Here is a 106,968-nt window from a genome sequence, read left to right as displayed (position 1 = left end):
ATATATATATATATATATATATATATATATATATATATATATATATTTATATATATATTCATATATTCTAGATTTTTGTCCCATTTACTATTTTATGTAATTTGCCTTTTAAATGGTCTCTGTGGAAAGATCCTTTTGTAGCTCTTTCCACACCGATTTTGATTGAAATATTTTCAACAACTTTGCTACCTTGCAGGTTACCACAACCCTATAGATAATTTCTATATATTTGAAAGTATAGGTCCTAGTACAGATGCCTGAGGAACCCACTTTTTTTCTAGTGAGATCTGACCATTACATCCTACTTTTTCTTTTCTGTACTTTAACCAGTCACTGATCCATAATATATTTATATTATGTCTACTAAGTCTCCGTTATGGTATCCTTTTTGACAAATGTGAGCCACTACTAATGCCAGAATTGTAAATTATTCTGGGAACCATTTTGATTTGAAAATGCAATTCTTTGAATTGCAAATGTTGCATCCCTATTTAGGGCACATTTAAAGAAACCTTAATGGGTTGTGGATGTAGGTCCATAGAAGCCAGAAAGTCACACCTCCACTGTAACATTACAAGAAAAAAAAAATCTCTCCTTACTAATAATTTGGCTTTGATCGGTCTGAAATGTTGATCTTGTGAATTTTCTTCTTCGTGGAATGGTGCAAATTTCGGAGCATACCCTTGCATTGTCAAATAACATACTTACGTATGTTTGGACGTTTATGACCTCATTGCTTTTTGGAACAGCTCCACTATTGGAGCAGGGTTCAAAACAAAGGTCTGTTAGTCTTAAAAGAATTTTGCTTGCTGCTAGAAATTCTATTGGGTAGACCTTGGTTTTGACCACTTGGAAATGCTTGCAAATGAGATGGTCCAATCCAGGTTCTATTAAAGCAGCAGTCCAAGCTGCCATTTTTCCCTTTTAATATGTGCAGCAATACAATCCACACAATAAGTTATTAGCCAAGTTGCCGATCAATCGGCAAAGATTCGGCTCGGGGGTTCACTAAATGGCTGTCAGTGCAGGAGAAGAGGACAAAAGATGCAAAATTCTGTGGGGAAGATCATGATCAGGCAGTCACTAGATACAATTGGTGCACTGTTAGAGAGAGAGCAGAGCTCAAAAAGGTGTGTGCCAGAGCCTGTTTCAGAAGAGGAAGGGGATATGACTTTGTAAATGGTTGCTATAGAAACAAAAAATGCTTGTTACATTATAATACATTAAAAATGTCATTGAGTTGTTTGAAAAAATACTTGTATTTTTATAGTACAGAACTAGGGGTGTACCGAGTACCCGGAATTACCCGGTACCCGGCAACTGAGAAGTGGGCCATTACCCGGCGTCGGGTAATGTTAGGGTAGCTGAAAACAATCTTATTACTTACCTTTCTTATCTTTCAGCCAGCGACGGACGACATCTAGGAACAGCAGCAGCGGTCCTGTGGCAGCATCAGAAGTGTCTTCGGCCGGCGTGGGACAGCAGGAATCCATTCCACAGCACCGCAGGAGCGGAGACGCACTGTTTGGGCGGGTGTCCAGTAGGAACGCTCCGTCTCCTGCTCCGGTCACGTGGTTCCCCGGCGGCTCACACGGCTTACCTGCTGCGGAATGGATTCCTGCTGTCCCACGCCGGCTGAAGACACTTCCGATGCTGCCACCGCCACAAGACCGCTGCTGCTGTTCCTAGATGTTGCCGCCACCCCCTAGGTAAGTGCCAAACCGGGTACCCGTTTTTTTTTTTTTTAATTGCTACCCAGTACAACACTACAGAATTGATTTGTTAACTAAAACACAATGGTAGTGACCTCTGGAGACATGTGGGATCCTGGATCCAGCAGATCCTGGGCTCAGATATTCCCCTAAACCCGTGGTTGTTGCTGTTGAACAAACCACTTAGAGACCACCCCCCCCCCCCAAAAAAAAATTGAATACTCTTCTGACGGATGGTGTCACAGCTACCATATGTCTTAAACATACATTCTTCAATACATGAGTCATACCATGTTATATTCATATGTAAAACCAGAACATGTCATACCGAGTGCTTATTTGAATGTAATTACCCAGAATCCTTGGCTCCAGTGGAAGCACTGTATGCTGTGTAGTTATATAAAGCAGGTTTGTGAATGTCATCATAAGCTGTGTTTTATCATTACAAAACATGTCTTTTGAAGTCATATTTTATGGCTGCCATAAGACCTTTAATGAATACAGTGGCAGCTGTAAGATATGTTATAGTCTATATTTCAGTAAATCTGCCATTATTTTTAAGACTCTGTTATACCAATTTTTACCAATTGTAATTTTTTTTTAAAATGCAATACTTCTACAGCCTCATTATCCCTATAGTATTACTCAGAACAGTTTTGTTCACATTGTTACAGTGCTATTTGTGAATGCTCTGCTGAACATAGCAAAAATAAAGTACCTGTTGCAATTGGGTGCTAATGGCACAAGGAGATTGTTATATAGAATGAGAATAATTGATGAAACACAAGCAATAGCAGCCACCACACCACCTATAATATGTAACTGCTGCACCAACTGTAATTTTAGCTCACTAGAAGATTTATTCCCCTTGTGGTTTTTTTTTTTTTTTTGTACTGTGCAATAGAAAAGTGAATATTTGATCTATTTATTATAATCAATGCAAAGAATTAAAAATAAGATGAACCTTAATCCGCCTGCTAATGAAAAATAACAAGTGACTAAAATCTTTTAGATGCAATTTATTACCACCAACACATTACCATAACATGCTTTCATGTCAGATTTATATACATGATTGTTTTAAAATAATGTTAGCAGTTTACCCAAGCTTATGCTGATGTAATTGATGCAGAAAACTACACTGATTCTATATATTAGGTCACTTTCTTGCTCTATAAAACCATTTCCCATATCTCTTGCAGAAGCAAGTAGGGCAAAATCAATGCAAAGTACTTAACACTGATAATGAGGCATGTATGAAATGCTTGTTAACAAAAAATGGTAGTTTCAAGTATCCGTTTAGATAAGAAATACAAATACTGTCATTAACTAAGCTGAGGTTCAATATCACCAAAACACTGATGTCTAAATATACTTGCTGGTGATACAAATATGGAGAGTTTACCTGCCACAGAGGATACATTAAAGAAGTAACTTTCCCAAAGTGAGGACACTTGGTTTGTCATCCTGACGTTAAAGGTGCTAGTTCAAATTCCTCCACTGCCCCTCAGTTGTCTGGTGTAGGACCAAGATACAAAGCAGTCAGACATTACCAAGTGAAACTAAACATTGGAAAAACATGTGATATACAGCTCAACCCTGTTATAGCGCGATCCGATACAACGCGGATCCGCTTATAACGCGGTTTGAGTGTGGCTCCCAATAAAATAAGCAGCAGATCTCCTACCATGCGGTTTTCTATCTTTCCTGTATTTCATGTGACAGGCGGCAGGGAGCTTGTTGCCTGCGCCCTTTCACCCCCCCCCCCCCCCCTCCTCCTCCTCGGCTCTGGCATCAAATGACGTCACATCGCCATGGCATTGCGACGTCATTTGACGCCGGTTACCATGGTGACGCAGTGAATTTGTAAAATAAGCCCAGAACACACAAGTCAACACACTACAACAGCATAATACAATAATAAAATATAAAACAACATTGCCAGAAAGTGAGACATAAAAAAAAAAGCTCTGACGCTCTCTGTTCAGGGGGATCTCGGTCAGTCTGATCTTACCAAACACTGTGCTGTCAGAAAGCTAGGAAAAGCCTCAGGTTTTTAACCCCTCCAGTTCCGTTGTTAATCCCCCCCAGCCTCAGGATTTTAACCCCAGGAAAAGGCATAGGGAAGACCCCTGTCAGATAGAAATGGCGGAAACTTCAAACAAATGGAAGAAGTTTACTTTAGAAGAAAAAATTGTTGCACTTGATAGAATCAAATCTGGAGTCCAGCAAACCAAAGTGGCTAGAGCAGCAAGGAGATTTCACGTAGAAATAAAACGGAGCACAGCCGTAAAGGTTAGGGGCTAGACACCAGCAAACATGGGGTTAAAACACTTCAATCCATGGTAGACATCGTGGTGAACTAACAGGTCAGCACTGACATGTTTCGGGCGGCAGCCCTTTGTCAAACACTCTTTGACAAAGGGCTGCCACCCGAAATGCGTCAGAGTGCTGACCTGTTAGTTCACCCTGATGTCTACCATGGATTAAAGTGTTTTAACCCCATATTTGATGGTGTCTAGCCCCGAACCTTTACTGCTGTGCTCCGTTTTATTTGTACGTGAAATCTCCTTGCTGCTTTGCACATCAAACGTGACGCATGCCAATGGATTAACTGCCTCAGAACTGTGAGTACTCCTCTTTCCTTCAATGGATTTTGGGATTATGACTGATATGAATGCCATTCTCCAGGGTGACGATAATCATAGTGGTGTCTATACAGAGGATTGGTTTGATTCCATTACCAATATCATACTCATTCATTGGACTTCACACACCATATGTCCCCACATAGGAGGTTATAAGGCACACAGGACTTAATGAGTCTCACGAGGCTGGATTAAGGTTTTTCCCTATGCTAACATTTAGCACTCAAGATATTATCACATTATGTTGTCTTATTATTGCTGCGCACCGACTCTTGGAATTTCTTCCTACCATTGCCAAAGTGGCTAGAGACCTAGAAGTGAACGAGGCTACAGTTCGTGGATGGAAAAAGGAGAAACTTCGTGATGCAGCTAATCCATAGAAACAGATGATGGACTGAAACGGAATAGTTTGCGTCAACCTCAAGACAGGCAGTTGGATAAAGCTGTTTTTCAGTGGTTTGTCCAAGAAAGATCCGAAGGCATGCCTCTGTCTGGACCCCATCTGCAAACGCAAGCCAACATTTTTCACAACCAACTTCACGGAAATGAGTCAACCTCATTCACGGCAAGTAGTGGATGGCTAAATCGCTTTAAAAGGCAACATGGAATTACAAAAAACGCTATATCAGGAGAGATACATTCAGCTGACGATGAAGCTGCATGCTTGTACCCAGCCCAGCTTCAGAAGATAATTGAAGATGATGGTTATACCGCAGAATAGGTTTATAACTGCGATGAGACCGGACTGTGTTACAAAATGTTACAGAATACCACTCTGGCTTGTAAGAATGACGATCAGAGAAAACAAGGCTTTAAACAAATGAAAGACAGTGACCGTACTTTTTTGTGTTAACCAAACAGGAAATCACAAACTGAAGCTACTTTGTATTGGCAAGTTTAAATCACCAGGGTGCTTCCAACATGTGACTATGGCCTCCATGCCTTTTTCTTACGACTTTAATAAAAATGCATGGATGACTTCCAGCATTTTCGAAAACTTGTTTTAACAGCAGTTCGTACCCGAGGTACGTAAACACTTATGGCAACAAAGGTCCGATACCAAAGCTCTGTTGTTGCTACATTAACTGCCCATCCATCTGCCAATAGCCTAATAAGCAGAGATGGCAAAATACGAGTCAGCTACTTGCCCAGAAACACCACATCAAAAATACAGGAGCTTGATCAAGGCATTATAGCAACGTTAAAGATCAACTTCCGAAAGACGTTGATACAGCGAATAATCACGGGTGAGGATTCTGTTACTGCATTTTTAAAGACGCTAAACCAAAAAGAAGTGTTTTACATTGGTGGTGAAGCAATCACAAAAATGTGCATTTCTAAATGTTGGAGAAATGTAACTGGTGCAAGTCTGGTACCGGCTAACTTTCAAGTAACCAGTGACCGTGATGGAGAATGACTTTGAGGGCTTTACAGAGGAAGAAGTTGCCACGGCCAATCTATTCTTTGAAAGCTACATTAATGAAGGCCTCACAAAAAGTAACATGGCCAATGCAGAAAGAGTACTGGAACCGTTCGTTGATAGGGAAAGTGGGGCCACGATAGAATCTTGGGTAGATGGGGACAACAGCTGTCCTACCTATGAGCATACAACTAACTCAGAAATAATCCAAAACGTTAGTAGCGAAAATCAAGATTTGGGTGCAACCGAAGACGATGAGGACGAGGAACCAGAGCCGTCACCTAAGATCTCAGGGGCGCTTGCAGGTTTGCAAACTGGACTTACATTTCTTGAAACAGAAAACATTGATAACGTTTCAGTTTTACAGTTAAAACGCTTGATTGAAATCGTTAAAAAGAAGCAATGAGATGCAATGGAACAGTCAACCCTCGATTTTTTTAAAAAAATTTTTAAATGAAGCACTTTAACGTTTACTCAAGTTTGTTTGTTAATGTACGGTATGCTTTCCATAGTAGTTGAATGAACACGGAGTGCATTACACCGTTTTCCCTTTTCTTCCGAATTATAGTTAATGTTAAAACACGAATGTAACTGGAATGTAACATGTAGAAAAGCAGTTGAGTACAGTACTGTATCTTCAGTATGTGTTTGTGTGGAGCAGAATTTTGTTTACCGTACAGTATTTATGAATACTGTACAACACGATTATTGGTGTCTTAAATACTTTATTGTACAATGCATCAATAAAAGTTTAAAACAATACAATTGTACATTGTTTCTATATTTTTAGTCTATAGCGGTGGTTTTCAACACACACACACACACACACACACACACACACACACACACACACACACACACACACACACACACACACACACACACACACACACACACACACACACACACACACACAGTCTCTTTAAGGGAGCTGTCTGTGATTTCCCTCTCTCCCTGTCTGCCGGAAGCTGAAGGCAGAAGCAGGGAGAGGAGAGAGCTGACAGATGATGCAGATGCCAGGTAAATCCTGGGTGGGGCTGCGGAACCCGAGCTGTTCAATGTTCGCGGCCCAAATTTTTTCTGCCCCGTGATCCGCATATAACGTGATTGCATTCTGTGGACCCCAAGCACCGTGCTATAGCGGGGGTTCAGCTGTACATGGATTCAATAGGCATTTTTGTGGCAATGTGATCAGGAGACCTACCAGGCGCATGATACAAACTATAAACTCATTGTCCCCCCCTCCCCAAAAAATATATCACTACTTGCAGAGTATACACAAGTTAATCAACCACACAACATGATGACACCAGACATTAAGTTTTTGTGTAAGATTAAACAAATCACGCAATGTATTGCAAAATAAAACATTTAATGTTCTAAGAAAAATGTGATACATCAATGTAAATCTAAAACAAGCAAATGCAGGGGGCAAAATCTCATGAAAGAACAATTTGGATGTTTTTCCAATATTAAGTGGGTTTCCCAAAACTCTTCTCTTTGGTTCTTCCGGTCCTGCATCCAAAGAACCATGTTTTACATCATACATTTCTATCAGTCTCCAGAAAATCTTTATAGCAACACCCCTTAATATCTAATGCAGAAGAAACATACATGCCACGATTTAACAAAAACTGTGGCAAATGCTAGGTTTTTTAAAAGAATACTTGTAAATTCAAAGCTTGGATCATGTTAATGCTCAGTACAATAGATAGATGGCATTAAAATAACCATTTCCTCCAGATATTTCCATTTGCAAAGATAAGTTCCGAAACAATTTTCAATTAGAACATTTTGCTAAATAAAAGTGCTTTTTAAGATGAGGTTTTATCACAAGGATGCACAAGACTACGTCTTACAGTACAACTGCTGCGAATACAATTTGTACAATTATCCACTGTATCTGGCTTTGATGAAGGAGATGATGTGAGGTACCAAGAACAGCAATATTCTGTTACACACAATACTGAATTAAGTAGCATAAAAATGAGTTTTGCAGTTTCCCCTAGCAGGGAAAGTGTTGCGCAGTTACAACGTTTGCAGCGTATTGCAGGGATGTATCATTATGTTGCAGAGATTGCGGAGTGCCAAATGCTACTTTAAGTGGTTAACGTATATATATATATTTTTGTTTCTACTAGGTTTGCAGCAGAGGGTCTCTGGAGTTGAACTGCGTTGATTTCAGCTTCGGGGACGCCCTGCTTCCTGAGATACTAACATTGGAAGGGGCCAGCTGGGCACAGAAAATGTCTGTCAAAGGTCCGCGGGCCAGTAAGAAGCCACAATGTCATCTTTGGCATTTTCCTATTGGCCCACATGACCTGGGATCTTTAAACATGACTGAGATACCCGCATCACCTTCCGATGTAAGTATCTCAGGGAGCAAGATTCCTCCTAAGAAATATATAAAGCAAAGTTGCTGGCCAGACAGTCCAAAGCAGGAATAATAGGAAAGTCAACTGTGAGGAGCAGTTGCTTGTGTTACTGACTGGCCGTTGCTAAGACACTCTTTGCATTGTAAGAGCTCTGAAGATAGCAGTAGAACTGGTACTGTGGGATGTGGTGCTACAGAAACACTAAAATAAGGTCATATCATTTGCCAACTTTTTTTGGTAGGAGGGGATCACTACCTTCTGGGATATGATCCAAATTGGCCTGTTTTGGGCTGAAAATCACCATTTATTAACTGCTGCGGACATATACATAGTATAGGTAGGTTAAAAGAAAACACGATTTCAGTGAAATCCTCACTTCCTTTTTTGTACTGAAAGAAAATGGCCAGTGCCATAGAGATTAGTGTGAAAATAAATTGAAAAAAACCCCATAATAAATAGCAATCTTGAGAACAATTCATGACAAACCGCGCTTTATTCTATAACGTTCTGTGCTCTGTGTATAAACTTACCAAATATCACTAAAGAATAGGACTGGTCAACACTGCCCTAAGCTCCCATTTCTATACAATTTACTGTATGTGCACCCCTTAAGTCATACAAAATAACAGGAAGTAATACATGAACAGTACTTCTATAATGGGTGATGGCTATTTACGCTAAAAATATAGTTTAAACATTTGGATGCCTCAAATAAAGTTCAACAACTTTTCTTGAAACAATATGTACTAAGATTTTAGTTTACAACATTTGTGTCTATTTAAGTGTGAAAAAGTCATACAAACTTAAATAAAAATAAAATTAAAAAAGTGCACCCTAAATATGAGTATTTCAAGCATGACGTATAATTTGTTGGAAATCATTATTGACGCATCCATCACATTGAATACCTTTAGGCCTCACTTATAGTGACAGCGACGCGACCGATGACGTCGCCATTTGCGAAAGTTGTAATTACGTTAAAGGCGACGTTGCAGCCAGCCACGTCATAAAAGGGGAGGGCAGAGGCACGGAGAAGCTCCCGATTGGCCGCAAGGGGAGACCGTCGCCGGAAAAAAAAAATCAAATATCAGTGACTACCAGATTTCTGGTAGCACTGTCGCTCCGTCGCAGACGCGTGCACTATAAGCTTTTGTTTTGCCGTGACGCAATGGCGCCGTTGCCATAAGCGCAGCCTTACACACAGCAACTACATTATGAAGCCAACACTTTTAGGAGTCCAAGGGTTTACGCCAGGTTACAAACTTGGAGGGCGATTTTGACGCACTTTATTTTGTGGTGCATAGACATTTTCTTTTTTGGTACATACCATTAACACCAGTAGTGCCGAGCGCAGTCTATTTCTGTACATCGAAACAATTTTTTATTGGACAACTGGACAAATTTGAGCTTAGTACAAAAGTACAGACACAAGTGTAATATAAATAGAATCCGTTAGGCGCTTTTGACCCATAAAATGCAGTTTGCAACACTTAGTACATAGGCCACACATTCTCTTAGCCAAAAGAGGCATAATCTATAATTCATGTAAACCAACTTCTGCATCCTCCGTAGAAAGAATATAAACGAAGCAAAAAATACAGGAATGATCAGGCCTAGATGCGAATGTCTAATGTAGTGGTTTTGAACCTTTTTCTCTCTCTCGGCTTACCTAATTACAGTGCTGCTCAGGCACCCACACACACAACACGACAGTCGGTGACAAAAGGGGGCAACGACAGTCACATGAGACACAACAGGACAGAACAAATACACACACACACGCAACAGGACACAACAAATACACACACACGCGACAGGACAGAACAAATACACACACACCTTTCTCCTGCCCATGCTGCATTCTCCTCCTCCCCCCAAGCTCATGACACCACCTCCTAATTAACTGCATTACCCAGCATCTGCCAATCAGGATGGAGGAACCTATCCAGCCACCTAGCAACTGCCCTGCATTCTCCCTGCTCTGGGAGATCGGGGAAATCCCGCTGCACCCTTTGACTGTCTCACAGAACCCTAGAGTGCTGCGGCACCCTGGTTGGGATACATTGGTCTAATGCCTGTGCAACCACAGATTCTAAACTGTTGTCACAGCTAGGGTCGAGTCAAGTATGTAGTGCTGGGCTATAGATTTGTGCAATTTCTATGTACATATTGTGTGTCTCAAGTTATGTTTGTGTAGCCCCCTGTAAACAGCTCAGGCTATACCTATCTTCCTTCTACTGCGGTAAGTCCTGTTAAGATCAGGCGCCAGTAATCATTATGGGTTTTCCCCCTTCATAGCCCTAACCTGGGTGGTAGACGCAGGCCTGGACTCTGCTGCAGGCGTGAGCAAGAGGGGAGGTTCTGCTGACACCACGAGGGGAGGGGCTAGCTCTATATTTAGCAGCCGACTCCGGTGAGTGGGTGTTGTTCTTTGTCTTTGCTGTGTGCCTTGTTCCTCTCTTATTGATGGTGCTTCAAGAGAGAGAGTAGCTTAAGAGTTCGAGTGAGCAATGATACCAAGGGTCTAGAGTTGCTGAGTATTAAGCCGTGAGCCCCGAATCCCGCGGAACGGTCCGAGGAGTCTCAGGAGGCTACGGGCTCCCCGGCGCAGCGTGCCGGTTGAGAGCAAGAGGAACCAAACCGATTAGCGTCTATAAGTGGAGCTGATAGAATTATATACTGGTGGACCAATGCCCTCACCCCGCTGCCAGGGGTGATGGGGAGAGAATTCCAGACCCACCTCGAGGCTAACCTCGGGGGTGGGCCACCGGGTATTGCAGCCCTAGCTCAGACCATCCTGTCGGCCGAGTAACTTGGAGGGAAGGAGAGGAGGAGGTCGTGGGAGTGGAGCGGGTTGTACCCCACACTGGCGATGGTATTGAGGCTGCTGGAAACCTTAGTGTTGGGATATCGTTGCTCTGTTAAATAAAGAGACTGTTCTGTACCTGTAAAGACTGTGTGTGATTCGGAGAGTATAACCCTGGGACCTAAGGGGTTCTTCTATACCGGTCCTGTCCCATTACCCTGGGAGTATAGAAGATGGAGGCGCTGCACCACTAAGATATCATGGAGGCTATCACCCCAGAAGCCCGGTCCTGGCTCCCCCACAACATCGTGGGAAGCTCAGGCCCTCCTGTTCCACACAGGTACGCACCACACCGCATGTAACCAGCCCCCATGCACCCCTCACACTCCCGTAGAGACTGGGGGGGGGGGGGGGAACAGGGTTACATTTGGTTAGTACTTAACTCGTACACATACTGTAGTATATTCAGCGCATTAAAACACACACGTTTATTAAACAAACTAACATCAAGTATACAAGTTACAGGGGAGGGTTGAGAAAATCCTATAACAATCCTCTCAATAGGAAAACCAGAAACTGCCTTAATATGTCCCCAGTGACCTGGAGCGAGTTGTCACTGCTGTCTTGTTATTATAGATGCTCCAAAATTGGATACAATTTCAGAGCATTTCATAAACCGCAAGAAGCAGGATGATGATGATGAATCGCACAGCCACGAAAATCCAATTCCCAAAGGGACCGGAAGGTATGAGACAAAAGTACACACTCCAATGATACAATAGGTCTGGTTTAATGCAGGTGGGTACAGCAACAGGACAACACGAACGCACCTACGCGTTTCGTGCACAAGGCACTTTATCAAGGTGACAACACAACACATTGCTGCCCAATTTATACTCACCTGAGTTGTATCCCGCGCTCCCGGGTGTGACGTCATCAGCCCGCGTCTCAAACGAGTCGCGGTGACGTGGCGTACACATCCATTGGCCCGGCAAGTCAGGTGGTATGCTTATTCTAACTTGCTATCTATTTTTTCTAAAACAAACTTTATTGGCAAAAAAACAAAATGAACGGCGAAATAAAAACATTTACAAGATTAAAAACAGGATAAATAATGCTGAAGCAGCGAACTGGCATGAGTATAGTCAATATAAACGAGTTAATTAGGTTAATACAAGAATGGGATTTATGATCGTGATGTTATATTACTAACAACCCCTCTTGTGATCATTAATGTAATATATATAGACATATAGTCATGCAAACAATGATGGTTACTTTATAGTTCATGAAGAGAACATGTACTGTACATAGTTCAGAAGGGTATGTTAAAAATAGCAACTATATAATTATAATTCATAATGAATCCTATCAATTTAGTGCAATAATTATTCTTATAGTAACATAACCAATGAACTTTTATAGAATGACCCCACATATAATATTAACTAATGTAATGTAATTCTGGAAAACAATTAAGAAATACAGGTATACATGATGCAAAATATTATACGAGTATAACTGATGGAAAAGAGCATGAACAATTTACCTACCTGGATGGGCTGCACGCCCTGGATGTCTGGAGGTCCTGCTAAGCACCAAGGTAAAGGGCCGCTGTGCTCTAACATATATATATATATATATATATATATATATATATATATATATATACCTGTGCTTTTGCTATTCAAATATTGGTTCTTTGGTTGGGTTTATATAGTGTTTAAGCTGTGGAGGTCAAGTGGACCCCACTAGACACTTAGCCCTTGCCATATATATGCCTTATTATTCATGGACTCCCCATTGTCATCCTGATCATTAATACATGCCGTGGAGGAATTCTCTCTAATTTTGGAAGCATCACATCTGTTCTACTTTGTTTCATTTCATAAACCGGTCTTCCCCAGGTTTCCATGATAGGTCACATTAAGGGTGCAGTGAGTAAATATGTACTTTCGTTCAGTCATGTACTTTAATCTACTTTTCACACTAAACTCAAACATTTGTTTTCCTTTGATTAGAATCAGAAGCTGCTCTGCAAAGCAGACCAGGAAGTAAAAATATGACTAAAATAAGGAGCACAAAAACTACTTTTCGTGTGTGTTTTTTTTTTTTTTGCAATCCCACAGTCATCCAGTTCAATTTTTTAGGGGCAACTTTTCTGTTTGTCAAACAAGTGTTTTCTTTACCATTATCGCATCCTCCTGTCCACATCAGAGAACAAATAAAGTTAAGAGAAGCTGGCTGTACAAACACTTGCTAAAAACCAGGACCTAATAGAATAGGGAGTAGCAAAAGGAAATCAACCCCTCCCCAAGTCAAGCTTAAAAAATAAATTACATATACATATAGATGTAAATTTTTTTGGAAAAAAGCAACCAATCACCGAATGAGACCCATTAAACATGTCAATGGAATTAGTTAATAACTTTATTTCAAATAGCGCCTTTCCCCAATGGGACTCAAAGTGCTTTACAATTATTACAGTATAGTACACGGTATGCAACACACAGGATTTTACACACAGTTCCTGCTCAGATGAGCTTACAATCTATGATTTTGGTACCTGAGGCACAGGTACATAAAGTGACTTTCCTAAGGTCACAAGGAACCGACACTGGGAATTGAACCAGGTTCCCGATTCAAACGCTGTCATGGTTTAAGGAGTCACTCAGCCTCTCCTAATTCATATTGGTTCTAGGAGGGATCACCCCTTTAACTGTGATATCCCCCAATAGTGTTCTTAAGAAATACATAAGTAAAGACAATATTAAAGAGTCAGCTTTAAATAGATAATTAATCTGGGTCTTATTAGAAAAGTTTCCCCCTTCTTAAAAGCTTTAGAACATGTTTTAAATAAACGGAACAAGATATTCTTACATTCTTCTTACAAGTCAGGAGGTAGTCATCATTGTTTTGTAACAATTGAAAGATCAGAAATGTTAAAGTATACCAAGATCCTTCGAGTAATCCATGCGAATTCTGCATCTTCTATAACCGTAACAATATAACCTCTTCTCCATCTCTGCACTGCAGCACCAAGGAAGGGGACAAGCTTGTTCCGCCGAATATTCAGCGCAAAAGGAAATAATGCAGAATCTTTAAAAATACCCTTTTAGAGTATAAGAAACAAGGTTGTGTACAAAAAGTGGTAATTGAGAACACGTGTTTAAAAAGAGAAATGCAGTTGAATTCCTCATTAAATATTTAGGGAACATCAGAATCTGATCAGATAGCTGGTCAGGGGACAACTGTAGTATGACCAGGCCATGCGTCTGAGGCAATCCGTTTCTGCCGTGCATGAAACAGATTAGCATTGTGAAAGAAGAGGCCATTAAGCACAACTATAATACTCTACTTATCACAACCCTCATTTATAGCATCCTACGTGTTTACTTTTTCTTCATTGTCATGGATAATATTGTCATTACCAGAACTTGATCTGCTATTCTTTTGTTATTTAACCCTTTGTGCCTGAAACACTGGGCAACATGCATACACAGAAACAGACTCGGCTTGAACAACATCTCCACAAAAGAAAGAATGAAGATTCCTTATGATTCCCCAAGACCAGTTCACGTCAATAATACAGAGTTAAACAATCCAAGAATTATCTCATGAGTAAGATTGTTGTAGCAAGTCCGATTAAAACAGGGAAACATGATCCTCTGTCTAGAAACCACAACACTGCCTTCAGTAATTCCAGTTACACTGTACATGAGGGGTTTACAGAACAGAAAATTTACATGAAACATTTTCACCCGACTCAGTATGTAAAGGCACTGTATATTTTTTCTTCTTTCGTTAAGCTTTGTATTATAGCCCTAAAGAGTTTAACAAAAACACAGGGTTTCAAAAATAAATGGACTAAGAGCAAAAAGTAACATTCCTTCTACCTATCCAATAGCGCAAAAAAGTGGTCAAAATGTATAATACAGGGATATATTTTGTGCAAATCACTCCTAGAACGGAACTTTTCTCCAATATGTAGTTTCTTATTTTAAAACTTCTTTTACATAAATATTTCTCACTTACACAAAAAATGAGATGTCAAATTTTAAATCCATCTGTAAAAAGTGCAAATTCTTATATATAAAACAATGATAACGTATGGGGCTAAAACAGCAACGTGAATGGGTCTACAATATTTAGGTCACTTAGACATATTCATACATTAACAAAACAAAAAAAACTCCACAATATTACACTGTCAACTTATTATAAAATCATACCACACTGGACACAATATGAAAAAGCACAAAATAGAATTGCAATAAAAAGTAACAGATTATAAACAAAATATTAGAAGAAAAAAGGAGGTGAAAGAATGAATGTGTTTCAGAAACCTGGTGGCATCAGGGAAACATTAAAACATAGGTCATGCACCATATAAAATGTAGTATTATACACACACACACACACACACACACACACACACACACACACACACACACACACACACACACACACACACACACACACACACACACACACACACACACACACACACACTTACATATTTACATATGTTACAACATCTGTACAATAAAGAACCGGATTTCTAAACATCCTGTTACGTGGTTAAAAACAATTGTGATAATTCTTTCTGTCCCGTTTCTGAAACCAAAACGCATGATTTCCGCAAAGTCGTCAACATTAGATAAACAAAGTAAACTGTTCCAGCTGATATTTTCTCCGTTTTGCTCCAGAGATGCTTGCAATGCACGTATTGTTATAAACCTATCATCCCATTATCAAATCAAGGAATTAAAAAACAGAGAAAAATACAATTTAGTTGTAAAATTCAATTAGCTGTCAACATATAGAACAGCTGGTGTGACATCAGAGTGGGAAATATGTGCATACAGCAGCTGTGATGGAACTCCAGCTATAGACTACAGTGTGTATTTGCTCTCTCTCTTATTCCAAGTTCAGTCTTTAATGGCTACCAACAGGTCAGGATTTCAAAGTTTCTCTCATCACATAATTAACCATTTAACTTGGTTCCAATTATCACTAAAGTAACTTAGTAGGTATTGTCCTAAAATCCTGGCCCCTTGGTCCATCAGATCGGAATTTGGACCACCCTAGTCTAGAGCACTGTGACGTTTGATTTTGCTCATATATCTTCCATTTTTGGTAAAGCATGGCCTTGCTTTAATGACAATATAATTAGTGTTTCAATCAAATCTGAAGATGCAATATACAATACTATTTTTACAAATGCAAAATGTTTGGGAAGCCTTATTGTACTGGCTAAAAGTGCTTCTTTCCTTTAGTTTCCATGCTGCCAAGCTCTGGGGATATCAGCGTTTGATTTCCTGTATTCAACATGAAAACTATTTGGGGGGGATAGGGAGCTTGCAGGCACCTCCTGCACCATAATAGTCAAAAACAAAACATGTTTAAACTCTGTCCAATTAAAGCGAGTGATCTGCAATAATAAACATCTCAACTGAGTTTGTTGTTCAACAGAGCAATAAAACACTGGCGAAAGTTCCCGGTTCCACAATATCTGAATTACAGGAGCTCTGCTGTCTCGTACCAAACATTCCTCTTGCTGCAGGAGTAGTGATTATACACTCTCAATACTGCCATTAAGTAAATCCTCTTGGATCTTTTGTCTCCTCTTATTACAACAATGATGTATGGAGTAGTCCTTCAGAAGTAAATACTACTGTTGCTGCACTTTGGAAGGATCAGTCATATTGTCGGTCCTGTGTCGAGATAGTCGTTGCTGGTGTGATGGAGCAAAAGTGTTCTGTTGCACAGGGAAAGCAGACAGAATAAGCTGTGCTGACTGATTTCCATGAACCAACCTAGATGCCTAAATACATAAAATAAGTTAGGACCAATAGCATTGCACTATATCATATATGATGCACAACACTTCTAAAGACTAAAATAAAATCGGGGGGAAAAAAAATCACATTTGCCTTTCTGTATAATAATGTAAATTGGATTTATTGGACCAATACAAAAAGATCAATTAATAACATGTATAACACGATTTCCAAAGAAACTATTGGCCTTCAAAGTGCATTTAAAACACATAGAAGGAACTTTGTATCCAATAGAATGGCACACCACAAAACAATTAAGACTATACATACACACACTTATATAAGGTAGATACACACACACACACTATATATATACATACATATACACATATATACATACATACATACAGTATACACATATATAATAAATATATATATATATATATATATATATATATATATATATATATATTTATCAACTGTAAATATTACTGTATATTCATTTGCATGTCTTAGACAGGTCTGCAACCCTGTCTTTCACCATTATCACCCAGCACACAGCACTTCCACTGCACCAAGGGATTCTGGGAAATTACATGCAAATGAGCACACAGTGCCACCTTTTATCTCAAGCTCACATTACATGAAAAACCCTTAGCCAATGCATGCTGCTTTAGACACAGCTTTTAAGCAAGGGCTTGGGAGATGCAAAGCCAGTAAACCCTGCATCTCCCAAGCCCTTGCTTAAAAGCTGCGTCTAAAGCAGCATGCATTGGCTAAGGCTTGTTCATGTAATGTGAGCTTGAGATAAAAGGTGGCACTGTGTGCTCATTTGCATGTCATTTCCCAGAATCCCTTGCTGCAGTGGAAGTGCTGTGTGCTGGGTGATAATGGTGAAAGACAGGGTTGCAGACCTGTCTAAGACACGCAAATGAATATACAGTAATATTTACAGTTGCTATATGCTTTACTGTGGAGGGTTTTTGTCACTTCTTTTTTACCCACCATAACTATATATATATATATATATATATATATATATATATATATATATATATATATATACACACATACATATATATATACACACATACACACACTTTTATATATGTATATGTGCATATGTGTGTGTGTATATAAATACGTATGCGGTGTGTATATATCTACGTGTGTGTGTATATATCTACGTGTGTGTGTATATATCTACGTGTGTGTGTATATATCTACGTGTGTGTGTATATATCTACGTGTGTGTGTATATCTACGTGTGTGTGTATATCTACGTGTGTGTGTATATCTACGTGTGTGTATATCTACGTGTGTGTGTGTATATACGTGTGTGTGTGGTATATACGTGTGTGTATATACGTGTGTGTGTATATACGTGTGTGTGTATATACGTGTGTGTATATATACGTGTGTGTATATATACGTGTGTGTATATATACGTGTGTGTCTGTGTGTCTGTGTATGTATGTGTATGGGGCCCAGGACTTGTGTCTCCACTCCACATGTACTGGTGTAATTATATATAACATTATTGTGAGTTCTTGTTTAATATTGTCTGCAATAGGTTTAGTTTTCTGCGATTTTCCCATCAGTGGAAAGTATGACAAAAGGCCCTCTCCAAGGGGGACACTGCAATTCAGCAAGCTGGGTTTTTACTTCTGGGTTCTTTACTTTTTACTGGGTTACACTTCTCCCAAGTTCAGGGCACCTGCTAATTAAAAGGTATGACCAGCACTGCATTACCTGCAAGAACTGCTGTGTCAGCTGTGCGTGTGTCGGCTGCTGGACAGCGGGTATCTGCTGCTGCTGGTCTTGCTGACTCTGTTGCTGCTGTGTTATTGATAACGTCTGGGGCTGCTGCTGCGTGGCAAAAGTAGGGTAAGCAGTAACCACCTGACCCATAAACATAGTGCTTGGGACCATAACAGCTCCACAAGCAACAGGGGTTGTCATCAGTTTTGTCACTAGCTGCTGACCTTGAGAAAATCTGTTAGGAGCAGAAACAGTAAGTAGTTTAGTGAATTGGCAACTGAACACTACCGCAGAACAAAGCTATTTCTGTGATTTGCCCTATCGTGCTTACAAAAATAATAAAATGGTAAGTAGAAAGGCAGATGAGAATTTCTTAGCACATAGAAGTGTATCGTTTTAGAACCTCAGATTGTAAGCTCCCTGGTAATTGCTACGCTTTGTTGTGTGGTCTTATCATAGCTATATTTATTATGATAAATAAATAGAGCACTACACGATTTAAACGTAACATGAAAGCAGTGAGTACAAAAACTCACAGTGGATGGTTCCTGGGGTACTACCAAATGATTGGTGCCACGGATTATGTAAAGTATTGCATTTGTGTGTAATTCCTGTGATAATACATGGGTGACGCAAAATTAGAGGTTTTTAATCGAAAGAATTAAGGACTATTGATAAGGGGATAAGTCCCATCAAAAAGACATTGTACCCCTGAGGAAGCGAATAGTTTCGTAAAACGCGTAGGGTTGAGATTTGCACATTTGGGTCGGAAGGTATACAGCCCACGGAGAGTGGTTGGCACCCGTTCCGAGGAACGACAATAATCGGTGACGTTATGACATCGAGGGGGTGGACCACGCATACCGTGAGGAAGTGAACGTGCACGAGGAGCACAAAAAGTGCCAACACCGGCATAAGAGACTCGAGCCCGGGCTATTACGAGAGAGGACTGTGCCTATCCTACCCAAAGCGCAAAAGGTATGTGGATCTGTGAGTGAGGTTCCAATAGTGATAATTTGTATTGTTCTTTTTAATTAAATTGTAGCAGTATTATGCTATGTTATTCTTTTTATTCCCTTACATTTCGGACGTGATGTCCGTTTAATCCACTGAGTTCAAGCCATTCGTTATCCAGTACCCGAGTTATCCAGTACCTAAGGAACATCCCCTAAATCCCAAAATAAGAATGTGAGCGACTAGAGCAGGTTCCTTTTTTTTAGTCCAACTCAACAACACTGGGAGGCTTAAAGGGCAGTATTCATATTCGGAGAATTTGTATTAATAGTTCACTAATTTATTCTATAATTTATTGTGACATTATTATAAAGTGTAATTTCACTGAAAGAATTGGATTGATTTTCACAAATATTAAGATTGGTGATGGCATTCTCTTTGAGGATTTATATTTATTAATACTGAGGTATTTTACACCATATTTTTAATTAGCTTGCCAAGAAGGAATATTGTTGTTTACATCTGTACAAAAAAGGTGCTGTTAGAAGTGCCCCAGAACAACATGTGGGAATCCGCAGAACCAAAAACAGTAATTGGGAAGGATTAACTCTGCGGGGGGTCCATGTTTCTGAACGGGACCCTTGCAGCATTAATCCTGCCAAGCCAGACAGTCTGGCAGAGTCTGGAGGAGCCGTGCAGAGGGACACGGCACACAGAAGCTGTATCCATGAGTGCCATGTCCCAGAGCAGCTCAGAAGGTAAGAAACAGTCTTTGTGTCTGTCCAGCCTCTTGAAAAAGTAGAGGACCGAATATTTACGTCATGGGGGGGGGGGGGGGGGGGGGAGAGATACTGTTAGACCATATTTGGTCATCAAGGAGGGTTGGACAGGACATGTAACACTTGTCCAACCCCCTCAATGGCCCAATATGGTCCTATAGTATTCCCTTCGTGATGTAGATATCCATATTCGGGCATCTACATCAAAGGACTAGACAGACCAGAGACTGCTTCTTACCTTCAGAGCTGCTCGGGGAGACACAGAGAGAGACCGTTTATCTATGGGACATGTCTGCACAGCTCATTCAGACTCTTTGGCTTCTGGCCGATGGGCCTGATGGCGTAACGGTGTGTGGTTCACTTTCAGAACCGACCACTTACTGTTTTCAGGGCTGAAATCAGCGCGGTTGCCACGCACGATTGCAGCAACAAAACCGGTGAGTCTAACTACATCTGTATCTGCCATCACAGTTTCCATGGGTAACAAATTCCACATTTTAACTGCCTTCCACATTCGATCTCTAATGCAAAGTTATGGTGCTATCCATACCAAAGGGGGCAAACAATACATTACAATGCAAAGTGTCAGAATCCCAGTGGCACTGAAGGAGTTGAACCATAAACAATGGTCCCAGTTGGGTATGTCTTGCAGTGAAAACACCAGAGATAAATATAACATACGGTTGTATCTGTGGTGGAGTGATTCTAGAACATGTGATGTGTTACCATATGTTAACATAATCCTCTCAGAATTGTTCAGACCTCGAGAAACAAATATTTCACATTATTTGTGACGGTGAAGGGGTACCCATGCCATAAAATAAAGGTGATATACCCGGCTGGGTGCCCCATAGTCATAAAAAGTAACTTTGAAGTGTCAGTTCTGCAGCCCAATGCTGGCTGCAGTCCTGAAAATGTATTATAACATGTCTGAAATGTGCCCGTGAAGCATAGGGGCCGTCTAACATGGTTTTAGGGGTTAATTGATTAAGTGTTCTTGTGGTTAGCGGTGAGCAGCGGCATTTGCAACACTGTCTCACTGGCTAACCACAAGACAAGGAGGGGAAAAGCCATAACCACAGAGTCAAGTGGACAATTGACTTGTGGTTAGATAAGTGATTCCGAATTGTAACAATGTCGGCTGTCGTTAGCTCAGCCAATTAAGGTCAATTGGATAAGTGCGTCTGCGTTTATCAATCTGGAACGGGATTGCTACATTGAGTTCCCGACCGCAGACCGCAGATGGGGAGAAAGCTTAAAACCACACACCACGTCAAAACTCTCACACAATTCATTGTATAACTTTAGTTAGGAAGGTCGTAGCTCTCTGATTTTTGGTATGCAGTGGGTTAGAGAGTACTCATTAAGACGGATATGATTTTATTATGTTTAACTTGTGTATAAAAGCATAAATGGGAATAACCCTGGTTTTGACATATTAAAAGTTATAGAGTTGAGGAATTTACATGTCAGCCAGACAGGACCCCGAATACATTAAGGATGCACCAGCTTAATTTATGATCAGCTATTCCAGAGTGATTCATGCATACTTGAAGGTCCGAAGTTCTGAGACACCCTGTGGAGATGGCTCTAGGATATTTGCAGGGGTCCGGAGCTTCAATAGATGCCGACCCGGTCCAAGTGTGAAGTGCCGGAAAGTGAATTAAAACAGTTTGCCTAGCAAATGGTGAGGTATCCTGAAGGGGGGTAGACATTCTGTCGCCGGGCAGAGAAGTTTGGCCAGGTATGCTAAGCTGGTCAAGTGGGAAGTTAGCGCATGACCCTTAGCCTGCCGTGATGCCCTTTGCCCGGCTGCAGGAACTATTGTCAACCTTGCTTTAGGTGGGAGTTTGCTTCCCACGCCAAAGATTTGTTGCACGTTGCCCAGATAGGCTTGGGGGGTATTATAAGCCTGTGCAGGCCGTCGGGTGAGTGTTCTTCTTATTGAAAGGATAGCGTGCGGTACAAAAGACATTTTTCATCATATAACCAAGGATTTGTACCCCGCTCAGGATTTTGTAAGATCTAAGGATTTGCTAACAAATTCTGCAAGGGCAGAACGAAATTATTTCATGCTTGGTCTCCTGTGACATTAATATAAAATGGCACTAGACGGTTTACTTTAAGCCTCATGCAATTAGTGGGGCCTCTGCAGCAAAGATCAAAATAAAAAAGGTATTTTTTTATCATTGAAAGGCATCAAGTATAATGACAAATCTAAATTAAAAATTACAATTTTTATTATTATTTACCGAATCTGTCTGTCCTGGGAAAAAGTTGTCATGGCAGCTCCCTGGTTATTTTGTGGCATGCTTGATGTCATTTGTACCATATTTCCAGCAGATGGCTGAGAAATCACCATAGTGTTGTACAATGGAGCAGCGAAAGTCCCTGGTGTCTGGCTGGAAAGAGAAGTCTGCTGACTGTGTCCTCCATGCATGTTCTGCTGACCTTGCTGAAAAGAACCCCCATTAATATAGATATTGCTTGCATATAAATGGTGTTATCTTATTGCAGGTGGTCTTAATAATATGCGGGAACCTTACATGTAGATATTTTTTAAATAAAAGCCTTTACATATTTAAATACATTCATTCCCAACTCCATACAATTCTCCAACTTCGACAGAAATCCTCTTAACTTCCTTCCCACCCCCCCCCCTCATATTGTGCTGTCTCTTTCCTTACTTAAGGCAATGGTGTGATTGTACCTTTAAATGGCTACTTTTTTAGGGGCCTGTTGGGTGTATGCTACAAAATGTGTATATATTTGTGGGACAAATATTAAGAAAGACTTATTTGCGGCTGCCTTATAGCATTGCTCTGTAAAATCTATTTGTGGTTACATTATGAGGAAAGAGATAGATAGATAGAAAGACCAAGGGAGAGAGGCTTCCACTAGCTATAAGTTTAACCATGGTGGCCGAGAATAAACAAGTTGTGATCACTCACTTTATTACTGTCCTAATTTGCAGGGGGGGGGAGGGTTTACGTCATCAAAACATGCAGATTTCCCTGTCTCTCTCTGTTGTCCAATGGTAATTTTAAGCAGCAGAAATATTTACACTTGTACTGTACATAAAGCACTGCAAACACACATTACCTGGTTTGTATGTTGCAAAGGCTTCTGCTGCTGTATTATGTGCTGACTTCCCAGGTGCCCAGTGTTCATAGCTCCTTGAATTTGGTTAGCTTGAACAGCTTGGCTTTGCATGTTTAGTTGCGTTAGATGCTGCATGTTTGATGTGTTTCCAGAAGAGACCTGCACTGGTCCAAAGTTTATTCCTGGTGTCGACTGCTGTAAGAACATCTTGAAGAAAGAAATACATTAATTGAAGCGATGAAATCACTGGAAATCATTGCTGTTGTGGGATGAATGTGTTTTTTTTTTTTTAATTAAGAGGCAGGAGTGTTGTTATAAAATCATCATCTGTCTACAGAATAAGACAATAATAAGATTGCAATCTCTTCGGGGCAGTAAAATACATCAGAAAAATAGTAAACAAATAAGATGATTATACTCGTAAAGCGTTTGTAAGATGTTGAGCGGTCTTGTGCAGCTTAGATAACTATGGCCCTGGAAGTGCTGTGTTTTGATTAATTCCTTGTCTACTTGCAGGGATTAAGTAATCACAACACACACCCATGCAGGTGGCTAAAGGCTATAAAATTCTTCAGGCATGGCGGAGACTTCAGCAATATTTTCAGAGCCCTATTACAATAATAATGATTTGATAGTTTGCGCACACACAAAAAAAAAATAACCATAAGATTATAAACTAATTTTGTGTTGATTGTTACAACTATATATGTGTAAGAAAAACTAATGTATTGGTGAAACTTCTTCTATGACTGTTCCTTAATGTGCATATAAAACATCAGCTCTTGTATTATGATATGTTTAGCCAGTGAACCGTATTACTACCTGCAAAGCCATATATTTGCCATCAGAAGGCACCATCATTTAGTTCAGGGTGGTCAATTCCAGTTCTCAAGGACCAACAGGTCACGTATTAGTGTTATCCCTGCTTCAGAACAGGTGGCGCAATCAGTGGCTCAGTAAAAGCGACAGTCACTGATTGAGCCATCTTTGCTGAAGCAGGGATATCCCTTATACCTGTCCTATTGGTGGCCCTAAGGACTGGAGTTGGCCACCCCTGATCTAGTTACTTGTAATATTTAAGAGTCAACATTAAAATACTGCAATATAGTATGTTTATTAATTGGGGACATTTACAGATATCATCGAGACTGATTGGCAAATAAAATGAGAAAATATGAGATGGTAAATTATTAGATTTCCAGCAACATAGATTGAGAATTGTTAGTATTACGACAGAGCTGCACAGGTATGAACAGTACATCAATTCTCTGAAAGATCACCTGAAATGAATCATACTGTTATAAAATGACACACTCTAAGAACTCACTGCTTTCTCAACATTTTACAATTAATGGCAGATATGCTGCAAATCGATGTTCACACAACCAGCAACATGAATAAGAAATATTTTAGAGCAATACTACAAAGCAGAAATACAGAGGTGAAACGGGGGCGGGGGGTGGGTTGGTGTGTGTGTGTGTGTTTTGGGTAAGAGAGAGAGATGGATCTCAAACAGGTATATAAAATATCCATTGCTTAACAAAAATGTTGTTCATCTCTCTACAACTTTTGAACAGGTATGAATTACCAAGAGTACCCCCAAAAATGAGCACAACCGCCACACCTCACATTGCTTGAACCAAATGTCCTTTAAAATTATGCAGTTCACACCCAAACTCCACCCCCTCCCCCCAAAAGACAACCCACTTGATCGTGAACTGTCTCTTAAAGCAGATTAACAACTTTATTATTTTATTATTTTCCCTAACAGGCTCAATGCCTGCAGTAAAGAGTCCACATAGCAATCTCTCATTGCCTTCACTTGCTCCACCAAACCAACAGGAAAAAAGTTGGTATATGTTACCTCTTATTCTGAGCTTCTCTACTTCAAGTTCAATGATATCACAAAGTTGGAGGTGCTTAGCCAATTACCAATATTAATTTCGGGTTTAGGGATGAAACACACAAATGAAAAATCACTGTATAATATGTGTGAGGAAGGGGGGGGGGTTATAAAGAAACAGAGGAAACAGCAGCTTTAAAGCATGTCTAGTGAGCATGTCTAGTGGTGGTTACTGATGCAGATTACTAATAGCTTCGGTTATAAACGGTTTTGTAAACAGAGAATGCCTTTTTTTTTTTAGGTACTTGATGATCTGATAAAAACTCAAATATCTTAGCCTAGTAATTTAGAGACTGGTGACATAAGTCTCGTCTTTACAAATGACCGTGAAAGAAAGCACATCTCACTGGAAAGCCTTGTCCATGAACCATCTGCAGCTGTTCCTGTATCTTGCGCAGTTCTTCTTGCTGCCGGTGAATATTGGCCTCGATCATTCGTGTTCTCTGCTCCAGCTGGTCCTTCAGGTTCTTCATGGCCCCAAACTGTGCTGTGAACTGAAGGATGGGCTGAAAACAATTAAGAAAACAACAGGGGGAGTGCAAACTTTTTTAACTTCAGTTCACCAAATTAGAGGTTTTCTAGTTCAAATACTGTAAAGACTGGCAAGAGGGGGAAGACAGAAAAAAATACAATAGCATGGTATCTATTAAAATATAGCGATAGTAGAATTTTATCAATGTCTGCAATATCTACTTCAAATATATATATGTGTGTGTGTGTGTGTGTGTGTGTGTATTACATAAACATACACACAGAAAGTAATTGCACAAGTAAAAAGATTACAATATGCAGCTTCAGCCTTTAGAAAGGCTAAAGCAGAAGTTAGGCTCAGGGGCTGCGACTTTAAGAGCAAGGCTATTTTTCGTGGGGGAACTCCAGGGATCAGAGTTCCAACAGGAACAAGAAACTCCATATAGAAATGTTTAGGAATTGGGCTGGGATACTAACTGAGGGAACGCAAGTCTTTTCTGCCACATTCCTTAATCTAAAGCTAAATGAATACTTGTAGTATATATACTTGATATAAATATTTTTTGTTGCGGGGGATTCTGACATCTTGCTCCCAGGAACAGTGAAGATCTGGCAGGAGTGACCGACAATATCGTCAGCGATACTAAAAATTGTTCATCCAAAACCATAAAAGAAATATTTCTAAAGTGAAAAAAACATCCCCATGACAAGAGATAACAATATATGTTATTGTTTTGTAAAGAAAAAAAACCCACAGCATTTCTGATACTATAAATGTAACATCACACGTTTTCTATGATCAATTCCTCACCTGAGTCATCCCTGGCTGCAGCTGTGGAGCTGCTGTTGGTTGCTTCATCACTGGCTGAGATAACGACTGGGTAACCGGCTGGGAGCTCATAGACTGAAAGAACAAAGCACCGATGTTATTTCTCACCTAATCTGACACGGATGTTAACCGTACTCCAGGTGTGAAATGGGAATGAAGGTTTAGTTAAATATGTAACATGTGTGAAAAAAAATGTAACAATCACACAGTATAAGTGCATTTTATATGACTATACCTGGCTGCTGATTGAGGACCTCCTCCTCTCAAGGCCCGATAAAGCTTGCTGGGGGGGAGGGCTTGTGTCTGTTGGTATCTTAGTTGGTGTAGCTACAAATATAAATACAGAATATAAGGATCATGCTGTTACTAGGAAATATCAATAAAGGGCTGGTACTGTATAAGGTAGACATTTAAGCTCCACATCCCACATTAATTATCTTAAGGGATGCTGCAGGGTCTAACCTTGAACTATCAGGTGGCCTACTCTTGCAGCAAAGGGATTAAGATGTGTTTAAAGGGTCCGCCATTCCTAAACTGAATGGTAGTGACATGTTTAGCCCAATGAGTGCCAGAACTGCAGTCCATTGTGACTTTGAATGGTCAGTGAAGTAAATATGTGATTGACTATCAGACATGTACAATTTATTTATTTATTAAGCCATTTACGGTTTTAGTAGTGATTCAATGTTTTTACAATCTATACGCTGCGCGCGCAACCTGCAGTCTGCGCATGCGCGCCCGCCCTGCGCATGCGCGATTTCAGATTCAACATGGCGGCCCCTTTCTCGGTGCCGCTGTATCAGCGGATCCCCGGAAAGCGGAGCGCCGAGAAGCGGTGCCCTGCTGTACAGTCAAATTGTTAGTCCAGACTTTGTCCTCTTTGGCTAATGGTGGCAGCATAATTTGCAAGAATATAGAAACTAGTGAGTACAGATTAGCACTGTGTACTTCCAAACCATAACAAATACAAATGAACGATAAACTGAAAAAATATCATTCTTTATTTCCTGTATCAAAAAAACAAATCCCTCAATATATCAAATCTAGTTCATACAACTGGTACCAGTCTCCAATACAAAGAAATATATAAAATAAACAAACAAGTCTCTCCTGAAAAAAAGAATAAAAGCACCAAATGAATGAACTGCATACATTATTGTCCACCTGAAGAAACAATATATTGCACAAACAACTCTCTGTGAAATGTAAATTACAAAAAGCATGATCTTGTGGTTGCTGTATCCTTATTGAGGTGCAGTATATAGCTCCATATATAACGCTGATGTAGATGACATGTAGAGTATGGTTTCTCAATTACATAGGTTCTTGTTCAGCAACCGTATGCAGTCATCACACAACATGTAATATTTAATACAAGGGCAGTTAGTCCCTTGATAGGTGTAATTTAGCCCATATTTGCCATGGGCACTATATATTAAATAGTACAGTCACTATAAAGTGGATTTAATGAAAACAGGCTGTTACTTTTAAAGTGCATGGTGCTTCAAGTTGCAGTCACATTCTCTATCTACAAGTGTAGACAGTAACAGAGCATTATATCGAATCTAGCAACCTGTGTGGAACAGTATCTCTCGTGAGACCATATTAGGAGTATCTTTGCTGCCATCAGTACATGTGCAGTGTTCCTCTCTCTCAGAGAGAGGCATCTGCAGTGCTGGAAATTAGATTTTTGAACTGGGGATATGGCTAAATGCATAGATATTATTAACCTCCCTTCCTCCACAAAAAAATAAATAAATTGTCCGCCTTCTTTCTCTATTGCCCTAGTGCAGGGATGGGGTGTGCAAATTTCTGTTGCTGCGCCCCCCTGAAACCACTCTCTCTGTGCTTGTGCCCCCCTTACCTGCCTGTCGACGTCACTGGGGTCATGTGACGTGGCACGGTGCAATAGCAATGGGCATGACCCCGTGGAGTCATTTGACAACGCGTTGCCATGTCAACGCGTCATCTGAAGCCAGCTGAACCTTGGTAAGTCCAGTTGCAGAGGCCTCACGCGATTCCCTCTGTAACCGCCCACGCCACCCAGATTGCGCACCCCTGCCCTAGTGCACCTATCCCACACCTTTACACCATAGGAGTGCTGGTATTACCTTGCTTGCTGGTCTACATCTCGCGGGTACCTCAGGTGAGCACAGAGGTCCTCTCTTTTCAACAGCCATATTTCAGCGATTCGGAATCGGACAAATTCCATGATGGTGGATTTCACCAAATTTGGCCAGACTGGATCTAATGGGGAATTCTGGAGGTATACAGACTGATTTTTTTTTTTAGTGCCCAATCCTCTTTTGGATTCCGAGGTGCGTATCGGATTTTGGCAAAATCTGTGCCGGAAATGCGCTTAAGATTCTGACTTTCTCCCATCTCTAGTCCCATGTTGCAAATACAAACTGTCAGCATTTTCCATTCTCCTATAACAAATGCACATTTCAATTTCACATCCAGTACCTGGGAAGTCTCTCCTCCTGCATCTCACTATGCCCTCCCTATTGCTTTTTCTGTTTACTGTTTCCTCACTCCTTTGTGAATGTCTCTGTTCTCTCCAACTTCCCCACTCCCCACTGCACCATTATTTATACACCTTTCTTCCATCAACTTCTTTACCCCTCAATAAAAAACACCCACACAAATCCTCTATTCACATCCTCTATCTACTCCTTCCTGCTGCTGGGAATCTCCTCTAATCCTGAACCCAGACATACACATCTGATTTCTCCCATGCCTCCCTGCTATCTCTTCCCCTGTAAATTGTGTTAACCTTCTGATTTAATACTGACTAACCTTAAAACTCACCCCACAAGTTAAGCATCCCAACAGCCTGCACTCATGGCTACTGTCCCAGTCACTCCTACCATCCATTGTGGCCAAGCACTGCCATCTACAGCACTTATTCCCTCACCTGCTGTCTCTGTAAATTCCCCACAAAACCTCATAGATTGTTAGCTCTTCGGGGCAGGGATTTCCTTTCCTATTGTCTGATTTTGCAGCACTTATTGTATTATTATAATTCCCTGTACTGTATTCTTTGTGAAGCGCTGAGTACACTTTTGGCGCTATATAAATAAAGACATACAATACAATACATAGAAAAGGCTTCTTCTAGTTCATGAGAACATTATTGCTTGTTATGGTTTGGAGGTATGTGTACTCACTTCATTATATATTTTTTATGCAGAGTAGCACCTCCATATGTGAGTGTTCAATATCCTCACAATATTGAAAATTCTGGCTTAGAGAAAAACTCAAACATTTGTATAGGCATCATTATTTAAAGGAAGATAGAATGGCCTAAAAAGGTCAAGTTGTGCGCCTTGCACTACACCAATGGAGATATGGGGAACCAATAAATTGTGAATGTGTGGTGACGGAACAAAAACTGCAATAAGAGTGCGGAGGTGGTGCTGGCAGGGATGGGGTTAATGATAAGCAAAGAAAAGAAAGAAAGCTCCCTAATAGCCGCACAAGAGAACACCTATACCTATGTTAAAAATTACTATTTATTAATAAATGATTAAAATATATTTATTGCAGCAAAAAGCTAACATGAACCAAACTTTGGTTCACGTTAGCTTTTTGCTGCAATAAATATATTTTAATCATTTATTAATAAATAGTAATTTTTAACATAGGTATAGGTGTTCTCTTGTGCGGCTATTAGGGAGCTTTCTTTCTTTTCTTTGCTTGGCATCATTATTTAGTTTAAACCAAACAAAAAAATAAAGGGAAAGAACAATAATTACCAGATTTGATTAGAATTACCAGACCAGAATAAATAGAATACACGAATATTTATGCAGGAAGCAAATAACATGTTTCAACTTTAAGAGTAATTGAACATTTGTAAGCAAAGGAATTAGGCTACGCTTATAGTGCCAGCGACGTCAGACTACGGTTGCTGGAAAAATCAAATTGGGATGACCTCCAGAGCCGTCGCGCCGCGCTTACTATAAGGGCACGCGACGGCGGTAATGCATTTGTTTTGCCGCAATGTCACGTTGCTGTCACTATAAGCACAACCTTACCCTGATAAGTTGTTTTAAAGAAGCTTCCCCACTAGTGCAGTATGTGGGACTACCCTTTTAGTAGCTTTGTAAATTTAGACCTGAACATCTAACTGGAAAACACAACAAATATGAGATGATATAATTGATCCGTTGCTTTCATTACAAGATCACTTACAAGAGGCAAACAATTACACAGCAATTACAAACTTGCCATGATTTCACTCAGAACAAGCAAGGCATTTTATACAAAAGGTAACAAAAAAAAAAAAAGAATAATAATTTAAACCAGAGCCATAAAACCATACAGAGTCTTAAAACCCTACAGCAGGGCTCTCCAACTGGAGACCTGCAGGCTGCATGGGGCCTTAAAGTGGCCTTTAGACTCTCTGCTCCATGCTAATGTCATACTAGTTCTTTGAAGTTGCAGTTCAAGCAACAACAAAAAAATCTGTTCTGCACTATGAGAAAATACTTGCAGTAATAAAAAATAATAATAATTTGAAAGACATTTTTTATATATTATAATGTTACAACCATTTTTTTTCCAATAGCAACTATTTACAAAGTCACATCCCCTTCCTCTTCTGAAGCAGGCTCTGGCACACCCTTTTTGAGCCCTACACTCTCTCTAGCAGTGAACCAATTGTATCTAGTAACTGCCTGGTCACATGATCTTCCTCACAGAACTTTGCATCTTGGGTCCTCTTCTGCTCCACTGACAGCCATTTAGTGAACCCCTGAGCCGAATCTTCGCCGATCGATACCAGGAAACCGGATTGATCGGCAACTTAGCTAATCACTAGTCAGTGTGTAGATTGAATCAATGCACATGAATAGGGAGAATGGGGGGGGGGGGGGTAAATACAGTAGCTTTGAACTGTTGCTTTAAGCAACAAAGTGCAATTTTTCACACTGAAACTCATTTGGAAGTTAAGGTAAAGATATATGGTACATATGTTATAAATGTTTGCAACATATTGAAATAGAATAATGTTTTAGTCTTTAAATAGATAGAAAATTACAATGCAATAAGCTTGTGGCCCTTTTAATCCTCCAAAGAGGCCAGGTGAGAAAATATTTAGACCTAGTTGAAGACCTCTGCCTAGAGTTCCAAAGAAACAACATTCATGAAATTCTTCCTACCTGCAAAAATAAGGACACAAAATGCACATCACAAAAAGCAGTTTTACTCTTTGATGAATGTACCGGTTACTTTATAGTAGTTACTAACTTTCACTGTTATGGTGTGCTCAATTTATTTCCGAGGACTCACATGAAGGTTCAGATACGGCTGTGTGGGAAGATGATTTGATGGAGCTTTTGGGGGATATGGACGGCGATCTGCTGTCCTCGAACCTGTCCAATGCTTCTTTTAGGCTGACTGTATTGATGTGATTGCCTGAGACAGGAACCCGATTCTGACAAAAAGCGAGGGGGAGAAAAAAAAAAAAAAAAAAAACTTGGAAAACCAGGCATGACGATCCCAAGGAAATGGTAGAAATGCAGGCATGTGATAGCCACTAAATTATAAAGACGTAATGCAGAGTTTATCAGTTATAATGCAGTTTAACAGCGCACTAGAAGAATTAATTCATAAAGTCTAGCACTGTCTAACGTGAGGTATGGTGAGGAATACAATTCATTTCCGTTTACAGTATATAATAAACCTTTACTAAATAACATTTTACTGCCTTTACTAAGTAAATATTTACTTCTGTTTCTTAGTGCTATAAGTTGTTAGTCGATTTGAATAGTGCTGTTAAATGGATTACTTTTAGCTGTGCCCTGTACAGTTCCGATGCATAGCTACCAAACGAATGCATAGTTGTCTATTTCAGAAATTCACTGCAGCCAAAGTGAATGAAATGTAATGATAGAAGGAAAAACAGCAATGTCCCTTTCTGTAATATAACCCATCAACTGGATTTATTATCTAAAGCGGGAGTGGCCAACTTCAGTACTCAAGGGCCACAAACAGGGCACGTTTTAAGGATATCCCTGCTTCAGCACAGGTGTCTCAATCAGTGGGTTAGTCAATGAGTCACCTGTACTGAATCAGGGATATCCTTAAAACCTGACCTGTTGGTGGCCCTTGAGAACTGGAGGACAGGAGTTGGCCATCACTGCTCTAAAGGGACATTGTGTCATTTATATACAGTACATAGCTAAGCCTTTTCAAATGTGACAATGTTTGCTGTGTTCTATTTTCTACAATGAGTGACAAAGTAGGTAGGGGCTCACTTTATCTGTCGTCTCGGGTTCAGAATCTTCAATACCCAACTCTAGTCTTCTCTCCGCTCCAACCTCTGCATAACTGCAAAACCAAAGACAACATGGTACTGTATATTTTATTTTAAGATAAGGTTGTTTTTTTGGGTGGGGGTGCAATTCAATTTCAGCACATTGAGCATAAAGACATAGGTATACATTGTAAAGACATTTTGCCTGATCAAAATCAAAACTGCAGCTGAAATTAAGATTTATTTACAGAAGTAATTTGTCAGTTGAACAAACGTGTTGACGCGTTTCACATTACAGTATGTACAGTTTGAAAGGACTGTTCAAGTAAGACTGAAAGACATCAAAAGTGCTAGGTGACATAGAAAAAAAGAAAAAAAGAAAAAAACAAAGCCAAAGTGCCACTCTGTGTGTGCATGGAGTGACATTCCTGTATCCATTCTGAACAGCAGCATTTGATACAGGTCCAGACAAGTGGCTGGAGGAGGGTGTGTGTGTTTGTGCACAAATTCATTAGCTTTGAGGAAGTATCCCAATAAATGTCACATATCTACAATGTCCTACTCCCACACTGCAGCTTACAGTCTGTGTATAATGCACCTAGCAGTCAGGTCACTTTGGTATGTTAAGTCTTTCTAAAAAGTATTTGCTAAAACATGGATAAAAAAAAAAATACATTGCAAAAACAAAACAAAAGAATAAGCTCATCGAACACATATGGGTCAATTCAAGAAACATACTGTGCACCCAACATGTTAACTTTGCCAGACTGGCAGAAAAGCAATGCCGATTAATCAGGCCCTCTATGGTTCCATAATTACATGCAACACCTAAATGCCACTGAATGTTTATATGCACAGTCCAGCTTTGGGTTGCTATGTCCTACAAAGATGGTATCACAAGACTTATACTGTAATATAACATAGAAAAATCAATACTGGTGTAGCAGCATCAAGTTTCAGCAGTGACTGGTAACTATATTTGCTCTGTACCAAGAATCTTTAATTTGTCAATTATACAGGACTGGAGCAACAAAATACACAATGAAGGTAAATCCCTCCATTCAAACACATCTCAGGAACACTGTACATAAGAACTTTCAGTACTGGGTCAGACCAAATGATCCACCAAGTCCAGTGTATCTGGTCTCAAACAATGGCAAGCACTAAAAGTTTTGGGGTGGGCGCAGCGCATCACTCGCACTTACCGTGCACCACAAAACTGAAACAACCTACCCGAGACTCACATCTCTCTCACATCAGTTTAAGTTCTTTCAAAACTAAGGCCGAGTCCATAGACGGACAGGCCGCGCTGAGCTGTGCGGACGCTCCGCGCTGAGCCCCTGCATCCTCAATGAGGATGCCTTGAGAGGGGGCTCACGCGAGCGTCCGCAGGCGTGCTGACGAGATGGAGTTTTCAGCCGAGCGCCAAGCTGTTCTTCAGCGCGCTGTCGGCTGAAAACATCCAATCAGCGCGAAGCTGCGTCAACGTCACGGCGCCGTGACGTCGGCGCCGTGACGTTGACGTCAGTGCGTTGCAGGCGATTGGCCCAGCGACGTCACTGCCCCGCCTCCCACCACCTCCCCCCGCATCCCTATCGCTCCCGCTGGCTCGCCTGTATGTGCATGGAATCGCACAGCTTCAGCAGGCGAGCCTCAGCATCAGCGCTGTTCAGCACGGCTCCCCCTCTCTGTGGCCCGGGCCTAAAGCTGTCTCACATTTGTATCTGGTCTGTAACTGTTACATACACCTATAATATATATTTTCTTTTACTGTGCATGCAATGTCTTGTATATAATGTATACCCTATTCACTTATGTAACTGTATTTGTAACATGTATTATTTGTCTTAACTCTGTGCCCAGGACATACTTGAAAACGAGAGGTAACTCTCAATGTATTACTTCCTGGTAAAATATTTTGTAAATAAGTAATAACTTGCGCTTTTAGCCATTTATATACAACCTCTCCATGCATAGATCCAATTCTCTTTTCAAGCAACTAATGCCATTTCCTATTTGAACCTAAAGTGGTCACGAATTCCAAAGGTTGCATAGAGTGAAAAAGACCTTATTTCTTCTTCTGCTTTGTTCTACATACACTAGACCAGCGGTGTGCAAAGTGGGCGCGCGAGATTACCCGCCTGGGGTGCAGGGTTTACGGAGGCACCGCGCGCTTCCCGAAGGCACTTAAATTAAGTGCCTGGGGAGCTGCAGGGCCTCTGTAAACCTACTTACCTTGATTCAGTCGGCATCTGGAGACGCAACGCCGCGGGTCAAGTGACGTCACGTTGCTATGGCAACGTGACGTCATGACATCCAGGCGCCGGGAATCAAGGTAAGGAGGAGGAGGGAGGGGTGCGTGCGGAGAGGAGGACATCCGGCAAAGGGGCGCAAGGAAAAAGTTTGCGCCCCCCTGCACTTGACGATTGAATTTTTTTATTGTGATATCAAATCAGCCTTGGATGCCATTCATTATACATGGAGACTGTGATGGCAGATACAACAGATATTTCCAAAAAAAAGTTGGACATCTTTTTAGAAAGGAAAGGTATACAGGGATATACCAAATAAGTAAACATGGGAAGGATGTTGATCCAGGGAGTAATCTGATTGCCAATATTTGGAGTCCGGAAGGAATTTGTTTTCCCTTTATGAAATATCATTAGATGATATTTCACTGGGGTTTTTTGTTTGCTTTCCTCTGTAAATACAAATGTAGGATAAAGTATCTGTCGTCTAAATTTAGGTTGAACTTGATGGATGGATGCATGTCTTTTTTCAACCTCGTCTACTATGTAACTATATATTGTTTATTTTCATAGACTGGTGATTATCCTTACTCCGTTAATATTTTAGAATTTTATCCACCATAACGTATAATTCTATAATAATGTATTTAATGAGTTAAACTTGTTGACTTAATATGGTGAGAAACAGAGAATGGAGCTAATCAACCAAGCCCCAACCAGAGTGGACATTGTATTGGCGTGCAAATACACATTATGTTAAAGTGATTGTTACGTGGGGCAGAACTGTGAATCAATTACAAATGTAAAAAAAGAATGGTGAAGAGTTAACGATACTCCTCAAAGACATTCACTTTGTTGCACACCACTAGTATAAAACGTAACATTTATCCTGCATAAAACATATCTTTGAGTATCTTTAACTTCACCTTATAATGGTGACACATTTAGTACAGCTAAGGATCTGTCCCTTTTAACCCCCACTTTACATTTACTGGGCCTATTGAATAAGGAAAGGGCATGGCCATCACTTGAAGACTTAAGCTTGATAATCTTTTCAATGTCCCTACAACCTTTTATTTTGATTAATCCATTATAAACATTCTTATAATTGGCCTGCTACTGCTTTCTTTGTGTGGGATGTGAATGTGAAGCTTACACTTTTATTTGCTAAAGGTGTCAGGAAACAGACAAAAAAAAGCAAGTTACCTTACTACAGTGTGAGTACAAACGATGAACTCTGGCCTGGAATTCCACTGATGGTATGTGATGTAGTAGCGAGTCTGCAGCCAAATCCACTGTTGTCCTTTAGTCAGGAACCTATAATAACATGACTTGCCTTTCCCATACTGCATTACTAAAAAAACAATAAAAAAAAACAAGGCAGTGAAGGCACATTCTCTTTAATACCAAACACATTCAGTATCTGTCCTTTTATCAGACACAAAAAGACACAAATACACACCACTTCCATATGTAACAGACATGCATACGAGATTACAATTCTTAAGAGCCAGCTGGAAAAAGCTAGGAACCCATATTTACTGTTCTTACTCTATTATATACTGTAGTTACATAGGACATTCAGTATGTGCACAAGGTCCAGATGCCCAGTAAAAGACCACAGGCAACTAGCTTTTTGCAAGACTGGGTTAACCCAGTAGTAGTCCACCAAATATAAAAGTGCATAAAATATAGTTGGGTACAGTAATGACAGAGCAATGCCTGTATAAATGATGCTGTAAAACAACAAATGTTTGATAGCTGGAACGCCCTACTCCAGAGGTTCTCAACTCCCATCCTCAAGACCCCCCCCCCCCCAACAAAATCAGGTTTAAAGGATATCCCAGCTTCAGCACAGGTGGCTCAATCAGTGGTTTAGTCTTTGACTGAGCCACTGTGCTGAAGCAGGTAGCCACTAATTGAGCCACCTGTGCTGAAGCTGGGATAAAAATTTGAAAAAAGGGCTGAGCACTGCTAATGAATTAAGGCTTGCTGGAGACGAGAAAATAAAATCAGGTCAATTTTTTAGGCATAATCGCCAATCCACTAACATACAAAAAAAAAGTCTTCTGACGCGTTTCCTCCTTCCGGAGCTTTATCAAAAAGAGTGACTTGTGCACTAAAAAGGATTCTTTAATATAGCTGTCTCAAAGTGAACTCTGTGCAGATTCTCCGCCCCTGATCAGGTCTGTGAGAACCTAATCAGGTGTGTCATGGCGGGAACACGCTATAGATGTTATGGAGTACAGGCGGTCCTCGTTTTACGACGCTTCGTTTTACGACGAACGGCTTATCCGACGCTTGTCAATGCATACCTATGGCCCGTTTTACGACGCCCGAACGGCTTATCCGACGCTCTTACGACGCTTTAAAAAATTGCTACAAATGAACAACCAGACGGCTGCAGGCTAAGGAGATCATTCTGAACAGTCTGTGTGAAGGTTTGGTGGTGTATTTTAGGCCCTAAACCATGGCTGATCAAAGCAAAAAGCAAAGTGCTGCTACTCCAAAAAGGAATAGAAAATCTATAACTTTGGAGACCAAGCACAACATCATAAAGCGCTCTGAGAAAGGAGAGACGAACACAGAAATTGGACGTTCCTTGGATATACCTCGCACAACTATTGTGACTATAATAAAAGACAAGGCAAGAATCCTGGAACAGATCAAGGGCTCAGCACCTATGCAAGGTACGACAATAAGGCAACGTGCTGGGCATATTGCTGAGGTAGAAAAACTCCTCATCATATGGCTGGAAGATCAATCCCAGCGTCATGTGCCCATTAGTTTAGCCTTAATTCAGGCCAAGGCTTTGAGTCTGTATGAGGACATTAAGCAACAGCATGGAGAAGGGGCCACTGAGGAAACGTTCACTGCAAGTAAGGGCTGGTTTATGCGGTTTAAAGAGAGGGCAAACTTGCATAACATTAAAGTGACCGGTGAAGCTGCTAGTGCTGATGAGGAGGCAGCTAAAACCTTCCCTGTTACATTGGCCAAAATTATAGAGGACGGTGGCTATTGCGCACGTCAAGTGTTCAATGTTGATGAGACTGGGCTCTACTGGAAGAAAATGCCCAGTAGAAGCTACATTGCAAGAGAGGAAAAATCTATGCCCGGGTTTAAAGTTGCAAAGGACAGGCTGACTCTTCTGCTTGGTTCAAATGCTGCAGGTGATTTCAAGCTAAAACCTTTGCTTGTTTATCATGCAGAAAACCCTAGGGCATTCAAGGGTTATGCAAAGCACACACTTCCAGTGATTTGGAAGTCCAACCGTAAAGCATGGGTAACAGGGAGCCTTTTTGAGGACTGGTTCCAGCATCAATTTGTTCCGAGTGTGCAATTATATTGCATGAACCAGAACCTCGATTTCAAAGCGTTGCTGCTCCTGGACAATGCTCCTGGCCATCCCGTGTACCTGGATGATAATCATCCAAACGTCATGGTGGTTTTCATGCCCCCCAACACCACCTCACTGATACAGCCGATGGACCAGGGTGTTATCGCTTCCTTCAAGGCCTACTATCTTAGGCGAACATTTGCCCAGGCCATCAGAGCAACCGATGTGGAAGGTGGTCCAACCCTAAAAGAATTTTGGAAGGGTTACAACATTCTTCATGCAGTGAGAAACATCGGAGAGGCATGGAATGAGGTGAAACAATCCAATCTAAATGGAGTTTGGCGTAATTTGTGCCCGGATTTTGTGTCTGATGTCCAAGGCCTTACAGAGACTGTTGCAGAAGTTACAGAAACTGTTGTGCAAATGGCCAGAGATCTCAACTTGGAGGTGGAAACCGAGGATATTGAGGAGTTGCTCGCCTCACATTCTAACGAGTTGAGCAATGAAGACCTCATGCAATTAGAGGAGCAAAAAATTGCTGAAGAGGAGGCCCACCAATCTGCTGATGTGGCACAGCCACAGCCACGTAAATCTTTGTCTAGCAAAATGTTGGCTGCGGCATTCAAGCACATTGATAGCGCACTGGCCATATTTGAGGACAATGACCCTAACATTGAACGGAGTTCAACAGTCAGTCGTGGGGTGTCTAACCAAATCAGCTGCTATAGAGAGATCTACACGCAGAAAAGGAAAGGATCTGTCCAGACTTCAATGAAGAGGTTCTTCAAGAGGCCGAAACCTTCAACCACACCTACATCACCTCCAAAAAGTCCGTTGTCTATTGAAGATTCCCCCCCCCATCATCTTCCTCCAATAATTGATGTGTTTTTTTTTTTGCTCGTGTACATTTCTGTACAGAATACAGCATAGTTTTATTTTTATAGTTTTATTTTACAGTTCTGTAATCAATAAATATAATGTTTACATCATAATCTATGTGTGTGCTGCATATCTTATTGCTTGAGTAACATTTTCTGTGTATTTTAGCATTAAAAATGCCTTCAGGAACGGAACGTTTAATTTAAACTGTGTTCCTATGGGAAAACGGGTTTCGCTTTACGACGCTTCGCTATCCGACGCCATTTTGAGTAACGCATTGCGTCGGATAACCGAGGACCGCCTGTATCACCAAAAAGACACACCAGTGAGAATATGATACAGTACATTAAAAATCATGCAGTTTTAACTTTGTTGTCAATCCAACTGATCTCTGAAACAATGTTGCATAATCAATAATTGAAAACATCAAATATATAACATGATAACGTTATTGTCAAGAAAAATCTGATGGACATACAAAGCTGGGATAGCCTTAAAACTTGCCCTGCTGGAGAGTCTTGAGGACTGGAGTCGAGAACATCTGTCCTACTCCATCCAAAAGAAACCCCATAGGAAGGAAAGCGGACAATTTTACTGGGAAGAAAAACCCAACTCAGAAAAGGCCTAAAAATAATACAAACCAAAATAAAAAGAACAAACACTAACAAACTGACAGAGTAGAAATCAAAAGGGATGACAGAAACTCTTGATTATTACGCTGTGGGTCTGTAGTTTTGTAACTAATCTGTAGGTTTTTAGTAATTGTATTTCTCGGTCACGTGTGCATGAAATTCATGGATTTGCACACCGCTTCTTCCCTTCTTATGCAGCTTTTATGTATGAAGTATTCATAAAAGGAGTAGAAATGAAGCTGCTCAAAGTTGGAATCCCCTTGTATCTTAATGTTTAACTCACTATGATCTCTACAGGAGTGGGGGTGCACAGTGGTAGGTAAAATATCAATGGAAAGCAGTATGAAGAAAAACAGTACCTACTTGAAGTATATATGGACACAAGCAGTACACATGGCAAATATTTTTTTTCATTACAACATACTTTTATTAGATTATCTGTAGGATATTGATTCTTGCACAAAAACAAATATAATGTTTAATATTGATACAGTTGTACCCATTGAGATTTATACAGGGGGGCCTGTGTGTTAATAAGACACACAATGATGTCTTACACAGAGTCAGTAATCAGTCTAATGTTTTTGCTTCACAAATTCTGTAAACCTTCGACGCCTATATATACTGTGTGTTTATATTAATAAAAATGCAGTGAAGAAAAAAAAAAGGGGTAGTGTAGTGCGCTCTAAATCAACTATGTTAAACCACCATCGCCAGGTGTTCAAAGGATTAGGAAAATAAAAATATAAATAGGTAACTATCTATGACCATGAAAAATGCAGCAGGTATATAAAGATGGCTCAAAACATCTAATAGTGCAAATTTAAAGAAAAAGATACCAGCGCAAAAAAACATGTTCCAAAATAGAACAATATTTGATATAGAAATAAAAGAAACACAAATGAGTGCTATGTAAAAGCACTAGATTGGTTAAGCAAACATAAAATTGAAACGATACAAAGTTACCAGAGGCTCCTTGTGTGTTGTGAACATCACATTGCCTTAACCACAGCACTGCTACTTTTGTTGCCTTTGCTAACAGCTGCATTCACAACACACAAGGAGCCTCTGGTAACTTTGTATCGTTTCAATTTTATGTTTGCTTAACCAATCTAGTGCTTTTACATAGCACTCATTTGTGTTTCTTTTATTTCTATATCAAATATTGTTCTATTTTGGAACATGTTTTTTTGCGCTTGTATCTTTTTCTTTAAATTTGTGTTAATTCTATGGGCCATTAAGAATCTCACAGAAAAGTTGAGGCATTTACTGTAAGACTGACCCAGAATCTCCCAGAATTTCTTAGGTAAGTATTCTAATACCGGTGGCTGCATCTGTATTACCCCCTTCATGCCTATAGGGGTTGGTAACAGATCAACAAGCTAATAGATTGTTTATATCAACTTGGGAAAGAGAGTATATGGCTAATAATAAAACAAATGGTATAACAAAGTAATAAAATAACGGATTTGTCACAAAAATTGAAAATAATGATAAAAAGAATTCAATATCAAACAAATGGTATGGAGGGGAAAAAAAGAATCCCATGTTTATTGTGTTCCAAGCATATTTGTAATCAACCAGTCTAAAGTGTCATATATAAACCTCATGGATGGTACGTCTAAATAAAGGGACTGAAAGTGAATCCCACAGTGAAACCTGATGGATTCAACTTTTTTTAATACGAAGATTTTCTGTGCTTGTTTTTGCAAAGTATTTTATTACAGCCTTAAGTAGTGAGTGGTTAATGTTTAATTTAAAATCAGATATGTTAAAGATAGCTAGATCCCAATTAGGTTTGACTGTTCTCGCTGTACTGAGTTCGGTAACCGTGAATTCCTATTCACTACATAATTGCTCCCTGGAGATTGATCATCATATCTAGCTGGATAAATTGCAAAACCCTCTCTAAGACCAGTTACATTTGAGCACTTGGTATCTGTTAGGGTGGTTAATAGACCCTTTCAGATTTTAAACTGATGGGGTATATTGCTACATGTATATAATTCACATGCCATAATTAGTGTTGTATCGGGACATGTTTTATTTTTTATTTTTTAAACGGGAAACGGGTACCCGGCCAAAATCATTAGTTCTACCCGACCGGGTACCCGATTACCACTTACCTGCTGCGGTATAGGATGACCGCGGCGACATCTATGAAGAGCAGCAGAGGTCCTGTGGTGGTGGCAGCATCAGAAGTGTGTATTCCGCCGGCGTGGGATCTGCAGGAATCCATTACACAGCACAGCAGATAGCAGTGTGAGCCGGGGAACCATGTGACTGGATTAGGAGCGTTTCTATTGGACAGCCGGCTATCCAATAGGAACGCTCCTGCTCTGGTCGCATGGTTCCCGGCTCACACTGCTTACCTATTGCTGTGCTGTGTAATGGATTCCTGCAGCTCCCACGCCGGCTGAAGACACTTCTGATGCTGCCACAGATAAATGATGTGATTATTTTCAGCTATCATGACATTACCTGGTGCCGGGCCCACTTCTCAGTTGCCGGGTCCGGGTAATGTCCGGGTAGTTGAAAATGTGCCGGGTAACACCGGGTACCGGGTAATTCCAGGAACTCGGTACATCACTAGCCATAATCCCCACAAGGTATTTGACCATATCTCTGGCAAATCTCTATTGCTTGTACTTGTTGTGGATAGGTGAGAGTTAAATAGGCCTGATGTACATTTTATTTTGCTGTATGTGTATATATAAATAATCATGGGTGTTGTGTGGGGGGGGGGGGGGAGAGAAGGTATACACACACCAAAATACAATGTACATCATTCCTATTACAAGTATTCATCTCCGACACTAGTGTTATACACTAGATAGGGTTAATTAGCTTGAAGGACATCTGTTTAAACTTTAACTTAACACAGAACTCAGGAGTGCGATTTTATTTTATATATTGTTTATTCAGATTAGATACACAAAAAACAAACAAAAAAAAGACAGCATTGTGACATTTTCTTTGAGCTCTTACATTGTCTGGGATTCATTATCCTAAAGATAATAATTGCAATTAAATCACAGTCACAGATTACTCCAGCAAGGAAAGGCTGAATATATCAATAGAACTGTTGTCACTGTACAATTGGATCTGTGTGGGCTCCAATAGCGCACACTGCAGCACATACAAACAAGCAAGCACAGACTTTGTTAAACTCTAGAAGCGAATACAACCCTTTAAGAAGTATTCAATTGAGACAATCTATTGATTGTAAAAACCAGGGCAATATTAGACAGATTGCAGATTTGCAAATCTGTATATTGTAACACTGTATTTTTATTCATAGAAACACACAGTATATGTCGGTGTCGAAGGTTCACGGAATTTGTGATGCAAAAATCAGGCAACATTAGACTGATTACAGACTCACAACTCTGTGTAAGACAACATGGTGTGTCTTATTAACACACAGCCCCCCCTTACATAAATCTCGAAGGGTACAACTGTACCAAAATTAATATTTTTATTTATATTAGTTTTTTCTGCAAGACCCAATATTCTATAGATAATCCAATAAAAATTATGTTTTAATAAAAAATATTTGCTTTGTGTACCTCTCACTCGAGTGCACATACAGTATACTTTAAGCAGGTACTGTTTTTTCTTCATACTGCTTTCATGTAGTAGTCATAGCTCCAACTGGGTAATTTTGCCGTTATTTGGCTTATATTTAATATGAAGTTGAATCATTTTAACGAGTGCATCTGTAATTATTGTAATGCATGACAGGGCTTTCTTGCATTTAATGACAAACTAAAAAACATTTGTAGAAATTTGAAGTTTGATTTCACATTAGGGGCTTATTCTATATCCGCCAAAGCAGGCGATCGGGCCAGTTTTGGCCCAAACAACTTAAATGGGGAGAGAATATAGGGCAGACGGATCAAATCTATTATAGCTTGGTGCACGGGAGGAGGGGGAGGGGAGAGAGGTGTAAGAAAGAACCTCCCCTTAAGGTCCAAACGAATATTACCAATATATTTATTAGCACTGTTAAAAGGAAAAACAAGTAGACTGCACTTTTATTTTTAAGACATATTGTTAATCATTAAAAACATTACATAAACAAAATCAGTGGCACATCAATTAGAAACTCATCACCAGCATGGACCACATCAAATGTGTGTAGACAAATGTCTGCAATATATCACCTAGGCAGGGAACACCCTGTGTAGGAAACAATCTGTTTGAATGTGCCTCAGATGTGCTAATTAAGCAGACAGAACCACTGTCAGGTGACTTTTTAGGCCTATATAAACCCAGTCAGAACAGCTAGTCTGCCTGCAGCCCATATCCAAGTGGCCCATTATAAGTGGCATGACTACTGAACAACTGAAGTTTAAAAGGAAGTTCAAAAGAAGTGAGGAAGAAGTGGACACCCCAACTGGCCCTGATTCCTGCATTTGAACTACGCTGGAAAGGAGGATATCATCAATACCAGACTGCATCATTACTGCTGTGATGCTGCCTTTACCATTTATATTTGCTGTGACTTCACTTCTTCTCAAATTATGCACTTCTTTTTACCAGCCTCAGTATGTCTCAAACTCCATTCATATATCTCCATCTCTCCTTCCTTCCCCACTTCTCAGCTCACATGAACTCCTTTCTTACCTGCGTCCTCTGACACCACACAGCTATATCCCCTACACTAAAACACACCGCTACAAATCATCCTCACACATCCTCTTCCTATCCATGCTTCTCCTCCTTGCTTCTGGGGATATCTCTCCCAATCCTGGTCCCTGCCTTATTTCTACTTGCTCTCGTCCTCGCCTGCCAAATGCACTCTCTACTCCTTCTGGTGTTAACCCCTCCAACCTCATACCCATCCCCCTGCCACCCTCCCTCCTCTCTCCCTTTCTCCTGTGCCCTTTGGAATGCTCGCTCCCTTTCTAACAAGTTCCTCTCTGTGCATGACTTCTTTCTCACTCCCTGCTTCTCTTTGCTATAACTGAGACCTGGCTCACTCAGTCTGACTCTGCTCTGGAAGCTGCCCTCTCCTACGGTGGCCTTTCCTTCTCCCACACTCCGCGCCCTGATGGCAGGGGTGGAGGCGTGGGGCTCCTGCTCTCCTCTCTCTGCCGTTACCGGACCCTTCCTATTCCCCCCTCTCTTGCTTTTCCCTCCTTCGAGGCTCACACAGTCCAGATCTTCTCTCCTCTCCCGGTCCATGTGGCGGTCATCTATCGCCCACCTACCTCTACTCATTCCCCTTCTGCCTTTCTCTCTCACTTTGAATCCTGGCTCTCTTTCTTTCTCTCCTCAGACTCCCCTGTTCTTCTCCTTGGGGACTTCAATTGCCACATTGATGACCCCTCTCTCCCTTGGGCTTCCCGCTTTCTTTCTCTAACCTCTTCTTTTGGCCTTCAACAGTGGACTGCAGCCAGCACCCACAAGGATGGCCACTACTTAGACCTGGTTTTCACTAAAAACTTTTCTCTCTCTGATTTCTCCATTTCCCCTTTTCCTCTCTCTGACCATCACCTCATCTCATTCTCTCTATCTCGCTTCTCCCCTTCGCCACCTCCATCTACCCCCCGGTTCTGCAGAAACCTGCGCTCTATTCACTTACCTGACTTTGAGTCCACTTTAAGCTCCACCCTCTCCTCTCTCAGCTCTGCTACAGACCCTGACAACCTGGTCAGGAACTACAACTCTGCCTTGTCCTCGTCTCTTGATCTACATGCCCCGCTTTCTCTCTGCCGCACTCGTCCTTCTAACCCTAGACCCTGGCTAAATTCCCACACGCGCATGCTGCGTTCCTCCACTCGTTCCTCTGAACGCCTCTGGAGGAAGTCTCACACTCTCGCAGACTTCCTTCACTACAAATTTATGCTATCCTGTTTCAACTCTGCCCTCTCGCAAGCTAAACAAGCCTATTTTCTGCACTAATCAACATGCACAAGTCTAACCCACGCCGACTGTTCTCTGTCTTTGATACTCTACTCAAACCACCCTCAGCTGCCTCTCCTTCCTCCATCTCCGCTCAGGACTTTGCTGACTATTTTAAGGAAAAGGTGGAATCCATACGGCAGAACATCCCCTCTGTTTCTTCCTCCCATCCTACACCTCTTCCTAACTCTCCTCCTGCCTTCCTTGACTCTTTTTCCACTGTCTCAGAGGAGGATGTGTCGCTGTTTATCGCCTCCTCTCCCTCTACCACTTGCCCTCTTGACCCCATTCCCTCCCATCTCCTAAAACCTCTTGCTCCTACTATAATCCCTACGCTCACACACATTTTTAACTCCTCCCTCTGCTCTGGAACCTTTCCATCCTCCTTCAAACATGCAACAGTCATACCATTACTCAAGAACAACAAGCTTGACCCTACCTGTCTTTCTAACTATCGACCTGTCTCCCTCCTGCCTTTTGCCTCTAAACTCCTTGAACGTCTTGTATTCTCTCGCTTGCTCCATTTTCTCAACACCTATTCTCTCCTAGACCCTCTACAATCTGGCTTCCGCTCTGCTCACTCCACCGAAACAGCCCTCACTAAATAACTGACAACCTCCATGCTGCCAAAGACAGAGGTCATTACACTCTGCTCATATTACTCGACCTCTCTGCAGCATTTGACAGTGGACCACCCTCTTCTCCTCCACATTCTCCATACTCTAGGTATTCGGAACAAAGCTCTATCCTGGATCTCATCCTACCTCTCCCATCGTACTTTCAGTGTCTCTTCTGCTAACACCTCCTCCTCCTCTATTGATCTCTCTGTGGGGGTACCCCAGGGCTCTGTCCTGGGACCTCTTCTCTTTTCTCTGTACACACTCTCTCTAGGTGACCAAATAACATCTTTTGGGTTTAAATATCACCTCTATGCCGACGACACACAAATATACTTTTCAACACCCGACCTTACACCTGCTGTACAAACCAAAGTTTCTGAATGTCTCTCTGCTATATCATCCTGGATGGCCCTCCGCCGCCTTAAACTCAACATGGCTAAAACAGAGCTCCTCATACTTCCTCCCAAACCTGGCCCTACTACCTCCTTCCACATTACTGTTGGAACTACAATCATTCACCCAGTAGCCCAAGCACGCTGCCTAGGGGTCACACTCGACTCCTCTCTCACATTCCCCCCTCACATTCAAAACATTTCTAAAACTTGTCGCTTTTTCCTCCGCAATATAACAAAGATACGCCCTTTCCTCTGTTGCTCGACTGCTAAAACTCTGACTCAGGCCCTCATTCTCTCCCGTCTTGATTACTGTAACCTCCTGCTGTCCGGCCTTCCTGCCTCTCACCTGTCTCCCTACAATCTATCCTAAACGCTGCTGCCAGAATCATTCTACTCTTTCCTAGATCTGTCTCAGCATCTCCCCTCATGAAATCACTCTCCTGGCTTCCGATCAAATCCCGCATCTCACATTCCATTCTTCTCCTCACTTTTAAAGCTTTACACTCTTCTGCCCCTCCTTACATCTCAGCCCTAATTTCTCGTTATGCACCATCCAGACTCTTGCGTTCTTCTCAAGGATGTCTTCTTTCTACCCCCTTTTTATCTAAAGCCCTCTCCCGCCTTAAACCTTTCTCACTTTCTGCCCCACACCTCTGGAATGCCCTTCCCCTCAGTACCCGACTAGCACCCTCTCTATCCACCTTTAAGACCCACCTTAAGACACACTTGCTTAAAGAAGCATATGATTAGCACTGTGGATATTCTGAACACGATACATAAAGCTTGGCCCCCTGCAGACGCACTTACCAGAACTCCCTCCTACTGTCTCTGTACGTTCTACCTACCAATTAGACTGTAAGCTCCTCGGGGCAGGGACTCCTCTTCCGAAATGTTACTTTTATGTCTAAAGCACTTATTCCCATGATCTGTTATTTATATTATCTGTTATTTATTTGATTACCCCATGTATTACTACTGTGAAGCGCTATGTACATTAATGGCGCTATATAAATAAAGACATACAATACAATATCATGACAACCTCACGTGAAACAGTGTTGATATATAAAGAAAATGCAAAGAAACCACAGAAAACACGTACTGTATATACAAGTCTCTCCCTCCCCCTCTAGCAAAACCCACATTTCAAGGCGTGCTCTCTGCTCTATTCACTCGGTACACCGAAGCACTTGCGTCTTTTGCCTTCCTCACTTTCAGGTTGCGACTCACTTTTGAAATTCTGAAGGCAGCTCAGGGTAGGCAGGTTGCGAGATCTGGAACCTCCCCCTCAGTTTTGGCTGTGCGCTGGATACACTAGATACACTACGCGTTTCTCCTCCTTGGAAATCTTCTGATGAAACCTCCAAGGAAGCGAAACACGTAGAGCCTATCAAAAGGGGAAGGGGCTATCACTTTGGAAATGCTTCCTACACTAGAAACATTCAAAATGTCTTAAAACATTATATCTATATATCTATATCAACCACACATGTAGGATATTGCTTGAACTCGCTGTACTTAACTGGGTCGTTGCTCAAGATAGTGAGTGAGTATCAGTGGTATATACAGCTCAACCCCGTTATAGCGTGATCCGATACAACACGGTTTGAGCGTGGCTCCCGTTTTTAAAAAGCTAAGCTGCATTTTTTTGTTATAAAAATATTCAATGCTTTATTGCTAACGGACACACACGGAGACACACACACACACACACACACACACACACACACACACACACCTCCTACCTCTCTTGATTCTGGGATCGTGCTGCTGCCTACACACACAGCCATCCGGAGGACGCAAAACTTCTGATCGCAGCGGACATTTTTTTACCGCAATCCACGTTATAACGCGATGGCATTATGTGGACCCCAAGCACTGCGTTATAACGGGGTTCAGCTGTACCACAAAAATGTGTCTCGTCAGAATTCCAGAGCAATTTATCAGAGTGGCAAAGGTTTGATAAGTTTATATTATGTTTTGAATGATTAACATCATGTTTCATACATAAATAGTCTGTTTGATTTTCTTTATAAGAGTGCTGGGAATATTAAAATAGATTAGTACTTCAATAGGGAATTTCGATTGGCCACTTTGGCAAAAAGAGAATAAGCCCCTTAGCCTCTTATTTTCCAGATGTGTTTATAAAACAGTGCAGCCATTTAATCCATTGTTATAAGTATTGGCACAGTCATGTTAAAGGTTCAGTTTCAAATGTATGCTAAAATAACTTGTACATAATTTTCAACTTAGAACTATCGAATGTATTCATTTATTAACCTTATCTATAATATTTGATGTTCTACAACATGGGTATTTTTGAAGGTGCATATGATGGGATACCTAAATGTAAACCACAGAGACTGAATGTCTCATCTTAGAATGGCTTTATGATTTTTACTGAAAAGTGCAACATCTCAACTATTACAACAGATTTGTGCTTGGTTTCTTTTTTTCCAGTGCACTTTCACAGCTACATATAAACAGAAAGCCATATTTTAACTAAACTTTTCCTATGAGGAATACATACAGCACTACACAACAAACAGAACTGCTTAGTCGCTTACGATTCCCACACAGGCAAAAATTGCTGTCATTTGCTTTTATAAAAAAATTTTTTTGAAAAAGAGGCAAGTAGCAAATAGTAGAAAGTAGCATGTCTTGGTCTCTATTGTAATTGTGTGTGTGTGTGTGTGTGTGTATGTATGTGGGCACTGCCCTGAGGAAGGTCCCCCTGTGAGGACCCAAAACGTTGGTCTTGTTTGTGCTGCTGTCTACTTTGAATACAGTTTTTTTCCTCTACCACTGAGTGCTGTCCTTTGTTTACTCTTGTTGAGTTGGTTACCGTTTTCTATTTGATCTCTATGGGACATGCACCGCAACTATTGTTTTGTATTTGGAGTGCCAACTGTCTCTCTATTATATATATATATATATATATATATATATATATATATATATATATATATATATATATATATTTTTTAGAATGTTTAACATTCCTCTCGCACAAATATGTTCCATATGATTACTTATCCTTATCAAAATAAGATCTACAGAATAATGTTACGTTAGTGCTGCCAGTGTATGCCATGAACTACACCAGGGGTGGCCAACTCCAGTTCTCAAGGGCCACCAATAGGTCAGGTTTTCAGGTTATCCCATCTTCAGTAAAGGAGGCTCAATCAGTGGCTGAGCTACCTGCGCAGAAGAAAAGATATCCTGAAAACCTGACCTGTTGGTGTCCCTTGAGGACTGGAGTTGGCCACCCCTGACCTACACAATAAAATGCAAGAAAAAAATTACAAATCCCATACAAAACAAACAATTCTTAAACTCTTGCTAGATATGTATTTTTTAACCTAAATAATGTTACCACAGAGTCTGGTGTTTTGGCAAAGTATTTCAAGCATCTGCTTATCAATGATGCTGTGACTGGGAGTTGCCCATGTGCCATCTTAGTAAATGGTGACTAATTAGACTTGAGTAGTTTGAAAACAGAGTTTCCTTCTCCTGAGTGGATCTGAGTGTGGCAGGAGGTAACCTGTGGTTTGTAAAGAATTTGTTAACGGGACTTTCCCACTAACTTAGTCCAGATTTCTTTTTTCATTTGCATCATACTTCTTTGTGCGATCCTTTGTATGTTTTATGCTGCAACCACTGTGCCACTGACTGCACTTGGCGTGTTCAACACAATGCATTTTTATCTGTCTGGACATGCTCACACGGCATGTGGCCGTATGCTCACGGGCGCTACACGCTTACCGAGACAGATAAAATTGTGTTTCAGGCGCGCTGAAGGGTCACATTACCTCCTCAGCCAATCAGCTCGTGTCACTGCTCGGCCACGCCCACGGCCATGCCGCCCACCCCCCCTGCTTATTACGTCACCACTCAAGCATGAGCGCGGTCAGCGGCACAGTGGACGCAGCCTTAGATTCCAGAGTAATATTGGTGCCAAATATATTTTGTGGGGTTGTAAGAAATGCAATGTTAAAATTATTTCCTCGTATTGGTGTAAGTCTGTAATGCATATTATATAGCATTTGGTTTAGAATTAGGGTTTTTCCAGTAGCTTGCAATAAGTAATGTATTAGTTATTTAGTCGTTTTGTGGGATCCTTTGTTATACTGTAACTCACCAAGTTTATTACAGGAGTGGCCAACCTCTTTTAGGTGGGCCTATAAATGGGCAAACATATTTTGTCCCACTGCCCCCTCTATCCGGTATAAATTAATAGCTAAACCTAAACTAAATAACACAAAAAGTAAACAAGGATAACATTTTTTTTTTTTTTTAAATATTACAAAGCAAATTTGAGGGGAAAAAACCTTGAAATCCTAATTAAAAAAAAAAACAGGATCTGAATATAAAATGTCTCAATGTGATTTCTCAGACGGCGTCCACATGACCATCTGTCACTACAGATCTGTACTAATTTTTAACAAAGTTTATTGCCAAAAATGTCTGCTCACAAAAAAAAAAAAATGGGCAATAACTTTCATTTAATTTTAATTAAATTATTTACATTTGATTTATTTCATGTTTTTGTTTAAAAAAACTATTAAAATTGTGTTCATTTAAAAAATGTTAAGATCCATAAGTTTCCAATGGAATGTTTGTTAATGTTAACGATTTTGTCTTGTTCCTCAAATCAATTTTTCAGTTTATTTTTCTTTTATACTCCTTCATTAGACAGACCACCCCTGGATTATTAGATAGTAGATCTTTTATTTTGAATGTATGAAGAATGAACCAGTGAAGGAACGAGGAAAGATAGGACATGCACATACAAGGTGCGCCAGGGAAATGAGGCAGATTAATGTTTTTCAGTGGTCAAATATGGATCACGTGACTTTTCAACTAACTCAAGTTCTGATGAGTTGAATTAGAAGAGTTGAATACAAATACTTGCAGTGTTCATGGCATTTTGCAAGATTTTCCAGGTCATCCACATGATAATAATCATAGCCAGAAGTCCCCAGCACTTCAAAAGGCAAATATCCTATTATTGGAGATGCCCTAAATAACGAGAGAAAATAGTTGCCAGTATAAAGAAGCAGTTTGAGGGTAAGGCACTACATATATATTGCTTTTACACCTGCAATCCCCCAAAGTGTTGTTAACTTGCTCTGTATTTAACCTATTATCTGCTTTCTATTAAGCTATTCTCATAGCTAACAGGAGATACTGCTACATTTTGCCGTTTCCTAGTAAGTCCTAAGGGATTTGATGTCTTTATTAATGCCAATTTAGTGTTCCATTCCTAAACTTGTACTAATGAATAAACATACACTCAGCGTTTCTATAAACTTCAGTGTATATTTTACAAGGATGCCTGGAGGTGAGTTGCTGAAACTAACACTTTACATACACAGCTCTGTACAATTCTAGCTACCTTTGGAAATATATAAAGCAATATAAAGCAAAATAAAAAAGTGGATGTAAACAAAAAGGCATTAGAACTGAATGGAGCTATTGATTCGTGGCAAAGAGTGAGGCTCAGCCCGAATAATTACACCACCTTAAAAAATAAAAAACACAGAAAAAATAAAAAATATATCTGAAATATTCTGTACTTGCAAGTTTGATCTTGCAAATCACGATAGTGCAATAGACAGCAAAGACACTTTATTGAAAGGGAAAGAAGCTTGTTATTTCTATTACTGCCCACAAATGGGCATTCTATGTGGCCCAAATGGGTTAATCTGCCGTCAAATTCTATGTTTCAAGGGTACATTCTCTCCCCCCAAAAAGACTAAAAAAATAATAGAAACAGATATTTTTGTAGTGCTACACAATAAAAAGAATAGGAAAGATTCTTGGTAGACAGCATAAAAGATTCATTTAAAATGGAACAAAATCAGGGTTAATTGTAATGGATTTAAAAAAAGTGTCTGTGCATTTGTATCTGACGCAGAACATAGTTATAAGATACTGTTGTGGTTTTGTTACGAAGATCCATTAACCTTATAACCAAGAATAAAGAATAATTACACTAGCTTAACCCTCTGAAGAAAGGCAGGAGTGTCGATACAGAGCAAAAAATAGTGAGATTTGTCAGCGGAAATACCAACCTATGGTCCAAGAAGAGAAACTTCCATTCTAAGCTGTGTCTAGATGTGAATTCTTCATTAAGCTCCTCCACAGTGCACATTTCCTTAAGGGAAAAAAACAGATCGATATAGATAAACTTTCAGGGTGTAAAATGAATAGAAAAATCTTGTTTGTATGACAGAACTAAAATAAAAAACATCTTAATGCATAACATTCATACACCAGCCTTAAACATGGAGTCTGTTAAGATTGTTTATAATTTGCATTTATTTTAATCACTTATGTTATGTAAAACCGTGGACAGAATCTCTCTAAAGAACTAAAACAAGCCATTTCTAATCCTTAACATGGGGGACCCCTGTTTGGATTTCTGAAAAAACAAACAAACTACAGAGCAGCCAGAATTGCCAAGAAGCCAAACAAGCATGAAAAAAAAAAAGGATAACATCCAACCTTCTTCGCGTGAATGTGAACCACATACAGTAGCATTGTAATATTTGGTGAATAACTCAATTTTGCGAGTGTTTGAAGGTGTTTAAAATGTAAACGTAGACACAAAAGGCACCATACCAAAGATCACACAATGTGCAATACATACAAAGTTGAAAGGAGCTAGCTATGCACTCGTGCTAACACTAGACTACACATTTCATCTTTCACGAGAAGATATCCAGCGTCAGCTGTAGTACACACAGTCCTGCTCCGATATGCTGGATGGATGTTTTGTTTAACCTCCCGATTAAGATTCAACATGGGACGGATACAGGAAAGTGCAGTTGATACTGTGCAATGAAGTCCAAAAATACAGAAATAATTCTGTTAACCACAATAAAGTTTTATCTCTTCAGTGCAGTTGAAAACAATGCAGTTTTCTGCTACACAATGACTTGCAGGCCAATAAATCTGCAAATAGATTGAACTTTCAATTTGCTTCCCTCCCAGAGTAACATGCATCAGATTGGCAGTACAATGAAAAACCTTAGGCACATAATTGCTTATTAAGCATTGATTTTTCTTTTTCTTTCTTTCAGTACAATGTGTTTCATTGCTTTTGAAATACAGATAAAAAAAATTCTTAGAAAAGTCGATTTCAGCACCTGGAAAAATGAATGTTTATCAATATTTTACTAAAACTAAATGTTTAAGCAGGGGCGGAACTAGTCACTAGTAAGTCCCGCCCAGTGCAAAAAAAAAAAAATACAAAATAAAAAAAGCTCCCCCTCCCTCCCTTCTCGCTGCGAGGCCCTACTTGTAGGCGATATAGGGAGCCCGTCCGTGCAGTGATTGCGGAAGTTGGGCCTAACTTTTGTGGATGGGGTACCGTCGCCGGGTAAGCCCCAGGGAAGGGGTGTGAAGAGAGGGGGGCATTTAGAACTGCCGGAACACTGTTCTGCATAATAAAGTGCTGAAACTGCGTACCAAAGCATTTGAGGATGGGCCCCTAAAAGGTGGTAGGCCCTTCTGCAGCTGATCTGGCTGCAAATATGGTAGTTCCACCACTGATCTTAAGTGTTTAAAGCTTGTGGGTGAATGTAAACCATTTTCTGCACAGATACTGTCCTTTAACAAATTATTTAAGTAGGACTGATCATTTAATGTCTGCTGCAAGATGGGACATACAATTTATTCAATTTCATTAACCAATTGTGCATCCACAGGATAACACAGAATCCCTCTTTTCTATTATTGCCACCGCAATAACTGAAGTAATGTTTGCGATTCCTGTCGATTTGTTCTTGCTGGACATTTAAATAACAGTCCATTAGGAAGATTTAGTGGCCATACTGATCTCCCGAAAAGGGAGGTGAACACCAGTAACTACACTGTTACGTATTTTGGTAACTGGGCGGCTTGCGCAGAAAAAAATTACGTGGGGGAAACCGGTTTAGATTTCTGAAAAAACAAACAAACAAACTACAGAGCAGCCAAAATTGCCAAGAAGCCAAACAAGCATGAAAAAAAAAAAAAAAGGATAACATCCAACCTCCTTCGCGTGCATGTGAACCACATACTAATCACAAATTGCTGGTCGACTTAAATGTAAAGGCTCCTTTTAGCAAGATATACTGGAACTGTAGTGAAAGCACTTAGCAGGTACAGTAGCATTGTAATATTTGGTGAATAACTCAAGTTTGCATGGGTTTAAAGGTGTTTAAAATGTAAACCTAGACACAAAAGCCACCATACCAAAGATCACACAATGTGCAATAAATACGAAGTTGCAAGGAGCTAACTATGCACTTGTGCTAACACTTTAAGTGGTTCTTAAACATTGAGCCTATGGACGCTTAGATCTTCAAGTATTTACCTACGGACTCCCACACTACTAAATAATATATATTTTTATAAAAATACTTTAAAAATTAGCAGGGGAAAAATATATGAACTCCAGAGCGGTTACAATGAGTGACAGAAATATGGGGCCTCTGTGGTTGCCAATACTGGTTTGCAGAAGATAAATATCGTCAGAGTTACATAGTAGTTTACCTTTTTAACACATTTTTCGGGTTCTGTTTTAGGCAGTTCTAAAAATGTATTGTTATTTATTTTCTGGGACTTGCAGCATGGACCCTCAAGGGGTCCATGGACCACAGGTTAAGAACCCCTGCTTTAAAGGATGCTACAGCAATTCCCCAGTTGTCAGGGTTGAAGAAAAAAAATCAGATCTTCATCCCTACAAAAATGGTTTAATACGAATATTCACCCCACGCCCCCCAAAAAATGAATGAGAAGAGAAAATAAAGGCAAGAATGAAAAAATGCTTGATTTTTGAGTCTCATTTCTCTTCCTGCCTAAAAGCTTCAGCTCTAATATTTTAAACAATGCTGCTATAAAATTATCATGCTTTCATTATACCCTTCTCTGCCTAAATCTATCTCTGGTTACTAATTTTGCATCACATTCCACATTACAAGGTCTCCTTCTCTCCATCATGGCTGGTAACCCACATCTCTGCTTCTACAGTATATCTCAGTGGTGCGCAAACTGGGAGGCGCAAGATTATGTAGGTGGACTGCAGGCTGCGTGCAGAGATGACGTGGGGGCGGGCAGAGCTGTGCACCGGCAGCCAAGCTCCGTGCTGCTGCTTCTCTGTGCTGTCTGCCTGCTGTGGGGGCGGGTCCTTGCTGCGGGGACGGGGCTTTCCTTCCCTGCATACGGACAAGCCCTCCTCCTCCTCCTGTGTTACCCGCCCCAGTTTTCAGCAGCATGGGGGACAGGAGCATGCTTACAGTAGTACTTCCTCCCCAGGTGAAAGTGTGTGACTTATGATTGTGTGTTGTCTGTGTTGTCATATGAGTGTGTGGTCTGTGTTGTGATTAAGTGTGTGTTGTGTCTGTGTTGGTTGTGATTGATTGTGTGCTGTGATTTAGTGTGTGTGTGTTGTGTCGGTTGTGATTGTGTGTGTGTTGTGATTGTGTGTGTGTTGTGATATTGTGTGTGTTTTGTGATTGTGTGTGTTGTGATATTGTGTGTGTTGTGATTGCGTATGTGTGCTGTGTCTGTGTTGTGATTGTGTGTGTGTGTAGTGATTAAATGCAGCGGTGCGCAAACTGGAGGGCGTGCGCTTTGGGAGACAAACAAATTTGACTTTGAAGCGCGCTCAGCAGCAGTCAATACACACACACACACACAAAAATAGCCTGATCCATGCCTCCCCGCTCGTGTTGCAAAATTATGCAGGACACCCTGTGCTCATGCTTGGAGAGTTGGTGATGTCACGCTCTCAGCGGCAGCATGGACGCAGCCTAATTTTGCAAGCACGAGCTGTTGAAATAAGTATTTAGACATATTTGTATTTACATTGTATACCGTTTAATAAAGGTTTTTTTCTTCATGTGATTTTGATTACATCAGGCAGGTGGGGGCCCCGAGAAATTTCATTGAAGAAAAGGGGGTCTCGTCATAAAAAGTTTGCTCACCCCTGGTATATGTCACTGGGCATCTGCTTGCCTCTTGTGCTCTGCCCCAAGCGGTCACTTTTGTGCCAAATTGTCTCCGCTGCTCTCACACTTTAAACCTTCAGAACCTACTGCCTCCTAGCTTTCACACTTCCTTACGGTCAGCATATCCCAAGCACATTCTGCAACTCCTACAAATGCAAGCAGATCATTTGTTTCACATGATTAACAAAAGGTGAGCCATACCTTTATGAACTGTGGTGTAGCCAACCTTACCGTAGCTACAAAGCAAGCTCTCTCTTCATGTGTAGGCCTAAGTGACCTCTGCAATGCAGCATCAAAACCATTATGCGTAGAGCTGAGCACTGAATGGGAAACATTTATAACATGAACTAAAAATTATAATAGACATTCGATTTTTCACAGGTATCACGTATGCTGCCAGAACTCTGCAACGCATTGATGTGGCTACAAAGGGGTCAAAGCCACAATCCCTCAAAACTAATATTTTTATGTCCTTGGTTTAACGACTGAGAAGTACGGGAGACATTTAAAATGTGCTGTGCACGGCATTTGGGGGGAAACAAAATATGAGGAATGCTGTGCATCACAATAGTGATATGACCTGGATTTGTCCCCAAAATGATGGTACCTACAAAGGTAAATAGATCACTTAGGAGGAATTGCATCTAACAATATACATACAAAGCCTGGCTTACTTAGACGCAGAATGCAGTTAATAGAGCTGATTTAACTTCAAATGGTTTTATTACTTAAATAAATGAGTATTCCATATTAGGTGATACCTTTTTTTATTTGGACTAACAATTGATATTATAACACAATCTTTCAAGAGTTTTCTCTCTTTATCAGGTCAGACATGAGGAAGAGAGAGACCACTCAAAAGCTCGTCTTATAATATCAATTGTCAGTCCAAATAAAAAAAAGGTATCAACTAATACCGTGTACACATTCACTCTGCACTATCGCAACTTGATTAACACAGCGATTTCTATGTAATTCATTATTTAATGTAAGTAAAAGCCAGATTTAAATTAGACAAAAAAGAAAACAAAAAGAAACAGGAGTATTTCTTCTACAGGAGTAAAATTGTAATGAGTGCTCTAATTTTCATAGATTGAAATGGAAATTTGCAAATATATTTATATAAACCTTATAGAAATACCACATTACAGTGAGACTGCAGTTGCATGCTCATTGAAAGTTGCCATCATTATGCTACAGTATGTGTTGTATACAAACTACAGGAAACACCTGAAAGTTTACTCAGGTGTGGTAAGGTGATTAAATGCGCAAAGCAACACTGCATTTTATAATGCCAAAACGTATTTAAAAAAATAAAAAGGATTGCCCACTTTTGAAGTCTTGGGTTTTCATTTCATTGGTCACAACCTCAATAACATCTGGCAAGCAATTAAAACAAAAAAGGAGATGCATCACCTGAAAATGCATAGCTCACAGGCTGAATGGCAAAATGATAAGAAGGGTCCATTGCAAGATGATAAATCAGGGGACACACTCCTGAAAATAATGTGCTCAAATTACTTCTATCCCATAAAAACCAATGCTGTGGGGGGAAAAAAATGCCGAACCTAAAGCAAAGACAAGTTAATTTACATCTAAAACTTTGACAAAAATAATCCAATCTTTAAAAAGGTGCCGCTCCACCTAATATAACCTATTTTGAACGGGAGCCTCACAGTGCCCTTTAAAACTGATTAACCAACCTAAATATTATTATTTTTACTAGCTTTTTATAATTTAATTTTTCTTTAACTAGGCCAAAAACCTGCAGTAGAGAGTTTATACGCCAACTTCTGCTGTTTATGTTCCCTTTCTCTACTCGGCAGATCAGAGACGATTTCCATGCACAAAAGAAAGGATCTAGGTGATTAACTTCATTCCTACGAGTTTCCTCTTTTAGGACAAGTGTAATGTATGGGCAATTTTGTATAAATACAGTACACTTCCATTTTTAAAAAAACTCAGCATATATATACATCCTGTGTGTAACTTACCGTTGTTTAATGACTTAAAATTTCCTATAAATTTGACAAATTCATAGGTGGCTGGCCCTTTTGGGTCTACTGTGCCTCTCAACATGTGGCAACAGAACTCAAGTTGATTTTTTGCTGAAACAGACAAAAATTGTTTTCAACATGATGCAGTAATCTGTAGTCAAGATCTATGTCAAGATATACATGATCATTTTAGCTTATTTTTTCATAGAAAAAAAGGCCATTTGTTTTTTTCAGAATCATTAAATTACTGTATGATTTCCCAACAGGATAATCAGAGTAGGGTGGGTGTGCACTTTTATATAAGAATAATTACTTATTTGGCATGTAAGACTGGAAAACAGACCAACAACTACCATTGAATGTGACGTGGAAATAAAAATATAGTGTTGTAGTCTCTTATTTTTACCTGCCATATATGGTCGAGATCAGCGGTGCGCAAACTGGGGGGCGCAGAGGTTACAGAGTCCTCACGCTAAGAGTGCGAGGCCTCTGTAAATTTACTTACCGGCTTCTTGTTCACTCGTCTCCATTGCAATGCGGCGTCAAATGACACCCGTTACCATGGAGACGTGATGTCAAATGCCGCTTCTTTGAAGGTAAGGGGGGGGGGGTGATCGAGCAGAAGAGCGGGGGGGAGGGGGTGGGGGCACAGCACAGGAGGTTTGCACACCCCTGGTCTAGATAAACAATTTAATTAAGATTGATTTGGTAATCAGTCGCAGACCGTAACAAGCAATAAGTCCACTTCAATGAGCTCACAAGTACTGGTACAGTTCCCTGTTTAGTGAATAATCTCTCGGTGAGCAAAATTAAATTGAGCCTCATTTCTGAAAGGCCTTTAAATTTATGTAATATTGCTCTACTGATACTATATCAAGTTAAAAGCAGCCATTAATGTAAAGGGCCCACCTTCCCCGGTCAATGTAGCGTACACCAATAACGGGTAAACTTTATCCAGGATCACGTTATGTGCTGGAAGGACTAACAATGCATCTCAAATAATGGGAACCTTGATACTACAGCACTAAGGGGCTTATTCACCAAGGTCCATTGCGGGTTAAGGAACCCAATCATGCCTTCGTTATCCGATTTGAATGGATCAACCCTCAGACCTTGGTTAATCATCCCTTAAGAAGGTTAACATTTATAGCCCCTCTAAAAACTCCAATCACAAACTCTTGTCAGTGTCCCATGTTCCCCCCCCCCCCCATCTTTTTGACCCTCCTTCCAAGAGATTGCTTTCGTAGAAATATTGAAAAGGAGCGGCTCAGTGAGTAAAGACACTGACTGGCACTGAGTTGGAAGCAGGGGAACCTGGTTTAATTCCCGGCATCGGCTCCTGGTGACCTTGGGCAAGTCACTGTATCTCCCTGTGCCTCAGGCACCAAAAAACAGACTGTAAGCTCCACGGGGCAGGGACCTGTGCCTGCAAAATGTCTCTGTAAAGCGCTATGTAAAACTAGCAGCGCTATACAAGAACATGCTATTATTATTTTTAATTATTAAATAACTTTCTATTGTCAATAACAATAGATAGATGGCAAATGGAAGACGGATTATTCGCGCGATCTTGGAGGTCCGGGGGGACACTGTGACATATATACCGCAAACATATTTTTAAAGGATGGAAATGGGAGAAGCTCTGAGCATAATGGTTGATACAAGAGTTTACTAGAGTTTGATCACTCCATAAATATTATCGCTAATTGGGTCAGAGATAAGGGGCTGCGAGGTAAAGTAAGGACACTAGAATATATGCAGACATAAAAGCCCATGTAGAGTTATAATACAAGTATGTACGAAGGCTTGCAGAAACACTAGGAGAATGTGTAAGTGCAGAGACGATGGAAGTTCCTTACTAATAATATGCCTGGTAAATGCATACGTGCAAATGTGGGCGTGGGTAACAGAACAGTAAAGAAACTAGGCTGCACTTAGAAGCATGTTTTCCAATATTGGTCTCCAATATGGGAAATAAGGTTTGTGGTGGTGAAGTAGTCCAGAGGTGAGAGGTGAAGGGCTTTAGGTGTGAGAGCTGTAAAAACAAGTTTGAAGAAAGGCAAAGAGCCTCGAGCACAGCACAAGAGGTGAGCAAGAGTGCTGGGACAAAGCAGAGCTACGACTAAAGGGAGCAGCGAAGCGTATTGATGAGGTGTTGCTATAGGCGTTCATCGGAAGGCAAGTAAAGGATTTAAAGCAGCAATTCCCTCATCTCCACTTTTGTAAAGCTTTTTTTTATTTTACAAAATCAGTTTCAGTGGAGACTGTTCAAGATGAAGTGGAGATGTAAGGGCAATGGAATAAATTGTAAGGGAGAAAGTTGCGAGTCAGGGAAACAAGTTAGTTTAGCTGTAACCCTGTCATTCCCCATTGTCACGTAGAAAACAATGTTTCCACTGCAGCCAGGGATTTTGGGTAATGACATGCACATGAGCACTCTCAGTGAGTCGCACTTTACTTATCCAATATTTAGGTAATAATCCCAGAAGGACAGGCTGACCATAAATGTGGAAGATTTTACTTTAACCCACCCAAGCATTCCTGGCCAGATAATGCCCTGTTCTAAGGGGAATACTACTATTATAGGTCATATTTATATTTTAAATTATAATCATTAAAAAATTACCAATGGGCTGTTCATCGCCCATTTCGGTTTTACCAAACCACCTCCCACCCCTGTCTGTTTCTCCCTGTCCCCCCACCGTTCACCTTCCGCTCACCTGACCACCCAACATGCCTCCTTTGGATGATCCCCCGCCCCCCGGTGCTCTGGATGATCTCCTCTCTCACAGCTGCCCACCCTTTCCTCTCGATAATCTCGCTTGCTACTTCGGATTGCCCCTTGCTCTGCTGGACATACAGCCTCCCAAGTAATGAAATCCCAGGGTGCCCAAAATGCTGCCCGTTAATGCCTGGAATTTTTACCAATCAGAGAGCAAGGATTTTACGAATGCCCAGAATGTACATACATTAAGCTTATAATTACACCTAAAACAGGTGAGATCAGAAGAAAACATTGTGTGCAGCAATACATTATTACACCTGCATAGCTGCTCACGTGCATTCACTGCAGATCACTTACTTTTTAAATACTCTGGGGTCAAAGAATCATTTTCCAACATGTGCGTAGACAGGATTTCATACACCTCTGAATGTTCTCTCTCTGGGACAAAATTAAATATACTCTGATCAACAAGATCAGACTAAAATGGGAATACAAAAACAAAATCAAAACATTATTGAACATGAAAGCAAATCTAATAAATGTGATATTTATACAGGTTGACATAAATACTTAGACGCTTGCCAGAATTTTTAGGAGCCAGCGTTTTGTGCCGCACTGGGGTTAGGGAGTGTGGGGGTTCTAACCAGCAAGGAGCTGCTCCGTGCTCCTCTGCCCTCCAGGGTCTCCCCCGCAAAAATAATTGCCCGTCGGGCACAAAATTGCTGCCAGGTCTGGCACCCATGGCTAATAGATGAGGAGAGATGACGTTTCAGCTCTCCATTGGTGACAATGTGGGCCATACACAGTATTTAGTGGGGTTATAGGAAACTACAAACATGTAAAATCCCTTCAGTGGTTTCCCGGAGGGTCCCACCATGATACAACGTTTAAAAAAATAATAATAATAATTGGGTGCTGCTTACCCCGACCCGCTGGTGCGTGCAGGTTCTCCTGTGGCCGCTGGAGTGGTGGCTCTGCTTCTCTTCCCTCCTACTGGCGCCTGAATGACCGGCTGCCTGAAATCGCGCAGGTGCTTTCGCGAGAGCAGATGGAAAAAGCCAGTTCCGGTTGCAACACCGTTACTTCAGGACGTCCTAAAGTAACTGTGTTGCAACTGGAACCGGCTTTTTCCCTCTGCCCTCGCGATAGCACAAGCGCGATTCCAGGCAGCCAGTCATTCAGGCACCGGTAGGAGGTAAGAAAAGCAGAGCCACCACGGCGGCGGCCAAAGGAGAACCTGCACGCACCCGGGGTAAGCCGCACCCAGGACTCCAGAGGTTCCCGCTGGGGAAGAGAGGCAGCTACTCCCTACAAAGACTACTATTCAATGCATAAGATCTACCCATCTCCTTTAAGTAGGATTCCAATTTTTGCTTGCATAAGGAGTGGATTTTATCACAATGTTCTACATGTGATTGTTTTTAATGTTTATAAAATGCACTTTTTTCATCTCCCTTTCTTGATTATTTCCTACCTCTGAGGAATTCACCATTCTCAAACCAATAGGTTTATTATTGACCTTAACATACATTATCACACTATGTTTGGTATGTTTTTTCTTTTCATATGCAGAGTTCAACCTTGATCCCATTATCAGCAATGGAGTAATTGAACATTCAAAAGGACATTGTTCACGGTTGTATTAGTTAGACACATTGTTTAAGATTTTTCTGAGTATTTAATGATGTTTCTGTATTGGTTGCAATAGCAACACTTGCAAAAATGTTGCAAGCACTTTATTATTCACACTAGGTGCCACACAGGATCTTTTTTTCTTCTATTCACATCTGACCAGGGAGGTCAGATTCACTGATTGGCAGCCACATGAACACACTATAATATTTAAGTTTAAGTGTTTTTAAGTGCACTGATTAGTCACGTACACTTTTCACAAATAGCACAGCACACACTTTTTCTATAGCATTATATCCACTTTAATGATATGTGATCTACATACATAAAAAGTATTAGTCACAAACATATACCCTTATAATGTACCTGCTACATCCCTGAGATCTTATTGATGCAAGAAGAACACCATGGCAAAAATTCTCTATCTAGGCAGAACAGTCCTCAAGATCCTCCAACAGGTCAGGTATTAATGTTATCCCTGCTTCAGTACAGATGGCTTAATCAGTGGCTTAGCCGTTGACTGAGCCACCTGTGCTGAAGCAGGGATATCTCGAAAACCTGACTGGTCGGTGGCCTTTGAGGACTGGCGTTGGCCACACCTGCCCTAGGGAATGTTTGGGCAGACTGTTCCCACTGAGTCGGCCTGATCGAAACGCAAGTGGAGCCCCATCCACTTTGGTTTACATCAGCCGGAGGTGTACATCACTCAGGGAATACAAATGCCACAAAAAAGGTTAATACGTTGCCGCTTTTTTACTTACTGGTAAGTGTTCAAGTAAGGGAGTCACGCTCTCGGACACATAGATTACATTTCCATCTGTCATAACGGCCAGGAAAAATCCATCAAGGGCCTAAAATCCAAACATATGTGATGTGACAAATGTTGAAGGAGAAATCCACCATAACTAATAACAGTAACAGTGCGGTTATCAACTGCAGGAACTCTCCGGTCCCAGAGATAGTTACTGGTGAAGTTACCGGTATTACTGTACTTCCTGGGTTTTAAAGGGGATTTAAACGGTCATCCAATATAAAGCCACAACTTATGTTGCATCTTTGATCCCATCAGCTCTTCTCCTGCCTGCATCCCCTCACCTCTACCCCATAGACCACATCAGCCCCTCCTGCTTCACCACCTCTGCCCTAACCCATATGTATGTGTGTATATATTATGTATGTATATATGTGTGTGTGTGTGTGTGTGTGTGTGTGTGTGTACAAGTATTCTGTATTTGTCCGTTAAAATGGAGACATTTCTACCATAAAGTAGTGTGATGAAAACACAGGTACAACACGTCAGGCCCCACAAACCCTTTTTCCACAACACATTGAAAACTTGAAAAGATTGCCCCCATGTCTTTATCATACCACATGGTGAATGCTCCTCTGCAGGGTAGGTTCTGAAATAAACTTTTTCAGTATTTGCAGAACAGAGTGCCACCATGTGTTGGGGGTGTGCGTGCAAGTCTATTATGCCACTATGCACAGCACTGCAGTCATAAAATAGTTTCCAGCATCTCTTGCAGGCAGAGGATTCCATTTTTTCCTCTCCAGGAGACACATACTTAGCCTACTTTGCTACAAAGTCATAATCCGGCTTGCCCCCTTATGATCAATGATAACCCGAATACTTCATTAAAAAAAAAGAAAAGAAAAAGTTTTTTAGTTCATGACAAAGTGACTCCTCATGGCGCCACGACGTCACGTTGTCATTGACATTGCGGAGCCATCTTGGCGGGACTATGAATGGGGAGATGCCGCCAGAGAAGATAAGAGCCGAGGTCCCGCACATGTCACTGCACCAAACTTCCCAGCTGGCCCTGCAATAACCCGGAGATTTTAAATCTCAACCCATAAACCTGTAGTCTCCAGGTAAAACCCGGAGTGGTGGCAACCCTGGTCATATTTACTATGTACAGATTTCAAAAGTTGATCCACACGCTTTGCACATCAAACTCTGCAAAATAATGTCAACCTACTTTTACCAATTTAAAAGCTAGTTAAGCACTTATTCAGAATTGCGAGACTGACCAATCGATTTCATCCCACATAACATATTAGACAAACACATATTGACTAAAAGCACTGCAGATCAAACACACCTCCAACATGAGCTGTGTGAACTCCTCGTTAGTAAGGAACGTAGGTTTCCAGTCCTGTCGGATTTCACTGGCATCAGTCTGCGCACTAATCTCTGTAAGCATGACATAACATTTGAATTATTGAAATAATGCAATATTGGATATGAAGCTTCAGTAACCTGTATATGGGTTTAAATCAACAGAAAGAAAAACGTGATAACCAAATGATATCAAAATGGGCTTTTTTAAATTTATATTTTACTTGACCAGAGAGCAGGCTGATCACAGACCAGATCTCAAGATATGCACAGTTTTTACAATGGTAAAAAAAATACTCATCTCGTGGAAACAATATGGCTTCCAGAGTCAGCCTCTACAGTGGTTAATAGAAAGTGTAATGATGCCGCAGCTTTCTTTTGGTCATCACATTTGTAGATTTATATCTGAAGCCGTCACCAAAAAAATCTACAGTCATATCAAAAATCAAAGGGTACCTGAAGGTCAGGCCCCGCAGAGAAGGCGATCATAAAATAAACAAATAAGACATTTTTAGGGGAATTGCAGCTTTAACAGATTGAGTTTTTTTTTTTTTGAAGTTCAAACCGTTATGAAATAGTTATTCTTATAAAGGCAAATACTACTGTATAAAAATTCAGAATATATTTAAAAATTCTGTTAAATTTGATCTTCCTGAACGGACTTTTACTGGTCATGAAAATGTTTTAATGCATTTCCTATGAAATGGTCTACATGCCTCTTTCTGCTGTCAACAGGTCAAAAAGGTCAAAAAGGGCAGACAAATCAAGAAAAAAAAACATATAGGAATAAACATAGGATTAAAGTATAAAACTAACTACTTTATATTTAGAATTAAAACGAATGACCAAGAAAGGTAGTTTATGTATAAAATGTTTTACTAGGAAATAAATATATTGAGAGTTACCTCTCGTTTTGAAGTACTGTAGTGCCGACTGGTTATTCTAACACAAACCAGTGTCAATCACCAAAAAGACCCAGGTACATGCGGGTCTAGTTTAAGGCATGTTCAAGGAATTTCTGCATTGACTAATGGCCCATCCGATAAACAGCGGGGGTCCCTGGCCGTCCCATTCAAACTGAATGGGACGGCCAGGGACCCCTGATGTGTTAATCCGATGGGTCATTAGTCAATGCAGAAATGCCTTAAACTTGCCTTAAACTAGCCAGGTTACACGCAGCATGTACCCAGCATGTAACCGGGCTAGTTTAAGGTAAGCTTTAGAATAGTCGTTGTCTCGTCTGTACATCCTGGGACGAGAGTTATGATGACAATGCATGGTTACATTAAATGAACAGAGGTTATAGATGAGATTAAAATGTGAGACAGCTGAAGTCTTGAAATTATAAACTGGAGGCGGTTTTGAGAGTTTCTGGCAGGTTGCTCCATTCATGAGGTGCATGTAAGAGATAACACATGAAGAGATAACATACAGGAAGGTAATATATCATTAGACCACGTGTAAGTTTTACATTTATGCAAAAGGTTTTGTCAGGTAGTGACAGTCAAGTTAAACATAGAGTCGATACTTACATACATACATACCACACCAATACCGTATTTTTATTTTTTTATCCTAGAGCCTATGATTTAACAGCTTAAATAAAAATGTAAGCCATCTTCACAGAGGTTTTTTAATTTTAAAGATAGGACCAGTTAACTTATAGTAATATACAGGAAAGATTCACAAATGTACCTTTGGTCTTCCGTAGGAAATCAATGCTTTTCTGTAATACTGTAGACTTGTCCATTCTTTGAGCATTCCTTGGCAGCATGGCTCCAAGCTCCTTAATGAGGATATTGAACTGATCTCTACGCTTCTTTTCTGACTTGTTCCTAGACACCCTTTAGGATGCAGAAAATAAAGACGGTACTGTACAATGCGATCTAAAACATATACCGGGGTGAACAAGCACCTCACACTTATGTTCTTCAGTGGCTTGATTCAATAAATACCACAAGTACTTGTAAGTGCAACAACTTTCTCACTGACATTTGCTGCACATCCCTCCGAGATTGAACTCAGTGAAATAGTGAAAAATGTAAGTCAGACAGGGGTGAGGAGCTTGCCCAGAAAGTATTTGAAGGCAAGGCAGGAAAGATTAACTTTGCACCTAGACAAGTGATGACCAATCTAGTTCTTTGAGCATTTCACAGTGGTGTGTGTTGTAGTTGCATTGGAGAACAAAACGGCACATTGGCTAAAGTTTGCTACAGTGGGTTTGGGGTGCCGAGCCGTATAGTATGTTCCCATAGTCAATACTTGGCATTAGCATCTGCTGTGCGATACGCTTTCTGACTAGCAGACTTAGGGAGGATTTGTTCCTGTAAAGTACCCCTAGTTTGGCATAGATTTTGGATGTCAGGGTACCAATGTGCATCCCGAATGTTAAGTGGGAGTCACACCATATGCCCAAGTATTTAAAACTAGTAACAGGAGTTAGGGTGGTTTTAGCGTTGGTTCTTATCTGGAGCTCAGTCATTGGAAGCTTTAGAAATTTAGCCTTGGTCCCAAATACCATTGTTACAGTCTTGTCAGTGTTTAAAAACAGTTTTGGGAAATCCAATTTTCAAGTCTCAAAAAGTCAGACTGAAGTATGTGCTCAAGGTCAGAGAGGCTATGGCTGTGTGCATATAAGATTGTGTCATCAGCATACATGTGTATTGAGAATCCCTTACAAGCTCATTGATGAACACTGTGAAGAGTAGAGGCCCCAGAATAGAGCCTTGCGGGACACCACAGGTGATATCCAAAGGGTTGAGATAGAGCCTGAGATGGACACATGTTGGGATCTACCTGATAGGAATGAAACCAGTTTAAACACGCTTCCCTATTCCAGAGCACTGGAGTTTGTTTAGCAAGATAACATGATCAACAGTATCAAAAGCCTTTGCAAAATCTAGGAATATTGCACCAGAGAGTTGTTCCTGTTCCATCCCACACTGGATTTCGTTGCAAACTTTTAGCAGGGTAGTTACCGTGGAGTGTTTGGGGCGAAAGCCAGATTGGAATTGGCTAGGGAAATTTGTCTTGGTATAGTAATCGCTTAATTGGAAGTGAACAATTTTTTTCATGACTTTGGATAGTATTGAGAGAAGAGAGATTGGCCTGTAATTTGAGAGTGTTTTTGTCCCCACTTTTGAAGATTGGGACAACTCTGGCAGTTTTCCAGGCCATAGGGATATGGCCTGCAGACAGAATAGAGTTGACAATGAAAGCAATAGTTTTGCAATGGCTGGGGTACCAATTCTTTAAAACTTAGATTGTAGTAAGTCAGGTCCACATTGGCTGCTTAGTTTTAATTTGAGGAGTGCTTGTGTAATCTCCTCTTCGGATACTGGGACATTTTGAAAATTGTGAGCAGTGTTGGGAGAGGGTGGGGCTATAGGAGTACTCACATAGTGATGTTCAGGTTTGTGTTGCATTTCGCTAATAAGTTAGGAGCACACCCCACAAAGTAATCATTGAATGTATTTGCAATGTCAGTGGGGTTTGTCTGAGTAATATCCTCCTTAGTGATAATACTTGGTTGTTGATGGCTAGAAGGCTGGAATATATTGTTGATAACATTCCAGAAGTTAGCTGGATTCGATGTATTCTGGTGAAGATTGTCAGAGTAATATTGTGCTTTTCCATGTCTTGTTTGCCTTGTGCACATGTTCCGCAGGCATCTGTATTAATTAAGATCCTTGGTAGTGCCAGTTACTTTGTAGCTTTTATACAAGGCATCCCTGAAATGGTAGTGTGCTATAAGGTCAGTTGTAACCCACGGAATGTGGGCGCCCCTACTCTTATTCTGCATAGTGACACACAGAGTTTTAAGAACTCGGATTGGAAATAGTCGAGTGCAGAATCAGGGTTCTTTGCCAAGGGCAGTTAAATCGATTCTGTACCAAGGGCAGTTGGTGAGGTCAGCCAGAAACTGTTGTGGGTTAAAGTTACTAAATGTTCTAGTGAGGAGAACTTTAGGGCTTGATTGGGATGGTTTAATTTTCCTTACACAGTACATTAGTGCATGGTCACTGAAAATGTCAGGAAGGATGCCCAAGGATTGGATTCTGCTGGGATGAAGAGCGAATCCATTCTAGCAAGGAATGGTTGTGAGATTTCAGGTTTGTCTGTGTGGGTTTGAAAATGAGTTGCATTAGGTTAAGAGACTTGAGTTGTATCTGGATTTTGTCGTTTTTAGGGTCGAGTCAATTGAAATTCCCAAGAACTAGCAGCTCACTCTTCTCATTCAGAGAGGAAATGGAGCCAAGACACTGGGTGATAACAGACCAGGGTTTCAGTTTTAGATCACAGTCTCACTGCCTCCTCATCAGGCAAGTGGGGTAAACGGAACGTCTCTTCCAGGTTCCCCCGCAACGTCACTTCCGGTTTAATTTTTCTTTCTCCCCGTCAAAAAAAGTAGTGCGTCTAGGCTCTCTGAAGGTCTACTCAACGCATTTCGCTATTGACAGCCTCGTCAGAAATCTGCACTATGATTTTTCTCTTCTCTCCATGCTGTTTTCCCTTGCTCCCCCTGGATTTCGAATACAGGTCCCTTTGGGAGGGTTTGAGCAGAAAGTCACTATATTTACTCATACATTTCTTATTCACTTTCATGTGCACAATTGCTTTTTTTAAGCACTTTAATTCAGTCACTTTAATGTCACATTAAATCACATTATATTTATTTTGATTCAATAATTATATTCACCTAGTATAGTGGACTTTGTATTTCACTTTAAATCACAAGTAATCTGTGGGAGCGCCGACCTTTTCACTTTATTGTTTGGCATAAGTCACATTAATGTCATCTGTTCATTCAAAAAAATCAATACATTTACTAATCAGAAATGATGTTCAGTGCAAGGTTAATGTATCTTTCCATAACTTGCATGCAATATGTTAATAAAGTGTAAATATAATGAATAGCATACCTCTTTGCTTTGTCCTTGTCATCTTCATCCACTAGTCCATCAAAAATACTACCATCATCTCTGTGACAGGAAAATACAACAGCTGTCAGGGCATGTACAGTAGCTTAGCTATATACAGATAATAACAGGAGGCTGAAAGGTACATCTATAGAAGACATGCAAAACGAAAGGCCCCTTAATATTACATTACTGTAGGCTGGTACCTTCTGTTAAACAGCATTAAAAGTTATTGTGCACAAACTGATTTAAACTGGAACAATAATAATTTGATGTGGTCGTCTATTTCCCAAGACCGCAATAAAGAAGACTAATGTACACTGCGTCCACCTCCCTTTTTAGCTTGCCCATCACTTTTTTCCTAGCCACAGCTCATCTGAACACAAAATAGTAGTAAAATATATAAATACATGATCATGTTAAATTTGATTATCATGATGTATACGTAAATCTAACCATTTTGTGGTCAAACTTATTTAATGTTAAACCCCAAAACGGAAGGGTTTTACGTCGGACACCCCCTCACAAGGTCATCCATAAATAAAAACAATACAACACCTATCACGGGAGAATCGATGCTCTTTGATATAAACATAGAAAAAAAAATGTAAATCTTGCTTTTAGTTGCTGGACTTGTCAGTTTTTTATATTTATAGTTTTTGTACTCTTTCTATTTTTCCTTGCACAAATAATAATTTGTTGTTTGAAAAATGTATTAAGGATCAGTGTTACTCAGCACTTTTTTGCGCAGAGAAAGTTACCATGTTATAAGGGGAAGCTACAGACAGATGTAGCCACTTATTTGTGCCCTTCCCATCATACTCACTGTACAGGCTATCAGTCTGCAGAAGAACAATTGTGAACATTAAAAGGGGACCTAATCTTCCTAGTGTTGAAAGACTGGAGCAAGTGGAGACTTAACATATTGGTCCTGGTTTTCCTTTTTTGCTGGTTTTCAAAATGTATAATTCTGATTTCCCCCAACTCACCATAACTTACAAAATCTCAACATATTTTTTCAAAGGTTCTAATTATTTAAAAATGGTGGTAGCTGCACGAAATTGGTGGCCTCATAACTAGAATTACCTGTCTGCAATTGAGCTCATCTTATGACTGCTTATGGAAAGGAGCAGAAAAAGCCACACCGCAGCCTTGTAGGAAACATTTGCACGCTTGACTGTGAAAAGATATAAACACAAACTTATCAAAAATGCAACGTATGCTATGCCGTGTTGAGATGCTAAGATTTTAATACCTGGTTCTTGCCTTCACCTGTCCGGTCGGCGTCTACCAGCATCTTTTCCCTGGTTTCAACTCAATCAATATGCCATGCCAACGGGAACACCACGTGACGTAACCGCATCACGTGACGTGTGTTGCCATGACAACGCGACAGCGTAACATCACGTAGTATCTCGTTGCCACAGTGCGGCAATATTGATTGAGATTAAAGCAGGGAAAAGATGATGCCAAATTAAGCACCGGTTCTGCGAACTTGTGAAATTTTTGTATCAGGTTCGCACGAACCCGTGAGAACCGGCAGAATCCCACCACTGATGCAAGGCTAGTATTAATAAAATAAAGGGGATCAATGTTCTAAAAAGTGTGGTCCAAGTAAAAAAAAAGTGTTCCTGTATTGTGAGAAATGTAGATGACATGGTATTATTTTATTTTCATAAGAGACAAACTGATAATTTGTTATTACTCAAGCAATCTTTCATAAATCGTATTGGAGATCCCTGAATCAATTCGAGTTAGCCATGTTAATCTAATTCAGAACTATGCATTGACCAAGCATTTTACAAAAATAACTATATGACTGTATACAAGTTAGTTCATCTTCGTACTGTTAAACTATCACGTGTCATCTACAAACATGGTGTGAAATACCCCTACTTGCAAAGAAGGGTGGGTAGCGGTGTTGGTCCTTTCTTCCATGTAGTAACATTGGAGGGAGAGGGAGGAGGTGGTATGATACCTTTTATTGGACCAACAACTAGTTGATATGTTACAAGCTTTTAAACCTCTCAGGGTCATTCATCGGGCATGGCAGAAATACAGAATAATAATAATAATAATAATATATAATAATAATTATAATATATATATATCTTGACCTGAGGAAGAGAGGAAAACTCTCGAAAAAGCTTGTCCTATAACACATTGTTAGTCCAAATAAAAAAAGGTATCACCTAATACTGAAGAACTCATTTATTCTGCAATATATATATATATAAATATTGGTTGTAAGAGGGATATCTGGTTGCATGGATGTTGAGAGGAAGTGGGAAATAAGATCAAGTAGAAACAGGTAGCCTAGTGTGATGTTAAAGCTATCCAATTATTTCCTAAGGACACGTATCTCAGATGACCAGACAGACACCAAGTAGCAACAGAGGATAATAAATAGCTTTTATGGATAATTACATTACTAGTTTACATTTTATCATTCAATTTTTTGTAGCTGCATGTAAAAATCTATATAAAACCTGAGCTTTGGTATTATTAGATAAACGACAGCTGCTTGCTGCCAGCACCATAGAGCACTTGTAATGTTTACTTCCTGTTGGCATAATAAAAACCCGACAGCTGCCAATTAAAGCAAATAGAGTTTAGGGGCAAACAAAGTTCAGGAAGAAAATTCACTGCTAATATGAAGAGAAAACAACAAATACAGATTTTGCACATAAGATTTTCTAGGAAATATAGAACATTATAAGCTAAACTTGTTAGAAATTCCGGGCATTATTGAAAATCCCTGCTCTCTCATTGGTCAAAATTCAGGGCATTATCCATTCAGTAATGGCCCGGAATTCTTGGCAACTTGCCAAGTTTTTCAGCCAATCGGCTTTGAGTTCTCATACACACAGAGTGAGAGGAGCTCTCAGACAGGGGAGGCGATTGGACAGGAGACACCAGCAAGGGACTACTCCCCAAAGCCTGCAAAGAGCTCCGTATGGGAGACCTTGAGGAGAAAGGTGTGTCAGCAATGTGTACAGAGTGGTGCGGGGGAGAGGGGAGCTGCAGAGTTTGTGTGTGTTGAGGAGGGCTGCAGTGTGTGTGTGTGTGTGTATGTATGATATAGATATAGAGAGAGAGGCTTGAATGTATTTACAATTTCATTTTAATAAACAGTAAAAGCACAAGAAAATGTAGAAAATCATGTCGATACAAAATCAATATAACTATACAAAAGTGTCCAAAAAAAATAAATAAATCCTTCTTTGACCGACACAGTTATCTAGATCAAAACCCCATCTTGTCCATCGCTAGATGGATTAAGCTATGTATCCAGGAAGTCTAAAACCTTAGTCACCTGGATTGTCCATTAGTAATTAAAGGCCATAGCTACTTCATGAGCCGATAAGGCCCTTACCTCATCAGAATAGATTTGTAAAGCTGCTACATGGCCTTCGCAGAATACGTTCATTAGACATTATGGGCATCATGCAGTAAGCAGCGAAAAAATGCATTAGCCAGTTTAGCAATTAGCCATGTTTTTGGCGTGTTAAACTCGCTGTATGCTGTAAGGGGCGAATCCCTGGCGAATGAATTAGCCACCACCATTTGATAAAATGGCTAGTAACCGGTGTCGAGACGGCTGCCTGGCGAGAAGCTGCCGAGAAGCCGTCCCCTGCCGAGATGTGTTTGCAGCAGAGAGAGATCCGCTGCTCTCTCGGCGCAAACATCGGCACATTAAAAATTATTGTTAAAACCATTTTTATTCATAGTGTTAATGTGCAGGGGGTCTCCGGCGCTGAACCGCATCGGTTTCAGGTCCGGGGACCCCCTGCTTCCCGAGATACAGGCCCCTTTATGAGGTGCCGGTATCCCTCTGCATGTAAAGGTCCCGATCACGTGACCGCGGAATGTAAACAAAGCAGAGGGATACCGGCACCCCCTAAAGGGGCCTGTATCTCGGGAAGCAGGGGGTCCCCGGACCTGAAACCAAAGCGGTTCAGCTCCGGAGACCCTCTGCACATCTACACTATGAATAAAACACACATATCAATAAAGACTCGTTCCTTACCTTTGCGGCTATCTGCTATGGTAGCGAAGCAGCATGAATATTTTTTTAAATAATACTGTACAGTGAGCAGGTGGTCCCCTGAGCTGAACCGCATAGCTTTGTGGACCAGGGACCCCCTGGTTCCCGAGTTACAGGCCCCGGTATGTGTGATCGGGTGGGCAGTGTCGCCGCCATGTTTATAGCGTCCCATACGCTACGTGCCTGCAATAAACATGGCGTCGACACTGTAACCGATGCCCCAAACCGGGGCCTATAACTCAGGAAGCAGGGCACAATATTATTAAAATACATAAATGCTGCTTCATTACCATAGTGGATAGCCGCTAAGGCAATGAAGGGGTTAACGCATAATAGTATGTTTATTGGGGACAATTGCCCCCAATAAACATAGCAATACACAACATACAATACAGTAATGGGCAACATTACTATTATCCACAAATGGATAATAGTTCAGTTGTCCATTTAAAATACATACAGAACAATAAATACATTAAATAAATATAGCACTCACCCATGTCCGGCTGCCACGATGTAGGCGATCCTCATCTTCATCCAATGTAATGTCCCCTAACCCCTTAATCACCATAGCGGTTATTAACCGCTACAGCCATTAAGGGGTTAACCCACCCTCACCCACATACCCTACCCCACTACCCTCCCACCCCGTGAGGCCTAACCACCCTCACCCACTTCCCACAAGGGAGGCCTACCCACATACCCTTGGGGCCAATACACCCTCCCCCCACCCCAACACATACAGTACAATAATGTGCCAAATAACTATTATCCACATAGGGATAATACATTATTTGGCCATTATTAAACACATTAAATACCATAGTAAAATAAAGAAAATTCTACTAACCTCATCAATAAGAAGGCCCCGTCGCCAGCATCATCCTTGTGGTCCGTTGCCAAAATAATACATAGCCAATACATTGCAATGACATTCACATATCAATGAACCCCTTCATCACATTATAGAATACTAACCGCAAAAGGTAATGAAGGGGTTAAGCCATCCTGGCCACATACCCACCCTTCACACATTCCTTTGTACAGTGGCATCATCATGAAAAAATACAGTAAAAATAAAAGAAACTATATATATATATATATATATATATATATATATATATATATATGTATATATGTATATATATATATTGTTTCTTTTATTTATATATACATACATACACACATATATATATATATATATATATACACACACACACACACATGATGAACCAATATACAAATAAATGTCTCCGGGTTAACAAAAACATGCTCCAATAAAAATACCACTGATCCATAACATCCTCAATGAAATACAATGCTATTTTGTAAACAAATCAAATGTAATCATTCAATCTAAAGCATCAAATGCCAATCCAAAGCCTCAAATGCCACTTAAAACATTGCATTTACATTGTATACATGCTGCATAAAATGTAAGCTACATGTAGACGCTGCAAATCAATGTTAACAATACAATATTTCAAATAAAATAGCATTACATCAAAAGAAGTATACAATGTAATCCAATAAAGTCACTATCAATCAATTAGCATACTGTACATTAATTACATCCCCAAACAATTAAAATAGCATCCATACCAATTACACAATTAACTATAGCAACCGTTAAAGAGAATAAGTTAGCATCATACAAAATAGGACACCAACAATTACAATATAGAAAAGCAAGCCTCACCATGACCTAAAGTACAGCATAGAAGCCCAAAAATTACATCTAATTATAAAATACATTTAACACACATCTATGCATAGCAGCATAGCCAAAATCATTTACAATAGTGCAAAGCAAGCTTTTACAACACTATCATTTCTTACCCTGTATGTATATATCTCTCTAGACATACATACATACATACATACATACATACATACATACATACATACATACAGTGACAAGAAATGATGTACAATAAAAAAAAAAAAACATGTAAAAAGCAACAAAAAAAACACTTACATTAAATACATTTCTTTAGTTCACTTACCATTACTTGACCCACTCACCGACTCCCGTTGAACAGCTTACTCACGAACCAATCCACGAACAGGAACCCATAAAATAAGAAACCACAAAATAATAAACATTAAAATAATAAAACACGACAATCCAGGGGTCTTCTACTTCTAATCCATCTTTATCTTTATTCTTCTATCTTCTTCCGGGGTCTTCTTCCCATCTGCTGCCACGCCCTGGTCTTCTTTCTTCTCCGGAGGTCCTTGCTCCTCGGCGTCTGGCTTCAAAATGAGACGACATAGGCTTTTAAAGGCCTATGACGTCACATTTTCGTCATGGTTCCCACGGCCCTGATTGGGCCGTGAAAACCATGTGTTTTGGCCGATGCAAAAAAAATGATGACGTCACTTAAAGGCAATGAAAGCACAGACAATCCGAATGGCTTTGCTTCAGCTGCATTTAAGATGACGTCATTAAAAGAAACATGGCCGGCCTCACATGGTACGGTAGCCAATCAGAGCGTGGGAAGTCTATCCCTACTCTGATTGGTTCTAGTACCATGTGACAGGCTTTCAATGACATCATATCCGTTCTTCCTGAAGCCTCTGTCACATGGTCTACTAGAGCCAATCAGAGTTGGGATGGAGTTTCCACGCTCTGATTGGCTACCGTACCATGTTTCTTTTAAAGACGTCATCTTAAAGGCAATTGAAGCCCAATCAGGGCCGTGGGAACCATGACGAAAATGTGACGTCATAGGCCTTTAAAAGCCTATGTCGTCTCATTTTGAAGCCAGACGCCGAGGAGGAAGGACCTCCGGAGAAGAAAGAAGACCAGGGCGTGGCAGCAGACGGGAAGAAGACCCCGGAAGAAGATAGAAGAATAAAGATGTAGATGGATTACAAGTAGAAGACCCCTGGATTGTCGTGTTTTATTATTTTAATGTTTATTATTTTGTGGGTTCCTGTTCGTGGATTGGTTCGTGAGTAAGCTGTTCAACGGGAGTCGGCAAGTGGGTCAAGTAATGGTAAGTGAACTAAAGAAATGTATTTAATGTGTTTTTTTTGTTGCTTTTTACATGTTTTTTTTTTTTATTGTACATCATTTCTTGCCACTGTATGTATGTATGTCTAGAGAGATATATACATACAGGGTAAGAAATTTTAGTGGAAAACAAAATACCCGGGCGCTACCTGTGTGTGTAGTAAGTGCGGGATATATGTATAATAACAAGCTTAGAAGTTAGTAAGGTAGCCCTCCGCTTCTTTTTCTCCTCCTGCGACTCAAACAACCCCAAAAAAGGATCTACCCAGGATCCTTAATAGTAGAGGAAACAAGAGAAAGAGATGGGGGAGCACAGGTGGAAGGGTGAAATGGAATACAGTATGGTTCAGGTGTGTAAGACTCTGAAGCAATAAAGGTGGGGTTTTTGAAGTGTGTAATAACTCTTAACACTCCCACGGAAATTTTAGTGTTGTAAAAGCTTGCTTTGCACTATTTTAAATGATTGTGGCTATGCTGCTATGCATAGATGTGTGTTAAATGTATGTTATAATTAGATAGATGTAATTTTTGGGCTTCTATGCTGTACTTTAGGTCAGCGGTGCGCAAACTGGGGGGCGCGCCCCCTAGGGGGGGCGCAAGATTATGTAGGGGGGGCGCGGGCTGAGTGCGGGGAAACCTGGGGGCGGGCAGAGCTGTGCACGGGCGGCCAGGAGCTCCGTGCACTGGCTGCTTCCCAGCTGTCTGTGTCAGAGGGGGCGGGGCCAGAAGCTCCGTGCAGAGACTGCTGCTGCTGCTTCTATGCTGTGTCTGCCTGCAGAGGGGGCGGGGCCTTGCTGCGGGGCCTTCCCTGCACACAGACAAGCCCTCCTCCTCCTGTCTGTTACCCGCCCGTTTTCTGCAGCACATGGGGGGACCGGAGCAGGTTTAGTTACTCCCTCCCCCAGGTAGTGTGTGTGTGTGTATATATGTGTGTGTGTGTGTGTGTGTGTGTATATGTATGTGTGTGTGTATATGTATATGTATTTATGTATGTATGTATGTATGTATGTGTGTGTATGTATGTGTGTGTGTGTATATGTATATGTATTTGTGTGTGTATATGTATGTATGTATGTGTGTGTGTGTGTGTGTGTGTGTGTATGTATGTATGTATATGTGTATATGTGTGTGTGTATGTATGTATGTATGTATGTATATGTGTATATGTGTGTGTGTATGTATATGTGTGTGTGTATGTATATGTGTGTGTGTATGTATATGTGTGTGTGTATATATATATATGTGTGTGTGTGTGTGTGTGTGTGTGTGTGTGTGTGTGTGTGTGTGTGTGTGTGTGTGTGTGTGTGTGTGTGTGTGTGTGTGTGTGTGTGTGTATATATATATGTGTATATATATGACTGCAGTGTGTATTGTGTCTGTGTGTTGGTGGTGATTGAATGCAGCGGTGCACAAACTGAGGGGGGTCGCCCCGGCGCAAGATTATTTAGGCGGGGCGCGTGCGGCAAAACCTGGCTGCGCAGGCGAAAAATATGTGCGCGCGCGGCCGAACAGAATAGTGCAGGTGGCGGTCACATAATTCGGAGGTACGGGGGAGGAGCACGCGCGAGCCCTGTGATGTCAAACGCCCCTCCCTCCGGTGTCTGCCCTACAATAACGCTGTGTTGCTGCTCTGCTTCGCTGCGATCCTCTGCAAGTGAAAGGGTAGGCTGCCACTTTATCACTCATACTATGAATGTACAGAATTAAGGTAAAAAAAGTGTAAACACTTCCCCACTCGTGCTTGCAAAATTATGCAGGACACCCTGTGCTCATGCTTGGAGAGTTGGTGATGTCACCGCTCTCAGCGGCAGCGTGGACGCAGTCTAATTTTGCAAGAGCGAGCTGTTGAAGTATGTAAGTATTTAAGCTGCGCTTATAGTGCCGGCGACGCGACGTCATCCGAAAAATGAATTGTCGCTGCCGTGTGCGCTTATAGTAAGCGTGACGTGGCGATGCGATTTTTTGAAGCCGGCAATATTTGATTTTTCAGGGGCTGTCGCCTCATGTGACAGCCCCTGAACCAATCAATGGCCAGGTCGCCCGCACCGCCACCGCAAAGCGAAATACAACTTTTGCTAGCGTCGCCGTCGCGGGCACTATACGCGCGGCCTTAGACATATTTGTATTTACATTGTATACCGTTTAATAAAGGTTTTTTTTTTAATGTGATTTTGATTACATCAGGCAGGGGGGGCCCGAGAAATTTCATGGATTAAAAGGGGGGCTCGGCCTAAAAAGTTTGCTCACCACTGCTTTAGGTCATAGTGAGGCTTGCTTTAGTATATTGTATGTTAATTGATTGATGGTGACTTTATTGGATTACATAGTATACTTCTTTTGATGTAATGCTATTTTATTTGAAATATTGTATTGTTAACATTGATTTGCAGCGTCTACATGTAGCTTACATTTTATGCAGCATGTATACAATGTAAATGCAATGTTTTAAGTGGCATTTGAGACTTTGGATTGGCATTTGATGCTTTAGAATGGATGATTACATTAGATTTGTTTAGGAAATTGCATTTTATTTCATTGAGGATGTTATGGATAAGTGGTATTGCCATTGCCAGGATGGCTTAACCCCTTAATTACCTTTGCGGTTAGTACCCGAGAAGGTGATTAAGGGGTTCATTGATATGTGAATGTCATTGCAATGTATTGGCTATGTATTATTTTGGCAACGGACCACAAGGATGATGCTGGCGACGGGGCCTTCTTATTGAAGAGGTTAGTAGAATTTTCTTTATTTTACTATGGTATTTAATGTGTTTAATAATGGCCAAATAATGTATTATCCCTATGTGGATAATAGTTATTTGGCACATTATTGTACTGTATGTGTTGGGGTGGGGGGAGGGGGTATTGGCCCCAAGGGTATGTGGTAGGCTCCCTTGTGGGTAGTGGGTGAGAGTGGTTAGGCCTCAGGGGGTGGGGGGGTAGTGGGGGAGATATGTGGGTGAGGGTGGGTTAACCCCTTAATGACTGTAGCGGTTAATAACCGCTATGGTGATTAAGGGGTTAGGGGACATTACATTGGATGTTTTTATTGTTGTGTCTGTTTTACAGAAGCGGATGGGGCATTAGCAGGATAAAGATGAGGATGGCCTTCATCGTGGCAGCCGGACATGGGTGAGTGATATATGTATTTAATGTCTTTATTGTTCTGTGTGTATTTTAAATGGACAACTGCACTATTTTCCATTTGTGGATAATAGTCATTGTGCCCATTACTATACTGTATGTTAGGGGGGTATAGGTGTGGTTGGTGTAATATATATATATATATATATATATATATATATATATATATATATATATATATATATATATATATATATATATATATATATATATATATATATATATATATATATATATATATATATATATATATTTCTTTAGTTAGTGTGGGGCTGTTGTGTGTGTTTTCTTTTTATTGTGGGTAGCGGGGGTGGGTGAAGGGGGTATTAGCCCCAACGGTGGTTTGTTTAGGGCTTGCGGGTGGGTAGCGGGAGGGTTTAACCCCTTCATGACCGTCGCGGTATTAACTGCTACGGTCGTGAAGGGGTTAAGCGCATCCGCAACCCCCCCCGCAAGCCCTAAACAAACAACAAGGGCCAAATACCCCCTTCACCCACCCCCGCTACCCACAATAAACCTGGCACGGCTGTTTAACCCCTTCATTGCCTTAGCGGTTAGCCGCTAGGGTAATGAAGTGGCCTTTAAATGCATGTTTTCTGCCTCGGATGCATGCCGGGGGGGTCCGGTGCTGGTATTAATGGTATCAGCTCCGGAGACCACCGGCATCAATCCCAGCCAGGAAAAAGGCCAGAAATTTTTCTAAGTGCCGATCCGCCACTCATCAGCAGCCTCTCACCATCAACTTGCCAACTTTTTCTTGCGTGGCTGATTCGCCAGAAAAACGCCATTCTACAGTGGCGAATAGCTCTGCTAAGCTACTCGCCACTACTAGAATACAGCGTGGCGGAAAATGTTTCTATTTCAGGCGGAAAGTGCCTTCTCGCCTCGCCATCATTCATGCCGGACTCTTTTCACCCTTAATTTGGTACATCTCCATCATGTGTACTGTCATGAAGGACAATAGAGAAAATAATGCATTTCTTACCGTTATTTATCCTACTCCGAGTCCTTCCATGACAGTATACAGTTTTTCCCATCCCGCTGCGTTATTTTGGAAAGATGGTATTTATACTCTATGATGTAATAGTTTCAGGAAAGTCTTGCAGCTCGGCTAAACGTATAACTGGGGGTCTGAGGTGTGAGGAGCCCTTTTAAACTGCTTTGGCAAAGGCGGTCCGACCACTCTTTAAGGAGGGGAATATAGCCCATTGTGTGTACGCATGGAGGACGATAGAGAAATATATATACATACATTTTAATCCATTAACTAGCTAGTAAAAATTCAACAGTACAAATAGTGCATTTCAATTACCTTTTGCCGCTTTATCTGAAGTATAAACATGTAGTTGCTGAATTAGTTGATTGTCAGAAGAGACTTACACCAAGGTATACTGTATGTGCGTGAAAGCAGCATCGCCAGATTCAACTCTGCAAGGAATGGAAAAACAGCGTTGCAAAGGGGGAGCACACCATTCTGAAAAATAAATATCACCATTTGATAAATAATTTAAAATGTTCTTAATTTCATTTTAAACTTTGTGAGAAAAACTAATACCTTCAGGTTAGAGTGGGTAGTACAGTAGGTGTTTGTATGAATATATTTTACACATGCCAAACATGAATTAAATAATAACTTATTCAGGGTTAATGCACAGGATACTTTCAATAAATGAGCAATGACACCGTATTTGCATGCAGCAGCTGCAATGCCTTGTCAATGTATCGAAAGATGTGTTTTTTTGTTTTTTGTTTTTTATTTAGATTTGCTCCAAAAATAGTTATCATTAGTTTTATATTCCCTAAATGAAAAATATCTTATCAACACTAAAATCAGAATTTCTATTTCATTGGGATTCCTATCTGAGGCAACATGACATCCTGGTTGAGAAAAAATAAAATAAGTTGCATCCTGCCATTAACGAACTGAATAAAACATCAGTGTGTCAAGAAACTTTTAAAGTCTATAGGCGGGATTCACCAAGCTCTGATAAGCCTCATCAGAGCTCCATCAGCATCAACTACCATTCAATTCAATGGCATTTAATACTGGATTAAAATCCAGTACCTCCCATCTGTGCTTTGGCAATACCAGTGTAAGTTTTAAGACCAAAGTGGTGCAAAAAAAAATCCTTTCGCTGTCAATGAGATGTTGTTATTCAATACATGTGGTGCACAATTTGCCCCCCGCCTTGATACACGTATTTTTTTATTAAAGGGAAAAAAAAAAAAAAAAGGGAGGAGTGCAGCGAGATAAACATTTAACTTTACATTAAACGTAAAAAGTATGCATCATCATCAGATATGTGGTATAAGTCCTGGATTTGATAACATGCATCGCTCCCCCTCTACCGACACAGGTAAAAAAAATTAATGCAAATCTACACGTCCTAAGGAGGCAGAAAACTGAACGCTTTACTTACTCGTTATTGCTAAATGAGTCTTTGTTTATTGTGACAAAATAAGATGTTGTGTTAACACCTTTACTATAAAACAATGATTTGTGGATTCTTCCAGCAGGGAAAGGATTATAGCAAGATAAATAAATACGTTTCAATAACTTTTCTCCCTTCCTTCCTTCCCTTCCCCTCCCTCCAAAAACAAGGTTTCTACACTTGCCGCATAATAGTTTTTTTTTCTTTTTTTTTAAACTTAAATTTGTATTAAAGTTTTCAAACAGAAATGGGAGGGGGGAAAGGGTACAAAAAAAAAGGGAGGATTGGGCGGGAGAAGAACAACCATTTTGATCGGAATTCCTTACAAGCATCAACAGTCACATTACAATATCTTATAAACATAACATTCCGCACAAACCACTCCCAAATCATCTCTTCCACTGTGGGCACCCCCCTATCCGGCATCCCAGATCCCATCATACTTCTCAGTAGTATGATTCAGGAACAAGGTAAGTTTCTCCATCAATTGGACTTCATTAACCCTTCTAATAACCTCTTCTGGAGGGCTGGAGTGTATTTTTCCACGCTGCTGCTACAGCGTATCTAGCTGCCGTTAGAATAAGCAGGATCAATTTAGATGTATAGTGGTTCACATCTTCCATTGGTTTAGCCAGAATAATTGAAGTTGGTTCTAGCAGAATCTTAATATCTGTTACATCTTTTATTAATTTCAGAACTGTTTTCTAGTACGTCTGCATTACTGGACAATACCACCAGATATGTGCAAGATCTCCTAACTGTCCACATCTCCTCAAACACCTGTCCGAGGGCCACGGGAACATCTGCTTTAATCTGTTGGGGGTGTAATACCAGCGTAACAAAATGTTATAGATATTCTCTTTTGTTACTGTACAAATGGAGGTTTTACCGGCATTGTCCCAGATATCTTCATAGTCCTCCCTCGTTATTTCAGTCAGAAAATCCAGGGCCCACTGGTCCATATATCTATGAGCAGGGGTATCCTGTTTTGGGACTAAACCCTGGTAAAGAGACGATATCAAACCCCTTGGATATGTTTTTGTTTTACATAGGTATTCAAAATCGGGTGTAGTTAGGAAACTCCTCCTCATACTAACCCTGACAGATAAAATGACGAACCTGCATATACCTAAACAACTCAATTTGGGGGAGACCACACTTTCTCATCAGTTCCTCAAATGACATTAGCTTATCTTTTTCTAACAAATCTCCCGCCTCCAGGATCTTTCTTTGTCTCCAAATTTTGAAACTCTGTCCAAGAACACTTGGGAGAAACCCTGGGTTACCAAACAGGGGAGCGAGCCTACAGTAGATGGAGTCGACATAGCCCTATACTTTTTATTTTAAAGTTTCAACGTAAACCCGATTACTGCAGGTTTTTCAGATGGACCCTATCCTGCATACCACCCAAACCTGAGGTAGTTTTTAGGAAAGCTAGGAATCTTAAGAGCATACTTGCACCGAGTTCACTCAAACTACCTAATGTGACCCAACCTATTAATAATTTCCTATGGAAACCAAAAGGTAATTTCAAATGGGGCAAGTGCAAATACATGGCGCCATGCAAAAAATTTAGTGATGTAATACAGGAAAGGACTAGAAGATTGGTGAATTTATTACATGTTCCACCAATTTTATAGTTTATGTCATTGACTGTCCTTGCAATAAATACTATGTAGGGAAGACCATCCGACCCCTGAAGGTCAGGATTGGGGAACATGTCAATGGCATAAAAAATGTGAGACGCCTTTTGGTGAAAGGGAAACCTATACATACCTTGGCTCAGTACTTCCTGGACCATCACCATGGGTCAGTGGAGGGATTACATTTTAGAGGTCTGGAGGTTATTAAAAAGGATGTAAGAAAAGGAGATAACAAAAGGAGATAGGGATCTCAAACTCCTTCAGCGAGAACAATTTTGGATATATACTTTATGTAGGAAGGCCTCTTTGGGGCTCAATGAACAGCTAGAGCTACACCCATTTTTAAAATAGAATAAATAGGGTTCTAGTAAGGGATTATTTAAATTGCCCTATATTCAGTTTATGTTTGCTCTCCATCTGGTTTGGGTTTGTTGTATGAAGTGTTACCTTTTTAGATTTTTAATGATGTTTTAAAATCATCTTAAAATTATGGGGTTAACTAGGTCAACCTAAATAATGTATTTATGTCAGAAGTAATGGGATCTACAGGGTTTTTGAGGGGTGGTTCCATTATGTTTATCTGGTATGTTTAGGTTTATGAGATTTTCTATTTTTTAAGGGTTTTTAAAGTTTTTAGGTGTTATGTTATTTTATGCTGCCTTGTGTTTTTTGTGGGTTGTGTCAATGTCAATCTATGTCATCTGTATGTATGGGGATTTTTGTCCAATTTGTCCAGTAGATGCAGATGGGCCAATAGGAAGTGAAAATAATATGTGTAGAATAAAGTGCGCTACTATCAACATTAAATGATATCAATAGTAAAGAACGTGCAGCTCCAATAAGCTTACAAATCTTATAGTACCCACAGTAATAAACACAATGTGAATTAAACGTGAAATACAACACCGTATAAAGAGGTGAACAAAACGGAGCATCTGCAGCTATGAACAGGAGGGGTGGCTTGGCACCCCCTAACACTAGAAGAGAAAAAAACAAGAAAGACAGCGCAAAACCGCTCATAGTGAAGTGTGTTTTAGTAAAGTAAAATACTATCAACAGGTAAGTATTCTGCGTACATCAAAGTAGATAATCACAGGCACACCATGGATTATGACATAGGTTACCGGTCACTGGGTACGGAATAGGTCAAGAATACGGTCGTCATCTACAGATAGGTGGCCCCTCTCACACACAAACAATGAATTCTCCTGGAAATTCCCACCGTCAGATTAAATCTTACGTATGCTGGAACACGTTTCAATGGCGTCACCGACGTCCGGTACACAGGGTCACGCGGGGCTCAGAGTGTAATGTGAAGGGTCCCGGTGGTTTTAGATCATCAAGCCTCCTCCCGTCACATCAAGTGGGGAGCGAAATAGGCGTCACTCGGGAACCGCATTCAACGCTCAGAGTCCCATCAAGTTCAGTGTATGTTTGTTAAAGTCCCAAAATGCAATTCTCACCAAACGGCCTCCTTATCTACCTTGCAGCATGAAACCGGGGGTGGATGGAACAGCTCACGGGAACCACAGCGGGAGATGACCACGCCGGAATAGCCACACACAGTACTAAGAGACCAACACAAACACTACTAGGCTGAGGCTGTGGGGCATGACGGCACTTGCTGAGCGTCGTTGTGAATCCACAGGTAATCACACTTAATTGGTACAGCCAACAGCCACGGTCAAAGTAGTACAAATAATCATGATAAGATCAAGTACACTAAAATTAGTATAAATCTAAAATAGGACCATCCTACACGTTTCATAGCGCAAACGCCACTTTATCAGGGACTTATATACCTGGTCAATAACATTAATAATTTTCCTTGTATTATTCGACGTCTGGCATTCACTCACAAATCCCACCTGGTCAAAGTGTATTAAACTAGGAAGTATTGGATTCAACCTGTTAGCCAGAATTTTACTATAGATTTTCAGATCTGTATTAAGAAGCGAGATTAGCCTGTAGCTACCACAACATAAAGGATCCTTTCCCTCTTTAGGGATCACCAATATATTGGCCTTCGTCATCTGTGGGAGGGGAGGCGGGGGGTAGGGGAAGAGGGATTTGTTTCCCGCAGAGAAAAATCATTAAATAAATCTAACTGACAAGGCCCTAAAACTCCTATACATTTTTTATAATACATGTTTGAAAAAACGTCTATGCCAGGTGCCTTTGAGGGCTTCAATGAACTAACCGCCCTCCCAAGATCGACCGGAGTTATTTTTGCATTAAAAATGTTATGATCCTCAGTCAATTTAGGGAGATTACAATCTCTCCGATAATTCTCGATATGGGACGAGCCCGGGATTTTTGCATTCGGGGTTGAATTATCTAGATCACAGAGGTCTGCATAATATTTAGCAAATTCATGTGCAATCTTTGACGGATTGTATGTGACCCCTCCTCCTTTTGTCCTAATAGCAGTAACAGAGTAACTGAGGCCCTCGCCCTGATACCTCCGAGTTTATTTGCCAATAAACGGTCTGCCTTATCTCCCTTATAAAAATGTCTGCTTGGTCCACTTAAGGGCCTTCTCTACGTCCTCCAATTGCAAATCTCTTAAGCTCCTCCCTTGCCTGGCTCAGTATTTTATACATTTTCCTCAATAGGTTATTTTTTTACATATGAACTTTCCAATACAGTATTACAATTTTTCATGTTAAATATTTTTGTTTTTCCATTTTTATTCTCTTTCTATAGGATGCAATTGAAATAAGCTGTTCTCTAATCGTGGCCTTATGCGCATCCCATAATATTGCTGTCGATTCTACCGACCCATCATGAATCTAAAAATAATTTTTGAATGAGTCTCCAATTTGTGTGCTAATTTCCGGAAAATTTAGATGCGAGTCATTCATTCTGCAGTGAAATGATTAAATCTTGGCACATGGGGGGGTCAAATAAGATCGCCACAGGAACGTGATCAGACCATGTAATAGACCGTATATCTGAGTGAACTAACACTTCCAGAATATTTGGGGTTACAAATATATTATCAATTCTAGAGTAGGAGTCGTGTGGGATTGAGTAAAAAGAATAATCTCTCTGACCTTTATGTGAGTGGTGCCAGGCGTCGAGAAGACCAAGCTCTTTAATTAAGTCTAAATTGCTTTGATACACTACAAGACATTGAAGAGTGTGAATGCCCAGGATGAGTGGATTTGTCCATATTAAAGTCGCCTCCTAAAATTATTAACTGTGCTCGACTGTCTCTCAAAAAATTCCAATATTTCCTTTAAAAAAATCAATTTGTCCCTCATTGAGTGCATATACATGCACTAGAGTGATATGTAGGCCTGAAAGTAGACCGTGGACCACGAGGGACCTCTCTTCTTGGTCGCTCAATCTCCAATATCTGCATCGGGATACCATGCTTTATCAAAATCGCTACACCTCTTCTTTTGCTTGTAAAAGACCAATAGAGTGCTATGGGGTACATCCCGCTAAAAGTGTTTGGGGGATTCTGAGTGTCAAAGTGCGTCTCTTGCAAAAAAACAATATCTGCTTTCAGATTCCTAAATTGTGTTTAGGCTCAATCTACGTTTACCATTACTGTTCAGACCCTTAACATTCATAGATAATACCTTCAATGGCGTTTCACCATTTCCAGTATCGTAATACTCTCTCTATTGTGAAAGTTATACGCCAAAAAACTCGATGGTTGTAGAAAACACAAAGGGGAACAGGACAAAAAACAGGGGGGGGGGGGGATTTTCCCAAATCGGGAACTTGGGAGAACATTTTTTTTTTAAATTAAATTGAAAAATAAGATGTGTAACCAGCCACTCAACCCAATTTTGCAGCCAGTCCCTACATGGATTGGCCTGGCGGGCATATGGCCCCACTGGGGTCGCTCTAACGCCAGACATGATGGATTCCTTACTCACCCCCACAACTAAATCTCCACCTCCTAACTGCACCTTTGTTTTTCCTTTCTGAAAACAACAGTCATTGATTATTTTTCCGAGCTCACAAAAAATTATTTCCCCTACTCCGAGCAGATCTTAGTCTCTTCTGCGCCTAGAAGGATCTTCTCTCCTCTGCAGAGTTGATCTTATCGCCAATGGAGTGGGCAAATAATCTCGATAACCGGACCTGTAAATTAAAAAGAGGGAGACAGAGGGACAAAAAGAAAAACCATCTCAACACCCTTGAGACATCTCATGTGCTTGGCCGGTCTTAATTATACGCTCCTCGGGTACTTGTTCCCTCCGGTGATCTCCCTTCATCCGAATTGTTGTTCTGGGATTGGCCTCGTCGATCCCAGCTGCTCTTAGGCTCCAGACCCAGCGCCGAAAGAAAAAGACTCCTCCGGATAGCGAAGCAAATCCTGCCGCCCTCCCTGGTTGGCGATGAGGCGGAGCGGAAATGCCCACCGGAATTTTCGAAGTCGATTGAACCCCTGTTTCTGCTCCCATTTATTATCTCGGGTTTAATCGCGAATTGATGAAGCCGCAGTACAACATCCCTGCTTCTTTTAGGGTCGTCAAATCTCGGACCCAGCACTCAATGAGCTCTGTCAATTAACAGATCGCTGTATTCTAGTTGAGGGTCAATTGAAAGAAACAGTCTTAAAATACGGCTTCAGTGCCTCCGCAGACACTGAATGAGATGTGGCGGATTCGCAAATTTTGCCTTCGCTCCCTGTTTTTGAGATTATCCAGATTATCTTTCATGGCTCTTACCTCCTTGTTGAGCCTCAGGACTTCGTCATCTGTGTTCACTTGATTTTGTAAGGCGGCGTCCATATTACCTTCCAGATCCGTGGTTATTTTAGCCAGGGCAGAGATTTCAGATTTAAACTCCTGCACTGCTTTGTCCAAAGCAGACTGAAACATGGACTGCATGTCCTGGAGCGTCTACTTTAAATCTTGCTTTGTGATGACTGTCTCTTTCTTCTTAACCCTGCTTCTTCTCAGGCCTCAGTGAAGCGTACTCCCGTCCGCCATCCTCTTGTTTTTTTTCTGCTGCACCAGTCGCAGGCTGTTTATGCCCGAAACGGAACCGATCCGGGGCGCTCACCTTCCTATCCTTCCGGAGAGGCATATCGGGTGATTTTCCCCGTCGTACACTTCTACTTCTACTTTCCCCACGCTAAGAGGTGCCGATCAGAGGCTCTAATCAAATATAGGCAGCGGCATGCACGGAGCTCTTCAGCAGACGTGCATGCGCTGTGATGTCACACGCGTGCCCCCCATATTATAGTTTTTAACTCCAGATATCCATTCCTGGCTGCCACCATGTGAAGAAAAGTTTCTCACAGATTCTCAAAGAATAATGCTACAAACAGCCACAAGGGGATTTATCTGACACATACTGTAAAAGACGGCAGTGCAAGTTAATGAACTCACTTATTCTCTATTGTCCTTTTTTGCCAACAGCGGAGTTCACAAAAATTAGCATTGGGACTTTGTTTACATGTAAAATATTAAATTCGAGAGGCAATCCAAACAGCACTTAAAAAAATAAAAAGGTAATTCATTTAAAATATATATATATATGCAGCCATTAATTATCTTTATTGAAAACCAAATACCTAACGATTCGATCTCCCGTGATCAATCAGCAAAGATACTGCTTACCAGGGTTCACTAAATGGCTGCCTTTCAGTTTCAATCAATCCCTCAGTCATATTAAACAGCTACAATGTATTTTTATATTACAAAGATAACATTTTCTATTGTTACAGTTTACAGCTCAAACTTCTGGGAAACATTAGCAACAAATTATCACAAACAGGAAAGATCTTGCACTGCTTGGGTAGTTTACTAAAACCCACTACAGAAAACAAAAAATGCTACTGTAAGTATATTAAACTCATTAAATGATTTTGCGTTAAATAATAATAATAATAATGAAAAAAAAAGTTCCTAGGTTAAACCTCTATGCTCTACGATTTAATCTATGAGGAACTCTAATTTTGGTCTGCTTGAAAGTATCATAACCTACATTGAATTGGCTTTTCTCCAGGATCTGTACGACTACTAGAATTTTGAACTACAAAATAGTTTTTCAACATTTCCATGGTAAGCAAATGCTTTGAAGGGTTTTTATCATTTGTAACTGTCGTTTGGTGATAAGACAGTTTGCCAGTCATCAAAATGGTTAGCTTAGTACCTGTTTGACTAATCATGGCACCATCATTATTTTGCAAACAGATAAATATAAGTAGCTGACATACATTCAGCATTTCCGAAGAAGTAATACATGTTCATTTTACACAAGATAGAACATAAGCAAAAACTGTTACTTTAAAAAGGTGATTCAATCTTAAATATTACATCTTTCTAAGGAAGCCAATTACATGCCATTAGGTCATCTTAACATAACATACTGCTGCGGCAGCTTTTATTCTAACAAATCGCCGGTTTTTCCCTGGCTTTTTCCTGGAATGCGACGCTCTTCACCTGGCGCATGCCGCGTTCATGTTGTGCTCCCAGCCACGGGTCATGCGCAGCTGACGCGCGGTTGATGCGTTTATTGAGAATTGTTCGGATTGAATAGGTAGCAATTCTTCGCGTGTCCGCCAGATGGCAGATATTCATGAATTGTAATGCGCATGCACTTCAGTAATGTGTCGACTTGCAGGTGTTTCGTTTAAAAAAGATACCACAGTGTGCTATTGTAACTTGGCCTTGAGACTGAAGGAAGAGGTTGCAAAAATGTATCAATTTAGGCTTTTCATATTAAAGAAAGACAAAGACCAGTTTCGGTTACAGTATTCTCCAGAGACCCGCCCGCCATGAGTGTTCAAGTGCAGCCTGCTTTCCAAAAACCCGACAGAAGTTACGCGTATTTGATATGGGCCGCGATTAATGCAACAGAGGATAAGATGGCAACAGTTGTTCAAATTTATCAGTATTTTGTCGAAAACTATAACGTTTACAAATTTTCGCCAACTCCTCATACGTGGAAGCGTGCAATAAGGAAAAGGTTATGTAGCGATCCCTGTTTTTATCGTATTGAGCCACAATTTTTTGGAGGGTATTGGTGTGTATCACCGGCTTTTTCCTGTATCTATGATCATGATGACGGCAAAAGGCGAAGGGTCGTGTTAAAACCAACTAAGAAACGACAGTCGCTGCCAAGCAATGCACCAGCACCGGCTTCCAATGACGGTCCCGCCGTCAGTGACAACCCGGAGCCTGAGCCGGATTTCGCGTGCTGTTTCGATCAAGCTTGCATGTACCTAAGCAATTTCCAGCCTCATCAGCTGACTACAGGTGGACTAGTCCCCTGCAAACTATCGACGTGGATGATCAAGAACGCTGGACTGGCAGTTGACCGGCGCCGGTGCCAGCTGAATGGGAAATTCTATGGTGAGTATTGTTGCCGTATTATTTTGTGTTTTTTTTATTTTGACAATACAGTATCAATATCGGTGCGATTCAAAAGTCAAGCTATTCTCCAGTAAGCAATATTATTGGCTGAGCGGCTTCTACAGTACTGTAGATACTGAACTATTGGTGGAACGCTAGGCGCATGCGCATTGGAACCTTCTTGAAACTCATACAGTATGCGTGTCATTACATCGACGGTAGGCGCATGCGCATGTGAACAGGAGACGCCCCCCGAGAAAATTATTGGTGGGACTGGCTGGGAACTTCTTTAGGGGGCTGACCATTACAGTAAAACTTTTCTTTTTGTTTTTCCTCAGAAAAGAAAACGGCTAATGGAGGGATTTCGATGGATAATATCGCTTTGTGTAACAATGCCTGCTGAATCGGATTTAAAAACCCACGTACCGCAGTCTACAGTTTAGTGGCTGTTGTTATTGATTAGGATAGAATACTGTACCTGAAACAGTATGCTGATGTTTTCCGGCCGTACAGTATACTGTACAATATTTTTTATATACAGTACAGTATACTGTGTAATAAACCCGAAAAAATAAAAACTATGCATTTATTCTACATGTATCACATACATTATGTATCTTCTACAGTATATAGTGCCAGTACATACAATACAGTTTGTGTCTTCTATTTTTTTTAATACTCTTATACTGAGCATGCCTACAGTATACAGTGCAGTATGCCTCGACATTCTAGAAACACTGTATTTAGTTACAGTAGCAAAGGAGCAAATGGAACAATGTAAAACAAATCGACATGTTCTTTTATTGGTGGAGTAAGTACAAAAACATTTATTTACAAATACTGTACAATGTAGAAATATTTTAAGTGCACAGCAATTCAAAACATCAACAGGTGTATGGTTTACTGCTACATTTGCGAAAACATTTATGTCAGTCAGTATGGTTTACAGTCACATGTTTTAAAAACAAATTCTTTATTCATAAAATAAGCAAAACGCAACATCTCCTTTATTAAAGAACGACAAGTCAAAACATATACTGTACAGTGGGATGGTGTGCAAAACAGTCTGCACCAGTACAGTCCTCGAGGGCAGCAAACGGGGTAACCTTTGAAAACCGTGCCTGTTTGCGGCCTCAGGGACTGGAATTGTGCATGTCCTGTGTGTGTGGACAGCAAGTTAAAACATTTCTGTATAAATACAAGTAAAAAAAAACACACAACATCTCCTTTATTTAAGTACAGCAGGTCAAAACATGTAGAGTACAATACAGTTCAGAACAACAGAATGGTCTTACAGAAAGTCCTCCGCATTGTCCGTCCATGGCCTTACCTGTGATTACAAAAATAAACTTCATTCATAAAATACAGTATACAAACGAAACATCTCCTTTATTAAAGAAACATATAAAGTACAGTGGGATGGTGTGCAAAACTGTCAGTCAGACCTGCACCACTACAGTCCTCGAGGGCAGCAAACAGGGCAGGTTTTCAGGACAATCTTGAAAACCGTGCCTGTTTGCGGCCCCCAGGGACTGGAATGGTGCAGGTCATGTGTGTGTGGACAGCAAGTTAAAACATTTCTGTAGAAATACAAGTAAAAAAAACACACAACAACATGTCCTTTATTTAAGTACAGCAGGTCAAATCATGTAGAGTACAATACAGTTCAGCACAACAGTATTGTCGTACAGAAAGTCCTCCGCATTGTCCGTCCATGGCCGATTCCTTGCATGGCGCAAAACGCCATTAATGCAGTGTCGAACGCCTTTCATTACAGGATCTGTAATTGGATAAAAGCGCCGCATTTCATCCCGAATGTTCCGTCTTAAATTGGCAGGAAGCGCCTTTTTTACGCGATTTCCGTCGTAGTTCACTTTGAAGGTCCAGTCGCAGTACAACGAGTAGGGAACATGGTGCTTAAAAAGTAACAAGGCATACTTGTGGGGTGCACCAGAACTCTTCACCCTATACTTCTCCCTGAGCGCCAGTGGCAGATCGAACAGGGTGATGTCGGGCACCGTATCGATGCGAGCGACTGTAGGTCTTTTGGGAGCGGGTGTGCTTGAGGCGACGGGCGATGGTAGGTTGTCTGGGAGGCAGCTTTCCTCCCAGACTTGGTCGCCGTGTTGTCTCCTGGCGTGGTCTTGACGGGGTTGTCATGTCCTCCTCAACGGCATACATGTACACTACATCTTCTGGTGGAGGGGGTGCGCTTGGTGATGGAAGGGGGTCGAAGGTCCCATTCATCACATCCATGTCACCCCTCTGCTCCAGCGTCGGGGAAACAGGGGGCATTAACACCGAGCAAATAATGTATGCCCGCTATGTCAGCCTCTATCTTCTCCATCCGTCGATCCATCCATTTATCCATTTGTAGCATCCGTTGCTCCACATTTAACATAGTCTCCAGGAGCAGATCTATCTTTGCTAGCACAATAGAGTTCCCGGGGAGATCCACACTTATCCCATTCAGCATCCGGTCTAACGAGCTGCTTCTTGTGCATGGCGTGTGAACATCTGGGTGGATGGGTGCAACGGAGGATGAGATGGGGGTTCCATGGAGAGAAGCGGCAGCGACGTCGAAGAGGGATGGAGAAAGTTACCTTTGGATTTCCGGGCGAGAAGCAGCGTCGTCTAAGAGCAAAGGAGAAAGTGACCCGTGGATTTCAGAGGTAGCGTCGTCGGTTAGAACTGGAGAAGATGGCTTGTGGGTTTCCGGGAGGGCGGCGGCAGCGTCAAGGACGAGGGGTGGAGAAGACGGGCTGAAGATTTCCGGGACAGTGGCGGCAGAGTCGTCGAAGCGTATGTGAGGAAGTGGTCTGCGGGTTCGATGGGTTGGCTGCCAATCGTTTTGCGTCGAGAGTACATCACCGTATATCTTCTTGACATAATAAGGCTGACGTCTATGAAAACCCGTAGCCTTTCGGGTCAGCAGAAGGTATTCTTGATTGGCCTTAGCCTGTCGCTTTTGCCTTGGCGTGGAAACGGCAACTGCCGTTCGCTTTTTCTGCTTGACAGGCACGGCAGAGGCGAGTGGGTTCCTGCATCCGTAGAATCGGGGTTGCTCCATGGAAGCAGGTGGCACAATGCAGTATCTGGACAAGGGCAAGTTCAGATAAATATCATCGAGTGGTGGGCTATGCAAAGTGTGTAACCTTTTATGCATGGCGACCAGGTACAGGTGTTGAAAGTGGGCGTACTCTAATGTGAGTCATTACCGTATAAATACACCATCCATTTTGTGGATTCACTGCACATTGAATACACATCGAATATACATTCTTGTGTTTGTATTTCTTTCTACTCGCAGCAATGCCTGTTAAAAAGATTTCCAAGGAGCTCAGCATGCGAATTAAGGAGATGTACACGAGCGGACACCGAATTGCTGCTATCCAACGCTGGTTAGCTACTTCTGGCATCGTTGTGCCAGCAACCACCGTGAGCTATCATGCACACGGAAAAAACAGAGACTGTAAAAGGGCACCAAGGGTAACTAACGCGTAAGTATATTTATACAACTTAAAAATAAAATTAATTTTTATTTAAATCTAATATTTTTGTTATTTCTGTTGATTTATATTACAACAGTATATATATTTTGTATATTTATATTTATATCAGTACAGTATATATATTTTATATATTTATATTAGTACAGTATATATATTTTGTATATTTATATTAGTACAGTATACAGTATATTTATATTACAACAATATATATATTTTGTATATACAGCTAAACCCCGTTATAACGCGGTCCTTGGGGTCCACAACCCAAAGACCGCGTTACAACCGGGGTCGCGTTAAAATTTCACCGACATCAGCTCTGGAGCTTCCTCATTACAGATTTAAATCTCCTCCATTTTGCCGCCTTACCAGTGCTCTCCTCTTCCTGCTGTCCACGTGCTCATATCTCTCTGCTCTGCTCATCTCTCTGCTCTCTTGCCATCGTTTTTTTCAAACATTCAATTCAATGCTTTATTGACTACCAGACACAGACACAATTAAACATTAATACATTTTGTACAAAACACATGCAGGGATTGAACTCGGGACCTTCTGATACCAATGCCTTGCTTCTTACCTCTACACCATAGGCTTGGTGTGACAAGACAGAACCTATAAATATATTTATCCTCTACAACACAAGGGACATGTCAATGTGAAATCTTAAGGCAATTTCTAGCTGTCTAAGACATCACACAGTTCTGTGGTGTAGTGGAAGAACTCTTACCAACATATGCAAGGGTCCTGGGTTCAATTCCTGTATGAAATGGTATAATTAACTTTTTTAATAAATTATTATTTTAATTATGTTATTATTTTAATCCCTGCATGTGTTTTGTACAAAATGTATTAATGTTTAATTGTATCTGTGTCTGGTAGTCAATAAAGCATTGAATTGAATGTTCGAAAAAAAAAAAAACCCCGATGGCACACGAGGGGCAGAGAGATGAGATGACGTGGACAGCAGGAGAGAGATACGGGCAGAGAGATGATGAGCACGTGGACAGCACAGCTGTAAGAGGAGAGAGAGTGTGTGTAAGGCGGCAAAATGGAAAATTTGAGATGCAGGTAAGCCGGCAAAATGGAGGCTTTCAATTTGGGAGCCATGCTCAGACCGCGTTATAACCGATTCGCGGTATAGCGAGGCGCGTTATAACGGGGTTTAGCTGTATTAGTACAGTATATATATTTTGTATATTTATATTAGTACAGTATATATATTTTGTATATTTATATTTATATCAGTACAGTATATATATTTTGTATATTTATATTTATATCAATACAGTATATACATTTTGTATATTTATATCAGTACAGTATATATATTTTGTATATTTATATTTATATCAGTACAGTATATATATTTTGTATATTTATATTTATATCAGTACAGTATATATATTTTGTATATTTATATTACAACAGTATATATATTTTGTATATTTATATATACATTTTATATTGCTGCATATTAATAAAACAATATATTTTCTTTACATTGTAGGGAGACAACTCTTCTGGTGGACAAAATAAGTGAGGAGAATGATGAGAAGAGTGCATTAAGGGTCAAAAACACTCTGCAGGAAAAGCACAATCTGACTGTATCCGAGAGCAGCATAAAGAAGATGAGACGCAGCATTGGATGGAAATATGGACGTGTGAGGTTAGTACTGGACAGTACAGGAGGTAAAAGTGTTGTTTAGGAAACTGTACTGTACCGCTCAAATTATTTATTCCTTGTCATTACAGAGCGTACCCCATGATACGGGACGCAAACAAAATCAAAAGAGTGGTCCAGGCCCAGGCATGGATCGACAGTGGGGAGACTTTCCAGGATTGCATCTTCACTGATGAGTCTACTGTGTCGCTGGAGAGATTTGCAAGCTTTGCATTCCACAAAAAAGGCCGCATATCTTTGAAGCCGCGGCCAAAACACCCCGTGAAGCTGCATGTGTGGGGTGCCATCTCTAGGCGTGGACCAGGATGCATTGTCATCTTTGAAGGTAAAATATATCAAATATAATGTAGCCTTATGCACTGTAGTTTACTAGTGTAACCTTACTGTATGCACTGTACTGTACTATTGTGCAGTTTTTTGAGCACTTTTCTTTTCTTGCTATAGGAATAATGAATAAAGCTTTCTTCCAAGACAACATTGTCCCTGACATAGTGCAATATATCACACGCGAGTTCCCCGATGGTCACCGCTTCTACCAGGACAACGATCCGAAGCACACCGCGTCAACAGCGCATATCCTTGAGCGCGGTATCAACTGGGTGAAGACGCCAGCGGAGTAAGTGCAGTAGACCGTGTCTCATTTTTTTCCCCACTGTTTTTACTGTGTACTGTATCTCTTAAACTAATTGTCCTTTTTTTCCAATGACAGATCGCCAGACTTCAATCCGATCGAAATGGTCTGGCATCAGCTGAAGGACCATATCCGGAAAGTGGCGAAACCCTCCAAAAAGGACGAGTTGTTGAAAGGCATAATGAGTTTTTGGAACGATGTACTCACCGTGAAACGCTGCAATAAACATATAGACCATATTGCGACTGTGTTGCCCATTGTGATCGCGCGTAATGGGCAAGCATCAGGAAAGTAGTACTGTGCAGTAGTATTGTAAGTACAGTATGATACAGGTAAGTATGGCACAGATTTTTTCTTTCCCAATAGTCAGAGTATACAGTACAGTAGTTACAGTATACAGTAGACTAGTTTGACAGTAGTAGAGTAACTGCCTACTAACTGGTCATTTTCTTTCTTTTCAGAGAAAGCAGCACCAGCCATCTAAAGTAGTACTACATATCACACAATGCCATAATACAGTACGCACATACAGTAACTGCACGAATATTTTGTTTTCTTGTCGTTTCAGGAAAAAAGGGTGGCCTGGGGGGAGGTGGGGTGTTGAGTCCAGTCTAATCTGTTTGTACAGTAAATGTACAGTATATAAACAGCAGTATTGATGTACACAAAACCTCTCCTCTCTCAATGAACTACTGTACTGTACACGGAATGAGGAATAAGATAACGACGGAAAAAATAAACTTACTATAAACAGTATACTTTATATCTTATTATATATAAGTGAAAGCACTGTATGCCTGTCTGCATCTTCCTGTGTCCCTAGGGGAAATCTGATTGCACCTTTGGCCTGTCACTCCGCCTCAGGCCATGCCCGCCCCCGCACACCTCTCATTGGTCTGCGGTCCATCCCCGCACAACTCTCATTGGTCTGCGGCCAACACCACTGCCACACTGTCCCACCCCTCACTGACCTACACTACTGACACTCTCCCACCACTCACTCACTGAGCTTTGGGAACGCTTGCCCGCACCTAACCCTCACTGCTCTGAGAGATTTGCACCTAACCCTCACTGCTCTCAACCCAGAAAACCCTGACCGCCTGCTACCACGACAGAACTGCACAATCAGGTACACAGTCTTATTGCTTTCAGCACTGCAACATTCCACACCCTCACACAACACCACACACACCGCACGCTCACACCGCCTCTTACGGCCTACACTGCCAACACACCTCCCCTTCACCTCACCGCACTGTCTCATCCTCACCTCTCCAACGGACACCGCACCCCCCCCCCGAGGCAGCAGCACTGTGTGATCCTCACATCACAAACGGACAACGCACGTGGCCGCAGCTCCTCCGGAGATCACACCACACAGAACCAACATTCCCCGTGTCTCCCTGTTTCCCGCGCTTTCACCCCCCCCCCCGGCACCGCTACAGTCAGCGGGGGAGCGGAGCGAGCACCCGGGACACCACCCACGGCTCTCAAGCACGCACCGCGCGCTCTCCTCCTCTCCCCGTGTCAGCTCCCCCCCGGTGCTTCGCTCAGCTCTCCCCCCGGAGCTCCGCTCAGCTCAGCTCTCCCCCCGGTGCTCCGTTCACCTCACCCCCGGTGCTCCGCTCACCTCCCCCCCGGTGCTCTGCTCACCTCCCCCCCCCGGTGCTCCACTCACCTCCCCCCGGTGCTCCGACAGGCAGTGGACACGCGGCGCCTAAGATGGCGGTGCCCGGAAGGACCCCCTTCCTCCCTCGCGGAGTAAGATGGCGGCGGACGGAAGGAGAGGTGACATGTATGTGTGTGTGTGTCACTGTGTGTGTGTGTGTGTCACTGTGTGTGTGTGTGTGACAGTGTGTGTGTGTGTGTGTGTGTGTGTGTGTGTGTGTGTGTGTGTGTGTGTGTGTGTGTGTGTGTGTGTGTGACACTGTGTGTGTGTGTGACACTGTGTGTGTGACACTGTGTGTGTGTGTGACACTGTGTGTGTGTGTGTGTGTGTGACACTGTGTGTGTGTGGGGGGGGACACTGTGTGTGTGTGTGTGGGGGGACACTGTGTGTGTGTGTGTGGGGGGACACTGTGTGTGTGTGTGTGACACTGTGTGACAGTGTGTGTGTGTGTGTGTGTGTGTGTGTGTGTGTGTGTGTGTGTGTGCGTCACTGTGTGTGTGTCAGACACTCTAGGGTGGGGACCGGAGCTACGCATTGGGGGGGGGGAGCAGGAGCGGAGAGAGAGGGGGGAGCGGAGAAACATACAGGGGGAGTGGAGAGGAGGGACACGGAAATTGTAAGCAACCCCCCCTCCTGTCCACTGTCCCCCCCCCCCCTCCTGTCCACTGTCCCCGCCCCCCCTCCTGTCCACTGTCCCCCCCCCTCCTGTCCACTGTCCCCCCCCCTCCTGTCCACTGTCCCCCCCCTCCTGTCCACTGTCCCCGTCCCCCCCCCTCCTGTCCACTGTCCCCCCCCCTCCTGTCCACCCCTTCCTGTCCACTGTCCACCCCTTCCTGTCCACTGTCCACCCCCCCTCCTGTCCACTGTCCCCCCCTCCCGTCCACTGTCCCCCCCTCCTCCTGTCCACTGTCCCTTCCCCCTCCCCCCTCCTGTCCACTGTCCCTCCCCCCTCCCCTCCTCCTGTCTACTGTCCCTCCCCCCCTCCCCTCCTCTCCCGGGCAACGCCGGGTCTCTCAGCTAGTATATATATATATATATATTCATGTTGTTTTGACATTCATTCTTATACTGTGGGGGGGGGGGGGGGGGTTGTTGTCAATGATTATGATTACCAGGAATGTGAATAAATATTTATTTTATTTCATCAGGAACAAAAAAATACAAATATAAAAATAATCATGAATAATACATAATGCAGTCTTTATTAAGTTCTTCTGGCAGATTGAAATTGGATAAACATTTAGAAAACATTTGTAAAACATGGAGAAACATTAATTATGCACATTTATAAGAATATTATGTAATATATATGCACTGTAATGTATAATGTATACTGTGTGTGTATATATATATATATATATATATATATATATATATATATATATATACATATATATATACACACAGTATACATTATACATTATACATTACAGTTTCTCCATGTTTTACAAATGTTTTCTAAATGTTTATCCAATTTCAATCTGCCAGAAGAACTTAATAAAGACTGCATTATGTATTATTCATGATTATTTTTATATTTGTATTTTTTTGTTCCTGATGAAATAAAATAAATATTTATTCACATTCCTGGTAATCATAATCATTGACAACAACCCCCCCCCCCCCCACAGTATAAGAATGAATGTCAAAACAACATGAATCAGTTAATGGTTTTTTTTACTCTCAAATCCCACAATGCTGTGCAAATCAGATTTACATTTCAAATTCGAGAAGGGATTTTCCAAAGCGTTACCATAAACAAAGCCTCAAAAGGGTTGGGGGGGGGGGGGGTTGGGTGAGTCATGTGCAGTAATCAGCTAGCTCCCATCTCAAAGAGGCTTACGCAGGCGCAGTGAGGCGATTGACGCTTGGCTAGGGACGGATTAAAAACACAATGACTAACTTCAGAAAATGAATGACTCTGTGGAGGTGTCTGTCGAAAAGAGTTTGTGTGTGTGTGGGGGAGGGATGAAGGATTAGTTGTGCTGCAGTTCAAAGAAATTACATACTGTAGAGTAGAGTACAGTAATTTCAAAAGGCAGTTCATCATAATAATTTGATCAATAAAGCCCCAAATACAACCCCCAAATACAGTACATAAAAAGCAAGTCACTTTATCTCCCTGTGCCTCAGGCACCAAAAACATACATTAGATTGTGAGCTCCACGGGACAGGGAGAGACCTGTGCCTGCAAAATGTCTCTGGAAAGCGCTACGTATACTGTAACTAACAGTGCTATAAAAAAACATGCTGTTATTATTATTATAATATCAAGGTGATGCTCTGTGCAAATCAAATTTGAGAAGGGATTTTCCAAAACGTTGCCGTAAACAAAGCCTCAAAGCTCCCGTCTCAAAGAGAATTACATGCAGGCGCAGTGAGGCTTTGTACTGTACTGTAGCTCGGCTATGGACGGATGAAGAACACAATGGCAAGATTCAGAAAATTAACGACTCTGTGGAGAGGGGGGGGGGTTGGGTGACTCATGCGCAGTAAGCAGCTAGCTCCCATCTCAAAGAGGCTTAGAGTACACGCAGGCGCAGTGAGGCGATTGACGCTCGGCTAGGGATGGATTAAAAACACAATGACTAACTTCAGAAAATGAATGACTGTGCAGGTGTCTGTCGAATGACTCTGTGGAGAGGGGGGGTTTGGGTGACTCATGCGCAGTAAGCAGCTAAATAGCTCCCATCTGAACAAGGATTACACGCTGGCGCAGTGAGGCTTTGAAGCTCGGCTATGGACGGATTCAAAACACAATGGCAAGATTCCAAAAATTAAAGACAGCCGCATGAAGTTCAAAGCTAAAGACATACTTTAATTTCAAAAGGCAGTTCATCATAATAATATACCCCCAAATACAGTACGTAAAAAGCACACAAATCAACCATGTGCAGTCAAACACACCGGGTCGCAGACAAAAGCTACAGTAAGATGGTTTTTGCAGGCTTGTGGAGAAAAAAAAAAAAAAATTACAATAAAAAAAATTTCTTAATTTTTTTTTGGTCACTCACTCAGGCAAGCAAGCAGTGGTGGGCGAAGTTACAGGCGCATGCGCAGTAAATTCCTGCTGTCAAGCAGGAATGTGATTGAAACCAGACACACGTTCAAAGGAATGGTGTGGGAGAGATGTACTGCGATGTACTGCATTGCACAGAAGTTAAGAAATTGAAATACCCTGCAGTGCATTTAATTATCCTGAGCGAGGGGAGAGCGCTGTATATGCAGAAATGTGACACTGTTACAGTACTGTACACGCCTACGCGTTTCAACAATTTTCAAACGAGACATACTGTACAGCAGCACAGCACCGCAAATGCATGTATACTTTAAATATGCAAATTTACAATTACTGCGCGCGCACACACAGACTGTGTACTGACGTAGGTTGAACCGCGAAGGTATTAGACTTCCAAGACAACAGCTCGCAAACGCCCCCCTGAGTTTTTACACGGCATTGCAGTATTGCAGACAGCGAGAATAAAATGCTAATATCACGAGCGCGAAAATAACGCAGTTCACTCCGGGCGAAAAAGACACAAAACCGCACATAACCGGGATAATCTGAAAATCGCGTATCTAGCCGATTTAGACTAAAGGCGGTCGCCACTGTACATATAAAAGCTTTTTAGAAGCCAGAGTGTTTGGGGTATGCCAAGGGTTGGGTCACCACGGTGGGTATAAGTGCCAGAGTTGTCTCATACACATAAACCCGTCCCCTTGCCACAAGTTAGCTGTTTCACGCTTCCCCTCCCTTTGCGGCCCAGTTGTTCATTCTCTTCCCCATACTCCCACCACCCGTCAGACAAAGCAGCGCAGTGCTTATTGACCTGTCAGTCACTGACGTAGCTAGTCACAGTGCATCCTACCTTGCGCTAGCATTGCAGGCTAGGTGCGCAGGTCAGTCAGCACTGAGCGGCAACAAAGACGACAGGATTACTTTTTAGGCGCCTGGAATTTTTCCCATCTCTGATGTATAGCAACCTCAATACTCAATTGATAATTGTACAAACATTACTTATTTTGGTCCACTCAGAGGCAGACATTTATGGGGCCTTTATTAACTGTGAAACAATTAGCACATGTAGTGGCTGGGAGACCTAAAGGCAATTACGTTTTCACAGAAGACAGCAAGAGACAAAACCAGTTACATCAATTACAATCTAGGTTCTTCACGATGCACTGTACATCACTATTCTTGCAACCCGTGGAGCACTTCCATATGCAAAATAATCCCACCCACACTACGGGTTGCAATAACTTAGGCTAAATCTATATGTCTGGTAGTGATGTAATAACAAATTGTAATAAGTAAATAAATTAGCAAGTGCAAACAACAGTTACACTGGTCATGCCGGCGCCAAGCAAAATGGCAGCAGAATAGTTCGACTCTGCAGTGGGTGACCATGTTATACCAGCCCACATTAGTATATCTCTGCTAAACAAAAAAAAAAAAAACACATTTTTTTTTTATAATGGGAATGACTCCTATACTTCAGCCATGCCACTTAAGCAGAATACAAATAAAGCGCCTACAAAACTTCCCTGGCGTCTTTAGTTATTAGGAGGGAATCCCATTCTAAACGAAACATCTCTTTCAAAAGCTCTTACCTGACTTCACCCTAGATCAAGATTGCTTAGATCGAGCACGGAGACCCAGGCCTGCAACAACTGGTGGTCTTCAGGATGTGATCGTGAGGCTACATTTTTTATTTATTCCAAAGGAGATGCTTTCAGGTTGCTAGAGTATGCTCTCTATGGAGTTAGACGGAGTCCAACTACAGCTTACACCTGACCTCTCTTCAACTACTCTCTTCAAGAGAAGAAGCCTGAAGTCACGAGACCCTCTAAGTAAACAGAGGCAAATATAAAAGTAGAGATTTCAACTCAATGCTCACAAGCAGAAATTTGATACAGGCCTCCCTTAAAAAAAGACCCAGAAGGGCAAAATTCCTAGAGAGAATGGGCATACAATTGGTGGCTCCCATCTAGGAGTAGACTTACCCAAATAAATCCCCATCTCTCAAACTGGCCTGGAGAAGAGATGTATCAAAAAAAGATCTATATATCCATTCATTCAAAGAAATGACCTGTGCCTCCATCCTGGATTCTAGATGGTGCCTTTTCTGAGGATCCATCAACGTTTATGGTGGCATGGATTTTGTGGAAGCAGGGGCCAGGACCAGTGGTGTAAAAGAGGGAGACTGTCTGCTCCCGTTCAGGAGTGTTGCACTGCCACAGTTGATGCTCTTGACCTGTTCTTGTGGGGACGGGGGCAGCACATCTTATTAAGTAGCTGCTATGTTGTGCCCAGGGACTGTCCCCATTTTCTGCTGGGTCGATGGTCTGGTGCAGGAGGTTCTATTACAGAAAAACCTCAGCAGGGGTGCATGGAACGGCTATGTGGCACTCGATCAATGACTATCGTTTAGTTAAATTGTTCACATACTTGCTTACGGTTTATTAGGTTATGCTACTGTACATGTCATTTTGCAATTTCTTTAACTACTTCAAAATCTCCAACATTACTTCTAGAAGTCTCTGACTGTATTCACTTACCAGTATGGCACTTAGCGTTTCCATATTGCTGAAATTTGTGGGTCTAGAGGCGGCTGATGCAAGCCCACTTATTCACCCAGGTATAAGCTCAAGGTAACATTTAACGATTCCAAAAAAAAATCTACTACAGGAAAGTTCTGATCAAGATCAAACCCCAAATTCTTTGAAACAAAATTATCCCAAGTCTTCTTGGTCTCCGCCCCTGGCAAAAAGGGGTGGCCACTATTTTATTTTCAGGAAAGAATTCTTAAACCTCTTGATAAAGATATAAATCTTTTTCTGTTAACTCTAGGGGAATAGCTGGACAGTGGGGATACCAACACCCTATTCAAATGTAATAAGGCATTTACTGTAGTAGATACCTGGCATTATTTATATCCCTCCTTAATAGACTTTACCTTCTATACTGCAGTCCATCAAAAATAACATCCATATAAATCTATATCTATAAAACTTTGTAGGTGCTAATCTAATATATCAGATCAGCTTGGCCAAAATAGATAACATAACATGGTCAAATCGGATCATTCTTTAAACTATGTTAAAAAACTTGATTGTTCCAATGTCTTCTCATTGCAGAATAACCTATTCCTTGCCATGTATCCCAGAAGTTCTACAAATAAACAAAATTGAGCATTTTTTTTCATTCTATGATACTCAAAAGTATATTCATGGCCACTCTTTTGGAAACAAAATCTAGCAGCCACTAGGTGTAGTATAGCAACCACATGGTGCAAGAACACCGTTCCCACCGTTTTTCAAATTAAGAGCATTATTTGGCAAACAATGCAAATGGAATACAAAACTTACAGCATGCCTTTCTGATAAACGGTTTTAAGTACCAGAAAGTCTGCGAACCATGATTGAAGCATATGGGTAAACACAACCTCATACCTACGCAAATATATAAACACTTTGTCCCTTAAAATGTATCTATATTGTACTCATTACTGCTATGTGATTGACCCCCCTTCTTTTCAGTGCCCCCCCCCCCCCCAAATATACAAAATAAACCAACAAAAACACGTCGATTTATATCTCATTTCATTGGTTATGGATTCAGCTTGACACATATGGTCATATTTAAAATATACGTAGGTCCAAGTGCTTACTTTATTTTGCCCTTCATATATTGATCTCTTCCTTGGAAATGAACGAGGTGAACATTATATATATTACCTGCCCAGGCGTTAAATGAAAATATATTAAAAGTATTACAATTGCTATATGTGTGTGTGTGTGTGTGTACACACATACATACATATATATATATGTGTGTGTATACATACACCCCCTCCTCTCTCCCCCCCTCCCCCTCTTTGTTTAACTCACAGGGTCCTGGGTTTGTACACTATCTGCCGGCCAGAAGACTGAAACATATCTACACTCCATCCTGGGATCCCACACCATCAGATTGAATCTCTGCTTATGTGCGGTGTTACTCACGAGAGACTCACCAACATACACCATCGTTTGGACACTATTTAATTCAAGGATAATAACTTGTTTTGTTCTATCTAGAACAAATACGGATTCACATTATGAACTCTATCAACAGTTGGGATTACTCTATTTGACTATTTAGGACTTGGGTATCTTCCACATAAAGGTTAAAGCAAATATCTGTCCATGATATGATGTTCATTCACATATCTGTGACACAAGTCACGTGGATTTGCTATGTGGATAATCAAACTATATATCCTTTGCATTTGTTTTCTTTTATGGTGATTTATGTATACTTCCTAATTCTATTCTATTTCTGTGTGCCTTGATGTGGTACCCACTTTTCAATTGTATTTATAACAGTGATGCCCATTATGCTGTCGGTATTTGATTGCTTTTATGTATAAGGAGTGGCCATCAGCTGTGCTATCAGCACTCAGCTATCAGCACTCCTCAATATCTAACGTATACAGACTGCTTTATCCATTTCGTGCATGCCACATATCTTGCAGTCATTTCGTGCAGGATCGATATATGCTCACTGCGCATGCGCAGGATGTGACGCGGCGCGAGGAGAATGTGTGCCTGTTTAGGATTCCCTAGTGTCCGGGCGCGCATGCGCAGTGGGGCATATTCCGTGAA

The 106,968-nt window shown here is 41.0% G+C and overlaps 1 protein-coding gene across 6 annotated transcripts; it reads right to left on the bottom strand.

Annotated features, from left to right (window-relative positions):
- Positions 1-13,360: 13,360 nt before the first annotated feature.
- Positions 13,361-81,890, bottom strand: CLOCK (clock circadian regulator). Of its 6 annotated transcripts, none has more exons than XM_075566359.1 (22): positions 81,744-81,890; positions 71,307-71,397; positions 70,224-70,283; positions 66,997-67,145; positions 65,285-65,376; positions 63,944-64,033; positions 61,908-62,028; positions 58,823-58,936; positions 58,245-58,325; positions 57,060-57,148; positions 52,905-52,987; positions 51,743-51,849; positions 36,261-36,408; positions 32,807-32,879; positions 31,839-31,983; positions 26,779-26,870; positions 26,526-26,618; positions 25,591-25,749; positions 23,341-23,547; positions 22,491-22,693; positions 18,497-18,740; positions 13,361-16,788 (listed from the first exon to the last, which is right to left on the bottom strand). In XM_075566359.1, exons 2-22 carry the CDS (start codon positions 71,324-71,326, stop codon positions 16,636-16,638), a joined length of 2,523 nt encoding a protein of 840 aa, XP_075422474.1. In that variant the 5' UTR covers positions 71,327-71,397; positions 81,744-81,890; the 3' UTR covers positions 13,361-16,635. The 6 variants fall into 6 exon arrangements, with proteins under 6 accessions (XP_075422474.1, XP_075422458.1, XP_075422466.1 ...); XM_075566343.1 differs by having other exon boundaries at positions 57,030-57,148; positions 81,744-81,889; XM_075566351.1 differs by having other exon boundaries at positions 25,591-25,737; positions 57,030-57,148; positions 81,744-81,889.
- Positions 81,891-106,968: the final 25,078 nt, after the last annotated feature.

Source organism: Ascaphus truei, chromosome 1 (assembly GCF_040206685.1).
Source record: "Ascaphus truei isolate aAscTru1 chromosome 1, aAscTru1.hap1, whole genome shotgun sequence".
Classification (NCBI taxonomy): domain Eukaryota; kingdom Metazoa; phylum Chordata; class Amphibia; order Anura; family Ascaphidae; genus Ascaphus; species Ascaphus truei.
This window is presented reverse-complemented; position numbering and strand designations above follow the sequence as displayed.

Coding starts and splice junctions, on each gene's coding strand:
- CLOCK (XM_075566343.1), bottom strand. CDS start 71,326: ATGAGCTCAATTGCAGACAG. Junction 64,034..65,284: donor TCACACAGCTCATGTTGGAG/GTGTGTTTGATC, acceptor TTTGGATTTTAG/GCCCTTGATGGATTTTTCCT. Junction 22,694..23,340: donor CTTTGCAACATACAAACCAG/GTAATGTGTGTT, acceptor GGTTCTTTTCAG/CAAGGTCAGCAGAACATGCA.